At 52.3% G+C, this 137,741-nt stretch overlaps 26 protein-coding genes across 26 annotated transcripts; 16 read left to right on the top strand and 10 right to left on the bottom strand.

Annotated features, from left to right (window-relative positions):
• Positions 1-230: 230 nt before the first annotated feature.
• Positions 231-1,720, top strand: CkaCkLH20_00933 (uncharacterized protein; the record flags this gene model as incomplete). Its single annotated transcript, XM_038883653.1, has 2 exons — positions 231-597; positions 816-1,720. The coding sequence occupies 2 exons, from the start codon at positions 231-233 to the stop codon at positions 1,718-1,720; spliced, it is 1,272 nt and encodes a 423-aa protein (XP_038751248.1).
• A 7,479-nt stretch (positions 1,721-9,199) lies between these two features.
• Positions 9,200-10,674, top strand: CkaCkLH20_00932 (zip zinc transporter; the record flags this gene model as incomplete). Its single annotated transcript, XM_038883652.1, has 4 exons — positions 9,200-9,343; positions 9,436-10,040; positions 10,130-10,430; positions 10,489-10,674. 4 exons carry the CDS (start codon positions 9,200-9,202, stop codon positions 10,672-10,674), a joined length of 1,236 nt encoding a protein of 411 aa, XP_038751247.1.
• A 5,099-nt stretch (positions 10,675-15,773) lies between these two features.
• Positions 15,774-17,243, top strand: CkaCkLH20_00931 (arrestin; the record flags this gene model as incomplete). Its single annotated transcript, XM_038883651.1, has 1 exon — positions 15,774-17,243. The coding sequence occupies one exon, from the start codon at positions 15,774-15,776 to the stop codon at positions 17,241-17,243; it is 1,470 nt and encodes a 489-aa protein (XP_038751246.1).
• A 2,268-nt stretch (positions 17,244-19,511) lies between these two features.
• On the top strand, positions 19,512-21,824 carry CkaCkLH20_00930 (multispanning membrane; the record flags this gene model as incomplete). The annotated part of the gene is made up of 3 exons (XM_038883650.1): positions 19,512-19,593; positions 19,670-21,725; positions 21,779-21,824. 3 exons carry the CDS (start codon positions 19,512-19,514, stop codon positions 21,822-21,824), a joined length of 2,184 nt encoding a protein of 727 aa, XP_038751245.1.
• A 3,135-nt stretch (positions 21,825-24,959) lies between these two features.
• On the bottom strand, positions 24,960-25,375 carry CkaCkLH20_00929 (uncharacterized protein; the record flags this gene model as incomplete). The annotated part of the gene is made up of 3 exons (XM_038883649.1): positions 24,960-25,062; positions 25,121-25,190; positions 25,246-25,375. 3 exons carry the CDS (start codon positions 25,373-25,375, stop codon positions 24,960-24,962), a joined length of 303 nt encoding a protein of 100 aa, XP_038751244.1.
• Positions 25,376-31,225: 5,850 nt separating this feature from the next.
• CkaCkLH20_00928 (ABC multidrug transporter) lies at positions 31,226-36,065 on the top strand (the record flags this gene model as incomplete). Its single annotated transcript, XM_038883648.1, has 5 exons — positions 31,226-31,311; positions 31,517-34,083; positions 34,133-35,028; positions 35,075-35,332; positions 35,382-36,065. 5 exons carry the CDS (start codon positions 31,226-31,228, stop codon positions 36,063-36,065), a joined length of 4,491 nt encoding a protein of 1,496 aa, XP_038751243.1.
• A 5,288-nt stretch (positions 36,066-41,353) lies between these two features.
• CkaCkLH20_00927 (uncharacterized protein) lies at positions 41,354-42,812 on the bottom strand (the record flags this gene model as incomplete). Its single annotated transcript, XM_038883647.1, has 2 exons — positions 41,354-42,626; positions 42,676-42,812. The coding sequence occupies 2 exons, from the start codon at positions 42,810-42,812 to the stop codon at positions 41,354-41,356; spliced, it is 1,410 nt and encodes a 469-aa protein (XP_038751242.1).
• A 4,650-nt stretch (positions 42,813-47,462) lies between these two features.
• CkaCkLH20_00926 (ATP synthase F0) lies at positions 47,463-49,580 on the top strand (the record flags this gene model as incomplete). The annotated part of the gene is made up of 6 exons (XM_038883646.1): positions 47,463-47,493; positions 47,552-47,768; positions 47,824-48,226; positions 48,284-48,513; positions 49,008-49,250; positions 49,310-49,580. The coding sequence occupies 6 exons, from the start codon at positions 47,463-47,465 to the stop codon at positions 49,578-49,580; spliced, it is 1,395 nt and encodes a 464-aa protein (XP_038751241.1).
• Positions 49,581-54,542: 4,962 nt separating this feature from the next.
• CkaCkLH20_00925 (uncharacterized protein) lies at positions 54,543-54,998 on the top strand (the record flags this gene model as incomplete). Its single annotated transcript, XM_038883645.1, has 1 exon — positions 54,543-54,998. One exon carries the CDS (start codon positions 54,543-54,545, stop codon positions 54,996-54,998), a length of 456 nt encoding a protein of 151 aa, XP_038751240.1.
• Positions 54,999-57,306: 2,308 nt separating this feature from the next.
• CkaCkLH20_00924 (endoglucanase b) lies at positions 57,307-58,891 on the bottom strand (the record flags this gene model as incomplete). Its single annotated transcript, XM_038883644.1, has 2 exons — positions 57,307-58,625; positions 58,714-58,891. The coding sequence occupies 2 exons, from the start codon at positions 58,889-58,891 to the stop codon at positions 57,307-57,309; spliced, it is 1,497 nt and encodes a 498-aa protein (XP_038751239.1).
• Positions 58,892-63,296: 4,405 nt separating this feature from the next.
• Positions 63,297-67,696, bottom strand: CkaCkLH20_00923 (uncharacterized protein; the record flags this gene model as incomplete). The annotated part of the gene is made up of 7 exons (XM_038883643.1): positions 63,297-63,324; positions 63,467-63,525; positions 63,733-63,960; positions 64,775-65,373; positions 65,423-66,770; positions 67,124-67,422; positions 67,585-67,696. The coding sequence occupies 7 exons, from the start codon at positions 67,694-67,696 to the stop codon at positions 63,297-63,299; spliced, it is 2,673 nt and encodes an 890-aa protein (XP_038751238.1).
• Positions 67,697-70,429: 2,733 nt separating this feature from the next.
• On the bottom strand, positions 70,430-71,053 carry CkaCkLH20_00922 (mitochondrial ribosomal protein; the record flags this gene model as incomplete). Its single annotated transcript, XM_038883642.1, has 2 exons — positions 70,430-70,765; positions 70,922-71,053. 2 exons carry the CDS (start codon positions 71,051-71,053, stop codon positions 70,430-70,432), a joined length of 468 nt encoding a protein of 155 aa, XP_038751237.1.
• Positions 71,054-71,623: 570 nt separating this feature from the next.
• Positions 71,624-72,892, top strand: CkaCkLH20_00921 (survival factor 1; the record flags this gene model as incomplete). Its single annotated transcript, XM_038883641.1, has 3 exons — positions 71,624-71,847; positions 71,936-72,737; positions 72,788-72,892. The coding sequence occupies 3 exons, from the start codon at positions 71,624-71,626 to the stop codon at positions 72,890-72,892; spliced, it is 1,131 nt and encodes a 376-aa protein (XP_038751236.1).
• A 566-nt stretch (positions 72,893-73,458) lies between these two features.
• Positions 73,459-74,439, top strand: CkaCkLH20_00920 (histone H4; the record flags this gene model as incomplete). Its single annotated transcript, XM_038883640.1, has 6 exons — positions 73,459-73,583; positions 73,653-73,684; positions 73,756-73,771; positions 74,019-74,106; positions 74,174-74,236; positions 74,326-74,439. The coding sequence occupies 6 exons, from the start codon at positions 73,459-73,461 to the stop codon at positions 74,437-74,439; spliced, it is 438 nt and encodes a 145-aa protein (XP_038751235.1).
• A 1,039-nt stretch (positions 74,440-75,478) lies between these two features.
• CkaCkLH20_00919 (acetyltransferase) lies at positions 75,479-76,934 on the bottom strand (the record flags this gene model as incomplete). Its single annotated transcript, XM_038883639.1, has 2 exons — positions 75,479-76,416; positions 76,823-76,934. The coding sequence occupies 2 exons, from the start codon at positions 76,932-76,934 to the stop codon at positions 75,479-75,481; spliced, it is 1,050 nt and encodes a 349-aa protein (XP_038751234.1).
• Positions 76,935-80,309: 3,375 nt separating this feature from the next.
• On the bottom strand, positions 80,310-81,289 carry CkaCkLH20_00918 (uncharacterized protein; the record flags this gene model as incomplete). The annotated part of the gene is made up of 2 exons (XM_038883638.1): positions 80,310-80,716; positions 80,776-81,289. The coding sequence occupies 2 exons, from the start codon at positions 81,287-81,289 to the stop codon at positions 80,310-80,312; spliced, it is 921 nt and encodes a 306-aa protein (XP_038751233.1).
• Positions 81,290-85,564: 4,275 nt separating this feature from the next.
• On the top strand, positions 85,565-88,524 carry CkaCkLH20_00917 (zinc finger protein; the record flags this gene model as incomplete). Its single annotated transcript, XM_038883637.1, has 4 exons — positions 85,565-85,656; positions 85,717-87,404; positions 87,454-87,722; positions 87,775-88,524. The coding sequence occupies 4 exons, from the start codon at positions 85,565-85,567 to the stop codon at positions 88,522-88,524; spliced, it is 2,799 nt and encodes a 932-aa protein (XP_038751232.1).
• Positions 88,525-90,871: 2,347 nt separating this feature from the next.
• CkaCkLH20_00916 (uncharacterized protein) lies at positions 90,872-108,350 on the top strand (the record flags this gene model as incomplete). Its single annotated transcript, XM_038883636.1, has 6 exons — positions 90,872-91,226; positions 91,280-92,917; positions 92,972-93,371; positions 95,135-95,490; positions 95,548-107,858; positions 107,910-108,350. 6 exons carry the CDS (start codon positions 90,872-90,874, stop codon positions 108,348-108,350), a joined length of 15,501 nt encoding a protein of 5,166 aa, XP_038751231.1.
• Positions 108,351-111,980: 3,630 nt separating this feature from the next.
• CkaCkLH20_00915 (amino acid adenylation domain-containing protein) lies at positions 111,981-112,745 on the top strand (the record flags this gene model as incomplete). Its single annotated transcript, XM_038883635.1, has 1 exon — positions 111,981-112,745. The coding sequence occupies one exon, from the start codon at positions 111,981-111,983 to the stop codon at positions 112,743-112,745; it is 765 nt and encodes a 254-aa protein (XP_038751230.1).
• A 439-nt stretch (positions 112,746-113,184) lies between these two features.
• CkaCkLH20_00914 (uncharacterized protein) lies at positions 113,185-114,821 on the top strand (the record flags this gene model as incomplete). The annotated part of the gene is made up of 5 exons (XM_038883634.1): positions 113,185-113,328; positions 113,398-113,795; positions 113,874-113,999; positions 114,071-114,374; positions 114,447-114,821. 5 exons carry the CDS (start codon positions 113,185-113,187, stop codon positions 114,819-114,821), a joined length of 1,347 nt encoding a protein of 448 aa, XP_038751229.1.
• A 257-nt stretch (positions 114,822-115,078) lies between these two features.
• Positions 115,079-119,029, bottom strand: CkaCkLH20_00913 (nonribosomal peptide synthase; the record flags this gene model as incomplete). Its single annotated transcript, XM_038883633.1, has 1 exon — positions 115,079-119,029. One exon carries the CDS (start codon positions 119,027-119,029, stop codon positions 115,079-115,081), a length of 3,951 nt encoding a protein of 1,316 aa, XP_038751228.1.
• A 1,699-nt stretch (positions 119,030-120,728) lies between these two features.
• Positions 120,729-121,544, top strand: CkaCkLH20_00912 (methyltransferase; the record flags this gene model as incomplete). The annotated part of the gene is made up of 1 exon (XM_038883632.1): positions 120,729-121,544. One exon carries the CDS (start codon positions 120,729-120,731, stop codon positions 121,542-121,544), a length of 816 nt encoding a protein of 271 aa, XP_038751227.1.
• Positions 121,545-121,826: 282 nt separating this feature from the next.
• CkaCkLH20_00911 (uncharacterized protein) lies at positions 121,827-125,131 on the bottom strand (the record flags this gene model as incomplete). Its single annotated transcript, XM_038883631.1, has 5 exons — positions 121,827-122,543; positions 123,078-123,261; positions 123,320-123,510; positions 124,147-124,580; positions 124,654-125,131. 5 exons carry the CDS (start codon positions 125,129-125,131, stop codon positions 121,827-121,829), a joined length of 2,004 nt encoding a protein of 667 aa, XP_038751226.1.
• Positions 125,132-126,150: 1,019 nt separating this feature from the next.
• Positions 126,151-127,434, top strand: CkaCkLH20_00910 (oxidoreductase; the record flags this gene model as incomplete). The annotated part of the gene is made up of 1 exon (XM_038883630.1): positions 126,151-127,434. One exon carries the CDS (start codon positions 126,151-126,153, stop codon positions 127,432-127,434), a length of 1,284 nt encoding a protein of 427 aa, XP_038751225.1.
• Positions 127,435-127,895: 461 nt separating this feature from the next.
• On the top strand, positions 127,896-129,939 carry CkaCkLH20_00909 (efflux pump antibiotic resistance; the record flags this gene model as incomplete). Its single annotated transcript, XM_038883629.1, has 5 exons — positions 127,896-128,228; positions 128,279-128,567; positions 128,638-128,761; positions 128,829-129,268; positions 129,332-129,939. 5 exons carry the CDS (start codon positions 127,896-127,898, stop codon positions 129,937-129,939), a joined length of 1,794 nt encoding a protein of 597 aa, XP_038751224.1.
• A 240-nt stretch (positions 129,940-130,179) lies between these two features.
• CkaCkLH20_00908 (uncharacterized protein) lies at positions 130,180-131,693 on the bottom strand (the record flags this gene model as incomplete). The annotated part of the gene is made up of 2 exons (XM_038883628.1): positions 130,180-130,903; positions 130,972-131,693. 2 exons carry the CDS (start codon positions 131,691-131,693, stop codon positions 130,180-130,182), a joined length of 1,446 nt encoding a protein of 481 aa, XP_038751223.1.
• Between the last annotated feature and the right edge of the window lie 6,048 nt (positions 131,694-137,741).

Genomic DNA, 137,741 nt, shown 5'->3' with positions numbered 1-137,741 from the left:
CGATGAAATTAGTAAAAATATTACATGCCGACCGAAGTCTCATGCCGGAGTGAGGTTGAATACACCAGGTCTTGGCGAATAGCGTGGTGGAGTCGTCCCCATCAGGTGGATAGGTATTCCGACGTCAGTCGTCAGATTTATCCACCAGATTTTTTAAACTTTTCTCCCTGTCCCTCTCATATGAGTTCTCATATTCATCTCACATATGTATACACGAGAACCACAACATTATGGCCGCAGGAAAAATCGTTCTCAATAGTGACAGCGTCTCACTCAAGAAATTCGACGATGCATTCTCTGATCCGGGACGCCGCGCAACCATCAAGGAGCTCGAATTTAACATTCTTCTACCCCCCATAACCGACAAGCGCATTAAGAAATTCCAGAGCACAAAAGAGGCCGCCGCAAACAGTGCCGCCATCACCAACGCATTGCTGGCCCTGTTCTCCAGACTCAGCACCTGGGAAGTCAGTGGCGGCATCAAGCTGGTCTGCGATTTCAAGCCGGTCTCCATACCGTATATCGAGGACCCTTGGTGTGATTGGCACCACAGTGGCCCGCCCATCTCGACGATCCGAAATGCCCTCAAGTATCTCAGTCTCGACGAAAGCTTGCTGCCATCTTCGGGGAAATTGCCAGAGGTCCGCTGCGTTTCGGAAATTCACCTGGAGGATTTGAACCCAACCTGCACCCCAGCGTTTTCGTAATAGTATTCGACGCTCTACCTATCTTACGACAGGCGGACATCACTCTCGGCATGCCGCCCCGTCGATACACGGCCCAGCGGAGAAAAGTTAGATCCGCCCTTGCATCAGCGCTCCAGGAAGCAGCGCTCAATAACGTCGAGGACCTCTCTATAACCCTTGAAGACGCTGCGCCTTACGACCAGAGGCTCCAGCCTGACGTCTTCATCGGCCCTGACGGATGGGATGATTTGAGCCTCGCTGTGCGACGCCTTCTCCGCCTCCCCAAGCTTCGAAAGGCCCTCTTCGGGGGCGAATGGAGCCTAGCGCCTCACGTCTTTCATACCGACACTTCCTTCGGGCCGTGCCTGGAGCATCTGAGACTCTTCATTGCCCCTGTCACCCCGGACGGAAAATGGCTCATCACGGGCGATGAAGAGAACGCGATCCTGGGCAGAGATAGCCAGTCTTCCGATGAGTCGTCCGATGAGTCGTCCGATGAGACGCCCGATAAGACGCCCGCGGAGCTTGATTCGGAGGACTCGGACGCGACTGACTATGTCCCGGACTCGTGGGAGCGAGAGAGCGGATACAAGCCCAATTACTCCTTCCGGCGGACGTTCGACAGCACGACGTTCGACCCGCTCCTCGAGGCCCTGGCGCATGGGGTGCGTAAGATGCCTGCCCTTCGTCGTCTGGATCTGGAGGTGAGCAACGACGACATGGATCTCAGACTGGATTACTTCGCTGCCGGGGCCAAGAATGAGCCACTTCGCAGAAACGCCCGGTTTTTACCGAAGATACTTGGGCATGAGGGTAGTTTTGACGTTGAAAATGAGCATCGTCCACGGTGGATGATGAACGCCGACGAGACTTTTGATTGGAGTTGGACGCCTAGCACGAGGGTGATTGGGGCGATGGAGGCTGGCGGTGGAAGGGTTGCGCTTACGGGATCTGGCCGGAAGACTAAGAAGTTTTCTTGCGGAGACGGTCAGAGTATGATGGAGATTGAGGCGGAGTTAGGGGGCTTGATGTAATATGTTGTCGCGCTTTGAGGCTCGAGGAACAACGAAAGAACGTACGTGGTCCTATCAGGAAAAGGATATTCACACAACTAGTAACGCCCAGTGATGCAAGACTGAAGATACCAGATTATGCATCTATGACAACACAGATTGGGCGCCAGGGTAAGGAAAAGAATCGGTAAATCGCTATACACATCTAAAGCCCTCGGTCTACAGAAGGTCTTATACGAATGGTAAAATTCTAAGCCTGAGTTCATCGTCTACTAGACCCCTCCTTCAATCACTCCACGCCCGCAGCACTGAGATCTACGTCACGATATCTTTTGAAACTCATTAAAGCGGCATCTTTTACTTGGGTATCATAGTCAATGATAATGAGATGCTCCAGGGCCAGACTGTTTGACGTACATGCAGGCTTGGTTAACCTCCTGCTGCTGATGAAGCTGAGGCCACAGAACTGAGTTTCCATATCCCGCAATATTCAACCTCCCTCACTAACAGGCTGATCTGTCGAGAACAGAGTTCGTAACGCCGAAGAGATTTCTAGCTATGCCGCCCTGCTATTCCGCCCACATCAATCTTGGTCTGTTCTTTTTTCACGCGGGAACCCGGAAGCCTCCCTGCGGTACCGCATTATCCTTATACGTTCCTTCGACCTCTTCTTCATCTTTCACTCGAGCAGGCTGAAACTGTCATATGAAACTGTCACACCACGTCCTCACACGTTCTTTCAACCTCTTCAGTAGTAGCGTTTAAAGAATAGATTATATGCGACCCAGGCGCTTCGATGATTATTGTGTGTATGGGATTGAAAATTGGATCTGCGCCGTTCTTGAGTAGCCATTTGACGAACGCCCAGTCCAGTTAATTCTTAGCATGTGATGATGCGGTAGCCTCGTGGGATCGACTAGGCATTTTAACCCAAATAGCCACCAGGGCATGTCCGGTTTTCTTGACATTAACAAACGATGTTAGAAATCTCAAGTTTGGAAGTAAGAACACTAGCCACTCCGTGGACTTCACTAAGGGCAAGCAAATGTTGTACCATATCGAGCCACGTGGGCAGAGTAGGATAACCCACCTCGGGTGTTTCTTTGTAAAGCTCCTCGAAGCGTACATCGCCTGAGGCCTCAGTCGGACGAGGCTATGCAACGGGATACCGTATTCTGGCTTCACACCGTGCGATACTGGTAGAGTCACAGCTTCCGTAGCACTAAGGTTAACTGCCATGTCTAGGATGTGTTCCCTAAGTCTTTATATAGGCTGTTTAGTAGGGTTATTAAACTAAGGTTTCCTAGCTATCTCCCTTAGTACTATTAAGTCTACGTCTATATCTAGGAGAAATTGAGGATTTCTATATCCAGAATGCAGCGTTAAAAATGCAGCGTAATCTTCTAGCAAAAAGGAGAGGCAGCTGAACTAAGCCTCTATGTGGGGGACTAAGTAGCTAGTTTAGGTGCTAATTAGAGCTACTAAAGATTCCTAGGAGGTCTAGAAGCTTAGAGCTTCAGTTTGTGGTTGTAAAGATGCATTGTGATACTGAGCGTGACGCCTTGCTGTTAAACCTTTTGATGAGGTCGTCCTTGGGGAACTCGATGTACCTGCGGAAGCATCTATAATGCAGTTGCGCTTCATAAGACTCGCAGTGTTCAACATCAATCGACGAATTAGAATTTACTAGAAAACTATCTAATTCTAAACTCCCCCTCTGAAAACCCTTGAACGTAGTTCTTCGCATAGTCCCCCTTAAGGAATTGATAGCATGCTATACCCAATCTTTGGTAGGTGTTATCTCCCAGGGGTGCCAAAAGTAGCCCCATGATATGAATTCCAATCGCCTTGATAGGTCGAGCACAAATCCATACTGCAATTGCTGATTCTCTCGCATCCTGCAAAGTGTCGAAAAAGGTGTTTCCAGCCATTGGCAGATGCCGCCCATGTCCCCCTGTCACACCCTTCGCTTTCTTGCTCTTATAATAAGGGTGTGGGTGCTTGGCTATATCAGCCGAAAGATACATGTATGGACCTTTCAGGGTGAGTTCACCGCCTCGAACCTTTCCAGTATCGTCCGAGCCCAAATACGCTGTTTCAACAGACAAAACGTATGAAAAGACGATGTCATCCGGGTACAAACCCCCGCTGAGAATTAGAGCATGGTATTTGTGCTTGTTAGGGAAACTGATGTGCCCATCTACACACGCCCAAGACCACGACGGTGCCCGATATTCGGGTGTTCTTTTGGCCCGGCCATTTGTTCTCCAAACGAGTGTTTCCAAGAGTTTTTCCTCCCAGAGACCAGCAAGATACCGGTGTGTACCTGGTTTCAACTGCCCAAGCCTGGCCTTCATGATATTGGCCAACCCAGAGAGAGCAACAAGTTTGTCGTCTGCCTGAGTCAGCTGCCGTTCCGCGTAGTATTCGACCGTGGCGGTCCAGTCCATGAACAGTTGATCGTATGCGCTACTGGAGTGTATTCGAGGCGGCGCATCCAGCAGTTGTTTCCAAAGGGGAGGGGAGCGTAAATTTAAACTTTGTCTCCTCTTTCTGCGTTCCAGAGCAAGTTCTGATGGTCCATCGAAGTCGCTGAAGTCAAAGCCACCCTCTGGGTGACACTCACTACAAGTGGCTTGACGACATTCCCAAAGAACCTGCTTTGATCCAAAATACAGCGTGCGTGTTGCAAGAAGTCGTTCTTGGACGACCCAAGCGCGTTGTAGCAATGGCTCTCTGTCGAAGTAAAGGTTCCAGGCTGCGCTCTTTTCCTCCACAGACCTGAATGCTCTCTCATCGTCGTCTTCGTGGACTCTGAAACGAACAATTGTCGGTCCGGTCTTCGCTGGATCGCGCTGGAAGAAGCACCCGCCGTCGTCATCTTCGGCTCCGAGCGCCGAGACACTGAACTTTGCGTATCTGTATACATCTTGCATTGTCGAAGCCTCCTTTGACCAATCCTCGGCTGAATCCTGGAAGATGCATAGACGATCGATCCATATGTATTTGATCCCAAAATGCTGAGCGATGCTCATGGCGTCCCTGAAGGTCTTCGGCAAAATGTCGATAGGCTGCTCTCGACCAAGACGGTCGATCGTAGACTGTAATAGCCGCAACAGACTACCTGCAGGCTTGGAACCCCAACAGTAGCTCAATGCCACGTACTGAGTGGTAGGGAGACACTCAGCGCCGTTCACCAACCGGAATGTCTTCGATTCAGTCAGCTCGATCAGACGAGTCGGTCGATACGAAGTGTGCACATTCGTCTGCATACACAACGCATGAGACTCCAGGCATGTTTTCATCCAATTGTCAATGCGAGACCACGTCATTGGGTCATTGGTGGAAGGTCCAAAGTCGAAATTGAGCTGTTTGTCATATGTCGGGACTGCCAACCCTCACAACAGAACATCAGCCGCTACCTTCAACCTTAATAGATTGTCTGCGTACCACAACGGGAGACTTACTTCCGTGGAGAATAAATTCAAAATCGAGAACGATGTTTGCAACGAAAACCCGCATTTGCCGAAAGTCTTTGTAAAACAGGGGCCATTCGCCAAGTTGCCATACAAAAAAGACCGAAAAATACCCATGTTGATCAATGTTGGAGTTGTAGACGTTTGTATTTGGGTAGGACGAAAATTGGTGACAAATAAGGCATCCTTCTCTGATTGAAGCCAAGAACGAGTCCTGAGTCTTATGGTGGCCATATAGATACTTTCCGTGATTCTTGATATCTGTTGATGAATATGTTGTTATTATGAATTACATCAAGTACAACGTGGCAATGTGACTTTAGGTCACCAAGATAATTGTGCTTACCATCATCACGGAAGTATGTCCCCTCTACAAGCCCAAGCCTTTCCGTGCGACCTGGGTCCCACATACCCTCAAGCTCATTCTTGCACACGTCGCAAATCATGACGACGAGAATGACGAGGAATTGGAGGAAGAAGTATGTTGTTTGAGAATCTCCAGCCGGAGATGAATGGGATGCATTTGTAAAGCAACGAGAACGGGGCGGCATCCGTTTCAATGAGACGTGCGGGGTAAAGGCGTCCAACTCTTGACTGACGTCCTCGGAAGAAGTAGAAAACTGGAAAATATCAGAAATCGACCAATTGCATCCACCAATAGGGGCCAACCAACAATTCAACGTCACGCATAAAAACATACATCTAGCCCACCTTATACCGGTGTGCCTAATAAAAACTTATGTGTGATGTTGCTACTAAGCAGCCGGGCATACGACGTCCATAGTAATGAAATTTGGTTTTATGTTGTAACTTGAACCTACACGAGCATAATCTGGGGCTGCGTTACACATACATTACAGACCTACCATTAAAGTCGATATTCACATTTGCAATTTTTCTTAGATTCTTTTACATGATATCTTACTGTTAAACCCTGCAGTAAGCAGTAGTTTCCTGAGTTGTCGACTTTTGCGGCTATTTAGACACCCCCGCGACGCGGACAACACTGGAAGCCAGAGACTTAAGCCCTTTAGTGTAGTCTGTTTGTGGCCCCTACATGAAAAGATTGTGGTAGCCACCAGACGTGATATCTATGTATCACTTCATGTTAGTAGCAAGACCTAAGCCGTACTGCCTTTCTATAATCTAATGTGTACGTCTGAATACGACCTTAAATTCCTTCTAGACTTTGATAAGTCTTCTCATCCGCCCCCGACCTTATTGTTACCTTCTCAAGGAACCCAAACTCTCAAGCAACACTCTCCGTGGCTGCTATTCCTATACGAACTGCCCGCCGAATCAGGCTTCCCAAGATTTAGCTTTTTATACCCTCATATGTCTTACAGACGCGATAGTTGTCAATATATAACCAGGAGTTGAATACCTTGAATGTTGTTTTGTACTGAGACTCGGTACCCCAGGCGATTTTCATAAGTACCTCCAATCTTCATCCGGTCCGTTTGGTTTATTGCGTGGCTTACGCTTCGCGCAGCTCTTGCAACTACCCACTATAAAAAGCAGTGAAATATAAGGTGTTGACAGTACCTCTGACCCATGCTAGCGCGCAGAATAGTATGGCAGTGAGCGGAATCTCCACATGAGCTATTGAATGGCAATGCAAAAAGCAATCGGCATTAGTGGCGATAGCTTCAGCCTCCGATCTTCATACACGTCCGTGATACAGTTGTGGGACTTAATGGATGTATTGTTGCGAGCCAAAGACCCAGCCAATGGCAGAGACGGTGAATACCTATAAGTGAAGAATCGTTGCTTAAAGGCGTAGGAACACAATGGTCCGTCATCATCTTCGTTCACAGAACACATACTTCTGTAGAATCACAGCGAAAAGATGAGTCTCTTTGAACCTCGCCTACTTCTAACGTATCCATGGGTATACTCACATTGCATCCGTTGATTCGTAAACCTCCCTGAAGAGAAGATTCCAACCCAGGCATAGACCAGACATTGGGGTGGGAGTATTGCCCGGCTAGCTTTATAGCAGTTTACTAAGTTGAGTTTCTTAGTTCTTTAATATAATTCTAGCACTTTAGCCTATACTATCTCTCAATATAATAAATAGATATAAATAATAGTTAAACTAGTATTATCTAATAAGCTTAGCCTAGCTAAGGTTGGGCGCACGTAAGTTCGCGAGAGCTATGGGAAAGGGGGAGACCAGACATTAAAAACATCACAAGTTAATTATGAATTGGAACTAGTGCTCAGCTCTAGATCAGCTTTACAGCGGCTTGCCAATACGTGCTCCACAGCTGCCCAACACATTACCCGCCCTCTATGAAACAAATGGATATAAACAACAGTTGAACCAACATGTCAGTTATAAGGTATGATTCAAACAGTAAGGAAGCACTCCCAAATCCCCTTTACACAGGGCGATATCCCAAATATAACGGGCATCATAAATGCTGAGTCGGCTTGAGGTGATGGTGCTATGCATAGATATATATTAGGCTGCTTATGAGATGCTGCATACAGAAGACAGAACACCGTATTTTCTTCTTCTTTAGTTCCCTGTTCGTAGTATCCTGGAAACGGAAGCAACGCAGTGATAGTAGTCATGCACTCACCCAGTGACGGGCTCACTTTTCTTCAGTGTCAGCAGACAGCATCCTCAACATCCCCTCTCCACCAAACACAAGTCATTCTACCGCCATACTCATATACTCCCTAGATGGAAGCCAAAACCAGTGATGACGTTTAGAGGATCGTGGAATACGCAGACAGAGAAACAAGAATACAACAAGATTTCTAGTAGAGCACGATTCCCAAGAATGCGAAAACGAGTCAATAGGCAGAAGCGCCACCATTGGCGTCTAAATGCAGAACCTGGGCGCCTGATCCACAAACTTGTTGAAGACCGAAAGTTGCATTTACACATAGTGGTGGCATACAGTTCTGGACCGTCTCATTGACGAGGCCGGCAGCGGGCAGTCGGCCAAAGGATTAAGGATGAGAAACCGGGACACTGTGCCTGTGAGAGAGTTCGCGAGCACAATTCAAGAAAAATCAAAATCCAGACGTATCGGTTTGCTTTCATAGTGTAACTGACCCTGTCAAGACTCCAATTCACAGGAAGTCTGCTGCTCGGACGCTAGAGAAAACATCACGATAACGCGATGCATGTCACCCAAGAGCCCCCATTGGCAGGAACCACACACCTCCCCCGAACAAAGCCCCAGCACCCAAAACACACACAAGGAAGCTCATCAAACAGACCGACGTCAGCGCCCAGAGTCCACATACCGAGTCACCAGTATGCAATTCCCAAACATCGCAGAAATGGGCAAAAGCTACGATGCCCGCTCCCACATCCCGAGATACAACCCTGATGGGCCGGGCCAAGGAGCAAGTCAATGCACCAAATAGGAAGGACGTCATTGGCCAGCACGCAGAGAACGCGCGTGCCCTTCCGGGTCCTCGAAACGGGGATCTCCAACCCGGACCAGACCATCGCTGCTTTGAATCGAGCTGAGCGAATAAATAGGAGCTGTCACCCGTCGTCGTCGCAGACTGGTCGTTGTCAGTTTTCCTTCGTCCGTTGCATCAAACATGTCGTCCGAACATTGCAAGTTCTCTGGCCGCATGTTTGGGCGTTGCAGACGCGTAAAAGTCAAACACAGCTACATCGGATGCGAGATATGCTTTTCATAACCCCAAAACGGCCTAGCGGCTTTTTATCCCGCCCTTCTATGCTCTGCGGCGTGAGTCTGTGAGCCTGTGAGCGACAGGTCGCCTCCGGTCGGCGCTGTCGGCGTCAGCGTACCCCGACCGAATGGTCGGAATTACCTTTCGGCTCAGGGAAGGGATGTGCCAAGCGGGCTCCCGCCGCCCGTCTGGGGGAGCTGAGGGGGCACAGTCGGATCTCAACAAGTGTTAGGATCAATCCGAGGAGCAAGCTCGTCCGATCCCGCGTGCGCCAAAAGATCTGAGAACCGACGAGCATCGCACAATCGGCCATTTACTTCTTTGACTCCAGAAAGCCAATTGCGGTACAACCACAATCATGGCTCGGTTTTCGAAGCCCGTTTTCTGGGTTCTGTTCCTGCTGGTGCAGCTGAGCATCGCGTCCTCGGTGGCGGAGAAGCTCGCGTCGGCCAGCAAGCCGGTTGCTGACCTGAGTCTCGAGGAGCTCGACGAACAGCTGCAGGTAAGCGCTGCATGCATTGCCTCTCTGCAATTGCGAACGGGAGATCAATGCTTCACGATCTAGAGGGAGAAACTGACAATTGACCCCTGTAGCAATGCTCCCTCGTGCAGAGCCTCACGGCCGATAAGCTGTCCAAGCTGAACGACAGCCCGTCCCTACTTTCCCGCGCCTTCGGCGTGCTCTTCCCGGGCAGCCCCGCGGTCAACGCCATCCTCGCAACGCTGTACATCTCGGGCCCGCCAAACTTCCTCTTAGCCCTGTGCCCGCCGAACATCGACCCCTCCTCGCTCTCCGTGATGGTGGCCTTCGCCGTCGGTGGTCTGATGGGCGACACGCTGTTCCACCTTCTGCCCGAGATCTTCCTCGGCGAGGACGAGCCGACCCGCGCGCGCCTGGTCCTGGTCGAGCCGAACAGGAACCTGCTCTTGGGAGTCGCCATTCTCGTCGGCTTCATGACGTTCGTGGCCATGGATAAGGGGCTGAGAATCGCGACGGGTGGCGAGGGACACACCCACGACCACGGACACGCGCACTCGCACGCCGAAGCCAAGGCCGAGGGCGTGTCGTCTGCGGTGGAGAAGGCGGGGGAGCTCAAGTCCCGGAAGAAGAAGGCCGACGAAGGCTCCAACGGCGCTGCGGAGAAGACGGAGAAGGAGATTAACCCCAGCGTGAAGCTCGGAGGATACCTCAACTTGATGTGCGGATGCCCCGCGCTGGTGAACGGGCCGCGAACCGCGAGCCTCAGCAGCAGCATGTCTTTGATGAATGACGGCTAACCTCTTGCAGCGCCGACTTTACGCACAACATCACGGATGGTCTGGCCATGTCCGCCAGCTTCTACGCGTCCCCGACCATCGGTGCGACGACGACGGTTGCAGTCTTCTTCCACGAGATTCCGCACGAGGTTGGCGATTTCGCGCTGCTCGTGCAGTCCGGCTTCAGCAAGCGGGCGGCCATGGGCGCTCAATTCGTCACCGCGCTTGGTGCCCTCCTTGGTACGCTGATTGGTATTGCCGTTCAAGAGCTCGGTGGCAGCTCTGGCGACGACGCCATGGCGCGGAACGCAGGACTCTGGGGAACTAGCCTGGTAAGTGCCGCAGCTAACGTGACGATGGTGAGATCTGGTGCTGACGAGATATTGGTAGACCTGGGGCGACATGCTTCTTCCTTTCACCGCCGGCACGTTCTTGTACGTGGGGACTGTTGCCGTCATCCCGGAATTACTGGAGACGGGACCGAACAAGATGGCCGAGTTGCGTAAGACAGTGGTCCAGTTTGCTGCCATTGCTGTTGGTGCCGGCATCATGCTGTACATCTCGTGGCACGACTGAGTAGACCGTTAGCAGGCCTCACGCACAAGATCCCGCATTTAGACATGTCTTTAGCGCCATCATTCCGGCAACCGGGTACAACAAAATAGAGGCTTAGAGATCGCAATTTAACTTGAAGTTACTCGAGCTGAGATGCTGTAAACGTTTGGCTTTGCTGAATGCAGTGGATTAGTACCATAGTGATCAAAGGATCGTAGAAAGGTGCATCTAGAGGCTGAGTGAGGCCAGCCCGATGATTTCTTGACCCGGCTGAGTAGTGCAACGTGGCGGCAATCGCTCTTTCTTTCTTGCTTCTCTGAACTGTAGGGCTTGGCCGTCTTTGGCAGAAGGGCGGGCGCAACTTGTGGCTTGAAGATTGACTTAGGTACGTGAAGTAGGCGAAGTACTGGGACTTGTCGACTTTGCCAACTGAGCAGTGAGCCTAAACGCCGCGATGGAACAAGCTTGTTCAAATCAGCTTTATGAGTTGCTTGATGCAGAACGTTTAAAGAAATCCGTTGGAAACGAATTGGCTTGTGATCTGAAGGGAAGCCTGGCTAACTTTGGGGTTGAATGACTAACAAGAGTCCAGAGGGTGGAGCACATAGAGCTCGGTGCCAGTTAGACTGGCGTAATCCAGCCCTGGAGATGGTGTAAGTCTTAACCAGGAGGAATACTAGGTATCAAAGGGTACCCTAGGTACAGCGAGGGGCAATACGAATCCTGTTAGACATGGGCAGCTGCTGTTCATCCATAGAGTAAGTTGGAACGTTGTTGAAAGTTATGGTTTTGTGCCACAAATCCAGTGTTCTCGAGGGTGACGTGCAAATGGATCTGTATGGCCGTTGCTAGTGCTTGAGCGGCGATGACATGAGGTGCGCTGCAGGGCGCGGTGTACATGTCTGCGCAGGGCGCGTGAGACAACTAGAGTTTAGCGCTTGATTCTTATGCAACAGCATCTCGTTGTCCGGGAATGACCTGGGACTGGTAGCTTCCATCCGATCGATCTCCCGTGCCGGTCGAGACGGAGAGACTGGCCTCGAACGTTTCGACAGTGAGCCCATAAGCGGAAGGGCGGTCGAGTGGTCGGGTCTTAGGTAATTGTTCCGGGCCTTGCTTCCGGGCGTGGGATGTCAACGAATACACGCCGCGCATCGTGGGTCGATTGACACCGAGTTCGAGAGACGGCGGCTGGGGGGCTCCACTTGATGTCGAGGCAAGAAACGTGCTCGTAAAAATTTTCCTCAAACGTCGTGGTCCCTTCCACCTCGCGAACATCGTGAGACGGCTGTGAAGACGTGAGCGTTAGCGGCCAGCTACGGCTCGTTTGTCGTCGGCTGAAAGTGGATATTGGAAGAATTGCACCATCATCCACAACCACAAGTCGAATCCACAGTCGTCTCCTGTCTCTGCCTGCAGGCTCCCAGCGTGTCCATATGCACCCCTGAGTCGGGATGGACAGTCGAACAGCCTCATGACATTAGTTACGTCGTCTGCGTTAAGCCGCATGGCATGTACCCGAGAGCCCCATCTTGTTCCGCGATGGAGCCTCAAACATGTTTGGAGATCCGCTTGCTTCCGTGCCTTGGCCTGACGTGCCTGGCAGTCCAGCCTTCCATCGAGCGTTCCAAGTGTTCTAGCGTCATCACCCAGATGGATCTCATCAGTCATAAGCTCGCCATCGTCGTGCGGCTGCGATGGACGGACATCCAATTATGCTACCGGGCGGCGGCAACGTGGTCAGCTGCGTTCCTCAAGTTTCCGACGACAGATTTGGCGATTCGCGGTGGTAATGTTGTGGACGGTGTGTGTGCATGCTCGTGTATGTGCCAACCACGTTGCCATGTCTCGACTTTGACGAATAGATTTGTTGTTGCGGCCTTGGAAGAGAAAATTTTCATCTCACGATGGCGAAAGTGGTAGCTCGGATGGATCTCATTACCGTCGGTTTCCCCTAACGTTAAGACTTCGCGAGCCCCCCATCACGCATCCTTGGGGTGGTGCCCATGCCACCGGGGCTCCACCGGGCGTGACAGTGGGAAACGACCGCTAACAGGAGGCCGTACCGGATGGCCGATGTGCCTCCGCCGCGGGCATCCACTCTCGACCGTGTACGTTAAGGGTACCCGATGGCATGGATCTCGTGCAATGCCAGCAACAAGCGCCAGGCACCTAAAGGCAAAGCGCCGCGCCCCTGGATGGATCCCATTAGACATTGAATCCGTGTACGTCAAGCCCAGCCGGTTGTCGTGCGTTGTTGAGATTTTTGCAACCATTTTAGTTTTTTTCGTCGTTTTGTCTGCGAATTGCGATATCCACAGGCGCACGTTTGATGATGGTTCTAGACGAGCCAAGGTAGCGGTACTTGCGGTACTTGACGCACTTCTGAGGCGGTTGTACCGTTTGTGTGTTGCCCAGGTCGCCCTTGTCTGCTTGACATGCTCAGAAATTCGGGCCATGGTACAGGTGAACTGGTCAGTTGGGCTGAGGAAGACAGTCGCTCGTGTGACTGGAGGATGCAGACATGACGACGCTATGTGCTGGGAGAGAAATCTGCACCCTTGCTCTTGCAGTGATGATGTAGGGCGAGGGTGGATGTTGAATGGCTGAGCGTTGGTGATTGCTATGGTGATGTTGGGTCGGGAGCATAGGTATTGAAGTTGATCGCCGCGGGGAATCAAATTTTCTCCTCGGTCAGGCAGGCTAGAGGCCGATTTCACAGTGAACCCGAGCCGGGATGGGTCTGTGGTTCGGTGCGGTGCATGAGGTGCCCTCCCGTAGATGTTGACGGCCATGCAACGTCAACCTTGGGCAGAGCGCAGCTGTGGTCAGGTCATGGGGACGCGATTCTGAATCCATCATGTCTCCCCGCGTGCCCGCATCCCGCTCTCATTTAAGTCGCATGGTGCGCGAATCCGCGGGGGCGGCTCTCTTAGCTCTGAATCCCCAGACTGGAGATAAGATTTTGGAGTCGCGGCTCCGATTGCCCCCCGAGTCGGCTTGTCCGCGATGACGCCGAGATCCATCCCCTCGGCTTTGCACATCGACGCCGGCCGGGCGTTGTAAATGCTTCAAATACTCGAGATTCTGATGAGATTTTCGTTCCGACCCTTGACGCTCGTAGCAGCAATTGCCAGGTGGTCAGGCCATTTTAGTGGCATGAATCTGCGAGTTTGGCGATCCAAGCGGGTGTGAAATGCTTGCAGGTATCGGCCGAGGTGACGGCCAAGGTCCTCGGCGGCGCTGGTCACATCTTGCCGTTCTTGTTATCGACATGAATGGGCAAATGGTAAGCCGCGTCGTCTGCCCAGAATGCTCGGGATTTCTGGGTATGGCAGGCTCTGATGTCACCGTCGTGAGCAGCGATTTCGGACAAGGGTGTAATCAAGCCAGGGCTGCGAATTTGCAGGCGTCTGGAACGGCGTAGGATTTTTAGCAGCTTCAATGTGAGACGAGAGTTTCCCGTAGGTCTGACGTTGGAAATGCTAGTCAGTTGAGGATGCGGCGGCGGTCATTACTGGTGCTAGTTTGGAGTTGAAGTTGCCGTCGGGGATTGAACGTTGACGGGCGCGTTCCACGGTTGCCGATCATCGGCCTTGACTGAGGGAAGGAAGGTCCAGGGCGCACGCAAGTGGTGACAAAGCAGAAAAAAAGCGGAAGGTCCATGTTGACAATAAGTGGGTCACTGCGCCTTTCCGACTTGCTAAGGCCCTGATTGACATGATGACTCCTTCGGAGAGCGCTAACAAGTCGCTTGAAGACCTCGTGGCTGACGGAACCAACACAATGGAATGGTGCAATTTCGCTGCGATCCTGGTTGGCTTACTACCAGCTGGATTATTAAGAATTTAATTCGTAATATCTGAACAGAAGAAGTTGAAGACCGCTTCGAAAAGAACGGAACTGGGTATACGTCGATACTTGAGATACTTTAACTCCAGGTGTAACTTAATCTAGAGACATGCTTCCAGTTCTGGCAAGCAACGCATGGTATCGTAAGTTGCATGATTTCTCTTTAGTGAATTCGGGTAGCATGCAGGCAGTTGCTACAGCGTACTGCATGAAGAGGTTGGAATCAATTCATCACGGTGGATATATGGAACTTGGAGTCATACGGAGTAAACACGATGCTTCGGAGAGCGAGAGCGTCAAGCCGGTGGACGGCTCGCAAAAATGCGGACTAGGAAGTCGAGATGGAGACAATTCTGAAAAAATAGCTGCCATTCACGCCTTTCACGCTGTCTAGGGAGTCATCTTCAAAAAGCTAGCCCACAACGACATCCATGAACCTCACGGGAAGGGACCGATGTTCAATTCGCCCTGTGGCTCCTTCCGGGAGTCGGACGCCCATCAGTGGAAACAGCCGACTGGACTGGGACGGTTGAAGGGCGTCACTGTCGTCCCGTTTCTAGGGGACTCACACCTTGTGAGGTACCTAAGGTAGGTACCTAAGGTAGGTGGACCCTTGCTTTATTCTCTGTTGGCGTCTCCACACCCTTCGACTTTCTCTTGTTTCTTCCTCCCGCGTCTGTGCTTCCATTCTTTCTTTCAAGTGAGGTACCTCCGCCATGTATCGCAAGTACCTCACTCAGGTACCGGTACGATGCCCACCTCCCTCCATCACTTAGGCTGGAAGCCGCCCTTTGCAAATCCAAGGCGCGGAGGTTTTGCTTTCGGCCCTGGGGTCGGTCTGCTTTCGCCATGGATTTGCTGCTTCGACATGTCAAACCAAGCAGTCACTCAGTCTCTTGGGACTGCACATCCTTGACGTTGGCCCAGCCTTAAAGAGAGCCCGCTCGCCCTCCTCTTCCCATCACGATACTCTTATTACTATCCGTACCACTCAAAGGCCTCTATTCCTTTCCCATTACCATCCCTCAACTCATCTTGACTCCATCAAGTTCCCATCATATTCTGGGGGATCTCCAATCGACTTGTCACCTATATACGAAAGTACCCACCGATACCTTACGACGCCGTCTGGACCTTCAAGTTCTAGACCACCAACGTCTCTGTGCTTCATGTTCGCCTGGCTTACATCACCGTAACCAGCGCATGTGCTTCTGCATCGCAGCCATCGACATCATCCGCAACAGCTCATCCGCCTTACAACAGTCACCATGTCGAGCCACAGTGACATGAGCTCGGTTGTGAGCTTCTCTCGCCAGCCCGCTCACAAGAAGCAGAGCATCGAGATCGTCATCGACGACCACTTCACCTCCAAGGTGTACACTTCAGGCAGCCCCATTTCAGGAAACGTCATCATCACACCGAACCACGATTCTCGATTCGACTATGTTCAGATCATTCTTCTCGGCACTTCAAGGACACGCCTCGATGCCGTCCAGATTCCTCAACTCTCTTCACACACCTTCCTGAAGCTTGAGATGCCCATTCCCGAGTCCGCCTACCCCGTGCCGAGGATCTTCGAGGCCGGCCGCACTTACACCATCCCCTTCAACTTCGTCGTCCCTCAGCACCTCACCATCAGCGCCTGCAACCACAAGGCGCAGTCTGATCTTATCCACGACTACCACATGCGCCTGCCGCCGTCGATGGGCAGCTGGGAGAAGGACGACATGACACCCGACATGGCCCAGATCCACTACGCCATCAAAGCTCGCGTTGTGCGACAGGACGAACTCGGCGGACGTCCAACAAAGGTCATGGAAGACGCCTATCTGCTGAACGTACTGCCCGCCTCCCCCGAGGACCCTCCCCTGAACATCACCAAGCAAGACAAGGGCTACACTCTCAGCAAGACCAAGAACATCCGCAAGAACATCTTCTCCTCCAAGCAGGGTCGCATCACCGCTACTGCAGTCCAGCCAGGGGCTGTGTACCTCACCCCCGATGGTCGCGAGGCATCTGAAGGTTCCCTGATGGTCAACCTCAACTTCGAACCTGCCTCTGCCGATATCCTGCCTCCCAAAGTGGGCAGCGTCTCCGCAAAGCTTCAGGCCCAGACGTGGTACGGCGCCACGCCGATGACGAGGCTCCCAAACTTGGGTGATAGCCACGAGGTTTACGCTTTCTCCCAGCAGCTCGCCTACCAGACCTCGGTCCCGTTGCTCTCGGCCACTGTCGACAAGATCAACTGGCGCCAACAAATAGTTTCAACCACTCGCCGCGACTCCGGATACTCAAGTGACGGATTCCAGGGCAGCCACTCTGATTCCGATCATTCCAACAACCGAGGCCGTCGCTCGACCAAAGACCGATCGTCACCCATCAACCACCTTGCTGCCCTGCAGATCCCGTTCAAGCTTCCGACGGAGCGCAAGACGTTCATCCCGACCTTCCACGCTTGCATCATCTCCCGAACCTACACGTTGCAACTGACGGTTGTTGTCGGCGATAGCAAGGTGAACCTGGCGATTCCCGTCCAGATTGCCCTTGAGCCGCCCGCACAGCTGGGCATGGGCCTGCCCAGCTTCGACGCGGCGATGGCACAACAAGAAGAAGCCGAGGCAGATGCATACTTCCAGCCAAGGCTGATGCAGCAACCTGCAGTCGAGTTCCAAGGCAACGCAGTGTTGCCTGGATATGATGAACTTGCCGGCAGGAGGACTGCCGTTCCAACTGCATGAGCGCATCCCCGACGCGTTTCCTACATGACGTCTACGACCGGCCAAAAAGTCCGCACACGATACCACCTGTCAAATTACATATTTTCCTTTGTACAATCTGCTCTTCCCTTCAATAGACGGGGATTAGGCCAAAAATGGCTACCACACGGAGTTTCAGGAACGGAAAAGGGCTGTAAACTTGGGGGACTTCTATTCTGGATACCATCGATTCGCATTTCAAGGATACCCAAAGAGAAAGGCAAAATGTATACATACAGCATATCATAATACCTAAATCTTGTGGAAAACAATGCATTGAGCCTCTTGTGTGATTTAATTATGTGGTAGTTCGATGGTGCATCGCGATCTGTGCTGATGAGTGACAGTCCAGTTCTTGCCGATTTAGACAGATGGGCCCAGAATTTCCTGACGGCCCCGGGTGGATGTCGTCAGCTGCCATCTCTCACTCCGGCGGGAGATGCCAAGTCCTCGGGGGTGGGATCGTGTGGCTTCGGGACGGCGGTTGAGTGAATTGAGAAGACCGGGCTCGGCTTCGGCATCGGATGCATACGGCGGGCGGGTGGAGCGCGGTCCGGCATAATGTTCTGGACCATTGGCTTTCATTTGCCAAGCTGCTTCCCCCGGAAAAACGCAGAGCTCGGAAATGGATTATTTGTGGAGAGACAGGCAAGAAAGAGAGGGGCTACAATGGTCCTCGTCGCACTGAGACTGGAGCGGGCGGGCTCGATATGACGATGTCTTGGTCTCACCACCCTGCGGACGCGAATCTCTCCAGTTGCGTTTCTATTGTTAGCCCAGCTCTCTCGCTCCTAGAAAGCTGCAGTATCACGCCGCCTACGCTTTGGCGGAGGGGTACATGTGGTAAGCGTTGATCTTCAACCCACATCGCGCGCGCTCGTTTTATTTTTTGGTGTCTTTGAGTCAGACGGGGGCTGAAGAAAGAAAGGCGAAGGCGCAAGGTCTGAGGTGAGCTAAGCTGGACCTGTAACGTGTTAGCTAGCTGTGAGCCTTCTAGATCGTGTTGGCTGGAGCAGAGTAAGGTATGCTGCAGATGATGAGATGGGGCCGGTCCGCCCGTTAGGATGCACGTGATGGCGCCAGACTCCTTTCATCTTGGCTGCATCCTGTCGAGAGCTTGTGTTGCGAGTTGGATGGTTCGAGGGGAGGACTTGATTGGTGGTTTTGGACAACGGGCAGCGGCAGATATATAATAGGGGTTGGGGAAAGGGAAATAATGAGCGAGCTGCCGCTGCGTGAGTGGTTATTGTGTTAAGAGCCAATTGGCCATACAGAGCTTGCAGCGAAATGTCTTGGGAGGAGATAAGGGAAACCGATTGCCGCAGTCCGTACAGATAATCAGATGCTGCCTTCCCAAAGGAGAAGGAAATACGGCAGTCCGTTCAGGCTTGATGCTCGCCGGATGATACTCTCCATAGTAGGAGTCTGGAGGTGCAAGGTGGTAATTAATGAATGACCTTGATCCGGGGCATCGCTGCTGCTGCTGCCGCCGTCATTGACATTGACCTTGAACCGTGCGCCTTCCCACCTTCACCCATGCAACTTCCCATTCCCGCGCATTCCGTCCCGTCTCCTCTCGATCGCCTCCCGTATCCCGTCTTCTCATCCTCTTCCTCCCCTCCCCTCCCGCCTCCGTCCCATCTCGGTGCTTGTTTTGTCTTCCTTTCTTCCCGTGTTCCTCGTGTTCTGCCCTGACTCCTGCCATTCTTATGTGTGTATCCCGTCACCTAAAGCATTGCTGCACAGTACTCACGTTCGCAAGTCAGCAACCCATCAGCCCAGGTTGACCCCGTCTCGACAGAAGGATTGCGGTGGCTGAGTTGCGTCACTCTCGACCAAGTGCGAAGCTGCTTCTCTGGTCCCGAACTTAAGCCTCTCTAAACCTTCCCGATTCTGGTACTTTGTACCGATTCCACTCGTTATTCCCTCCTTCTTGCCCTTTCGACCTTTTTCTTTCCCCCTCGAAGCTCACTAGCTCAGGGCCCCTCCTATTTGCGGCGGCGTGGCGCGGGAGAGACACCGTGCAGCCACGGACCTCGATTGACTAGACGCGACCGTCGGGTCTTACCTTTATTTCCATCCCGGTTTATCTTATCCTCGACTGCCTTTCCGGTTCCCTTCAATTCCCGAGTGACACACCGTCGACAAGTCGGACAGTCATCCTGAAGGACCTCTTCTCCTCCTCACACAAAGCGCAATCTCGACGGTCCATGTCAACGTAGTCGCCAGTTCACCCTCACACTCGACACAATGCGACAGGTGCTCAGGGCCGGCTTGGGATGCCTCGTCTCCCTGCTGCTCGCCGCACCGGCCGACGGTTTCTACATTCCAGGTTCGCCGCCCCAGCCGAACTCCAACAGGGACGAATTGGATCGTTAAGCAAGGGTGCTGACCACATCTCCAAACAGGCTGGTCGATCAAGAGCTATAGCGACGGCGAACAAATTCCGCTCCTCGTCAATAAAGTCTACTCCGACAACACCCAACTGCAGTATGCCTACTACGACCTCCCCTTCGTGTGCCCGCCGACGGGCAAGCCGAGACCTGGCACAGGACTGTTGAGTGGGCAGAGCATCCCTCTCAACCTTGGCGAGGTCCTTCGCGGCGACAGGATAAAGACGTCTGATATCGACCTGGTCATGGGCCAAGACAAGTCGTGCAACTTACTGTGCAACCGCGAGATTTCCAGGAAAGAGATGCGGAGGGCTCGGGACATGGTACAGGACGGTTACGTTACCGAGTGGATCGTCGACAACCTTCCCGGTGCGACGAGCTTCGTCACCGTCGACAAGAGCCGCAAGTACTACGCCGCCGGTTTCAAGTTGGGCTTTACGGACTATGCTTCCAGCAGCGGCAAGCCGCGATACTTCATCAACAACCACCACACCATCGTCATTCGCTGGCGCAAGGCCCCTGGCAAGGCAGGCGAGAGAGGCGGAAAGGTCATTGTCGGTTTTGAGGTCTATCCCAAGAGCATCGGCTCCGAGAACAAGCGTGACGAGAACGGCTGCCCCGCTGATCTGCAGAACATCGACCAGAACTTCGAGCTCTACCTTGCCCCGAATAAGTCAACCGACAACTCGGCGCAGTACGCCCAATCTTCATATCAGCCGGAGGACAACGAAGATCCCGATGACGACGCCAAGCTCACTATTCCTTACACCTACTCCGTATACTTTCGCGAGGATAACAACGTCGAGTGGGCGCGCCGCTGGGATCTGTACTTCGTCAACCAGGAGGAAGGCTCCAAGATCCACTGGCTCGCTATCGTCAACTCTCTTATCATCTGCGGCCTCTTGACCGGTATCACCTTGATGATTCTTGCCAGGACTATTCGATCCGACATCAAGGGCTACAAGGAGGTTCCTCTCGAGGACGGAAAGCCCAAGTTGAGGCGCAAGAAGACCGGAAACAGATCGCCTAGACTGTCGGAGAAGTCAGGAGGGCTACTCGACCAAGGAAACGACATCGAGAACGACGCCGACATTTCATCCGACGAAGAGGCATTGGAAGATGTCACGGGTTGGAAGCTGCTGCATGCCGACGTCTTCAGAACTCCTGCGTACGGATACCTGCTGGCGCCGTTGGTTGGTTCCGGTATGCAGCTCCTCTTTATGGCTGTTGGACTCGTTCTTCTCAGCGCTCTCGGCATCCTCAACCCTAGCTTCCGCGGAGGCTTCATCAGCGTCGGAGTCGGCCTGTTCGTCTTTGCCGGTCTCTTCTCCGGATACTTCTCTGCACGGGTCTACAAGACTTTCGATGGACAAGATTACCGCAAGAACGCTCTGGTGACTGCTGTACTGTTCCCTGGCATGCTCTTCGGTATTGTCTTCATTCTCAATCTTTTTGTCTGGGCTCAAGCGTCTAGCACCGCCATTCCCTTCGGCACCCTTGTGGCGATCATCGTCCTCTGGCTCTGCATCCAGGTCCCCCTGGTTTATGCGGGTTCCTGGTTTGGATTTGTTCGTGGTGGAAACTGGGAACACCCGACCAAGACGGCCGTCATTCCCCGTCAGGTCCCGCAACAAGCTTGGTACATCAAGTCTTGGCAGTCGATCCTCCTGGCTGGACTTATCCCGTTCGCCGTCATCTTCATCGAGCTGCTGTTCGTGTTCCAGTCTGTTTGGCAAGATAAGAGCGGTTACTACTACGTGTTTGGATTCCTGGCTGTGGTGTCGGTCATTCTCATCCTCACCATCGCCGAGGTGACAGTGGTGACCATCTACATCCAGCTCTGCTCGGAGAACTACAACTGGTGGTGGCAGTCTTTCATGGTTGGTGGAGGTAGCGCCGTGTGGGTGTTCCTGTACTGTGTGTGGTACTACTTCTTTAAGCTGCACATCACCGGCTTCATCAGCAGTATGCTGTTCTTCAGCTACAGCTTCATGGCTTGCTGCGTGTATGGACTTCTGACGGGAACTATTGGGTTCTTGAGCACGTACGCGTTTGTACGAAGGATTTATGGGTAAGTTGCCTTCTTTCGAGCTGTCAGATCGGAACGCTAACTCCCACGTAGAGCGATCAAGGCGGACTGAGCCACGGTGCCAGTGGACTTGGACACTGACTGAGTGCCTTAATGTTTTTTGACGGCACGAAAATGGGTTGACGGCGCTTCTTAATGCATTTGCCCGGGCGTCACGTTTCGGGATGTCCGCGGGGACAACAGGCGTTTTAACGGAAATGAAAAACTCGGTCCCATGATTTCGGGCGGGTTAGAGCTACTACTATTAGTACCATCGACCAAAGTATATATGATGACAGGATTCAACCAGCAGCGCGAAAGGAGTGGAATTTGAATAGTTGGGAGTATATAATTACCTTGTTCAGTCTCTACGGCACAAGAATAAAACCTTTTCAACATGATTTCGATCGTTCATCTGCATATGGGTGAAAAGTCAGCGTGTGCTTTCAGGTTTGACGTTTTGTTTCATGGGAACTCAACATCTGACGCAAAGTGACAATACTAGGCTAACATCGGCTTTGATAAAAGGTGCCTGTCTGCTCCAAAGGAGTTGGGAAGGCAGATCAGAAGCACCAGCAGCCGCGGCGATACAGCAGCTACTCCATAGTGTGAGCGAACTGAGCCACAAAGACACAGCGCTATCAGCTGTACACGAAGATTCGAGCAGGGTTTCATGAGGGTTTTTTAACCTGTTTGAGAGTTTGGTGACTGGTGTTTTTGAGGTATTCATATCAGCATGCACGAAGGGAGGCAGGGGAGGAGAGCAGGTGGTTTAGTAGATGATGGCACAGAGGGATGGAGGGAGTTGGGAGGCTCGGGGTTATGTGACGTTGCTGAGGTCTGGATGATGGTATAAATTGTCTAGATTGTTCATGAACTCGGCGCAAATCAGGCCGAGTTCTATGGATGTGGGAGCTTCATCGATGCTTGGGATCTTTCGGTACTTTAGACAATATTGAAGTAAATTTCCGAGTTATTCTTTTCGTTGCTAACTTGCATTCCTCTGTGGTTTAGATATGTGAAATACACAGCAGATGATGAGGGCTAGAAGCGGAGAAGGAGGATGTTGTGTCTTAAGGTGAGTTGGTGGGCTTAGTCTTGAGCCTGGCTTCACGAGGAATGGTTTATCTTGACGAATGAGCCTGGACATTTGGTATCTCAAAGATTGGTGGCTCCAGAATCGACGAAATGGCATGTTGAGAGATGAGTTTTTATATCGCTCGATGCACGAGTTAACCTTGCGATGTTTCCGTCAGCAAGACAGTCGCTGCGGGCTGAGTCTGGGAACAGGTTCTTGTTTGGGTATATTTACTTTGGAATTTCGGAATTTCTCACCGGCACAACAAGCAGAAGTGTTCTTCTTGCAGATTATCATGGCAAGGCGTTAGGAGGCGAGATTAGCCTGGGCACGGTGGAAGAGTGGTTGCGTGTTGCGTGTGATATGATGGTACTTCGTTCTGTCGAGGGATCTTCTGCCCGTGGTCTCTTTCTCGGGAGTATTTACTTTGGGATAAGCGAAGGGATTAGACTAAATAGGTAGGGAATCAGTCGTGGGGACTCTGGGTCGGCTAGATGCGCGTTATCTAATCACGTCTCACCGAGATATATATCAACGGGGAATACCTTTTCGCATCCCATCGCCTGCAGCATTGTTGGAAAGGTTCCCTCTTCATCTGGCGAGTTCTTAAATATATCTACTGCAGTCCTGGGGCTCCTGAAGAGAAAATGCGCGATTGGGGGAGGCGATTGTTTGTAATAAAGTCGGCCCAGTTTAGAGTCAACGCACACATAGGTACACAACATCAACGCAGGCGATAGGCGTCCGAAATTATTCAGTTCAATTGGTCGTTACTCTAAACATCTTGCCACGAGGCTTAGTCTTCGGCGGCTATTAGGATGGAAGGGTCGTTGGTGCCGGCCAACAGTTCTCTTCGTCCCTTGAGTTTTTAGTTGTGAATACACCAGAGGTATGTGCACGAGGACGATTTTCTGAGAGATTAATGAAGTTTGAGTCGCGTTTCGGTTCTCACTGTTACTCAAGTAGAACGGCAGTGATCAAGGTTCCTCTGAGCGCATCGCATCGTATCAAAAACTGTTCTTCTTGGGGTTTGACATCAAAGGCTCTCCTATCCAGCTTGCTTTTAACCTTCAACACCGCTCTGGACACATTTTGTATGCAACGAAAGACTGAACGATGTTTGCTTTGTCAGGACTTGAGGTGGAATATGAAATGAGGAGTGCCGGTGTGTTGAGTAGGTCTTGGTGATGTTACTTCCGCATGTCAGGAGAAGTTGTCGCAGAATAATAATCTTCTGTTGCTTCTACCATGTACTAAAGATTACGAAAGCATATCTACGCTGTCCAAGTTCGTTATTTAAAGAATACGAGACTTGTTACGACATCCTTAAACCCCAACATTTGCGTCCACTGTGTAGTGCGCATTTGGCCCGGCCCCGACTGAATCGTGTAGATCAGGTCGTAGGTAAGACGTGATCGGTCTGCAGAGAGTGCTCATTTGAGCTATAGATATTGTCAGCATCCCTTAGAGACTGTGGTGGGGTTTGGTTGATAATGTCGTCTGTCGCTGGAAAGAGTCTTCTCTTCTGAAGTATTCATAGATGTTTAAGCAAGAGAATCCGGGTGTAAAGTGTGATCTTGCTAAGCGGAAGTCTGGCGATTGTCTCAGATGTGTCTCTTCCTAATGGAGGCATATCCTAATCGAGGCTTCATTACATGTATAAACTTAGCACAACTCCGAAATCACCTGCAGAAGAAAAACGAGACACTTTGCCAGGTCAATGATTTTAAATAGCCGACCAAAAAGGGGGCTCTTCCCATGAGCTTCTCGTCCTTATCAAGTCTCAGCCACCGGAAAGACTCAAGAATGTTAATGGGATTTCCCCATACGAGATATGTAGTCTCTGAACAGGACGGTAAAAGTGTGTCATGGCAGCCCTCGATGCTATTTAACAAGGTTGTCATGCCACAAACGAACAGAAACTCAGGGAACTGGATTCAGTGTAACATTTATTGAACGGACACTGCTATAACCCTAAGGGATGGTAAATGCCTTGTTGAAAGGCGAGATATGAAGGTAAGGTGCTGCAACGTCGCAGAAGCTAGTTCCGAAGAACACTGGTCATACAATCACTTCGGGCCTAGTTTCTTGCTCTAGTGGCCCCAATTCCAACGGGTAACCATCAAGACCAGTGTGTTCGCTTCAAAATGATGACTGATCTAGCAGCGGTTCATGAAAGACCAAATGTGGTCGTTCAGGAAAGCGGGAACGGTGGGCGCGTTGCCACGTTGTTGCCAGCTGCTTCCCTGGCAGTCGCGCTGTCTAGTCGAGACGTTAGCAAGATGCGGTAACGATATTCAGTCATTGTATCCAAACTCACTGGAAGAAGGTGCTGCAGCCGGCGCCGCCGGTCACAGAGCTGGCTTTGTCGCCTCTGCCGTTAAGGTTCCCTGAGTTCCAGTTAACGGCTGGTGCTTTCCTTGGGCGAAGACGGGGGTTACTTACAGCATCTGGCCTCGTCGGGCTGGTTCTCGGCGTTGCCGGTTCCGCCGTAGTTGATGTCATCGTAGAGAACGAACTGTCTGGCGGAAACCACAGACGCGAGCAGGGTAGCGGCGATGATGGTGAACTTCATGTTGACGATGGTGTTGGTTGAGAAAGTAGACTTTGAGGCAATGGAAGATGTAAAGCTGTGTGTGCTTGATGATTAGAACAATCGTAAGGAGGAGAATTGGCGACTTATTTATACCTGAAGTCAGGCCATTATTCGTACGGCCATGGGTTTGAAGCTGTCGAAACAAGAAACGCTTGTGCTAGGCAAAGACTTTGCAGCTTTTGTGAAGGAACTCTCGGGCGCCGAGACAATGCGAGCTGCCCAATGAAATTTGCATGTCTATGGTAACATTCGCAAGTCTATTCTCTAAGCTCGCAGCAACTAGTTAGCTCAGAGCGTCATCCCTGGACAACTCGAAGATCCGACACTTACTGACCGAATACTATGAGGCCAATTGCATAGGAAATACGATAGCTCTACACCGAAATGCCAAGTCGAAATGCAACGCAAAAGCTTTTAGCGATTTATGAGGGGTCGAATGCGAGGTGGCCAATGGCATGTCAGCATCGTGCCCGTTGTGAGCACATATCTTCCGGATCGCGAAACCTCTGACTATGTTGTGTAAAGGTGCGGGTCCTACTGCCTGAGCTGTTGTTGTCAGGCCACTGAGTTATGAAAGGCTAACCGAGATCACACGAAGTTACGAATCACGGATGTCGGTTAGCCTTTCATATTTTAGTGTGTTCACGTCATAAGAGAGGATTAGACGTGAGGAAACCGCAATCCAAACTGACCGGGAGAGAGACAGAGAGAGATACTCATGAGCTGAGACCGACTAATACTCATAAATGATTAACCAAAAGCCGGCTCGAAATCGATCCTCCCAAATGCGAGGTGACGACTTACGTTAGAGCTTTCAACTCGAAACGAGAGTCTAGTATAATCTTTTCAGCTTCCTCTTGATGATCAAAATGCTCCGCCTCATCTCGGCGACGAATCAGATTAGAAAGATCTCGCGTCCGCATATGCAGAAACGGGGCGCGTTTAGTTCAGCTCTAGGACATGATGCACGGAGGATCCTCCCGGTGCAAATTTACTACTTCCAATGTGGAGTCAGCTTGAGAACCGTAGAGTCTAGCCTGCTCCGGACCCTGAGTTCTCAAACTTGAACGAGCCCTCACGCAAGCCTACGGAAGTCGCTTTGTACGTCGCAGTTAAAAAGTGCACAAGCCCTTGCCGTCTACATACATAAATGAAACGCGTGCCGATATTGCTTCTATCATTCGCTGACGCCCAGCCGATGATTAGATTGGGGGCGAGCTTATGTGCCTTTGCGTGAGGTTCTCAAGCTGCAACTGTGTGTTAGAGTTGCGAAGGATGACAACTTATTCGTTCCGGAATTGCCGGTAAATGAGAACCAATAAGCTTTGAATCCTTCTACAGCAATCTACGTTGTGAATGGAAGGCGGTGATGCCTGCTTGCGAGTTGAACGTAGTGTTACGGTGCTTGATTACATCCTTGGCAAACTCGTATCTCTAGCGTGATCCCTCTGCCCCGCAGGGTTGTATTTACATGACTTGGACTTTGGGGCAATACATAACTCTACATCCCAATATATGGAGTCGTTGTTATGGAAGTGAAGACCTGGCAAAAGACCAAGGTCTCGAATGTTATCGCGAAGTCACCAGTGGGGTATCTGAAAAGTTGTATCTTTTGAAAGCTACCGCAAGGAAGAACCCGTGTTGGGTGTCATTGTAGCCCTCTGGGTGCCATGGAAGGAAGAATTGCTTCATACACAGTACACCATGAGCAACCTGGTTCTCCCAGTATGCTGGCTGCAGTTGAGCACAAAAGTACAGTAACACAAGCAGTTGAGTTTGAGAGATGTGCAGGACGCTTCACTTGCATAGATCTACAAGGAATTTTTGGGACAGACTCGGTCTCCCCGATTTGCCAAGCATCATACTAAAACCCTTCCCAATTATGCCTACACGTTCTATGCTGTCCGCTGAAATCGGCCTGTCTTAGCTACTTATGTACCTCACAAAATTAACATGTGTTAAGTATTTGGACGTCGTTGAGTTTGCTGACTATGTCTTCATGTTCTCTTTGTGTCTTTTCACTACACTCTTCAACGTGTTGATCTCTCATCGTTACCCATCGAGCTAGTCTTCGTTTCAGTTGGTCCACTTGAACCCGCCGCCGAAGCCGAAAGCCTCAGCTCCTCAGTCTCGTATCAACCAAGGGCAAGCCGTTAAAGAAGTAATAACATTGACCAATCTCTTAGATTGCGCGGGAGAGATAACGATGAACCTGACTATGAGATCTCACATCGCGTTCAGTGGGACAGTATGCGAGCTTTACCTTTTCAAGCAAGTAGCATCACCCAGGAGATACAGCAGAGGGCAGTCAAAGGCTTCCGTCATCTTAAGGCTTCCAAGTCAGTTTGTATTGAACTCGAGTAATCTTCAAAGTGTGAGAAGTGATTGTCTCGACAAATTGCAATAGATAGGGAAAATTCCTCTCTACGCAATTCAGCTAGTCTTCTTTCGTGTCGTGTGAGAAGAGAGTAAAGCTACTACGAGCAGATATCGAAGGTCTAGCGCCTAAGTCCGCAGTGATCCACAGCTTTTGCTTGTCATCAATGGACCTATGGTGTCTGTAACGCTAACCTCTATCAGAGAAGTATTTATTCCGGAATATGTGGACGAGAAACTCAGCCAATCCACCGCACATTTGACACATCTAGCCCGGACAACGAGAGAGCTCATGAAGGATATATATCTTATACCAAACAGTATTTTAGGCAGCACTGAGACTGGCTCTTGCTAACGGGGCAGATGCGCCTGCCGTAATGTTTAAATTATCCATTGCTATCAGCGTTTGTCGCTGCCTTGAGTCAACTTGCGTTGCAGCGTTGTGTCCGCAGGTCCGAACACGCTATTAGAAAGAAGAAATCAAGGAGATCCTGGATGCAGCAATGATGAATGCGCAGGCATCTTTCAAATCGATACTTGGCGGACAAGAATATTCGATATCGGTGCATATAGGCATTTTAGGATTTTGATACTGGAACGAGCTTGCTGTGAACGTTGAGGATTCCTCAACGCAAAGTCATCTCCAGCCGTTGTCGACGTTTCTCGTTATTTCTCTAGTATTTATATGACTATAAAAAGAAATAGGAGAAGGGTGAGTATAGAGGTATGAGCACATTTCTTAGCGCTGTGATTATATAAATTGTAGAAGAGAAGGGAACAGGCCAAGAACCTTCCAAATTCCCTATCTTGAGAGATTTGTATAAAAGAATTGGATACATTGAGTCATAGTTCACGTCTGCTTGCGCCTCAAATCAAAGCCTGAGGCAACGCCGGACGACGTGAGATGACGACGTTAGATGTGGGCATCAGTTGAGTGCTGGTTGACCCCGAACTTATGGCCACCGAGAGTGAAAAAGCGATGAACTGATGTGTAAGGCTTGGCTTGGAAGTCTCACTAAGTTGAGACTTTCAATCCGTCTGGTCCTCTATGCGTTAAAGGTGAGAACGAAGAAGAACAGTAAGTCTGTGTCGTGAGTTTGCCGACAACAACTGGAATTTCGCTAAGCATCATCAATTCACCAGTCTTTCATCGTGCTCTGAAGACTGATTTAGAGATTTAGACGCGTCTTGCCATCAAAACCAATGAATACAGCAGGACGTCAGACGAGTGGAACATAGATGGGGTCACACCGGAGTCCGGCCGATGACGCCGATCCGACATTGCGGGCCGTTGCGAGGTGGGGGACCGGGACCGCGGTGGACGATGCTTCCGGCCTGGGCGTGAGTAGTCTTGCGGAATCTACGAGCTTCCAGGGTTGATATTCAAAACCAGTAGCTTTCATCGGCCTATGAATCTGATATTTATACGGGCCAAAATCTGGGCGTTGCTGCAATGGTCTCAAGATCCCTCTGGCTTCTGCTTTGCCGTTGAAGAAGAGGCATCTTACCCATTTGAGTGAAGCCATTGAAATGCGAGAGGAGAATTTAGATGTGTTGTCAATAGGGCATATTTGATGTTGAGAAATGCTTGTCAAAATCCTGCTTGGCTTCATTGTCATAATTTATATCAACTTTCTCGGCATGGGGATGTTTGGACATGGACGAGCCAAGCTGCGCGATGATGACTATCGCCTTGGCTGTTGAATACCAATTAGGCACTGATTCCTTTTGAGAAAGTTCGGGATCTTGGGTGTTGACAACATAAAACCAACGCGCAATGAGATCGACTCATATCGACGGTCGCAATCCAATGAAAACGACTTGAGAGACAGGACCTGCCTAATGCGGCATCTCGGTGCCTGTTCACTGATGCTGGGCGACCCGTTGTGGGGGTGGGAAGCACGGCGTTGAGGTGCCGAGAAGTCGGAAGAGCATGTGGCGGGTCGGGTATCATCTCAAGTTCGGGGCTATTGGATTCTGCCGAGCATAGAAAGAGCAGAGACGACAACAGGTTGACGTGGCGGGTGTTTGGAGAGGAGCGTTCGAATGAGTCGATGAGCCGCTCTCGAATATTGCAAGGTTAGTAGCGGTAAGAGAGAAGGCAGTTTGTGCTACCTCACCGAATTTATAAGCGGGCGGTGTCGGAGCTTGGGCGATGTGTTGTTGTTTCTGTTTCACCGCATGTTCCATTCCGAGAGAACCATGAATGACGCAGGCCAGGCGAGGACTCATCGACAAGGGCTTCGCATCTCACAGTGAGGATGTGGAATGCAGTCAAGCTTTGTTGGATCCAATGGGGAATGCCCCGGGGTGGTTTCGGTGAGAGTTCAACGCGGGAGCTAAAGGGATGTACGCAGTAGCTGGCAGACGCTACAGGGGATCACGTTGCGTTTCAGGGACTTGGCTATTATGTCGTGTTGGACAACAATCTGTTGTCTGTCGTTTAGTACACCGTCTCTTGGTGCTTCTCTTCTGTTCCTACAGTCAGTTTTCTTCTAGTCCAAGAGTCTTATTCAATATCTTACCTTCATATGAATGTAAGCCCAAAGTAATTGTTGGGTCTAACTCCTAATGAGTCACCAGCGTCAAGAGATGGAATTGAATCTGGAATCCCGTCTCATCCCAAATTCCAGGTTGTGCTATCGGGAAGTTCAGCTGGGCTCTTCCCTGAATTCCGTCCGCTGGAACAACCCGGCTAGCGCCGTTTGGTTGCAAACACCAGTCTTCACCGGCATCCGAAGCCGCTCCGACGTGTGCGTTGGCCCTTTTTACCCCAGTGGAAATCGCAATGAGGCATGGGCTAAACCCGCAACGGTCCCGAGACGGCCAAAAAGTAAGCCGCACGCGGGTGGCATTTAGCAGCGTCCAGTCATGCAAAATGCAATTGCAACATCTGGATGCTGTGGTCGCATCATACCAGTCATCCGGCAACTCGACCACTCACCTCTCGCGAACGTCGAATCGGCCCCTCCCCGGCATCCATCAGAGAGCAAAAGACGGATGCATCTTCAGTGCCTGCCTGGCCGGGGTCTACTGGGAACTCCGTTACCATTCGTGCGCAATCGATCCACTTCGTCGGCGGTGCCCCCCATGTTCTGCCGTATCTAATCAGTTCTTTGCGAGTACACCGTACGTACTCGTCCAGAACTCTTCGCCTTCGATTTAACATATCTTTTTTTTTCTGGGGTTCATTGAATCTCTTCTTTCTTCTTTGCCAGCTTGGTTTCATTCCTTCGTTTGATACTCGGAGCAAACAAAAGAGGGTCCCGACGTCGCTAGCATCGCTCTAGCTCATCCTTTACGAAGTAATTCCATCCATGACGTGCTCGTGACAGCTTCACTCAGTCGAATCCACTCAACTGCAGACGCGAACCGACGAGACGGGAACGAAGTGACATTCTCGTCACCTCAGCGCCCTTCGCGCTCGGCGCATCGCAGACCTCAACGTCCGCGATGACGGACCTTTTCTTCGAGAGGGCCTTTGCGCTCGCTGCGACAGCCAAGTCTCGTTCCCAGAGCTTCCTGGCCACTGTTCAGAGGTGCGTTCCTAGTCACGACTTTGGCATGGTTCCAGAGCCAGCTCTTTCTTTCACAGATTGCAACAGCTATCTGTGTTCAGCTGTCTGCCGGGGCTCATTGCGCATTTGTAGTTTGGTCAAATACACCATTTCTTATTCTCGAAACGCGGCGTCTCAGCTGTGATGATCCAAATTAGAGTGAGAATGTACACTGACAACCCCGCAGTCGCGAAGAATTGGCATGGATCGAAGATGTATCCCAGTTCGCCGAGTCGGGCTATCCTCAAATCTTCATCCTCGCCGTCTCAGTTCTATGGACCGTCACACGCCTTTTCCACCGCCGCGCAAAGCCCTCGTCACCCGAGTATCGCGCCGCCGCCATCAAATGGCCTTGGGAGCTATGCGCCCAGCTTTTCCACGCCTCGGCGCTGGCGTTCCTCGCGCTTGCTGGTGCCAGGGGACAGACGCCCCGGCTTAACGTTCTCGTTGTTGGGTACGCCTTCTTGCTTGGTCTCCTGAGACTCATCAACGACTTGCACTGGCGCCATATTGCGCTGCACCAGGTCAACTTCGTTCTATCGACCGAGCTTATCATCTTGGCCGCGGCATCTGCCCTTCCGTGCATCGAGGCCGCGACGGAATGCGCGATCGCCACGCCTGTGAGAGGAGGACTTGCAAGTCTGGCCGTAGCTGCCGTCATTGCCATTTCCACCCCAAGAGAATGGGTGCCCCCGGCCCTCAAGTACGATATCCCGGAAGGCTACGAGACCAACGAACCTGCGCCGGAGGAGACTTGTAGCTGGGCCAACTACTACATGACATTCGAATGGCTGACCCCGTTGGTGTGGAAAGGCACCCGTAGAGAGATCACCGTGGATGACCTTCCACGACTGCCCTGGTACGACGAGCCGCTTCTTCTACTCGAAAAGATCAAGGAAGCTCGCGTCAAAGGTAAGACGACGATTCGGACGCTCTTTTTGCTGCTGCGAAAAGAGATCACTCTCATGTCGTGCTACATCAGCACGGCGTATGCTGCTGAGTTGATCTCCCCTTACGCCCTATATCAGCTGCTCTCTTATCTTGCCGACCCTCAAGGCTCCATCATCCGCCCCTGGGTATGGCTCTTTCTCATGTTCACCGGGCCGCTTTCTCGCTCGGTACTCTTCCAGCAGTACGTCTTCACATCGACTCGTCTGGTCGTACGTCTGAGATCCGCCTTGACCCAAGAGCTTTACCACCGCGCCATTACTTCCATGGAACTTGAGGACGATATTTTCGCGCCGAAGGGAGAGGACGAGAAGAAGAAAGATGGAGAGACTCGGCGATCGACTCCCGCTGGACGTTTAGCCAACTTGATGGCTGCAGACGTACAAGCAATTTTCGGAGCCCGAGATATCATCATGGTTTCAATGGGTGTCTCTACGGGAACCGTAATTGGTTTTGTGGGACTGTACAGAATGCTGGGGTGGCCCGCTCTCGTCGGTTCGGCCATCCTGCTGTTCGCCGCGCCCATGACTATCGTCGTTGCCCGGCTGATGGCTTTGGCCACCCGGAAAGCTAGGAGAGCCCAGGATTCCCGAATCTCGCTAGTGTCTGAATATTTGGCGTCGATCCGAGCCGTCAAGTACTTTGCATGGGAGGACGCCATCATCAAAACGATCGAGGAAACCCGAGGAAACGAACAGCGTGACCTATGGCGTGTATCGCTTATCTACGTCACTCTTAATCAGATCACTGCCCTCATGCCCTACATCGCAATGATCACGATGTTCACGCTCTACGTGGGAGTTCTGGGACAGCCTCTGACGGCCGCCACCGCTTTCACCACAACTTTCCTTGTCAAGACTATCCGCCGCAACGTAACACAGCTGGGTTTTATGTCGAGGAATATCACCAACGCCATGATCGCCATTGGACGTCTAGATAAGTACTTTGAAACTACTACGCCGTTGGAACAGTACCCGGAAGGCATACTCCAGATTCAGGGAGCGACGTTCAGGAGGCACAAGACTGCCACATTTCTTCTCAAGGACATCTCCATTGACTTCGTTGAGGGCGGCCTCAACGTCGTTTCTGGTGTCAGCGGAAGTGGCAAGACAACTTTGCTCCTGGCAATCCTTGGAGAAACTGTGAAGGAGAGCGGCTCGATCACGCGGCCTAAGGATGTTGCATTCGCTTCCCAAACCTCGTGGTTACAAAACGACACCATCAAGGAGAACATCCTCTTCAACAGCACTTACGAAAAAGTGCGCTACGACAACGTCATCAACGCTTGCTGCTTGCCAGTAGACCTAAGGGAACTGGAACACGGAGAGCAGACTGTCGTAGGCGAGAACGGATCCTCACTCTCTGGAGGCCAAAAGGCTCGTGTGGCTCTGGCCAGGGCGCTTTACTCGAAAGCTCCCCTGCTTCTCCTCGACGACGTCTTCTCGGCCCTTGACGCCAAGACGTCAGCTTTGCTCTGGGAACGCTGTTTCTGCTCTGACTTGCTCAAAGGACGGACGGTTGTTCTGGTGGCTCAGCAGCCTTGGGTTGCGGAACAAGCTGACATCGCCGTGACCCTCGAGGACGGCGAGATCAAGAACGTGGAGCAGAACCTTGGCATTGTTCGTCAGCCAGTAGCTGTCGCGAAAGACATCGAAGTTGAGGAGGGTACCTCGGATTCTTCCGATACCGAAGTCGAGACACAAACAGACCCGTTAAACGACAGGACCAAAGTCGCCGACGATAAGAAAACTCAGGATGTGGTGGCTCAGGAGATGAAGAGCAGCGGCAAGAGCGGCCGTCTGATGTGTAAGTGGCCCACCATTGCCACACGAAGTGCAAGCTAATTATGTCACAGTCTTCAAGTATATGATCTACTTTGGCGGTCCGTGGTATGCCCTGTTCTGCCTGTTCATGATGCTGCTATCGCAAATCGCAGTCATGGCAGGATCACTCTGGCTTTCCGTCTGGGTTGAAGCCTACAGCAGCAAAGTCGCCGTCGATATCGCCTTCTACCTCGGAATCTACGCCGCCATCACCGTGGCCGAGTCCGTCATCTACGCAGGGGTATTCCTGGTCTTTGAGAATGGCGCCTGGCACGCCGCCCGCAAGCTGCACAACGACTTCATCCGCGCCGTGATGCGCGTGTCTCTCTCTTGGTACAAGAAGACCCCTGTCGGGCGCATCATCAACCGGTTCTCTAGCGACATGTCGTCCCTCGACTTGACCGTCAGCCCTCAGCTCCGAGCCTTCCTCGAAAGCAGTATGGCGTTGATCATCAGGATCTTCGCCATCAGCTCCATCCTCCCAGTCTTTATGCTGCCGGCCGCCGTCACCTGCTTCCTTGGCATCATCATTGGTGAGATGTACACCCGCACCGCGGTTACCATCAAGCGCCTCGTGGCCTCGGCTCAATCGCCCATCTTCACCCAGTTTGCCGACACTTTGTCTGGGTTAGCTGTCATCCGTGCCAGGAGTGGCATGTCTGATCAATTTGGCCACAATCTGGCTGACAAGTTGCGCGTGTGGTCTCGCGCGGCGGAGGCGAACTTCAACTGCAACCGCTGGGTAGCCATGCGAGTGGACGTCGTCACGGCTTTGGTGGGGCTGAGCGCCGGTATCATCGCCGTCTCCAAGGCCGGCGTCGTCGCTGCTGGTCTCGTTGGCTTCTCCCTCAACAATGCAACGGGTTTGAGTCAGACTATCTTGATGTTGGTGCGCAGCATGAACGATCTTGAGATTGAGCTGCAAAGCGTGAGTTTCCCATCGTACTAAAACTGGTTGTTTACTTACAGAGTAGTTTGGCCGCATCAAGGAATACGCTGGACTTGAGCCTGAGGAGAAGTCGGACGAGTCGTATCCTGAAGAGGGCGAGTACACCGACGAGCCCACGCATACTATCCCGAAGAACTGGCCGGCGACGGGCGAGATCGAGTTCCGCAATGTCACGATTCGATACGACGAGAATGGACCGAACATTCTCACGGATGTCAATCTCAAGTTCAAGGCAGGGGAGAGAGTCGCTATCATTGGTCGTACAGGTAGCGGCAAATCGACTGTATGTCAATCATCCTTTCACCGCTTCGATGTCGCTAACAATGACACAGCTGGTCCTGTCCCTCCTGCGCTTCACCCACATCGTTTCAGGCCAAATCCTCTACGACGGCATCGACATCACCAGGATCCCGCGCCGCCGCCTGCGTGAGGCCCTAACCATTATTCCCCAAGAAGCCGTCCTCTTCAACGGCACCCTGCGCTCCAATCTAGACCCAACCGGCGAGATCGCCCCGCCAATCCTCGAAAAAGCCCTCGAATCCTGCCAGGGCATCGCCTCGTTCCAGTACCATTCCGAATCCGACACCGACGACGCCGCCGCGGCCGCCGCGTCACCCGATACATCCACCCTCGCACTCACGACGACCGTCAACGCAAAGGGCGAGAACTTCTCCCACGGCCAACGCCAGGTCCTCTCGCTCTGCCGCGCGCTGGTGAGGGGCAGCCGGCTGATGCTCCTCGACGAGGCGACGGCGAGTATGGACTACGAGACGGACCGCGGCATCCAGGCCGTGCTGAGACGGGAGGTCGACCAGGACCGCACGCTCGTCACGATTGCGCACCGGCTGAGGACCATCGCGGACTACGACACCGTCGTGGTCATGGGCGCGGGACGGGTGGTCGAGGCGGGACGGCCTGGGGATTTGTATAGACGCAAGGGCGTGTTTTATGATATGGTGTATCATAGTGGTGAGAAGGATGATCTGGAGGCGCTTTTTGCGGCCGAGAGGGAGTGAGGGAGTGATTTATGAGCGTGCATATGGCTTTCATAGATTGTTATGACGATGCGCTATAGAGAGAGCGCTTAGAGGGCTTCATAGATTGCGCCCCGTAGCTTGTGGCATTTGCTAGTAATTGAAGAGCATTGAAGACATGCCAATCTTATGTGACATGGGATCTGGTAGCTGAACACATGGTAAGCGACGTGAAGCAGTCTCCAAGGACTCGAATCATGGCAGATATCAGACCACGCTGGCGAGGTAGACCTTGCCAAGGGGGGACAATTAAAAGCCATGAAGTCACACGAAGATCTTACTTAGCCTGAACGTCAGCCGTAATGCTCTCTTGCTCCTTGGTAGCAGAAGTGTCGACCAATGAGAAAGAAAATTAGCGCTTGTAAAAGCCCTTTCCGTGATTTGAAAGCCCAGCCCAGCTCTTCATATCATCCATCTCAACTTCTGGTGGCAAGAGGGTGTGACACGCCCGAAACAGCAGCGATGACAACCGTGATATCGAGTGTAATTCAACGGCCTTTCATGTATCGACCCATGATTCCTTGACTTCAATGATTCTAGATTGGGCGAACGGCATTGGCCAAGTTCTAACTTATCCTCACTTATTCTCAGCCTAAGCTTGCAGTCGCAACCACAGGGTTTTATGTATTACCGGCTACGTCTTTCGCATAGCAGGGGACAATGTAGATCTTCATTCTCGAAAAAGAACTTGTCTAGCCCGGTATGGAAATTGTGTTGAAGAATGATCCATAGGCTTTTGTTATCGCCCAGCACACACATCGACGAGCATCTGTCTATCTTGGATATTTCTGTGATAAATTATCATAATTAGTAGGAGTTGGACTTTTTGGTTTCATATTTCGAACTCCGGACACCTGCTCATTGCAGATGTCGGGAGCATGTTGTCCGTCCCCTTTCAGTTCAGGTATGTCTTATGAAATGAGAGGCAGGATTCAATACGAAAGACTTTCACATGAGCTTAAATCAAACTCTTCATCTGCCCCGTATTCCATTCGGTTAGGTACTTCAACGAGGATGGTGAAAAACGGAGACGGCTGTTTTCCGGGGATATGCCGCTCCTATACATGCAGATAAGTACTATCCCCTGAATTCTTGACGGTTTCACCACTCGGAAATCGTCTTAATGAAGTTGGGCCTCTGCCAACATATCGTCGTTTCATGTCAATCACTTCTGCTTCTCGTTGGAACACGCATAAGATGCTTGTGGTTCATGAATAACTTACAGGAGTCCGGGCAAAGGAATTACACGGCTGTGAATAAGCTTGAGACGGAAGGGAGTTATCTGGTGAGCTGAGGCAAGCCAGACGTGAAGATGCAAGTTACCCGGTTACTACCATCTAAGTTTTACTTCTAAATTGTAGCTTACAGTAGTAAAACATAACACAAGTACTCTATCTAGTAGCAGATCGTAGTAACTGTTATGAATGGATGCCATAATTAAGAAGTTAATCTAGTCTTCTTGAAATTTCGAATGACGATAGCTTTACTCCCAAGATTCTAGCCTCTCTCCGAATTAGAGGTGAGTTATGGCATTATATTAAATAGTACTAGTTCGTGTCTTCCGGGTTCCTAGCCACGTTGATAGGCGTGGTCGAAGTTTTCCTCTGATCCTGACCATCATTTTATTCCGTGCTGCCTCCCATCCCGCCTTGATTCTCAAAACGTCTGCCTCTGATGTCGCTATCCCTCTTGACGTCCCTGCCTTCCTACGTACCTTCTTACTCAACTTCGTCGCCTCCAGTGCTGCGTCCAATTCTGCCTTCCTTCTCAACATCTTCGCCTCCCATTCTGCTTTCCATCTCAACTGCTTCGTCGCCCACTCTGCTTCGCTTCCTAGCTCGACTGCGTGCGTGCGTGCCTCGTGTAGCATATCCAGTGCTTCGGGCGGTGTCAATCTCGTCGCCTGGAGGCGTGTCTCCAAGAACATATCGACTGCCGTGGGTGGAATCGGGTGCTGTGCCACCTCTCTGAGCAACTGCATCAATGCCCCGCCAGGGCTTGAAAGCAGCTCTGCATCGCGTACCGCAAGCATGAGTAAAGCTTGTAAACAAAGACGTGCGTCGTTCCCGGCGGCATGTAGACAGTAGGGACTGAAAGGGATCTGCAGTTTTTGGAGCAACCTTTTCAGGCTGAGGGTGCGTTTCAACTGTAGAGGAAACATAGCCATACTGTGTGTGAAGATGGTGTAGAGTGATCGATCCACAAAGTTGGGATCAATTTGCTGGATGGCTTTCAAGTCGTTCTCGCTCCCGTGTACCACAAGAACGATGTCCCGATCAGCATCAATGAGACTTGCAAGTCTCGGCTTCAGTTCCTCAATCGTACCAGACTCCGCAGTTCCGAACAAGAACCAATCCCGGGCCCATTCACAGTACTCGGCTGTCCCCGTCGCAAATTGATAGGAAGTAATGAGGTGGCTGCAGTCTTTGACTTTGAATCTTGAAGTAGAAAGTGCTTCTTTGAGATCTCGAGTGTCTAATATCGAGAGTCCAAAGTTAAGTTGTTGATTTGTAAGTATCTTGCCGTTTTGGAGCGTGTCGACGTCAAGTCCGACAAACAAAAAGTCTTTCATTTCCGAGTCTGACAGCTTAGTTCCAGGCCGTCTCAACCCAAACTTAGGTGGACGGGTCTTGACGCCGCCACCATATCCCAACAGCTGTCGGAGAACAATGTTCTCGGATTTCAAGGTGTCGGGAGGCTCAGTGAGTGATCTAGAACGAGAAGCATTGAACCTGAAAGCCACGGGCACGTCGTCCACGTCAGCTGGTCGCGAAGGCGAACTCTTCCGCGTTCGATCTTGCTGTTGCTCGAGGGTTGTCTCTGAAAGATCTTCTTCGGTTTGGACGACTCGCGATCGACGTCTTTTCCCGGCTCGGACTGACGGGTGCGTTGAGGCGTATGTTCTTGCATGCGCGAAAGCTTTCAGTTGCACGGCTGTCTGGTTGCCCCAGAGCGCGCCGAAACCATGGAGTCGCAACATGGGGGATTCATTCGGACGCGCGCGTAGCCGTATCGCTGGCAATACGCAGCAGAAGTCGCGTTGATGGGCGACTGCTACGTAGAGATAGGTGTGGATCTGAAAATCTGTAGGTCGGGAAGGTCGCGTTCCCCTGTCACCGCCCCGAGATTCTGCCGCTATTGCCACATTACAGGGCTATCCCGACACAGCATCCGCCAGTGATCTTACACTGTCACAAACAACCTGCCGCAACGAAGGCCATATTCAACTCCTGCTGCGGCTTATTCGCTGGTATAATATTGTGTGCTGGTAGTTCTCAGATCTACACAGTATTTGCAATATTTTTTTTTTGTATCGTGGCCGATTTCGATCGCCAGGACAAGCATAGTTCATTCAGTGACAGTATTGACGACGTTCGACAGGATCGATCTGTTGGCGCATTCCTTCCAAAGGGCCGTGGCAACTTCACATCAGGATTTTCATGTCAGAGGATTTTCAGTTATGACGTAAAGATCTGTACTATGTCGAGATTGCTTTGACGATAACTTTCATTCATTGAGCATTGATGATGGCCAACACCCTGAATACGCGAGAAAAGACGACGTATGTCGACGAAGCCCAACAGATGTGGGCTCTTTTCCAAAGCGTTGTCCACCACATACAAATCACGAGTTACCAACATAAGCGTATGACACTCAAAATTCTCAGATGTCCATGATGAAGCCGAAGCGCTGAATCATGCGATGGGCTATATAAATTCGATAAGGCTGTATATTTATATCGAAGTGCTTGGGGCGATATTTCACCCTCAAGCCTAGAATACCCTCGGCCCCGGCCCCAAGTTTCGCGCAGAATGTGATCTTTTGATTTGAAATGGCTTAGCATATCTGTTTCGCCCGTGTGTGTTGTGAGCACACGTAACTTCTGATGTGGCAGCCTGGCGTCTCGATCATGTTGAATGTGCTTCGAGGACTAGAAGGGGCGTGATTCCAGCCGCCTAGGAAGTGAATTCGGCCGTCCGTGCGACCTTTCGCCTCCCAGTAAGTCGAGCTGCGAGGATATAAGATGCAGCCAGGTTCCAGTCCATCTCTCGCCAGCAGAAGCATACATCCAAAATTTGAGTCCAATCTAAGCTCTATGTGGGTATCCTAACATTGACGATGCTTGATCGAACAGATCCCCATCATCAGTGACGAAGTCGAGCCCATCTGGAGAAATCATCGTCGTCCAGAGTCCTCGTCCGCTGCATATTCACGAGAACCACGGTCACCCTGGACGCTGGTATGTCGGAGACCCGTGTTCGTAGCAATTACGTTGCAGGGCACACAATACCGTCCTGGTGTCAACAAACAGACCTTCGTTTTTGTCAGGCGATTCGAAAACCCACTGGCGTCATGTCTGTTGGCGGTTCAAGTCTCGGGCAAGCTGATACGGTAGACAATATATACACAAATTTTGTATCGAAACGAAAATCTTGATGAGGCAGAGAGGTTGTGTTATTTCACACAAGTATCGCCATAACGTTGAGCTCTACGAATACAGGCGTACTGGGTCATCGGGACTTGAAAGGTTCGGGGTTGCATCTCATTATGCCGTGGCTGGAGATGTCTCGGTCCACTATTAAAGCACTTAGATCAACCGGAATGCTTTCGATCTACCCAAGCGGAATTGTGTCGATTGACCATGTCAGGAATTCCTATCTGGTTCAAACGACAAGAAGCTCTCTATCATCTAAGAACACCAAACCTCATGGCCAGATAAACTGTCCAGACGTTCAGGCGACCGTTTCGTCACCTCTACCCCCTCCCGGTAGTCAAGTATTGGAGACCGAATACATCGACGATGGGAATAGGAACTGCGAAGGCTGCTGGTCAGAGTGATGTTCGTTGCAGCCGGCACCCGCGTGTCTAGGGCCATTGAGAGATCTCGAGTTTTGAGACGACTTGTAGCAACACGGTGTGACCTGGGCAGAGTGATGTTGAGACCGACAGATTCGATAACACTAGATGACTTTTTTATATTATACCAAGGGCCTACAAGATTGGATCCAGTATTATCAAGGTCTCATAACCTGTCCCCAGTTACATTCTCCGTGTCAGATCCGCTATTCAGCCAGCGGCAGAATTCGATGGAACAAGCCATAATATAGATATATATATAGAGAGCCACTTGAGATTATGTAAAACAGCTGCTTAGGTACAACATCATTCACCCGGCAGTCGAAATGAATTATTCGTGGCCCAAAATGACAACGGTTCGTGCCAGCCCTTTTCTTCAGGCACCATCACCAGGTCGCTCAGTAATACTCGCCTCAGAGCAACCTCAATGCCAAGCTGCAATCATCGCCAATCTCAAGGGTGTTCCTAACAAAGACCTCAAACTCCCCATTGATAAAAGCCCCAAACGCCCTGTTCTCCGGTGTGTCGGCGGCCGTGGGCCTGTTCAGCCGCAAAAACGTCTGACAGAAGTCGTGCCACAGGGTCACCTCCTCTTGGCTCGAATGGAACAGCTGGTGCGCGGCCGCACCGGCGTTCCTAAAACGGGTGACTAAGTCGTCGGCCGCGATTTCGTCGCTGTGAAGTAACGCGGCAGACTGGACGATGAGCCAGCAGACGCAGGACAACAACTCGGCGTGAGGAAGGTTGAAGACGTCGACGGAGGTGCAAACCCACTGCGGCCAGATCCCAGTGGACCTGCCATCCGTCATGAGGATGTGCCAGAGCGTGCCGAAGACCTCGATGTAGTCTTTCCAGAGCATCTGGTCCGGGGTCGGACGGGCGCTGGTGTCGGGGCGGTTCGTGCGGTAGGCGTCGCGAGAGACGTCGAATAGCGCTTTGTGGCACCAGGCGACGCACTGTTGCAGTGATCTGAGAGGTGACGGGCTGTCTTCTTGCAGATGCGAGCGGCTGGTTCCGTTGCGAGATTCGAAATCTTCCAGGAGGGTCTGCAGACGTTTCGCGTCGATTGGGTCGAGCAAGTGTTGGCGATGATTGAGGTCGAGATTGTCCAGGAGCGCATAGCCGACCATGTCGATGGATCCGTCTTGCTTCGCCAAGAAGGCTTTCCCCTCGTTGAGAATAGATAAAACGGCGTTCCTGATGTGTGATAGCATACCCTCCTCAAGGTGATCGTTCATCGAGTCGCACACGAGGACGTAAAGCAGGCAATAGAATGGCCAGTGACTGCTGCCGGGCTGGGGAAAGATGCACTCCTTTAATGACTTCATCGCGAAACGACACTGCTCATCGGTTTCGGCAGATCGAGCGATGGCAGTCATGGCGTGGAAGTCGTTCATGTTGAGCTTAGCGTTGACGTATTTGTTGAAGGCGCCCTTCCCATCGCACACGGCGAGCTGGGTGTTTGCGGCCTCGACCATGACAGGCGTCTGGCTTTGGTGTCCGCCGATACTGTCGGGAATTTCATGCGATTTGGAGCAAATGTCCTCATCGTGGCCGACGCCATCCTCGCTGCTGTCGTAGTCGTCGCTTTCGATGGAGGGTGAGCTAGCAGTACCCTCTTCTCCATCTCCAGTGCTGTACTTCCTGCAGTTCCAAAGGTTCAATCTGTAAACGAGCTGGCGTTTGCTAGAGCTGGGTGAGTCTTCGCCCGTCAAACGCGTGAGGCATTACCTACGTGACCTTGACACCGTACTCTTTCTGGAGATAGACGATCACATCTTGGAGAGTTTTGTTCATGTATTGCTCGCAAATGGTTTCTCTCTTCTCCTCCCACCATGCTGGCGACATTCGGTTGGCCCTCTGCTTTGCCATCAGGTGGTTTCAATGTTGCCCTAACCCAGACCAGAATGATGGCAAATGTCGCGAGGATCGTTGCCGATGACTGCTACCATCATTAAGAAAGATTTAAGGAGACCCGAATACAGGGCAAAATCGCACTGCCATGCGGCTCCTGGGCAGAGTGCCTCATTGTCAACCTGATGAGGCTCATTGCCTTGTAACACACAGGCTTGGTGGTTGCCTTACTGGCCGCGGACCAGATTGTAAAAAGCACAATTGGAATTTGTGAAGTCAGGACGCGTGGTACTTCACGCACCAATAAACGGCGAGAGATTTGGTAACTTGCAGTCAGCACTGCCGACCACCACTGAGCTTCATTGGGCAGGAATGAAAGTCGTCTTCGAGCCCAAACTTGCCAGTCAGAATAGACAAAACCGCAGTGGGGTCGCAGTCATTGAGCCACCCCCTCGCGTTCGATTTGACAATTCCATCCGAGAGAAATTCCAAAAGAATGACCTGCTTGCTTTCGGAGCAGAGGACCCCGTACACTCGCATAAAGATGACAGTCGGCGCAGGCTCTCGAGGCGAGCTTGAACCTCTTGGGACAGAGGAGAACACCGCATTTTCAGTTTCTTTTACTCTGCGCAAATCAAGTCTCATCCGTCAGTCGGCTCGGCCACCTGGCAGTTCAGAACGTTATACAGAAGAACGCAAGAGAGAATCTCGGGCCGATCCTAGAGGGTCGCCTTCCGGCGCAGACATGGAGTTCGCAGCCTTGACGTCCCAAAACGGATCGCCGGCGCCGCGGGGTCGGAGACCGACGTCTTACCGAGAGATGCCTGCATCTGAGGCAGCTCCGTCCTGGATACCATCAAACATTTCGGAGAACAGCTCAATAGGAAGAGGACAAGAACAAATGAATAGCTTTGACGGTCCTGCGATAGAGCTGTGGCATTCGGGTCTCGAAACAACATCAAAAGTGCCAGGCCAGAGGGCTGCAACTGCAAAGAGCTTGGCCAGGCTAAACGCGGCCGGTGATCTTTATTTCAAAGTAAGTCCACCACTTTGAGCAAACTTTTCAGGCACGTAACTAACGCTGGCCGAAGCAGTTATCTCACTCGAAGACACACAAACAAACACAAGGGAAGCGTGGCTCAAAACCGGCCAGGATTAGTGGGCAATGAGACCAAGGCTTTAGAGACAGGAGTTTAAGCAGATGCTTAGGAAAAGGAGTCCCGGTCGTAGAGAAAAAATCCATAGATGATACCATGTGTGCGAATAGTCAGAAGAAAAAGAATCACTTGAACGATCTCCTTGGCCGCCACATCTCCGGGAAGCCGTTGGGGCGCCGCATTCAAGCAGCGTTTCCTTCAATGAAATGTAATTAGCATAAGCCTTGGTTTCGTGGCAGGCAATCGGTAGTTGCCGCGAATTCTCTCGGGCGGTAGGATCGCGAATGCTGTCATCGGGACGTGAGGGGCAGAGCAGGCTCGGGTGTGCGAGGATGGAGCAGGTGACCGTGGCTGGCGTGTGCCCCGCATTTAGGCCAGAGGCCGGAGGAAAAGGTGCGGTGACGTGTGGAGGTAGCGGCCGGGTAGAGGTACCTCGTGTAGCGATGGGAGTCGTTGGCTTCGATGCCGGCCGCGTTCCATGTCGAAGCTGCAGGAGAAACGAGCTCTGGGGGTCGAGACTGGGTCTATAGAGTCCAGATCTATCTAACAGCCCCTATTATTTTGCAAACTATAACGTCTTTATCGCTAAGCGGCTATAAATAATATATAGGGTCAGGGACGTTATAGATATAGTACTTATTACTAAATTTAATAAGTAGCTAAAGGGTATAGTTATCTCTTAATATAGTATTAAGTATAGCCTTAATATTAAACCCTACTTTAAAGTTTACTATATAGTAGGATTAGTTTTAAGATATTTAAGTAGTACTTCTATAGTTATTTAGGTTATTTAGGAAGTACTACTTAAAGAAGATAATTTAGAATAAAAAAGAGAAGAGATAGAAACTACCCTCTTTCTATATATTATACTCTATTTATAAGAGATATATTTAAGACTATAATAGTTAAAGCTATTTATAATAAAAAGTATATATACCTATTAGATTTTAGTAATTTTTCTTTATATTAAACTAAAATAAATCTTTTTATATAAGTACTAAGTATAGTATTAAGTTTATTTATCTTATAGTTTACCTACCTTTTATTGCTAGGCCCTATAAGGGTTTGCCTGGCTATAAGTACCTCGGTCGAGACTGGGTCGGTCTGCCAAGAATAGAGCTTGTGGCATGAGACGTCCAGTGGGCCGATGATTGTTTCTTTTCTTTGAGCTTTGAGCAAAAATCACCCGCTCGCAGGAAGAAAAGAACGTCTCTAAATCAGTCCGCGTGGGTGGTCGTGTCAAGCTATCGAACTGTTTCTGCCTCGACAATGAGAAAGCGGTGTGTCAGGAAGTCGGGATCTGTAAGGTAAGGTAGTTGACCAAGTTAGATGGAGGTGCTGGCCGTGATGGTGTGCAGCGCTACCATAGCTTCCGCCCCCTCTCGCAGGGCGTGCCGTTCCATTGGAGAATTGGACGACGGGTGGGCAGCAGTGACTGAAGGCTATCCAGATGCGATGGTTGCGCCGATGCTGCTTTTGCAGGAGTCGGGTTGAGAGAAAGAGGAAACGACACCATCACAGTGCAGGGTAAGCCCGTCGTCTGTAGTCGGACGTCAGCCCAGGAGGGCAGCTATGAGGTGATGATGATGCTGTTGGTGGATAGCAAACAAGGGCTCGGATTCTTCGAAAGTTGTCAGGAAGGTCCGCAGAAGATTTAATGCACGGAAACCCCTTGTACCTGCTGTCAGCTGTAAAAAGCAGAGTTGAATGGCGCGGCTGATGGCGGGTTGCTGGTCGACTGCCCGGATGAAAGCGGCCACGAGGAGACCACGACGTTTGGCTTGCAGTTGGGACCGGTTCCAAGCCCGAGACATCAATGCCATATTGTTCCAAAAAGGATTCGTAGTGGCAACAATGGAGAGACGATGGGCTCGGCAGCGGTTGCGCGAGGACGAATGTGAAAGACGGTGGTCTCCGGAGAGAGGCGATGGAGAAGCGATGGAGAAGTTTTGGAAACGGGAAAAAGTGGCTCTGAAGCATGGGGCCGGTGAGGATACCAGAAGCAAAAGTCACAGGAAGTCGTCATACTTGAGCAAGGATGACCCAATCACGGATGGCACTCCGCGCCCCCATCACCCCTGTCAGCCATCGGACTGCAGCTGCCCTGCAATGCGCTCCACACCTGCTGCGCAACGCCTGGCGTGTGCGCCAGCTTCACCTCATCTTTTCTTCACTTCATCCTTTTCCTAATGTCCAAGACCCTTGGAGAAAAAGCCCGGTTTACCAAGGCCGTCTGGTCTCATCCTGCTTCTACCGAGAAACAAGGTACATCCGGAGGCCAAATCCAGTCTCTTGCTTCCATGTGTCTGAGAGGGGTGTGGCTTGTTCTCCATCTCCGATCTCCCATGCCCCTTTTCAAGTCCGGGGCCGTTCCACCTCTTCACTGAGCAAGTGGCTGCCGTGTCACCCCATCAAGGTACGAATGACGGCGATGGGTGTCTGTGATTCCAACGGCGGAAGGAAGACAGCTCCGGATGGGTGGCTTGCTGGGGGAACAGCTCTGGCCTTAGGTTGGAGACTCGGACGCATCGTCAGCTCTGACGACGACCCGCGATCTGCCTTTTCTCGACTCCTGACCTCGAGTGTGGCTGCCAAATGGACAGGGAACAGCAACAAACAGGGTATTTGACGCTAGATCAGCCTGTCCGACTACCAATGCATTGGCCACGGCCAACAGGCTCCATGTATCATGTTGTTGAACCGCCAGACGCATGGCCGATCCCGATTCAAAGCGCTTGTTCGAGGCTACATGGCTACGACACCTCACTTCGGAAGGCGACAAAATAACAGCCACCGACCGAGCAGAGCAGGTCACCCATCCACCTGCCTTACGTGCTGCAGACCATGTCCAATCGGTAATAGGATGGCCTTGGTGTCAGCCAGTAGCCAACCCGTAACATACCTAGACAAGCGAGGCGTCCAAACAATCTCAGCAAGCATCCCATTTGCTTGCCGCACATGCTTGGGTCCTCCAAGCTTCACCTCTGCACTTCGGTACTTCGTAATGAGATTAAGGTAGGCTCTTAGCACGGACAAGCGCGATTGCAGGCGACATGCTCTCAGCGTTGCTGCTACGTAGTTGCCATCAAGGATTCATCTGCCTCGACCAAATAAAGGAACATCGTCGTGGGGGAGGCTTGGCAGAATGCTGAGGTCTTTCGTAAGGCAGCCTGCGTCAAAGTGCAAGAACCACCGTCACCTACTACTACCTTACTTTCCTTTCCGAATTGCAGCAGGGAAGGTAGGTACCTTTCTTGCATCCGCGTTACACGCTAATGTGCCTGTGGCGAGTTGCTTCCCCGCAGATTTAACATCCCATCTGCCACCCATCCTTCTCGTTTAAATGTTACCCGCCTGCACCCACCCAAGCCATTCTTCCACTTCCCACCTTCTGCCACCACGCAACTTCAACTTGTGCAACAACGGCGTCCAGACTGAGGATTGAAAAGCACCGGGAAATACAAAAAATTGGGAAACATTATTGGCTTGCAACCCACAAAATCGATTCACGATGCCTACTGCTTCAGAGCGTATTAACGCCTGTGAGTTCCGTCGTCTTCTCGACCCAACCCTGCTACAGCTTGCTGACTTCTATTGCAGTGAACCCCTTCTCCAAGAAGGAGTCTCATAGCGCTGGCTCTATCACGACATACAAGGTCCTGACTACTCTGTCTTGGCTCCTCTCCCTGATCGTCTCCGTCTACTACGTCGCCTACAGGGCCCACGATGGCCACACGATCGTCAGAAGCATCTGGGATGAGAACTGGCTGTACCCGACTGCCTTCACCCTCAACTCGGTCATCGTCGATATCTACTGGTGAGTGCCGCTGGAATCTGGAATCACTGGCGACCTAACCACTGACAACTCGCAGGATCGTGCTCTTCATCCTCCAAATCGGATATGTTGCCCACCTCTTCTCCAACAACACCGACTACGTGAACGCTGCGGCCAGCGTTGGATCCCACTTCATCTTCAACAACCTCTTGCACTTCGCTTTCGTCATGCTTTTCGTGCGCGAGCACTTCGCCTGGGCCGAGGTCATCTTGATCATCAACTTCTTCAACTTGTCGTCGCTTTACTTCCGCCACAACACCTACCCGCGCTTCATCCACTGGCCTGTCGTGTCCGCTCCTCTGGCTTGGACTTTCGTGGCCGTCTACTGGAACGGCGCCATCATGGTTCCCCACCCTCACTCACTTGTTGCGCGCATCTTCGGCAACATCTTTGTCTGGTCTATCCTTGTCTACGGCGGATTCTTCATCACCATCTACAAGGTAAGCCTACTAGCCCGGCAGCTCAATAAGTCCTGAATTCTTACTAACATGTCGTAGGACTACACCATGGGTTTCTCTCTCAGTGTGCTCTCCGCCGCTCTTGGTGTCGCGCAATTTGAGCGCCAGGTTGTTGCATTCCAGTGGATCTTCGCCTTCACCATCATGGCCGTCCTGTTCGTCGCGACGCTCGTCATCGCCTACCCGGCCTGGTCTGGCAATGAGTACTCCTGGCCCCGCCGTTCTGCCCCCGCCGACCAGGAGCGCGCTCCCCTTTTGGCCGACGACCAGTAAGCTAGGCATTCATTGCCTCAAACTTCTCACACAAAAGTCCACCCTGCGAATCGAACGGCATTCAAAGAAGCACTCATCAAACCAATGGCGAGCGATTGCAAGGATGTAATTGGGGGCCTACGGAGGAACGTGGGCATGGAAAAGTTGCTAGTCGAAAGATTGCATTGCTATGACAACTGAATTATTCTTGGGATGAAATGTAAATAGCATTCTTTTGGTCGCGCAGGAGAAACGGTACGATTCCCCATGTTGTTGGTCGGCTGGGGAGGTGCGAGACGCGGAGGATGACGTAGCAGCTGTCCTTATCGCTATCGCTATCGTTCCCAAAGACCTCTTATCGTTAGCACTAGTCTTGATAGGGAATGGTCAATACTCCCCAAACCTGAGCAGTGAACCTCTCAATATTAAATCCTCTGGTTTCGTTTGACGACGCTTCAACCGACTTGCGACTTCGCCTCATTCGTCGCAAGGTTGGACTCATGGGACCAAGGGCATTCCCCTTTCCCATCAACATTGGGACCGACATTTGTCAAGTCTCGCGCATCTACCGACTCCTAGCCGGGGACAGGGGAACGAGGTTCCTCCAGCGCGTCTTCACTCAGGATGAGCGCGCCCTGGTCCCCTCATTGAACGGCAAACGCCAGTCTCTAGATACCTTCCAAAACAACGATTTCGAAGCCTTGAAGAAGCATGACCCATCCCTATGGAAGACAGCTGCCCATGTAGCCGGGAGGTACATTTTCAGCTCATCTCGACACGCCATCCACCGAAGCTGACTACTCCGACGTATAGGTTCGCGGCGAAGGAAGCCGCGTTCAAGGCGCACCCTTTCAGACGACTTTCCTTTCACGACATCACCATCGTCAGGAGAGGAACTCTGGAGGATAGAAAGGATGTCAACGGCAGCGGCCCGCCGGTTGCTGTGATTCGCGGCGAGAGGGAGGGCGAGCCGGGGCAGATTGCCCAGGTTTCTATTAGCCATGACGGGGACTATGCTACCGCTGTCTGCTTGGCGTATGAGCCGCCTGCTAAGGGTAAAGAGACGAAGAAATCAGATCCGTGACCAGAATGGCTTCGCGGTGTGATTGATGGAAGCGTTGTGGTCTAGCTCGGCTTGCTCTGGAGTATTCTGCTCCAAACCCGGCGGAGGGGCCTTACGGTGCCCGGGGCGATGGTGAGGTGTCACGCTCGCCGAGACGGATTCTGCTCCGTGAAGAATAGGAGGGACACTAATCCCCCAAGTCGCATCAAATACAGCAACATTCACTGTCTCAACTCCGTTCCTGCGCATGCTATTCCCGCTGCACACTTGCCGACCTGATGCGTCATGTTTGAGCGCCCGCCTTGACCGAGCAACACTCTCCAACAGCCTCCAAAAAAGACCATTCGCTTCGCTTCCCACCGCGACCTCGCGCCGCCAGAACCGCCCACAGCGCAAACGCAAAAAAAAAAACGCCTCCATCTCCGACGGAACCCTCTCGCTCACTCAGAGCATTCCTCTCACGCGGCCCCCACTACAACACCCCCAGGGCAGCAGAAGCTTCCCCACCCAGACCGGACCACACTCATGCTGGGCCTCCGCCAGGCCCCCGTAACGCACGCTACTTAGGGCCCGAACTCGTGGTCGACCACAACAACGAGCAATCCAGCTTGTTCCAGCCCCGGCCGGCTGGCGCAATGGTAGCGCGTCAGCCTCCTACTCGGTCTTCGAGAAGTGAGCTGAAGGTTGTGGGTTCGAGTCCCACGTTGGTCGTTTTTTGGTGTTTTGACCACTTTTTGAATTGTGCATCGGTAGTTGATTACTTTGGTTGGGTTGGAGGGGGCTTGAGGGGTGTTGGTGTGGTTTGGGGAGGGGTGTGAAGTATTGGGTGCTGTGCTGTGGTGAGATGTTGGGAAAGTGGGGCTGTTTGGAGGTGGTGAGGTTTTGGTGTCGGAGTGAACTTGTGATCTAAGAGTGTCATGCTGCAGAATCTTGAAATGAGAACCGGACTTTGGGGGTTGGTTTTCTTTTATGATAATCATAAGGAATGGATTGTCCGTAGGGTTGAACTGACCTAGCCCAGGCAGTGCCGAATGACATGCACCAGTACTGAGTTGCAACAGCGATGTTAGCACAGCTCAAGTGAACTCAATTGCTGTAGTTGAGCCCTTACCGCCATGTCCAGAACAGAACACCGCAAATGTGTGCAAGTCCACGCCAAGAATCGATTCCTTGGGTTGCCTTTGGGGTTCTACATTCCCTCTGAAATCCTTGGGCACCCACGTGAGGGCGGGCTGGCAGTAGATGTACTGAAGTCACCTGTTGGCGATGATGGATATAAATACTTTTTTCAAATTCGAGTTGAACAACATACAGCGATGTGCGCTCCGCTTTGTGTTGGACCTGAGTATCGCTCTGCTCACGAGGATAAGGGGAGTTATGGAAGGTGGCGCTCAAAGCTGTCAAGTCACAAAGTTGGTGTTTGCTTCTCCTCGGCTCTGTTTTCATTGGAGTATAAGTTTGTTTATTCATTGGAGTAGAAGTCGAAGGGGGTTTTATATAGAATATCAAGAGCAGTACAGGCTCGACTATGCGTCTCTGGTTGTTATTATCAATGATGCTGCCAGATCCCGCAACAGAGGTAATCGAACGACAATGAAGGTTCAGGTTTGCCGTTGGAAACGTTCTAGGCAGCCTCTGTTGCAATATATATCTAACATCTTATAGGTAGTTATAGTCATGGTGAGCTCATTAATTGAAAGTTACAAGTTGTTATTACTGAGATATCGGTCGTAGGAGGGTGAAAGATTCTTGAGGAGAGGGGCTTGACAGGAGAAAGAAACAAGGTATATATAATCGTCGATTGAACACACCCAGCAAAACTTTCTCCTCATTATCATCGTCATGTACCACAGTAATACTGCTATTGTCTACTAATGCTGTGTAGACTCTTCGCTATTGGACTTGTCCCACTGAATTACGTGATACTTTGGTTTTTATTCCTAAGTTCAGGCGCTACCTTCAGTGATATAACATGATAAACGGTGTAAAACAACAGAGATGACGGTTTATGAAGATGGTGATGAGAAAATGCGATTAACAGACTTTGATAGATTTAATAACTGTGTCTAAGCCTGGCTGGTCATATCTCGCGACAATTTTATCGGTTCACCAAGTCCGATCGTTTTGGATTCCTGGGTATGTGATCAGACGGACACGAGCAATTCCAACTGATGGTTCAGTACAATGGAAGCCACTTATATGGTTCAGGCTCTGAAAAGCTGCTTCTAACTGGACAGTTGGGTGCATACATTAGACCCCTGCCTGTCAGCTGCGGCCGGATCACCTGCCTGCGCCACGACACAGTTGTTCTTGCTGCGGCATGCAGCCTGCATCTTTACACCTGCATTTCTGATTGGCAAATCTTGAGGAAAGAGCCTTGGAGGGCGGACACGTCGTGTCAGCACAACTCTGATCAGGCTGGCAGCGGATTTTCGGTTTCCCCCCAAACTTCCTCCTTCAAACTTCCCACCACGTCTTGAAGCATCACGCCAAACACCACTCGCGGCCGATTACGCGGGAACAAACTACGATGGAAGTCGTAGGTGCCGCAGCCAGTTTCATCGCCATCGGCCAAGCTCTGATAGCCGGGCGCCATGTCGTCAACGTGCTGCAGGAGATCCCAAGGATGGGGAACGAGCTAGCATGGCTCAATAATGAGGTTTGTGTCATCTTGATAACGTTGGGCTTTCACAGCATAATGGTTCTATTTCGGGTTACGGTTTGTACTGAGAGTCATCTGCGCAGATTGAGAGTCTTCGAGCAGCGGTCGATGCTGCCGAAGCCCAAGTAGCAGTATCTCTTGGAAATGAACCCGAACCCCCAGACATCAAGTTGGCTCGACTTCAGATCTCGAAGACTGTCAAGGAACTCGATGGAATTCTTCGGCGGAGCACCCGCAGCGCCGAAGATGGCAAGATCAAGCCACGAAAAATTAAGTGGTTTTTCCTGCAGAACGAACTGCGGGAGTGGCGCGACAAAGCTCGTGACGCGAGAGGAAACCTCCTATTCGCATTGCATACCCTGAACCTCAAGAATACGTCGTAGGTGTACCCTCCACTTACACGAATGCAAGGGCGCGTGCTGATTTATGGGCATTAAAGCCATATCAGGTTGTGCATTGAAAGCTTTGCCATCAACCCAAGTAGTCCAGCAAGCATTGCATCAACGGCCGTCTCAGAAAACCATTCGGAACTGAGTTCGCAAGACGAGATCATCCAGCACCAAATTCAAGAAAAACCTGTTCAGGAATTCGAACCTCAGCTGAAGCAGCTTGTGCTTTCCGACTATGGCCACCGAGCCAATAAGCCAGACGCAAGTGCTGAATCCGACATGTTAATCTTCAAAGCCAAGCTTTCAATGGCAAGTAGCTGTCAAAAGCCTTGTCGATGCCGATGTCATGCATCCCGCCCGCCATCCATCCGCTCCCCGCCCTGGGCTAGAAGCGTTATAGGCTCTCTCTTTATGACCTGCAGCCAACAGATGTTTTTCGACACAAATGCGAACTGCACTGAACCTGAATGTAAGGGGAATAGAAATGTCTCGGCAACGTTTGAATACCAGTTTCCTACCTGGCTGTGTTCATATCACATCTCGATGCGCGTCTCCCAGAGTAGCTTTTACGGACTTGGTGCGTCTTTACGACCTGTAAGAACTATATCCCGCAACAATGGAACACTGTTGGCCGCGGAACGTCAGGGTACGATAGTGCTAAAGCACGCCATGATGGAGCACGGCCCGTTATATCCAAATGATCGTGACATTTTCGGACTCACTGTGCTTGAGGTGAGAAGAACCCTTTCCACTTCGGCATATGAATACCTTCTTTGGCTCACGCAGGTCTCTTTTCATCAGCGTTTAATATTCTGGGGATTGCCAGGTGTTGTGGAGTTTATGACAAGACTTTGGACTGAGGCAATTCAGAAAGAAACCTATGACCCGTGAGTAAGTTCTAAAACCCATTTGATAAAGCTGATTTAGCTCAAATTTCATGTTCACAGGGCATGGTACTTCGCAGCAAATAATGAACTCTCAAGAACACCCAACCTGCTGCCTCATAGGGCAGCGGCACTCCGTCTCATAGCATCATTCGGAGAAGGCATTGTTGACTCTGCACAGACCGAAGTGCACCTAGCTATTAGTCTGGCGGACGACACAGATATACGGGAACAAATCAACCAAGCAGTGCGCCAATCCCCCTGGGTCATCGACCAGTGGAACCATCAAGGTTATACGCCGTTAATTCTCGCTTCACAAAGGGGCAACATCAGCGCTGTCAAAGAGCTGATTCGCCTGGGCTGCGATGTCGACCTGGTAGATTTCTTCGGACGTACTGCACTGTTTGAGGCCGCAAGAAACGGACATGCTGATGTAGTACAGTATCTGCTCGATGCCAGCTGCTCAGTCGATATCACTTCAAAGAATGGCTGTACGGCACTATATTTCGCTACGGGTCCGCATTCAGAGCCTGCGGGCGATCCAGGGTGCATTGTCGCAATGCTTCTTGCTGCTGGAGCATCGAGTACAGTACTAAATGGTTTTGGAGGTATTGCCATTCACGTGCTACATTCCGGAAGCCCCCGTGAAGTAGCAAGGCATGCTATTAGAACCAGATTACGGCTGCTTCTAGAAACCGGGCTCGATGTCGACGCCCCAGACTTTCAAGGAAGAACTCCTTTGCATGATTCTATCCTCTCCCAGAGGCCAGAAGTTATCAGGTGCCTCATTGAGGCCGGTGCTCGAGTCGAGGGCGTGAAGCGCGATAAAAATGTCCTGCACGCGGTAGCCCTGCACGGGAACTCTGAGGTTATTGAGTGTTTGGCAGACATGGATCTTCCAAGACTGAACGTAGAGAAAAGAGACGAAAGTGGTAACAACCCATGGGATTACTTAATATACACCCTACACGCTCCGAGGTGGAGACTAGGAGGTTGCAGGAGACCTACTTTGGATGAGGCGGGTGCATTTGCGAATTTTTACAAGGAAATGCGAGACCGAAACCTACAAGCTGATATTGATAGGCTGTACCGGGCGCGAGGCTATCTTGAGGACGAGAATTTCCGGGCAGCTAACGCAGCAATACAGTCTTTGATCGACGAGAAGGAAAAGTGGGAACAGTGGGAGTCGTTACAGACGTACAAGACTATCAGTCTTCAGATTCGGGAGAAAATGCTGGAAGCGGCGGTCGAATCGATCGAGGAGAATATCGAGGTCTTGCAAGAGAAGATGGAGCAGTCTCCATGGGACCAGAAGTCGCACTACGATTACCTCAAACCACCAGACTCAGATGATGAAACCGAGGAGGACACAGACAGTCGAGACACGACGGACCAGGAGTCAAATCACGGGTTTCTTGGCAATCCAGACTCGGGCAACGAAGTTGAGACTGAGGAGGATGAGGAAGTGGAAAGTCTTCACAGTGGTGATGTCGAGCGAAGATGACATTATCTAGCGGAGATGAAACAACGCTTCAGGATTACCCGAGGACTCAAGTTGGAAGTATGAAGGCGGCGTTGGTATAGGCGTTGTGTGGGTAGATTGGGCATGGGGTTTGTGGACTGCTACTGCTGTTTATCATTACTTACGGCCTTGAGAAAGTTACACTTCGAAATTGCGCACATTAGACAAAACAAACCAAATACGCTGACGCAAAAGTTCCATATTCACTTTCACAACTTGAAATAAACACGCCGAAGACGCGTAGCCTCCTCCTAACGATGAGGGTTGACCGCACACTCGACGAAGATGACGATCACGGTCGCAAAACAGCTACCGCGCCGAGCAAAAACACAGCTTAAAAACAACAGCTTTTATGTGTCTCTGTGATATAGCCGGCCTATGCTTGGTGCGCCTGTCTCGGTTCTACTTCTAGTGCTTCGGGTGAGCGCGGGAGAGGCTGGTACCATGAAAGACCGAGACGTGCCGATCGTTGAACCTCCGCCAACGGACTTCAAACCTGGCTGTCAAGCCGGACGATTGGGATCGCAGCTGTAATCCCGCCGGAATGGATCACGAGGGTCTCCGAGAGAACATCATCGCTGGACATCAAGAACCTCCCAACGTTATCATCTGGTCTCTCCCATCATTCCTTCCCAGGTATTCAGTAAGAATCGAAGAATGACGGCGGCGAGTGACCGCTCTCGGCGGCAGGCTCGTTCCTTTTGGTGGGCAACTTCGTTTCTTCCAGCGATAGATAGATTCCTTGTCCCCGCGGCTCTTTCACTCTTCAAGAGGAGCTAGTTTACCACGATGGCCCGTTCCGGTTCTTTCAGTGCCCTTCTGCACCCCCCTGACATTATATACATGATGGAGGTCCATGTCACGCAGTTCCATGATGGTCACGAGCATGGTTTTATGCCCAAAGGACGTGTTGAAGACAACATAATCACCTCTGAAGTTTCTAGGAAACCCCCGAAGATGCTATGTTCTATTCTCCATCTATCAGCGCACTAGTTCATCTGTATTCAAGACTGTTGGGAGACAAGGCATGTTGCATACCTCGCCGGTGAGACCATCGATTTCTCGTATCCTTCATTCGGTCTGTCTGCCTCATCTACTTGATTATTCTCTCATCGGAATACCGCAGAAACATCCAACATCCGTGGCCGTTGATGGACCCTGCGTACAAGGCCGACATGTAATCCGAGAACACAAGCAACCACGTCGTCCGCTCCACATCCGCCGCTCAAAGCGTCATGTGCGTGAAGATCACTCAGTGACGGAGCTCATCACGAAGCAAATGTCTCGCTAGGTTAGCCAATCCACTCAAGGGTTGGACTTACTTAAAAGGTAGATAGAAGGAAGTCTGTGGCTGAGGCTGATCATGGTCCGCAAACCAACTGCTCGCGTCGATTCCTTGGATAATGCCCTACTTGACTTTGTTAACCAGAGACGTTGAGCGCACTGGGAATGTAGAAAGTGGTGTGCTTGTCCATTGTAAGCTGAGCTGCGGATCAGCACCGACGGAGTCATCCCAGTTTCTGACGTTGGTGATGCGGCTTGTGTGGACGAAGATGTTCTCGGATATGATTGGGTGCACTTCTGAGTCGGAAGTCGAAGTGTTGAACGCTTTAGCGTGGTACTGCAGTGACTAGTGCCATGTAGTGACGCCTTGCTTGCTCTAGGAACCTTTGAGCGGCACATTTTGCCTGGTTTTCCTTGGCTTACACGGACTTGCATGTCTGCAAAGCTTGCCGCGCCGAATCGTCTTCCCGAAACAGCAAAAGACACGCCGGAGTTCGTCCGAGTGGATCACCCGGACCGGCTGCCGGCATGATAACATCCCACTAACGCCTGTGCGAGAGTCACGAGTAGGTTCCAGTCAAGTTTGAAGTCTTCAAGAGATCTTTGTTGGTAAAATGATACACAGTATGTACAAGAAAGGCACGAAGAAGACCCAATGCCCAAGAGAGAGAGAGAGATATGTTCAACCTCAAATCGTTTCCATGTCCCATGTTCCCGTTTTGACTTGTCACCCACTCCTCTCAAAAAAGGTAAAACCAGAAAATAATGCTACCCGGCCGTTTTGTGATTTGAATGTAAGATGCCCCGTTGTCCCGTGTCCTTGGACCCAAAAAAAGAGAAACCCCCGTGTTCTAAAGTGTGCTTAATGCAAGATGTCTGAATCGAAAGGGTTTGGTTTTGAGAATTGGATTCTTTTTTTTCATGTCGTCATAATGTCACAGCACGTCGTAAACGTGGAACGTGTGATGCCAAAGAAGGAAGGAAAAAGCAAAGAAGCGTAGAACGCTTAGTTGCTCTTGCCCTTCTTCTGGTACTTCTCCACGCAGAGACCGAAGGCGTTGTCGCAGCCGCAGCCGCAGTGACGCATGCTGCTGCCGCAGGTGCCCATGGGAGAGCAGCAGAGACCAAAGCTGCTGCCGCTGCAAGTGCCGTTGTCGCCGCCGCACTTGCCGTCGGTGGAGATCTTGACGCCGTTGCTGGTGCTGGGGGCGGGAGCGGCGGCAGTGGAGGAGGCGGGAGCAGGCTGGACGGGGGCGGCAGAGGTGGGGGCGACGGTGGGAGAGGGAGCGCTGGAGACGGGGTCCTCAGCGGCGTACTCAGCGGGGGCGGAGGAGGCGACAACGGGGGCAGCAGAAGTCTTGGAGGCGGCAGCAGAGGAGACGGGGGCGTCGTTGCTGGAGCTAGAGGAGCCGCCGAGGAGGTTGAGGTTGACGGCGGCGGGGATGGGGCCGGGAGCGGGGGTGGTGGACTCGGCGATCTGGTTCTCGGGGGGACCGTTGAAGTTTCCGGAGCGGCAGGAGGCCTCGATGACCTTGCACATGCCGGCGTTCCAGGCCTCGCAGTTCTTGGCACCGGTGGGGGGAGCAGAGTCGAAGCACTTCTCACCCTGAGCGTAGCAAGCGTCGACCTGGGCCCAGCAGCCGGTCTGAGTGGAGTAGGTCTCGAGGGGGACACCGCACCAGTTGGCGTTCTTGACGAGGCAGTTGGAGGGGATGGCGCCCTCAATGTCCTTGGCGGAGAGAGCCTTGGCGCCGGAGGAGGTGCCGGTAGGGCTCCAGACCTTGGGACCGGGGATGGGGTAGCCACCGGAGGGGTTCTGGGCGCTGTCGTAGAGGTTCCAGTTGTTGCCAACCTCGGAGCCGTCGATGTAGCCGGGGATGCTGACGGCGTTCTCGGAGGGGATGTTGAGAGTACCGGAAGGACCGTCCTGGATGTAGATCTGGGCGCAGCCGACGTAGTACTGGGGATCGTGCAGAGAGACGGCCTGGTGGAGGGCAACAACCTCGGGGCGGACCAGGTAGTAACCGGCGGGGAGGCCGGAGGGGAGCTCGACGGTCAGGAGACCCTTGTTGGCGATGAGCTTGTCGACGCACCACTCACCATTCTCGTCGAGGCCTTGGTCCCAGATCTTGAACCAGCCCTCACCGGCAGCAGGGGTGGTCATGATATCGTCGACCTTCTTGACGTAGACGGCGCAAGGACCGCGGTGGGAGGGGTCGATGGAGCCCTCCTGGCGAGCATCGGGCCACTGGCGGAACTCGAAGGTGATCTTGGAGCTGCCGGAGGCGGGGCAGGTGTAAGCGGCGGCGGTAGCACCGTCCTTGCCTGTAAATAGATCAGCTCATCAAGTTCTCGCGTGGTGGTGGTATCTGAGCGTTCCAAGAAGGACGCTAGAAGGAGGATGAAGACCTACCGCAAGCCATGTCGGGGCTGGTCAGGCCGGCGACGGGGGAGGTGGCAGTGTCTCCCTCCTTGGGAGTGCGAATGCAAGTAGCATCGCCCTGAGATTCACCGTTGATGTAGATCTCGGAGAGCATGGTGTGGGCGTTGGCGGCGCCGGCCAAGGCGAGGGCGAGAGTGAGGAACTTCATGTTGGGCAAAAAGTGGGTATCTTGTTGTGACTTTTGAGTGTACGATGAATGATAAGGTCGGACGGATCAAGCGTTTTTCTGTAGCAGGCCTGCTGAAATCGAAAATTCGAAATCGAGAAAAGGATCGAAGTCGGATGTTTCGAGAGTCTGTTGGGAAGGACTGAAAGGTTGGTCAAGCACTGGGCTTATGTTGATTGTTGGCAAGGAGCGGACTGTTCAACAGCAACTGTTCTCTGGTGTGGAGAGAAGAGTGAGTGAATGAAGAGCAACGAGGTCAAAAGACTTGGCTCAAGATTGGTTGTTAAAGAATGGAACGTTCGAATCAAACCGAAGCAGAGACGAACAAGAAGGGAGTGTGGTATCAGCGGCCGGCTGGTGTACAGAAGAAGCGCGATGGAGGGCGGGAAGAGCAAGAAGGAGGCCCGTTATCGAGGGCAGAAGAAGCCTTTATGGATTTATATCATCCAACCAACAGACGAGGGCCCCGGGGTTCCTTGACAGAAAAAAGGGCCCCCGAAAAAAAGGGAGCAAGGGCTTCGGTGCGCCCTCGTCATCCTGTTGGATGGAGTCATTAGTGGATGATAGACAGGTACGGACGGATACCGTTGACATTGACCTTGACCATGAGAACTCAGCCGTCAGGTTCACTCAATCAACGCGCTTGCACCCCCTTTGAAGCTGCAGGTCCGCTCCTGCATGGCTCCAGGGTAGGGCCTGAATAGGGCCTTGGTCCCCATCTCATCTCGTCTCTGGCCATTGACCTTTCAGCCGCCCCCTCCCCGTGTTGGGATTTGGGACTTGGGACCTGGGAGGATCAGTGATGGCCCCTCCTCCCCCTGTTCCCGCCTTGCAGGTTACATGCAGTGGCGCTAGCGTGGAGTTCTGCCGAGTACCTTAGGAAAGCAAGCTTGATTTCGTGTCGTTTGCGACTCTGCGAGGAACAAATGCCGCTGAGACTGGGACCGACTGGGAAGAATGTCACTCTGCGAGAGTCCAGAACTCGGAACGGTATCCAGCACGGCTCCAGCAGAAGACGGGTCAGATCATGGCGCGCCGGGAAGAAGCTGCCAAGAAAACGAACAGTATCCTTGGTGTGGTGCGTACAGGGCCACTGATAAACAAGCATACGGGCTGGCTACCCATTTCATATTGCAGGGTGCCGTGGCGTGCGTTAGCGGCCAAACGGAGATGGAAAGATGAAACGGATGGGCGGCGCCCGGAGCGGGGCATTTAGTCGCCGCCAGCCCTTCACCCTTCTTCTCGGGGAATTAAACCGTAGGATTTCCGTTTGGTGGTGTGGTGGTGTGTGAGTGTTGCGATTGGGAACCGTAAGGTTGCAGTCGCAGTGAGGAAGGTGGTGAGGATAAAAAAGAACGATAAACAAGATCGACGCAGCACGGCTCGGCCTGGCGAATAGACGCAGACGCGCGTGTTTCGCAACGTTTGTTTTTAGGGTTGTAATAGTTGGGATGAATAACGGACGATGCATTTTGTCTGATGTAATGTTTCCCTCCCCCTTGCACGTGCGTACAGATAAACAGCGGCAGGTAGGTATGCTGAAGCCAGGCAGGCAGGCACCGGGCATGGGACGAAATCCCGCACCTTCCTTCCCTTCACCTTCAGCCTTGGGGTCCTTCTCCAATTAACAACTCTCCAAATTCTCTCACATTCGATACCGCCCAGAAGCAGATGATCGTCTAGACTGCGCCGGTAGCTGCAGACGGGATGCACGACGCTAGAATTCTTGAATGCCCCGATGGAAGAGGCTGAAGCGGCGTTTGACTTCCCTTCCCCTTCCAATCCCATTCTCATTCCCATTGTGCCGCCCGTCCACGGTCCTTGCACAATCGGACGTCGATCCCTGGAAGCTTGTCCCAGCAATATCGAAACCGAAATGACAGATTCGGAGCGGGTCATTGACGATTGATTTTCCAAGGAACACAAAAGAAAAACACCGGAGCAACGCACGCGTCCTCCCAGGGAAGAAGTCTGAAGACCCCAACCCGACGGGACCAACGGGATGGGTGAGGTCGTCTCCCGTCTGCTTGGCTTCGCTTGGCCAACATTTGATGACGCCGTCGCGACCAAGGGGCGCCCCCAACGGCTGTAACCTATTGTTGGTTTGGTCGTGACATGACACTGGCATTCTGCAAGGGTGCGTGGCTGGGCGGAATTCCGTCGGCGGGAGGGAGGCGCCTTCGAGAAAATAGGCTGAAGTCGGAGAAAAGGGGACGACAAGCGAGGCAAGACACTGGCAATCAACTCCTGACTTTTGGCTGACGCCTGACGGCTGATTGTTCATGGCTGACCTTCCTTCCCGCCAGAGACACACCACCACGCTACGAATATTCCAGGCAGGCAGGAATAGCAAGTGGAGGGTAAGCTTATTCATAGTACGTTACGGTTACGGTACCTATTCAGGGGCGACGTCGGAAACAAAACAACGCAAGCACAGCGGCAAAACATCGCTCTCTCTATCATTCTCTAACACACTTAAGCAACTTAAGCCCTTAAGCTTGACTTTTCAGTGTACCCAAAACCGGGTCCGGCCCCAAAAGAAAACCGGACGAGAAACAAACCAAGCCAAAACATTCGACAGACCCCCAGCCTTTCCATGGTACTGGGCCTTTTCGAAAAGCACTCAGCGGACTCCTTGCTGGCGGACCGAGAAAAAAAAGGACTCGAATCGTGAACGCCTTGCTGCATTGGACACACGATGCGCAGCGCTTCGTTCCCTGCCTCTCCCAAGACGCCTTGCTGGACGCCATCCCGATTGGCAGCTAAAGCCACCGCAGCCGCCGCCCTCCCTGCTTAACGTACCCGGCTGCAGTCTGCACCGCAGCTTCTCCCTCCCCCACAACCTCCAACATCATCAGCCGCGCGCCCAGAGGTACCTCGCCCTGAACCCCTGAGCCGGATTTCAGATCAACGAGTCAAACAAGCAACCATTGGTCTCACTGCCTCCTGACAGATCTTCTTCTTTTTCTGTTAAGCGCAGAACAGATCTTTCTTCCCAAAAAAGTGTATCCGTACCAAAGTTGCAACCCAACCTCGCCCCCACAGCGGACACGGCTCGTACGAAATTCGATTCAAATCTCATCTGAAGAGAGGGAAAAAAAAAGGGGTGGAACCTTTCATCTGGGAACTCCGGGTCTCCCGTCCACTTCGCCGCATCGGCTCCCACTTCTCGCTCACTCACGACCTGCTCCGATTTGTTCGTCCCGTTGATTACCCAGTTGCCTACTGGAGGGAGAGCTGGTGGCCCATGCCACTGTTTTGTTTATCGCGCAGTTCCAGTCTGCGGCGGTTCGTTTGCCCACTTTCGCAAACCATGATCCATACCTCTCGCCCATGATCATATCACAGCAACAATCAAAACGACCTCTCATTATTCGTCCAGCGCTCTGACTACTCACTCTACTGTAATTGCCTACGCACTCCTACCCGCTGCGCTGTAAAAGTCCGCTTCAAAGCGATTGTCCACGCACAGCAACACAGCAACACAACGCTCACGCAAGCAAACAAAGGTGGTGAAACTCATTGACTCGGGCACTCGCCGAACCACAGTGCAGTACCCATTCACGACTCACCCATACCGGTTTCCAGCCGCAGCAAAGCGGCTGTGTGTCACCCTCATTACTCGGTCTTCCCGGCCAGATCGTCTCAGACACTGGAAACCCTGGGGTACGGTAGAGGCAAGACAGCAAACGAGACGAGACATGCAATCTATCGAAGCGAATAGTGAACTAGTGACCTGCCGACCAAAGTCCCTACGCAAAATAACTAAACGTGCGAGGCTCCCTCGGTCTTAGCAAAAAGGGACAAGCCGTCAACTGCAGCCAAGTAGATGACGTACGTCATGTCGTGGAACGTCTGTTGGGGAAGACACATAGGCGCATGGGTAGTTAAGTAAACAGACGTGATGTGAGAGGGGAGAGGTTTCTCATGATTCAGACCGCGGGTCCGGGCAGGATACGCAGGGAAAGCAGACGACTGAATGAAGAGAGTCGTCGTCGTCAACGACTCCTCCCGTCCAACGTCTCCCTCGTCTCTGCGCCGATCTCTTTCGTAGAGACAAAAGAACCCGCGGAACTCTACAACAGAGCTAACATTACATCCCACCAAGTCTATGCAAAACAAGCTTTACAAGATGACAGCCTCATCAAACATCAACATCGCTTCCTCCTCGTGCGGTCTTTGGGCCAAGAGAGTTTTTGTACATGCGTGTGTCTTCAGTTGGGGGTTGGTTTGATAAGTTATTTCCTTTTGATACAGATAGGTTGGTTTGGTTATTGTACACGCCAAGAAGTCGTTGGAAACTCGTGGGGTATCGTTCATGTTTTTGGAGGGATGGATTCTTTAGATTTTTGTTACAAGGTTTTTTTCTTCATCAACGGTCATTTGCCTATTTCTCGCTGATCTTGGCGAGGATCCTGTTGCACGGTGTTGTCAGTCCATCTGGTTCATGCAGAAACGTCCCGGACCGCCGCCACTGCCGCAGCTCACGGCGTCCATGTGCGGGGCATCGTGATCTGGTCTGAGGGCCCGGGGAGGGAGAGGGAGAAGTTGACTTACTCGCTGTCGCGGAAGAGGTGGTACTCCTCCTCGCCGACCTTGACGGGGGAACCGCCAAACTGCAGATTTTCGTCAGCCATTGTCGCAAGCAGATCAACTCAAAAGCAATCGTCATCTCGTCATCCCCTCCAGTGACACATTGCGGGGGAAGAGCACGTCACAGGATATGCGATCACACCCTGCACTGCACCGTCCCGCAACATGCATCAAGACGAGGGGAAGACTGCCGATGCCCACACGGTTGAAAGTAAGGACATATGACATACCTGGGGGATCAGGACGCGGTCGCCCTGGTTGACGCCCATGGGTAGTCTGTTGCCCTTCTTGTCGAGGGCGCCGGGGCCGACGGCGAGGACCTTGGCCTCGTTGAGCTTCTCGACGCTGGACTCGGGCAGGAAGATGCCGCTGGCGGTCTTGGTCTCGGCCTTGACGCGCTGGACGAGGACGCGGTCCAGGAGGGGGACGAGGGAGCGGATGGAGCGGACGGAGGTGGCCTGTCAACAGCAGAGAGAGAGACACGTTAGCCATCTGTGATGTTGTGTGGGTATTCAATTGTTGTCCAGTTGCGTCCGACTCAGCAGCAGCAGCAGCAGCAGCAGCAGACCGCCGGAGTCTCGGATGCGGAGGAACCAAGCTGGATGCGGGCGTCGTTTTGCCCTGTCCGCAGTGATGGAGGGATTCATACCATTGTGACTGTTGAATTGTTCGAGACTGAAGCGCAATTGCAACGTGAAGTGATGTGTGGGTGACGATCGACGGAGGAATTGGAGACGGGTACGGGGACGAACTTTAAGCCTTGAAGCTATTCCAAGAGCTTCCAGAATGTCAACAATTTTTTGGGCCGATCGGCCAAAATATTTCCCGATGCCCCCACCACGTCGGGCCGAGGAACCACGGCACATTCCGATCTCGCAAACCCGGACGGCATTCGCGATAGTGAGCCCGGTAAGCCACGAGATAAACACGGCGAAATGGAACAGAGCAAGGCGAAACGTCTTGCACCAACTAGTATTATCTACCTATCTAATATTCATCTGAACGATACAAGCCCGTAGAGGAGCCGCTGGAGCATCTACACTTTCCTGAAGGCAAACACCTAAACCACCCAGGCTCTAAAGAAGATAGTCATCGCTGTGTCGTCACCCTCAAGGCGCTTATGCCATGCCGATTCTCACCCTCCACCGGATCCCAGTCCCAAACCTCTTTCCTTGATATCCTAAAACGCCTGGATAAACATGCAATTTCGAGTCAGTCGGCCGACTAATACTTCGTCTACTTCTGAGGCTGCGGCGGTTCAAGAGTGTGAACATGATCCTCCGCGTGAATGACACGACCTGGCTCGGGCTGTTGGCAAATAACAGTATTCGCTACCCAAGGCTCCTCCAGAATCTCCTGCATCGTCGCCCGCTGCTTCACTTTGATTTCAAGCATACGCCCAATGATGTGTCTGCTCTCTCTAGGAAGCAGCCGCAAGATGCGCCAGGGACCCCGGATCACTTCCTTCTTTTCAGGTTGTTGCTGGCCGTCGGTGCGGCCCGAAGAGATTGTCGTCGTCGTCGTGCCTTGAGGCGCTTGTCCTTCGCTTTCTTTTTGTTCCGACTTCTCCGACTTCTGGTGCTGCTTGTTTTCATGCTTGCCATCCTCAAACATATCCCGTTGTGGTGTGCTTGTGAGATCATTGGTTGACTTAGACGGCATGATCAGCTTCTTCGGGTCGTGCCCCGGAGTTGGCTCCGCCGCAAATAACTTGAAGGAGTTGTCCGTCATACGAGGGACTTTCCAGGGGAACCTTCGCAGGGTCATACAGCAGTAGATAATGGCGAGTGACCAGATGTCAACCGCCTGAGGGTCGTACTTTCGCTCATCGTAGACCTCAGGGGCCAAATACGGATCAGAACCCACAATGCCTGCTTATAGTCAGCCCATGTGTCATAGTTCGCAGATTGAAATACTGACCTGAAGCGAGCACGATATCGCTCTCAAATGGGTAACTGAAGACATGAGCGCTCCCAAAGTCGATGATCTTCATGATGCCATGCTCACTGACAACGACGTTGTCAAGCTTCAAATCCCGGTGAGCAAGACCCATGCTGTGCAGATATGTCACTCCGTTGAGAATCTGTAGGAAGCAGCATCCAACCTCCTCCCGGGTCATCTTGCCAGTCATGACACATGCAAAGAGATCGTAAGGAGCGTACTCCATGACCTCATACCACTTGCCCTTCTCCTGAAGAATGTCCAGCGTCTCAATGACATTGCCGTGGTGAAGAGTGGATCCGACGCAGAACTCAGCCGTCAACTTCTTGACGTACTCCTTTTCGGTCTCATACGAATGTCTCGGGCGGAACTCCTTGACGGCAAACACAACACCATCTTCGCTTCGCTTCATCAACCTCACAGATCCACCAGCACCGGAGCCTAGCACCCTGCCAAGCTTTCCGTACTTCGAAGTTAGGCCGTGATCATCACCAAATGGAAGCTGATGTGATGAGGATTTCGCTGGTGGGGTCTTGGCACCGGAACGAACTGACGACGGCGAAGCTTCCCGCTTCATCTTGTGGTGACCGCCGACCTTGAAGAAGCGCTTCAGGTCCGCAAACGAGCCCGGTCGGCTAGAAATACTCGCCGCGTCGTCGTGAGGAACCTGAAGCTCATCTCCATGCCCCTTCAGGTTACCCAAAAGACCGGAGTGACGTTTCTCAGAGGCACGGCCCAGACTAGAGGTTGAACCTGAGGGAGATCCATGCTTGTTCTTCCTCCTAGAGAAGACAAATCTCGAGTCAATGGCACCTTTCTGGGGATTCGGGGCTAGCGGTTGACGCTTGTGGGCAGCGTATGGGTCGTTGGCGTCTCCCCCAGGAGTCATTGGCTTGGAGTAGTACATTGAAGCCCGGGACGGACTAGATTCTCGAGAGACAGGTACGGATCCGCCGGGCCCGATGGAGAACATGCCCTTCCTGTGCGACCTCGTGTCGTGATCCCTATCTTCGGCGGAAGCTGACCTCTGAGCAACGTGCTCGCTGGACTTGGCTCGGACGGGCAGGGCCTTTCTCGTTGATGAGGGCGGCGAGGGGTCGTGGGAGGACGAAGCCTGCGGGGTAATAACCTGGGGCTCGCTCGAGGGAAGCTTCTTGTCGTCGTCATTTTCCGCAGCCTTCTTGGCCGGATCCTGGGGGTCGGTACCCGCCGGGGTCAGGGGAGGTGACTGCATCGGGTGCATCGGACCAAAACGCGGCGATTTCGGACCACTGGAATTCGGGGTCGGCAATCTGCTGTTGTCGGATTCGTCTTCTCGGGAACAGACCTGATCAAAGGGGAGATGTCAGTGAGTGTCGGTTTTGCAGGTTGGCGTGTGCGACGCGGTTGACATGACAAGTTGTGATACCTGGTGTAAGCAGCAAACGGGTCGACAGAACCTCCGCTTAGAGGCGCCATTGGGACCATGAGCAGACGGTTGTGCAATAGACGATATGTCCGGGGAGAAGGGGCCTAAACATTGAGGCGGTGTTTGGTGGGAAAGACAGAGGGGAAAGTCAGGTAGGAAGGTGCTTTGAAACGCAGGGTATACGGGGCGGAAGCCCAAGCAAAAAGCAAGCGACGTCAAGAGGCCCAGGTGCTAAGCATAAAGAGGATTTGATGGGCATAACAGGTACATACGCGTGATGCAGGCAGCGAGTATGGCTCATAGCCGCCGACGACATTCATCCGACGCTTCTGCAACGGTGCTCCTTGAAGGGATTGTGAGAGGGCTCTAATGTCGTCAGGCGTCACCTCTGCGATGGAGTGTTCTCCGGTAGCGGCATCGGTGGGGGAGTGTGTTTCGGTCGGTGATGTCGTGGTGACGGTAGGTGTGATCTCTTCGACGGAAGAAGCGAAGCGGACGGCGGGCGCATCCTGAGGGGGCATCTTGGAGTCTTTGTCGGCATCGGACGTGTTGTGCTCTTCGCGGGTGATTTCTAGGCATTACGAAAAGCGCAGCGGTCAGCAACGAGATTCGGCTGGGCATATGCGCTCTGGGCTTTGAACGAGGGTAAGGGTGGGTGAGAGAGTATGCGGGCGGGCTGCGCTGGCTGGGAGTGTTTGGCTGTGTGTGACTGTGACATGCGCAACAGACGAACCGAGGGCGGGGTTGCGCGCGCCGGAACAGACGGAAGGGTAAGTAGAGCGGTTTGTACCTGGGAGTTGTTGAACGTCCTTTTGAGGATCGCGAGGGGTAGACGGGGTAGCCATGGCCCCGACAGACTGGATGACGATGTTGATGTCGGTCGAGGCGCGTATAAAAGAATATAGATTTGGTGTTTGAGGCGGGGGAGAAGAGCAAGTGGGAAGGGAAATCGAACAAATTCACACAAAGTCGGGCTTGAGAAAGAGAAAAGTACGGATACCCAGGACAAGGCGTGGGAGGACAGGAGGACGCAGTGCGTGCAGTGTGGATGCCACCAATTGCGGATGGTGGGGCCTCGACTCTACCTTCCAGCTAGAATGCAGCTTGTGACTTGTGACTTCCCGGGAAGAGGTAGGTACCTTCTCTTACTCTGTATCCGTCCCTTAAGCGTTTAAACACATGGTCTGTGAAGCAGAGATGAGGTACTTTCCTACTAATCTTAACAGACATTAGAAGCTCTTAGTGCGTGATGTGTACTGCCTTGGGTATCGTGACGATCTAATACGCAGGAAGTGCTTACGGGTCCTTGATGTTGCCCGTCAACCCGCCGCCAGTAAGAGCAAGACGCAGCGAAAGAAGAGAAAAGGATAAAAGCTGACTGGTCAGTCCGATTGTCCCTTATCGGGGAAGCGGTGGACGGGATAAGACACGGTGACACCGGAATGGAGCCTTGGGACCTTTTTGGGGCTGTTCTCTGGTGTCTGGGACATTTGGCACCGGGGAAGAAGTCGGGAGTCGGCTTGAGACCGCCTGTAAGACGGGATCGATACTTGGCAGCCCCCCCAAAAAGGACAAAAAGTCATGGATGCATTGCGCGTATCTGCATCAGAACCCGGGCGGAAGTTGCGAAAGGCGGCAAGGCCCTCTACTGCCCTTGTCTTTCTGCCAGCCTGCCAGCTTCTTCCTGCCTGTCCCTGCGGTGATCGGAATGTTCTATTTTTCCAACTCGGCTCTAGAATTGTCCATTTGTCCATTCATGGCCAAGATCTCCCCCGAGCCTCTCACCATCAGGCGGCGCGGTCAGGGATTTCTCTCGGCTTTGCATCCGTGACAAATGCAACCACAACCGAACAAAACTGTTGGTCACCTTTTGACACTTTTTTTTTACGAATCTCACAGGAACTGACTCTTGGTACTGCAAACCAGGTCCGGGCTGTTTGCTTTCTCGGTCCGTCCCACAGATGATGACTCCAACTGGAAAATATTTTCTCTTTCCTCGCCTCCAGCTCCCGACGTGACTGTGTACTCCCGCGTGCGGCGTACCTGACCGAACACCACATAATATTGCCAGCCATATTATTTGGCAATGCGTCTTTTCCCTGCGCCCGGGATGAACGAGTCAAGCTCGTCGGGAAAACAAACAAAGCCAATCCCAAACCGCCGTCGCCCTCCTTCACAACAAACCAAAAGACGCGAACACACGTCCCATCTCCCGCCATTATCCCGTCATTCATCGGCTTACACGAGCCGTAAGGAGCAGCTCTCAGTCAGCTCTCGGCTAACAGACGATTTGTGGTTCTGATGAAATCATCGACAGGAACAGACGAGTCTCTTTTCTGCCCCCATACTGCATGTTAGGCCCGGCCATCACCTCGCATGCTTCCGTGCTACATACCGAGACGTACCGCAGTACCGCCGCAACTCTGGTTCCAGCCCGAGTCCAGCACAGTGGCGTACCTTTTGTCACTTGGTTTTGCGGCTGGCTTGCAGCATGAAAACGGCCAATGTTCCGTCACAACGCCGGCATCGAATCGGTTCCACCCTCGCAAAGCCCTGCGAGCAGCCTGTTGCAGATGACAGGTCGATGCTATGGAACCCGTTTGCTCCAGGCACAGCTTTCCAGGGGCAATGTGGGCATCAAGCAGCCAAGGAGAACAGCTTGCTGAAGCATTGCCAGGGCCTAGACCTGTCTCCTTGTCGCACCCAGCGGGGGAGCTGAAGAACTCAATGCTGAGTTCCGGGAACTCTGAGGTAGAGACGTACGGAGTAGACATTGCTGATGTCGTCCTTGCTCCTCTTACATGACCGTCAGCACCGCCATACGTCAGCACGTCAACAACTGCTACTGGACCAACTAAAAGATGCGATCTCGATTACGAAGCTTTCGGCATGCTCTAAATCAGAGACGCTCCACTGGTGTGCTGGCGTTGACGCTTGCATCCTGATTCTGGACCGCTGATCCAACTGCTCACCGAAGTAAAGCTCAGCACATTGAGAGTTCTCAACGTTAGACTCTAACCAATCCGCCCTCCGCCTTATGTCTTCCAGACCGTCTACTTGCAGCTTGACTTTCGTCATAGTTTATTCCGTCTCCTGTCAACCTCTGCGATTTTGAGCTATCCCACATGCCGCTAGCTGTTTCCATCGCCCACGGACTGTTGACCATTCACACGCAGTGGGGATACTGGGCAGAATCCAGGAACGGACTTCCCTTCCACAATACGGGACAATTCTTTTCAACGACGCTGCCTAGTTGGTGCATCTAGACACGCGCACTGATCCTGCAGCCTCCTTTCTAGGTCTCAAATATGCCACGAAACCACGCGACACCAGTGTGTGAAGCTTTTCCCAACGTTCTGCAGTACAGCTTGGCAGTGAAATTTTGTCTTTTCATCGTACAACGCCTCCGGCTGCTAATTCAACCCCGATCTACCTCCGATATAGTACAACAACAAAGGCGCTTTTTTCGTAGAGGGAGATGGTATACAAGTGGATACTATCCGCGCCTGACTCCGTTCTTGATGTAGGTGTGTCATGTAGAAAATTGTTTATGTTGACGGTTGTGACCAGTGAGGGCTTCATGGTACGACGGCGACGCCAATCGACTTGGCTTGGAAGATAATGGACCGGCAGAGGGCCTCAAGGCTGAGGCCGGACAGCCGCGTCTCGGACTGCTTGATTTTGGCGATCTCGTAGACGTGCTTCAAGCTGACGGTGCCGACCGTCTCTTTCCCGGGGCTCGCTGCGCCCTTCCTCTTTCCCTTCTTGCCGGTAGGCGCCTCCGCCGCGTTGAGGAGAAGCCATGATGTGTGCGGCGTGCGGATGTCGAAGTGGAATGATCGGTCGCCGCGCACCGTGACTCGGCAGGGCATCGGCGTGCCGACGATGATGTTTTGTGTCCTTGCATTGAACTCCTACAGACGAAGCGGCCCGTTAGCATTGATGTCTACCATGGCATGACCGAACGAACGACTCCTTTGGAAGACAAAAAGGAACGAGAGCACGGTTGTTGGGCAGAAGGTGGCCATGTGTTCGTCGCAGCATTGGGATCGAGAGCGAAGCAGCCTCACCTTGCAAAAGTCCATCGACTTCACACCCTTGCTACCCAGCGCGGGACCGACTGGCGGACTGGGACTCGCCTGGCCGGCGCCCACGATGAGCTTCACGACCTGGTCGGCAACGGCCGCTCCTCGCTTCGACATGATGGGCGGATGTGGTGAGTTCGTTGACGGTTCGGGGTGGTAATTGATCGTATGCGCCGCGCGAAAACCGCTTTCCCATCGACTGGCCAGCCGAATCAGACTGAACGCTGCTGCATGTTCGGAGCTGGAAAATTTAGGAGCCTTATGCACTAGCCACCGCTAGAGGTCCAAGCGACCGGGATGCTCGGGGGAAAGCAAGCTCCACTCAGCTCCCCCTAGCCACAGTTTCACCGTCATTGGGTGGTGGGATGACCCCTCCGCCCCTCCGCCAGTTGTTGTTTGGGGCGGTCAGCTCCAATCTTAACTTCCAACTCTCTGGACTGGGGTTTTTCTTCCTCTTCCTTCATAATAACTCAACGAGAAGCTAAGTTGTTGTGTCCTGTCAAGACTTTGCTGCCTCAACCTCAGAATCGCCTATCCGAACCGCACCTGTACATCCTATCCGCCCTTCCCGTTTCCCCCCGCAGTCCGCCATCGCAAACATGTTCAAGTGGGCGCAACAGAAGTAAAGGAGCCCGCCCGCATTCTGAATGCCCATTCCCCCAAAGTCGCCAAGGCTAATCTTCAACCCTGAACAGGCTCGCCGATGTGGCGGGTACCCAAGAGCCCATCTACGGACCCACGGCCATCAAGTCCGTCGCCGAGGAGGCCAAGGAGACGACCTTCACCGAGCTCACCAAGAACGATCTGAAATGGATCGCCGCCGACTCGACCTCGGTCGAAACCCAGAGTTTCTACTTGATGGCTGATAGCGGACACCTCGGGCTGGCCCAGGTCATTTACAGTAACGTCGGGTACGTTGAACCGCCCCCACGCCCCGCGCGCGCGACGATGCACGTCATCGCCACCTCGACCCCAGCTAACCTCACCATCTCCAAACAGCGGTATTCGTACGACCTGCCAATTCAACGCCAAGATCTTCTACCCCGAGAACTCGAAGCCCACGCTTTGGGAGACCTCGCAACTCAACCACTATGAGATCAGCGAGGACCGATACTCCTTCTACGCCGATGACTGCGCCGTCGAGCTGTCCGAGGACGGCACCTACTACACGATCAAGAGCATGAACTCGGAGAACGCTCTGGTCAACCTCAAGGTCACCCGCATGTCGCCCGGCTTTCACGCTGGCAAGACCGGCAAGACACTCTTCGGCACCGACATGTCGAAGCCGTGGGGTACCATGCGCCACGCTTTCTGGCCGCGCTGCGAGGTGGAGGGCACCATGACCACCAAGGACGGGCCCGTCGACTTCAAGGGCAGAGGTTTCTACGTTTATGCGCTGCAGGGCATGAAGCCGCATCACGCCGCTGCCAAGTGGAACTTTGTCGACTTCCAGGGCCCCAACTACTCTGCCGTCATGATGGAGTACACCACCCCGCCCTCGTACGGCTCCACGACGGTCAGCGTTGGCGGTATCGCCAAGGACGGCGAGATGATCTACGGCGGCGTCACGCAGACCGCTAAGCACACCAAGTCCAAGAACGATAGCGTCAATGAGTGGCCCGAGCCCGAGGAGATCAAGTTCACCTGGGCCGGCAAGGACAAGGACGGCAAGGTGGTTGACGCCTCGATCGAGGGCGCCCTGGGCGAGAGGCTCGACAGAGTGGACGTCTTGGCCGAGGTTCCTGGCTTCGTCAAGAAGATAGTAGCGGGAACGGCCGGTACCAAGCCATACATCTACCAAGTGAGTGCTGCCAGACATACTTCCTTTGAACAACGCTGACAAGACATTAGTTCTGTCCGACAAAGAACAAGCTCACCCTGAAGCTCAAGATCGGAGACCAAGAGATCTCCGAAGAGGGACTGTGCTTCAGCGAAGCTACTTTCATTTCTGAATAGAGGCGGAAGAATAGGCGCTTTGGCAATCGCGGCCGCCGGACTGGTTAGGCGTTTAGATGGGACTCAGGTCACTCGTTCCTATTTGGTTACTTGTTCTATAAGACTGTTCTAATACAAATAAACCCTTTTTCCGCTTTCACTGTGGACTGGTCTCCCGTCTCGCTGGTGAATTGGTTGCCTGTGATGTAGCCACTACAAACTATCTCTTTCTAAAGTGTTGATACATGTCGCATGCTTGGAGCTCTAAGTTCTGATGAAACATGACGCAACGTGCCGACAACCTAGGCCTTGAATGCACAGTGCAAATATAAGACACTGTGCTCACACACTATGCCCCCTGGTGGGGGTGTTCTTTCCCGATAAGGCTGATAAGGAGGGACGCGCCGTCCTGCAGTCCCATTTCCCCACGCCAAACGGGTCTCAAGCCAACCGGCAGTCGCGACAACAACTTATTACTTCCCTGCCCATCAACATTTACACCCGACGAACCATCCGTCAACCCACCACGGGTAGTCAGGGCGTCTTCGTTCAACAAGTCGCACTTCTATCTGCCTCCCGTCGACACAATGCCTCCTGCCCAGCCTAGTCGCGGCGGTCCCAGTGCCGCCAAGAAGGGCACCGCGACGAAGATCCCATCAACCGGTGGAAAAGGCAAGGGCAAGACCGTGTTGCCCGGCGCAAAGCGTCGCAGGTAAGTTTTTCTCTCGATATTGTTTTCACCTCTCACTTGGTGTTGTTTGGCTTCTAACCCGGTGAACAGGAAGATTATGAAGGACACGATCCGCGGCATTAGTGAGTACCTCGGTCTCATTGGGAACCCCACGCGTGCCTGGGAATAGTGGCTAATGTTATTCTCATTCTAGCCAAGCCTGCAATTCGGTAAGTCTTACTTTCTTGTTTTGTTTGATCGTTTTCTTTTTTTATGTTTATCTCTATTCTCCTCGAGAGAGCTCACGAGCTCCTGCTCTAGGAGGTTTAGATGGGAAGGAGCGAGAAAGTGCTTGCCTCCTCCTACCTTACCATACTGCGTCCTATACCGACCTACTCCCCAGGATTTATACCCAACTAGACTATATTCCCGGTTTCACTTAGCTGAGAGAATTATTGTGCTGACTTTTCTACCTAGTCGTCTCGCTCGTCGTGGCGGCGTCAAACGTATCTCGGCCATGATCTACGACGAAGCCCGCGCTGCTCTGAAGGCTCGTCTTACCCAGGTATATACCTACTCATTCCCTTTATAAAAGAATTCGAGGGATTCGATTTGCTAACACCTTTTTCAAGATCCTGGGCGACTGCGTTGAGTACACTGAGTACCGCAATGCCAAAACGATTACCATCTACGAAGTGAGTCCCGATCATCTCCAACTCGCTCACTCACTAGCACTCTTGCCTCCACTACCCATGTCATGGAACGCGTACTGACAACAAGCCAGGTAATCCATTCTCTCCGCCGCATCGGAACCCCGATCTACGGTTTCGATCCCGACACGTACACCGACCCCAAGAACCGCAAGGGTGGCGCTAAGCACCACCGCGGCGACGACTGAAGAGACCTCGAGCCTCTTTCTTTCTTTACTTGGTCAACATCATTTGATCGACGGCATTATTTCGGTAACGCGGCGTTTGGCTTGGTGATTTGGTACCGCACGACACATACCTCGAGTGGATTTCAGGCAACGGCGACATAGCATCCGGTGGGCCTTGTTGTGGTTTTGAACGCGTCCCCCGAGACGTACACGGTCTGTTCTGCTTTTTGAACTGGGGAACTTGGGACTTGGATGGACGGTCTCTGATGGATTTTGGGAAGCAGGGGATGACTTCGTTTTGCGAAAAGAGTGGAGTGGGTTAAGCGTGTTTGGTGTGTTCTCATATCATGACAACACGACCTCACAGCGCTTGTATGGCGGAGGATGTAACATACTCGATCAGATCAGCTGTGAAGGGAAGAGCGTCAGAATGTGAGGACATGGTATTAGTGGTCCTTGGGACGGCAAGTTCACGGGCTGATGTACAAATGCAGGCCGAGAAGCGCAGTACATCTGGAGATTGTATTTCGACAGACAACGTGTGCTACTACAGCACTGGAGAAATCACATTACATGGCATCACACCATCATGACAAGCAATAGCAGACATTCATGTGATAAATCAAACGAAGGGATTATATTAGGCAGAGACGAGAGGCTCAGACATCCCGAGTCCTCCCCTCCTCTCCGCACATCCGGAGTGCCGTCGACGGAAGAGCTTCATCTCAAGAAGATCCTGGCCGATGACATCCGGTTACTATCTTGCTTTCTATATAGGTAAATCGCCATGATAAAAAAAACGAGGGGTATCCAAAAAGTTAAGGTTCGAAAAGAATTGAATGAGAAAATGACAATGAAGAGATACTGCGTCACCGTACATCGTTTGGTTTGCAGTTTCTGGGGGTATAGTTTCCACCTCTTTCCGTCCGTAGACAATACACGATTTCCTTCCGTCCCACACATACAAAATCCAATTTCTTTCAAGTTTAAATGGTAAAAAGATGGGTCAAACGACCAGAAGTGAAGTGAGCTAAGTGAAGGATGAGCAGGCCATCTTTCTTCACCTCTTCTTCTTGCTCATCTCCCTCTCGGCCAACACGCCGTCGAGCGTCTTGGCAGCCCACCTCTCCCTCTTCCGGAAGACGCCGTTGAAGAACTCGGGCAGGACCATCTGGCTGTTGGCGTGCTCCATGGCGAAGCCGACCTCAGCGTCGCGGCCGCAGCGCTCGCGGGTGATGCGGACGGCCTCGTGGAGGAGGTCGGTGCCGACGCCCTTGCCGCGGAAGCGCAGCCTGGTGGTCCAGGCGCGGATGAGGCCCTTGCCGCCGCGGAAGGAGGCCTTGTTGCGGCGGCGTCCCGTGGCGCCGGAGACGGCGACGGGGACGGGGGGTTCGAGGCGGAGGACGAGGGCGGCGATGATCTCGCCGCCGAAGCGGGTTCCCAGAACGAGGTCTTCCTCGGAGGGGGAGGTGGAGGTGGCGGAGGGCCGGAGGAAGGACCAGGAGACGGACTCCGCGAGGGGGATGTAGCCCGACGTCAGGTAGCGGATGCTCAGGAGGTAGGTCATGATGATGCCGGAGCAGAGGGTGAGGGTGGTGCCGAGGTCGCCGGTGGCGGGGGCGTAGGCGAACTGGTAGGCGGCGGCGAGGGCGAGGAGGAGGGCGGCGAGGGGCACCGGGTGGGTTACGAGGGCGAAGGAGGCGGATTGGCGTTGTTGGGCGATGGAGTCTGCGATGAGGTGCAGGGCGGCGGCCTTGTCGTCGCGGGAGGAGAGGATCTCGAGGGAGAGAGGCGGGATGTCGCCGTCGTCGACTGGGTCGAGGGATTGAGAGTTTGCGAGGGGGGAGGGGGAGGAGGGCCGGTGTTTGTGAGAGTGAGAGGAGGTGCGGGATGGTGGTGAGGCGCCGCCGAATGTGGGCTGGAGCACGGGGGTGCTCGGGTTTGAAGACATGGCTGAAGGGTTGAGGACCAGGTTTGCGCGGAGGAAGGTGAAGAAGGCTGCGATGTTTAGTTAGTTTTTGTAAGGTGTTGAGTGAGATGTGAGTTTGAGGGGATGAGAAAAATTTCAGATGAGATTGGAACTTTTATGTAGACGGGGTTCTGGATCCCGGCGTCGAGCCGAGGACCCGTGGCCGTTGTCTTCTTCGTGCCTCTTTTTCTGAAATATTGACTCCACACACCGAGCTAACAATCAGGCTATCATGAGAAGAACGCCGAAGGGGATGAGTTGACGATGCTTGGTTGAGACGTGGTGATGAGATGTAGTCAAAGCGAGATTCGCCAAGACGGGACGCTGAAGACGAATAGCCAAGGAATGAACGAATTGAAGCGAGACAAATAATTAAGAAAAAGAGCCTCAATTGAGAAAACGCAGAAAGGTGAAAGGAACCCTGTCTCTTCTTACCTGCGCTTGATTTGATGGCCGGGACGGCGTGGTTGAACGTGTTCAGCCCGTTGTGAGCGTGCCAGTTGCTCACATTGAGCTCCCGGATGCCCATGTGGTGAGGGGACTCCATCTTATTGGCTCGTTCCGTTTTACTGGGCGGGCAGCCTAACTACGCGTGCTTCCAAGTGGCGGCAGCTGGCGGCGGCGGCGGCATGCAAAAGGCGGCAGCCTCCAAGCCGAAGATGGATGCTGGTCTCGTGACGATGATGGAGTTCGACGTCTGGAAGAGGAGGACCCTTTTTTTTCTCGGTTGGTCCTTATGGTATGAGAGGGGCCGGGGACATGGATCGAAGGGGAAGTCTCGACTATATAGCCCTGCAGTTGCGAGTTGCCAAAGTCCTTTTTTTGCCTTTTAGGTCTTTTCTGCACTGCACTCTTTCTTGTCTGAGTTGGTTGGTGGGGGGGTGGTTGGCGGTAAACGGCGTTGGTTCTCGTGTGTATTGCGTGCGTTATGCCGTTGGTATTAAGTATCACCGGGTGAGGGTAAGGGTCCGTTGGTAAATTCCTTGCGGTACGGTCTCTTTTTTCTTCTTCTCTTGGTGTGTGATGTGTGTGGTTGGTCCTTGCCGGGGTGAGTGAGAACTGACTTGCACAGACAAGAAATCTTATCGCCCGCGCGCCCGTCGTCGGGGGACCCGTCCGAAGTGGCTGGACGGGGGAGGATGAAGAAGGTTTTTGGGTGGAAGACTGAGAGCAGAAGAAGCAAAGTGGGAACAAAAAGATTAAATAAGAGGAGATGTTCGTGTTTCCTCCTCTTAGCCAGCCCGATATGGGAGAGTGGGAAATGAAAAAAAGTGAAAGAAAAAAAAAACCAAGTCCAGGCTTGGGACCTAAGAAAAATCTGCAGAAAAAAGGAAATTTTTTGAAGAGTGGGTGGACTTTGGTTAAGTACCTCGCTCCGTCTCCGTGACGAAGGTCAAGGTCAGGCAGGCTGGAAGGTCCGGGGGAAGAGCAGCAGCAGATGTGGATTAAGGATGGGATGGGGGTGTTGATCAATGAATTTGGCGATGGGATGGGGTCGTGGTGGTGCGCGTGCGAATGGGAAGCTCCTTCAAACCAACGTCGAAACGGAGGCTAAGATGTTTTTGGAGGAGTCCTTTTTTTCTGTTCTTGTCTCGACATCTTTTTGCTTCTCAGCTTGGGGCCGGGGGGGCTGTCTTAAAAGAGGGACGACGAGCTCATGTCATGCGAGATAGGAAACTCGAGGGCTCAAAGATGAGAGCGTTGGTGGCTTGCTGCATCATGAGTTGAGCTAAGGCGAAAGGAGAGCGTTTCCTGTCCATATCGGGGCCGTATTATCATCATTCATCGGATCGACTGGCGAGTGATGTTGTGTTTGACCTCACTCTCTTGTCTATCTCTTGCGGTGTCGACGTCGGTCTTTGCAAGAGATACATGGACAAGCACACGGAACACAGCGCATTGCTCGGTACACTCACTAGTACCACGAATTGGCACGAGGGTTGGTTGCTGGGTCGCTGGTACAAGAGCTAAGAGCGTTAGCAGCAGAGAAAGAGAAAGAGAGAGGTCAAATCCGCACCCGCCATCTTTCCAGATTTCTGATAAGGGTCCACGGATCCCCAACGCGTGGACGGCAGCAGCAGCAACAGGAAAAGCAGGGCGCCTTTCTCGGGTTCTCACAGGTTCGCGATAAGGCGGGCCTGCCCATGGTCATGGATGGGTGTGCATCCCATGGCCCATGGCCCATGGCGCGGGTGGCCCGTTGCCAATCATCTTTCACTGAGAGGTGCGCAACATGTTTGATGGCGCGGGGCCCGCCGCCATGGCTTGTCAAGCCCAAACAAGACGAGCGTCTGCCAGCGTCTGGGAAGTTGGAACCAACGACAAGGTTGGTCTTGGCGGAGGTGTTCAGGATTGAAGGGTGGTGGGGGGACTGGATCATGGTTGCCCGTTGCTCCAGCTCCAGCTCCAGCTCCTTGGAGCTAACGGTGGGAGGGGTCCTTGTCAGTGTCAGTCCGTTGTCAAGGATCCAATCCAACCCGTTCCAATCCAACGCGACGTGATCCGATGCTGCATCATGGGTGTGACTGGCTCCGTTGGACTCTCGGCCCCGGCCAGGCCTTTTCAGCTGGCTGGATTGTGCCTCCCCCCTGCTGCGGGCATCTCCCTTTGGACGACCGGTGATCATTTTTCACTGTTGTTGCTAGGTTTCGTCAGTCGTTGTTGAAAAGACGGCCGAAGATGACGGTCAGATAATACACAACAGCGTCAAAGGTGTTACGAATACGTGCGTCGTACGGACACAGTCGTATCTCTCTCTGGTTATCAGAGTTCCCGAACGCCGACGATCGGTGTTGCGCACGGGGGTGACATCGGCGGAGGCTTATTCGATTTCTTGCGATTCTGCAAGATGCTGTGTCTCTGGCGTCACTTTCTTGGGTCGTACGTGGTAGGCCGTCCGCCCGTTGGGGTGTGGGCGGGATAGGGCGAAAAAAAACGTTGGAGTGGGATGGATGGTGGGATGGGTTGGGATGAGATGAATTGGCACGACGGCGCAGTGTCTTGGAACTGATAGCGAATAGGTACGCCCGGCAGACTGGCACGGCTGCTACGGCCGGACCGACGGTGATGGAGGAGGTGGTGGTGACCGTGAGATATCTGCCTCGGCGATGAGGATGTGAACGAGGAAGGCCCATCGATCGATTTGGCTTCCTTCATCAGTGTGACTGAGCTAGCTGCTTTCTGGAGGCGCCATACGCAAAGATTCTTGATTTCGGCATGGCGCTGATTCAGACAGAGGCTCTGCTGGCCATGTGCTTCGACTCTCCTCCACCTCGGTCTGGCATTTATCAAACCTAAGCCGGACGGCGTTTTCGGGGATGGCATCGGGGGACAAGGTTTACTGTATTTGAGACGATGACAGAATCTTCTTCGCAACGTGATGACGATGCTTTTTTGCGTCTGCCATCTCCACGCGCATCCCCAGACTGATGAGCCTTCTCTCTCTCCGGCACCATCCTTGCAGGCGTGAATGTGATATGTGTGACCGACCCGCGCCCGCCGCGAGAGCGGGACGATTTACTGCTCGTTGACGGGTACGGCGGGAAGTCTGGAGGAGAAGACGTTCGTGGTATCCGTTGATTGTCGGGATGCCCCACTAAGTGAATATGCGCGTGCCAAGTGCCGGCTCTTATCTATTCGCAAGATGCAACGCCACATGCAAGTCGACGTGATGATATCAATGCAGTTGTTTTTCTTGCATATTGTTGGGGCACGCGTTGTCGGTGAATGACCATCCTCTCAACGGCGCTCTGCCAGAAGTTCTCTTCCGGGAAGTATATTCGTAGTATGGTATTATTTGTTTGTTTTTAAGATTTTCTGGCGTTATTATTATTGGGTTTTGTAAATCCCACGCCGTTAGATCATCATGTAAATAGGGTCGTCCAATCTTTAAAACGCCGCTCATGCATTGGCAACCCGACTTTCAGACCACCGTTGTAGTGCGCGGAAGCAGCGTCGTCTCCCCAAACATCCAAGACTCAGTGACAACCCTGCACGTCTCCCCAGCCGGGCTTGAGAAGGCGCTGCCTCCGGGATACATCCCCGGCGGCAGCGAGAGCGTGCCGTTGATGACGGCGGAGGAAGTCGGGACCGCCGGGGTGTCGGTGGGGACCCCGGTTATGGGCCCCGTGAGCGTCGTCTCGAAGCTGCTGACGGTGCTGAACACGCTGCCGTCGGAGCCGGTGCTGACGATGGTCGTAGGGAGGGCTGTTACTCGTCCTGACACTTGTCCCGACGCTTGTCCCGACGTAATTCCCGCGCTTGCAGCAGACGTGCCTGTGGGCGGTAGCAGACCGCTGGGTATAACAGAGCCGCCCTGGCAGGTTGACGCTTTGGTGAAATGTTAGATTGTCACTTCCATATCACGGTCAAATGATATGTTCACGCACCTAAGACGGGGCCGAGTCGAATAGCGGCGCAGTTGGCCGGGTAAGCGATGGCCGGGTCGGCGAATGTGGCGTAGACCTGGCCCGTAGGGTCCTGGCAGAAGCCGGCCTGGCCGCCGAAGAAGGCGTCGTTCGACCACGTGAGGGCGCCGTTGTTGAGGCTGAAGGTGACGGTGATGCTGCCTTGCGGGGTGATCGGACGCAGGGCGATGAAGGGCGTGCCGGGGTTCGTCGAGAGCACCTGGCCATTGACTTCGAGCTGGCCGAAGTTGTTGAGGCTGAAGCTCGCCGCGTCGCCGCAGTTTGCGGTCGTCGTCGTGCCGGGATCTGTGTCGAGAAAGCCGCCGGTGACTTGTCGCTTTCGGTTGTGACCGGCCGGGATCGAGGGTAAAGGCGCGGCGCCGTTGCCGAGATCTGCGCGTTCAATGAGGCCGGATATGTCGCGGATAATTGCTGCTTGGGCGATGATCGGAAGGGATGCCACGGCAAAGGCGGCCGCTTTTTTGGTCCACACCATCTCTCTGACTTTTGTAATGTACGATCGACTCGACGATGCCTAAGGTATTCCTTAAACCAGTGCAATAAATATTCAGAGAAAGACGAACTTAGTCTAGAGTCGCATTTGAACTTGACGAGATCAAATCATTTCCGCCGTCTGGCCACCCCCAGGGCGGAAGAGGTTCCCATATAAGAGAAACGTTGAGCATGTGTTTATATTGCCATGGCAGACAGTTGGAATGCTGGAAATGAAGGCTGACACCCAACAGGGAGATTTCGACTAGCGGTCCAGAAGAGAAGCATTCCTAGACTGACGATGAGGAAACAAATCCCCAAACAGTAACACGTGCCTGAGAATTTCAGGTACGAAAAGATGAATCCTCGGCGAAGTCCCCAATGAACATCTGAGGAGCTGGATCTCAACTTGGTTAGTTGTGATCTGGACTATCCCGGGCTGTTCTGATGCAATACAAGATGAGTACAGGTAGATACCCAGTCAGGGACTCCAAAAGCCTTGATCAGCACAATAGTTCTCTATTTGTTAGTTCCGGCAGCGATGGTCTGACACATAACCGCCGTAGTTTTTGGTGAGCCACGCAGCGAGATGCACATCCGGAAATGGCTACCAAGACTCAGAAAACAGTCGTTCCTTTTCGGTAGTCGACGTTGGATGTACCCCGGCCCGAAAAGCGATCCCTTGACCCAAGCATTGATATTTCCAGCCCAGATATTGACGAGACCCAGTAAAGATGAGCTCACGGCATGAAGCCATGAAGCAAGCCATTTACAGACCAGACGTTCCTATCGTGGAGCGCTGACAGGGCTGTGACACGAAAGCAAGCTTCGCAAAAGCTGCTGATGGTACAGGGACTTTTATGCCATGCAGAGATAAGTGGTCACTGTCTTGAAAATACGGCGATGATGCCACAATATCTGTAGCACATCGCTGGCGAAATGTGGTCCTTTGATCTCAGAGCTGTGGAACTCGATGGAATTTTGAGCCTCAGCTCTGCCACGGCTGTGATGCACACGACGGTTGTTCGCGAACTGCCTCGGCGCCTCACGCAGTTTAGACGCTGCAGCCGGCGTTTACCTCCAAGAGGTTCAGCAGCTCCCAATGTTACTGACTCAAGAGACTAGGTAGGCGGAGGGCAACCTCAGTAGAACCATGTGTTGATGTTGGATTGTCGAATATCGGTTTATCGTGGCTCGAAAGTTGAAACCTCGTCGGCATTAGCCTAAGCTGGTTTGTGAAAGTTGCCGTTTTGGCATGCGAATTGCTGACGTACTTCTTCCAACGTTGCCCCAGCCATGGGTGAATCTGTAACGGACTTCTGCATGTTGGAATCCGCTAAAACAAAACCCCCGCACCGGACCAGCCCCTGATGGACGGTCTGGGCAGGCCAAGATTGTTTTGGAGGCCCTGGGATTGGCTTATGTTCGCCCCAAGCAGCTGGTTCGCGACATGCGAATATGGCATGACAAGCGAGCACTACGGCGGAATGGGTGATCGATAGATTGACATGGACCGCCGTAGCCGAACCTGGACCGCGGATGGAGTGCCTCGAAGTCTCCATAGAGTTGCATCTCGACTCAGCAATGCTTCGCCGTTTGGTAGTGAATTTGGCCCAGTCTCGACTTTCGAGATGCCTTGTTGGGTCGTGCCAGACTGCAGGAGGAATCCTTTAGCCCTGCGATACTGAAGTAAATGGGCGCACAAAGGCGTCGTCCCCGACGATCCGCCCACACGCCCGATATCTGAAACAGCGGGTAAGGAGGTTGCTGCAAGAACGCCGTGCCCCCGCCGAGATCGTCCCCGTACTACCGCCGTCTTTGTCTGTCTGGCCCGAACAGCGTCCACTCAGCGCTGCTTGTGCGAAGTAAAATGCTGTCGAAGGATGGATTCCAAGACACAACGTCGTCCCGAATAGGCCGGGAGTCCCATAACAGATCGTCGAAACGCCCTCGAGGGCGCCATTCGTAACGGAGTAACGACACCGCCTGACGCTGCCGTTGATATGCCTGGTTTTGCGGTCGAAGATTGGTCGGTCATGCCGCCCGGGAGTTGCTGCCGCCCCGAGTCATCGTGGGATAGACAGACGACTGGCGATAGGATTTTCACATGGGCTCTAACCCAAGCCGTCTGCTTTCCCAAGAGAGTTCGAATGACAGTCCAGACAGAATGTAGCTTCGGATGGCGTCGATCGCATGACCAGGTGTTGCCATGTTGGGGCGCGTTGATGTGTCAAGACAAACGAATGATGTACTCTGGTTGGCGATAACCAAGCGGTGAGTCGCTGGTGGTGGTCCGAATCGGTGCATAGAACACCACGAATTGGCTCGAGGATGAACTACTGCTGAGAGGCCGAGTTTGCGTGATTCCAAGGTAGAAGCTGTCGGCGGGAGCCTGAGATAGCATCGCAATTAGTCGCAAACGGCTTTTCGACATGCTGCCCTTCGTCTGGACTATTCGCTCCCCTTTGGTGGTGAAGAACGGACGACAGGTCGGTGTTGGCCGTCCCAAGGATCTGGCCTGAAGATCATGACCGGTAAATCCCTGGCTGGCAGATGGACGACGACCGTATCACATTCAAATGCCATCGATTCTGCATTCGATGAAAAAGTGTCGGGGCTGTTTTTCTTGACGTTGTCTGGTTTTTGCACATATTGAAGAGCTTCCTGCGGAGGGGCAGTGCGACAGTGTGGGTTTCCCGTCTTTAGCACAGTACGCGATGGCTTCCTTCTGTTTAGTGCTGGTTGCCGCCCTCTGGCTCTTAATGTCCTCTCCCCGCCGAGACCGGGTGCGTGTTGATATGGCAGCAGATATGAGCGTCGTCATATGGGTGAAGAAACCTATGCCTTGTCGTCATCTCGCTAATCTCCTAGTGCCAGTGTTTTCCAACGAGTTATTTTGACACGCAGGACGTGGCCTTCAGGATCTTGCAGTGTCATCGTCCTGGTTCGTCAAGATCACCATGCCATTTTATCCTGCACTCTCTCCATTGCAAGGTTTCTATTGCAAGGGCTCTGCCAAACGTCATCGGCGGCTTAGTTCGGTCTCGGCGAATCTCGTATTCAACGGCACGTTGGATTGTGCAAAGCCACAGTTACCCTGCCACGTTATTGAATCATGGTACGTCCCTAGCCCAGGACTCACCCATCTGCGGCGCAATAATCTGATTCTGGAGTCCTTCAGTACATCACATTATCCCGGCCGTGCTGGAATGGCGTTCTTCCACCTCTGTCGGCTCCCTCACCAATCATCCCAGGCTGTGTGTCCCTGAGGTAGAGATCAAGGCAGTTCTCGGACGTACACATGGCCCAGTACCTTAGCTCAATGTTCGACGCAGAAGCAGGACTTCCTTGAGCCTCCCTGCAAATGCAAAGGTGGCGGTCCGGCGACCAGTCATCGGCGGGAGACCATCGCAGCTCAGCTGGGCCGGGTTAGGCGGATTGGCTGTGTGCCTTGCCGGCGATTGGCGTGTGGCTTCGCAGGAATCGGGTCTGCAGATGTACGAGCCATTGCGAGACTTGCCTCGCTCACGCCTCGGCTTCCTGGAGAGTCCTACTTGGCTGTGGTAGGCCGAGCGGACGCCTCATGTCGCGTGAGATGCATCAGCGCGTGGCACTTCCCCCGTTTTGCTGGAATCGATAGGGGGGAAAAACGATACTTGTTCCAGCCAGTGATCTGGGCTTGGGAGGAACGTTGACGATTTGAAAGTGTATGAATCTAATGATGGTAATGAGCTCTCGGGACGTTCGTCCGCCGACGCCGCCGCCTGTTCGATTAGATACGTAGACGCAGGACCTGTCCTGCTTACATACTTCACCGCGTACCTTGGCGACTCTTACTCCCCCTCTCTGACCACCTCACACACAAACCCGCGCACAGCATCTGCCGGGGGAGACCACCTTTTTCAGCCAGTCCCGACCCGCAGCTCAAGTCCTAGGATTACTACCAAGTCCTGAATTCTAGGACAACCTTTTCTTGCCGGCTTCACCCCATCCTCAAGGTCAAATAAATCAAAAATGGGTGGCGGATTGGATTTCATTTGGTCAACCCATCGCTGACCGTTTTTCTCTTCGCGCTTGTCTTCCTCGAACTCAACCCGATTGTACCTGACCCTGAGGTACAGAAGGTAGTGGTATCGGGACGGACCATGGAGTCCAAGACGTCGCTGTCGCCCTTCGGGGATGACCGCCGTTCACTGAACCCGAGTCCCTCACCTTCAGCCCTACGAGCTCTCACTTCGTCCCGCCTGTCCCTCACCCGCAGCCGACCACGACGGGACTCATGCTCCACGAGTTCGACCTCTTTTTCGTCCACCCGTTCGTCCATCGACTCCACTACTTCTCCATCTTGCGTGTAAGTTTGTTTGTTTCTCGGTTCGCTCGAAGGTTTTTCGGCGTCATCCCTCACTGTGCGTGAGCTAATCATCATCATAGGACTCGTACCGTCTCTCCAGACCAATGTGCCCTTCACAGATTCATCGTCTGGGCCGCTGTCCAGCGCAACTCGTGCCAGAAGATGACCTCGACTGAGCGTCTCGAGTGTCCGCTTTTGCGCTGTCGACAGCGCTTTCCGAACCACGAGGCCATGCTCAAGCACTTGTACACCTGCGAACAGCTTTCCACTGGCGAGTACTGGTGTTATGACTGCGGCAAAGCAGAGAAGTTTACCGACGGAAAATGTAAACGATGTCTAGGCCACCCGGGTAAACGACGCAAAATCATGGCTGTTGCTAAGAACTTCTTTTCCTCCTTGGGTCAAAAGTCGAGGAATCAGCATGTCCCGGACCTTGGCATGGACAACGCGGTAATTCAACCACCGCCTAGCTACGATTCCATCCTCGTCCAGCCGCAGCAGGTTGAACTGTCCTCTTCGTCAGAAATCTTGGAGATCGATTCCGTGGAAGTACCACTCCGTCCACCGACGTCTGTCTTTGCCTCAACGAATGCCTTCGGCGACGAGGCGCCCAACCCCTTCGGAGTTCAGTCGACGGCACCGAATCAAACCGTTTCTGTGATGCCGGATCTCAATTTCGGTTGCGACTGGGGCACACACAACAATTTCGGCATGGTTGACATGACTAGAGGCGACAAACCATCTCTGTCCGTTGACACCTATGGTCTATCCCAATATCGCAAGCAGCACAAGCCTACAACGCGCACAAAGAACCTGTCGCCCAGTAATTCCCTTAGATCAAATGCCAGCACCGATACCACCGCTAGTTACCTTGTTTCGCCCGCCTCTGTCTTCAGCACCTGGACCAATGCTGATACCAACATCACGTCCCCTGCGCCGGGCAGCATAGGCTATGGCGGAAATCTATCCCGAGGTTGCTCAAATGCAAGCAACTACTCAAACGCAAGCCGGTATTCCAACAACCCGGCTCTGCCTTTGCATAACTTTATTTCAGAGCTACCGGCAGAAGATATCATGTCTCCCGTGCCGCAGACACTTCCGGACGATCTGGGCGGCGAGAAAGAGATGTTCTCTTTCGCGGCGTCAACATCCGCTGGCCCAGTGACGGATGCAGCTACAGTGGATCATGTGGAAGGGACGCAAGCTGCAGTTGAAGCAACAGAAACTTTCAAGCCAGCCTGCTCCATCGATGCCAACTCACTTGTCGCATCAGCATGGGACACGCTCAAGGCTCACGTCAGCTCATCAATGGAGAAACTACAACATCTTTCGCACAACCCGCTTGTAGCAGAACTCCAGTTGCTGTCACCACAGCAGATTGCTCACAGAGGCCTCGAGACACTGAGAGCGTTCCTCGACAGGAGTCAACCCATATCGACGATTGATACCCTTTGTTTCGTCCACGTCACTTATTCGCTTTCTCTGATCGTCCACGAGGATGATGCTTGCAGCCGTTCGACGCAGCTCTACGCTCAAGCCTGCCTTTACTCTCAACTGTTTGTTCCTAGGGAGAGGGAGACCTACCTCGAGGTGGCCTCTGCAATTTGGCAGCCTCTAGACTTTCCAATGGCCGAGTGCGACGATCTCTTGGACCGCCATGGGGCATTCTTCCATCCATCGTCCAGCCTCAAAGGCAAGGAAAGGGCACATCCCCTGAAAGCTCCAAGACGCGATGTTTTGGTGGATGTGGCACAATTTTTCCTTGACGGTATGTTTTCCTCAGGTAACCTGTGCGCTTATACTAATTTCGACTCTAGAGCTGGAGTTTAGGACTTTGTCAAACAAGGAAAGGGGCTCTATCGAAGTCCTTGGATCGAAGATGTGGAGTCAGCACTTCCAAGACGCTTCCGTACATATCAATCCCGTCTTCACGAAGACGGCGAATGCGTTTTCTAGCATGCTTTGGCAACAGCGTGCTCAATCAAACATTTTCGGATCGAAGATGAAGCGTTTCCAACATCGCATTAGCAACGGAAGCATCCGGACAGTGAGAAGAGCGGAACTGGAGCTCATGCAGGCCGGAAAGGTGAGGTCTACTCGCATTGATTACGAAGACAAAGTGCTGACTTTGCTATTAGGGATGCATGTCATCGGAAGACTACTTCGACAACTACGTGCTAGAAGTCAAGGAGAAGTTCACTGCTCACTGCGAACAAGCGATCCCTGGATCTGTATCGCGTAGAGAGTACCAGGTATATGGCATCGAGCTTATGCAAAAAGTCATCGACAATATTTGCAAAAAAGAGACGACTGCGTACCCCACGAAGACTTCGTCAGACGCGACAGGGGACGCCAGCCTCGACGAATTCATCAGAAGTCTGACGAATGATACACCGGCATTACCTGGCGACCTCCTGATCCAGGACGTCTCTGCGTTCAAGGCGCCGTTTCCCGACATTGCGGTTTCCGTGGACTTCGCCGGCCAGTCAAATGCCATGGAAGCTATGGTATCAATGTACAGCGGCAGCATAGATCAAGTAATGGATGTTGTGCAGCCCTTGCCGACACCGGACAACAGTACTGCGAACACGTCGCCTGACGCCCAGGCTACCCAGTCTGATTCTGGACCCGTCCACGCATATGACCGCTGCGACCTTTGCGATTATCGCCCGAGAGGTGATCCGCAGTGGTTCAAGGGCAGCATGGCGAAACACAAGAAGCTACAACACTCAACAGCGCCACCAAAGATATATCGCTGCCCGTACCCTGGTTGCACCAGCCAGTACAAGAACCGGCCAGATAACTTGAAGCAACACCAGCAAGACAAGGGCCACTTTGTTGACGGAGAGACTGAGCGGAGACCGAGCAAGAGGAAGAAGAGGGAGTGAATTCTTTGGGTTTTGTGGATTATTATTAGGGAGTTTATTGGATGGGAACAGGCGCACAAAGATACCACTTTTTGGCTATATCAGTCACCACGAAGCGAAGTTTTGGAAGGACCAGATTATGTTTCCTCTTATACTGTACTCTTAATAAGGCAGATAGCGATTCCTGCCACAGCGGGAGCCAGTCCCAGCTTTTTGAGGGACAGCAATTATTACCGATGAATTAATGTCAAATTCATTTCCTTCAACAAACACTAATAAATGATAATCTTGTTAGCCAAGGCCTGATTCTCACGAAAACATATCCACAAGCTTACACGTGATTCGGGTCCTGATAATTTGTTTTCGCGAACATGGCGTGAAGTGGCTGGGCTTGTCAATGCTGTCTTTTTGAGTTCGACTTTCTATGTGTTATGTTCTCGGTGTGCTCGGTGTGCGTCGGTGAAGGTTGCCAGGGATGGCCCCAGTGCCAGGCGGAACACTCCACTAAAAAAGCACCCGCGGAGCACAGACGGGCCACGCAGCAGCTTTCATTTTTGCAGGGCCCGGGGGCAAAGTAGGGCTGATTTGCGGGCTTCCAGGGGGAGCTTGGTGCTGTAGCGAACCGACGACTCGCTGAGGTGGCCTGGAGATGACGGAAAGATTCAGCGCTGGATGCTGCCTGGAACTGGCTTCGATTGACGCGTAGACGTTGTGGAGAGTAAGGAGTACCTGATATTGAGTGACGGGAGGCTTTCATTCTCGAAAGTGATTCTGTGGTTCCATTCAGGGTCCAAAGGGACTCGAAGGTTGAGCAGACGGCAAGGTGGACGGGATAGGCGTCGGAGGGAGGGGGCGTGTTCCCCCGAGAGAAGCTGGAAATGGAAGACGAAGGTGCCCTGGGGGCCTGGGGGCCGGTACCTGCAAGAGGTGGTACAAGCGCAACCTAAGCTCACCTCACCTCCCGTCACCTCACACTCAATGCCCGCCCATGAACACCTCAGCTGGAGCCCAGGAGTGCGGATAGAGAAAAAAGGGCATGCACAATTCTGGACGGGAGGAGTGTGAGTGTGAAGTGAGGACGGGACCTCGACCTCGACACCTCGACCGACACCTCGACAGCACCACCTGAAGAAGCCGTGCAGTGACTCGGCTTCGATGTTGTTTTTTACAGCCACACGCCTCTGTCCGGGTGGAGGACATCAATCAATCAGTCCATCAATCGGCTCGCGAGCTGTCAATTAAATGAGGGTGTTGAAGTCGCGACGTGACCTGTCATGTTTTTTTGAGCCTCGCGATAGCTTCATATTTTCGCAGTCTTGTGAAATCAAGGAAATGCAGAAGAGAGGCGCTTGCTTGCTTCGATCCGATAAATTTTCTCGTGTTCCCTTGAACGAAACACGTTGCTTGTTCTCCTGTGTCTGTTTTTATTTTTTATTTTCTTTCCCTGCTGAGGTGCGCGACGGCGACTGGACCGGGACGCGGTCAAAGACAGAAACCCGACGAGGGCAGACAGCCAACAATTGGGCAAAGAAGGGACCCGCTCCCTTGCCGATGACATCATTCGTCACCAGACATTGACCCCAAAGATCACGTGCTCGTCTCAGTCCAGTTCGCCAGCTGGCTGCTCTGGCTGGCTGGTCTAAACACGAAGAGGGAAGGGGGCGTCTCTCCCTTTTGACTTTCGAGTCCACCGTCCAGTGTCTCTGTCCAGTCCCCGTCCGTCCTTGTTTGCCGTCCTGTCCTGCCCCCGCCCCTTTTCCAGCCCAAACAACCCAAAGAGAAAAAGTGTGCTGTCCAAGGCTCACGCCATTAAAAAAGATTTTCCCGCTTGCCTTTTTAGCCTTTCTACAGGCAGCCTTAGGCGCAAGTGCATGTTCCCGGGGGCTTTTTGGCACCTGTGGCACTTTTCCCGGCGCTGGCTCTCAGGTCTCTCATCCCCTCTGCCGGCTCCCGTATCTGCCAGTCGGGCTGCCATTCTGCCTGAAGTGAGTGAAGGGTGAAGGCGACCCGTCTCCTCGCTCTGACCTGGACTCTCTGGCTTCCGCCCAAAATTTCTCACACACGTCCTCGTCCACGTCCCCCCTCCCCCCTCCCGCCCAGGTCTCTTCCATGTCCGCCGCCCTCTCTTCCTCGCACACCACCCTTCACCTCGCAGGTCTGCCTCTCCCCCTTCTTTTTTGTGCACACCTCCCAGAACCCACACACACTCCACGCCTCTCCCTCCCCCCATTATCGACACCCCCAGACCACATTCAAGGGTTCGTTTGTTGCATCCTTTCTCGCATCTCTGGGATTCGGGTTACGATAGCGGAGGCTTCGTAGATTTCGAGACTCGACGCCGACGCCGATACCGACCCCGATCAGCGACTTGAACCTCGACCGTCCGTCACGCCGTGACCGTGAATCGCCGCCGTTCGTCTTGCCCTTCGCGGGCGACTCGGTCCTCGCCCTCGCCCTCGCCCTCGCCCTCGCCCTCGCCCTCGCCCTCGCCCTCGCCCTTGCCCTCGCCCCCGACTCGTCCACACTCGATACCATCTCCTCCTCTATTCCTCCCATCCTCACCCCTTCGAGTCTCCTTCTCTTTGAGCCGGAGCCGCTTCACTCGACAGAATGTCGAGCCTGGGGCAGTCGGGTCCTAATAGCCATCCCGGCCTCGCCTTTCCCCAGCCAGGCATTCGACGCAGTCACGGCCCAGGCTTCCCGCCTCTACAACACGCGAACCCGTCCAACAAACCATCGCCCGGCCCTCACAACGCGTCTCCCTATCAACAACAAGCCTACACCCCTCAGCAGCCTCCCCAGGCCCAATACCCTCATCATCTCTTCCAAACCCAGACGCCTGTCAATGGCAACGTCAACGGCACCTCGCGTCCCCCGAGCCACGTCCCCAATGCCGCCGCCCTCGGACGCCAGAGGGGCCCTCCCTCGAGGCAGCAGATGCCCCAGCAGAGCGCGCCTTCCATGTTCCTGCCGCTGGGCCAGCAACAAAACCTCGGTCACCAGCAAAGCCTGAGCCAGCAGCAGGTTTTGGGACAGCCGCAGGGCCTCGGGGGCCAACAAGGCCTCGGAGGGCAACAAGGGCTTGGTCAGCAGCAGGGACTGGGTCAGCAACAAGGACTTGGTCAACAACAAGGTCTCGGCCAGCAGCAAGGCCTCGGTCAGCAGACGGGACTTGGGCAACAGAGTCTCGGTCAGCAGGCTGCTCTCAGTCAACAACAAGGCCTGGGACATCAACAGAGTCTTGGTCAACAGCAAGGACTCAGTCAGCCTCAAGGGCTTGGTCAGCAGCAGCAACAGCAGCATCAGCAGCACCAGCACCACAGCCAGCACCAACAACATCAGCAACACCAGCAACATCAACAGCACCAGCAGCATCAGCAACACCATCAACAACAGCAGCACCACCAACAGCAAAGTCTGAATCAGCTGAACCTGGGCCAACAGAGTTTGAGCCAGCAGAGTCTGAGCCAGCAAGCCTTGGGCCAGCAGAGCCCTCAGCAGCAGCAGACTCTCACCCAGCAACAGCAACAGAATCTCGCACAGCAGCAGCACCAACAGCAACAACAACAACAACAGCAGCAGCAGCAGCAGACACTGAGCCAACAACAAAAGCTGAGCCAACAGCAGAACCTGAGCCAGCAGCAACAGAACTTGAACCAGCAGCAGCAAATCAAGAACGAGCCGGTTATATCCCACCAGCCCCACCCCCAGGCTCAGCAAACGCTGTCACAGACAACGCCCAAGCCAGCAGTGCAACAGATTCCCCAGGTGCAGCAGGTCCAGCAGGTTCCGCAACAAGTTCAACAGGCCCAGCAGGTGCCCCAGGTCCCTCAGGTTCAGCAGGCTCAGCAGGTCCAGCAGCCTGCCCAACCTAGGCCTGAGACCCCGGCTCAAGCCAGCGAGCACCATGGAGACAGCATGGAGGTGGAAACCCTCGCTGAAGATGGTGACTCGCTGGAGCCCAAAATGGTTGATGGCGGGCCCTTCGTTCCCCGCCAGCCAATGGGCGAGATGATGTCCGCTCCTCCTGAGGGAGGCAGCTATCCAACGCTGGAGGCAGTTCATAAGAGCGTTCTGGCCTACTGCACGTCTGTCGGCTACGCGATTGTCATTGGGCGCTCCAAGAAGACCGTACCCGGTCTCAAGAAGGTCCTGTTTGTGTGCGACCGCGCGGGCAAGCCTCCCAGTCGCGTCAGCCCCGAGTTCCGCAAGAGAAAGACGTCGTCCCGCAAATGCGATTGCCAGTTTGGCTTCTTCGCTATCGAGCAGCGAACTCAATGGACGATTCGATACCGTCCTGATCCGCAGCACCTGTCGCACAATCACGGGCCGAGCGAAAGTCCCCTCCTCCACCCGGCCGCTCGCAAGCTGGACAGTAAGATGGTTGCCGCCGTCAAGCAGCTGAAGGACAGTGGTGAGCCGGCGAAGTCAACAACGAACGATAGAGCAGTCGCTGACTCTTCGACAGGGGTTAGTGTAAACGAGACACTGGAAATACTGCAAAACGAAAACCCTCACGTTCCTTTACTTCCTCGCGATATCTACAACGCCCGAGCGGCCATCAACCGCAATCCTCAAAAGGTTGCCACGGGCTTGGCCGAGAACCGACCGGCCATATACAGCAAGCCACACCCGACGGCAGAGGAACGAATCCGTGCAGACCTGCGAAAGGAGCTGGCCAAGGCTCGCGAAGATTTCGACAAGTACAAGGAAGAAAAGGAGAAGGAGATTGCCGGGCTGAAGAAGACTCTGGAGGAGAAGCAGCAGATCATTACGAGATTCGAGATGTTTATCGACATTTGCAATCAACGTGTCATGGTACAGCGGGAGATGCTCGGCGGGGAGACGACTGGTCCCGGTGCTCCGAGGTAACTAGGCCCCGTCGAAAAACTTCTGGTAACCAGATCAAGAGAAGGACGTTTGCATGGCGAGCCGGAATGGGTGTCAGGATTGTGTAAGGCTTGTACGATGCTTTCCTTATCAAAGCATGGTCGTTGGTCGTTCGGAGAGAAGGGCAGGAATGGGATCAGGTGTTTGACTTGGACGGAGTAGTTTGGTCTTGCTTTTTATTGGGGTCCCTTAGAGTTTGGGATCGCATGGTATCGGTTGTTCACTTTATGGACGCTGGGATGCATTGGGCGGATTTCAAGTAGCAGCAAACATTGCGAACATGACGGAAGCAAGCATTCAAAATTTTGCTTTTGGCAGGTGATGGCTTCTTGACGCGACAGTGACAGCGCGGCAGCCGTGATGTCTGACTGACCGTGCGCGCCAGAGCAGCATCTGACAGTTGAGAAGTGATACGAGGTGACGGGAGGCTGCGAAAAGTAAGGTGCCCTGATGTCAGGTAAGGTAGCAAGCAGATGGGCTCCTAGCAGCCGTCCGGCCCACGGGCAGTCCAAGTCGGCTGGTGGGGCCAGGCGCGCGCGGGCTGGCGGGACGCTGCAGCTCAAGCTACCAGGGGCCGCTGCTACTATAAACACGATTAATGGTAAATTTGGGGTTCGGGAGCGGGCGTTGGTGGCAGATTAAAGACGACCAGTTCGTTCGAGACTCAGTAGCTACCTATATACCATCGTCCAGTGCCTGTGTTCCCGTCACGTCCAAAAGCCGGAGACGGAAGACAGGAGCAGATGAGCCGTGTGCGTTGTCGAATTCCCGTCAAGGGATGTTGTCGATTATTACCTAAGGTGTGTGTCCAATGTCGAGAGCCAGTCAGAATACAGAGAATGAATGGAGCTCTCTGAGTTGTCAAAAATGTAGGGGATCACTAGCACGGTCAGCGCCCAAGCCGCGCAGATGCACTTGCAGATGCAGAATTCATGCTTTTCCAGGACACGCACGCTGTGTCTGAGCTCCTTTAGGGTACAGACACAGGACAAGAAGGAAAAAATAAGGGCAATATTGGCATTTCGGAGCTTTGATTTGGTGAGACGAAAGGGACGTGATGCCTCTGAATCTGATTCCCGATCCCCTGCTTTGGCCAAAATCGGCCAATCAAATAAGCCCCGCAATCCTCAGTGGAACACGGCTTCCCATTCGCCTTTAGTGGCCAACACCTCCTGACACATGCTGTCGCGACAAGGGTCCGACCTGGTCGCGTCAAAACTTGGGCTTCAGAAGAAGGTACCTCTCCGCCGTTTCCTCACTGCAGATGCACTCAGAGTACCTGAATCACTGCGTGTCTTCCCTGCCCACGACTGAATTAAGGCGAACGTGAAAGTGGGCCGTGGACAAGTCGACTTTCTGGGGGATCCAGAGGTTGAAAGTCAACACTGCAGAATACCTCCGGGGACCGTGCTAACTCACAGATACCTACCGACGCTTGAGGTTGCAGACGACAACTTTTGGCGCAGCCGCGAATAATCATCCACCTCACCAACAAGCACTGCGAGCTTTTTTTCGACTACCTTACCATAGACGATACCCCCAGAATCCACAAGGATCCCGTACCAACAAGCACGCTCCTTTAGCATCTTGTCTTCTTTTCTCTTTTCTTTCCTTGTCTCCCCGGTTCTCTTCACCGCGTTCAGCTTCGTTGATCCTGCGGCCGACAACGCTCTGCTCGCCCCTGAGGTCGCCTCTGACTCGACAGACACAGCTGTCTACCACCACCTTTTCCGTGCGACAGTCGTACCTACGATGATGCCGACTTCGTCTCTGTAAATACCATCTTCCCGTCCGAAAACACGTTTGCCGCCATGGAGGTGGCTTCACCCTCGATCCCGGGCGCCAACGGCGTCGCCTCGCCCACGTCCGACATCTCGATCGATCCCATCCGCGTCGTCGACCACATCACTCTGGCATGCAAGATAGCTCTCGGCGCCACCCCCGAGGAGCTCGAGAGCCCCGGCAGCTTGCTGCACAAGCATCGCTACTCCGATACCGTCCAGCGCTGCACCCGTTTCGCGACCGATACCCCGAACACCCTGTACATTCAGAAGGATATCCTACCCGCGTCCACGATACAGAATGGAGAGGACTCAAGTACGTCCCATCGCGAGCTTCTCGACGGTTTGAATCTCGCTAACCGCGTGAACACAGAGCCTCTGTCCTATACATACTCCCTGACTACCGAGATCTCCTCGTCCCCGACGACCGCGTCTGTCCTCGTCCTGCTGAAGCAGAGACCCGGCCCCATCGACCCCGTGCTCCCTCTTACCTCCCAGATACTTCTCACTAATCTCCCAGGCCCTGCTACTCTGAATGCCACCGCCGGCGAGCAGGGTCCTTCGACCTCGCCCTTTGAGATTCTGCACTCTTACGTTCACAATGCGCTGGCGCCGTACTTTGATGCCAATACCCGGAGCCAAATCACCAACGGTACTAGGGGCAGGGCCGACGTGGACTCCAAAACTGGTATTCCCGTCACCAAGAAGAGGTGGAACGATCTGGAGTTGAGCTTGCTTCACCTGCAGCAGAACGTCGAGATCCCCGAGGTCTCCCTCATGTTCCACACCATGGTCCAGAACGCGTTGGAGGAGGCCGATTCGCGACACTCCAAACCGACCCTCGACCTTATCCCGGGCGCTGTGCTCTCCGACAGTACTTTCCTCAACAGCTTGCAGAACAACGTGAACAGCTGGATCAAGTCTATTCAGGTCATCACGAGGATGACGCGCGACCCCGCGGACAACGCCAAGGACTTCAAGTTTACTGCCAGCCAGGAGGTCAACTTTTGGCTGTCGATGGAGTCTGCGCTGGAGGGAATCGAGGGACAGCTCCGCAGCGAAGGAGTTTTGTTGACGTTGGAGATTCTCAAGCACGCAAAGCGTTTCCAGGCGACTGTCAGTTTCACTGCCGATACTGGTCTGAAAGAGGCCATGGAGAAGGTCCAGAAGTACAACCAGCTCATGAGAGATTTCCCGCTCGACGAACTGCTCTCCGCCACGTCCTTGTCCAAGGTCAAGGATGCCATCGTGCAAATTTTCGGTCACTTGAACAGGAAGCTGAGAATCTGCCCCTATCCTATCCGTAGGGCATTACCACTTGTGGAGGCCATCTCTGGCGACTTGGACGAGGTTCTGCACAGACTGCTTCCGGGAACGGAGCTTGTCAACCTCGACTACAGCGAGTTTAAGGGAATCATGAAGTCTTGCGACGACATCTTCACGACTTGGGATGAGAGCATCAAGGAATTTACCAACGTGGCTCGTGAGGTCACGCGTCGCAGAAACGAAAAGTTCATTCCTATCAAGGTCAACCCGAAGCACGGCGAGCTCCAGGGCCGCCTGAAGTATGTTAGCACCTTTCGTGACAATCATGAGCAACTGCAGCGCACCATCGTCAACGTGCTCGGTCCCAAGGCTACCGTAAGCGGCCTCACCGAAACGACCAGCACCAACGGCGTCGTTGTCGTGGAGGAGATGGGCGATGTCGACGCCGTTGAGGAGGTCAAGCAGGCGTGGGAGGCACTCAAGAACGTGGATCTCCTCGACGTATCCTCCGAAGGCACGGAGAGATGGGCTAAGGCCGAGAACATGTACAACGAGCGGACTTCCCGAGTTGAGAACTCCATCATTGCGCGTCTCCGAGACCGACTGGCCACTGCAAAGAACGCCAACGAGATGTTCCGCGTCTTCTCCAAGTTCAACGCCCTTTTCGTGCGACCCAAGATTCGTGGTGCCATCGCCGAGTATCAGAACCAGCTCATGGAGCACGTCAAGCAAGCCATCCACGGCCTCCACGAGCGTTTCAAGCAGCAGTATGGCCACTCCGAGGCTCACGCCATGGCCCAGCTGCGTGACCTCCCGCCTGTTTCTGGTGCCATCATCTGGGCCCGACAGATCGAGCACCAGCTTGATAATTACATGAAGAAGGTTGAGGACGTTCTCGGTGTAGAGTGGGCAATTCACGCCGAGGGTCAAAAGCTCCAGAGCGAGAGCAATCTGTTCCGCAAAAAGCTTGACACACAAACGATTTACAAGGCTTGGCTCGACGATGTTCAGCGTCGCCAGATCTCCATCTCTGGCTTCCTCTTTGATATCCGGCGCATGCGATCAACAGGAGGTAACTACGAACTCCTGGTCAACTTCGACCCTCAAGTCATTACCCTGTTCAAGGAAACGCGGAACCTCATGTGGCAAAACTACGCCGTGCCCCATTCGATCAACAATGTGTCCAAGGATGCCAAACGTGTGTACCCCTTCGCTGTCAGTCTCATGGAAAGCGTCCGCACCTTTTCGCAGATCATGCGCCAAATCTCTGAGATGGGCGAAGAGGCAGTTCTTGTGTACGGATATAGGAATGATGTTTACGCGCTCGTGTCCAGAGGTGTCCCCCTCAGGTGGGAGTCTTTCGTCAACTCGCACGAGATCTTCTTCTCCACTAAGAACAACTCCGCTCTTCCCTCTGTCTCTGAGTTCGGACTGTCCAAGCCGTCGGAGAGCAAGCACAGCCTTTTCATCCGCGAGTTCGCTGCAGCAGTGTCCTTGCTGCAGGGAAAGACTGCGACACTGGCATCAATCCATGCGACCGTCGAAAAGGCCCTTGCCGAGCTCAACACATGCCCTTACGAGGCCACCGCCTTCACCTCGCGCTTGGAGACCATTCAGACAGCTGTTGACCAGCTTAACTTGGAGCAGTATGTCAATCTGCCCTACTGGGTTGAAAACATGAACCAAAAGCTCAAGGATGTGCTCCTGGCTCGTCTTCAAGACGCTATCCTCGCCTGGATTCAAGCCTTCGAGGACGAATACCTTGACGACGGCCGTCGGAAGCAAGTCACCGAGCACGGTGAGGAGCCCGCTTCTGAAGGACCGACGATCAAGCGCTTGGTTCATGAGTTGTCCATGCGAAACCAGGTGATCTACTTGGACCCTCCCCTGGAGTATGCTCGCTCCAGCTGGTTCGTCCAGTTGCATGACTGGCTCGGAATTGTTTGCAACCTGAAGAAGATCAAGGCCACTCGTTACCAGATGACCCTTACGACCACAACCCTGGACGAGCCCCGCTTCGACGATCTGCCCGGTGAATGCACTGATCTGCTCAGCCGCGTGTACGTCTCTGTTGAGAAGAAGATTGAGGAAGTCGGCACCTACGTCGACAAGTGGCTTCAGTTCCAGTCTCTGTGGGATCTCCAGTCAGAGCAGGTGTACGAGGCTCTTGGTGACCAGTTGGCCCGCTGGCTGCAGCTTCTCCAGGAAATCCGCAAAACTCGGCAGACATTCGACACTCAGGAAGTCAGCAGACAGTTTGGCCACACCACGATCGACTATGACCAGGTTCAGACCAAGGTCAACGCCAAGTACGATCAATGGCAACACGAAATCTTGATGAAGTTCGCTAGCAGACTCGGCAACCGCATGCGTGAAGTCCACGCTGAGATCGAGAAGGCCCGTCGTGACCTCGAGAGCCAAGGGTTGGATGCGTCGTCCACTGCCCAAGCCGTCCAGTTCATTACTGTCGTGCAGGCCTGCAGGCGCAATGTCAAGCTCTGGGCACCTGAGATTGACATGTTCAGACAGGGACAGTCCACTCTTGTGCGACAACGCTACCAATTCCCCAACGACTGGCTGCACATTGAACAGATCGACAGCTCTTGGGAGTCTTTGACCGAGATCCTTGAGAAGAAGTCCAAGATTGTCCAGGACCAGACCGATGCGCTCAAGTCCAAGATCATTGCAGAGGACAAGATCGTCAATGACAGAATTGCGGAGGTTGCTGTACAGTGGAATGACGAGAAGCCCGTTTCTGGCACTATCCAGCCCGACGTCGCGTCCGCTACGCTCAGCTCTTTCGAGAGCAGAATTTCCAAGCTGCAATCCGACTTCGAGATGGTCGCGAAGGCTAAGGAGGCTCTTGACATTCCTGCTACCCCCGACACCTCACTCGGTATTATCCTGGAGGAAGTTCAAGACTTCCAGTCCGTCTGGTCCAATCTGTCTACCATCTGGGCCAGCCTCAACGAGACGAGAGAGATTTTGTGGACGGCCGTTCAGCCGAGAAAGATCCGCTCCAAGATTGACGATCTTATCAAGAGCACTAAGGAAATGCCCAGTCGTATGCGTCAGTACGCTGCCTTCGAGCACGTCCAGACAATTCTTCGCGGTCTGCTGAAGGTCAACTCTGTTCTCTCGGACCTCAAGTCCGAAGCTATCAGGGACCGCCACTGGAACAAGATCTACAAGCAGATCAAGCCTGGCAAGCGCTACTCGCCAGTCTCCATGACCCTCGGTGACGTCTGGGACCTCAACCTCGTCGCCACGGAAGTTATCGTCAAGGATATCATCGCCCAAGCCCAGGGTGAGATGGCCCTGGAAGAGTTTCTCAAGCAAGTTCGCGAGACTTGGTCTAACTATGGTCTGGAACTCGTTAACTACCAGAACAAGTGCCGTCTCATTCGTGGCTGGGATGATCTGTTTGCCAAGTGCAGTGAAAACCTGAACTCCCTGCAGGCCATGAAACACTCTCCTTACTACAAGGAATTTGAAGAGGAGGCAAACTCTTGGGAGGACAAGCTTAACCGTGTTCACGTCCTCTTCGACGTCTGGATTGACGTCCAGAGACAGTGGGTGTACCTGGAAGGTGTCTTCACCGGCAACGCCGATATCAAGCACCTGTTGCCCGTTGAGTCCTCCAGATTCCAGAACATCAACAGCGAGTTCTCCGCCGTCATGAAGAAGGTCTACAAGCAGCCGTACGTCCTGGACGTTCTCCAAATCCCCAACGTCCAGAAGTCCCTCGAGAGACTCGCTGAGTTGCTCAACAAGATCCAGAAGGCTCTGGGAGAATATTTGGAGAAGGAACGTGTCTCGTTCCCCAGATTCTACTTCGTCGGTGACGAGGATCTCCTCGAAATGATCGGTAACAGCAACGACACCCTCCGTATCGCCAAGCACTTCAAGAAGATGTTTGCCGGCCTCTCAGGATTGATCATGGACGACGAGACCATTATTTCTGGTTTCACTTCCAAGGAGGGCGAGGCCGTGCGTCTCAAGAAGGAGATTTCTTTGGCCAAGACACCCAAAATCAACGACTGGCTCGCCCTGCTGGAGAGCGGCATGAAGAATACCCTTGCCGAGCTCCTTGCTGAAGCCGTTGAGCACTACACGCCCATCTTCGAGTCCGAGAGCATCGAGATGTCCGCCTTGAATGAGTTCATGGAGGCTTTCCCCAGTCAAATCGTCGTCCTTGCTACCCAAGTCGTATGGACGACTGTTGTCGACAAGTCTCTCGCTGACGGTGGCAAGACTCTGCAGTCGCTCTACGAGCGCGAGGTGCAGGTGCTTCGCCTCCTTGCCGATACCGTCCTCGGCGATCTCGAGGTCATCCAGCGCAAGAAGTGCGAGCAGTTGATCACTGAGTGTGTCCACCAGCGCGACACCATTGAGAAACTCATCAACCTCAACGCAACGACGCCCACCCACTACTTCTGGTTGCTCCAGATGCGTTACACCTACGGCACCGAGGGCGATTTCCTCCAGCGTCTGCAGATCAAGATGGCCAACGCCAAGCTCAGCTACGGTTTCGAATACCTCGGAGTTCCCGACCGCCTCGTCAGGACCCCTCTTACCGACCGCTGCTTCCTCACCCTCACTCAAGCCCTCTGCCAGCGTCTGGGTGGTTCTCCCTACGGACCTGCTGGTACCGGTAAAACAGAATCAGTCAAGGCTCTTGGTCTCCAGCTTGGTCGCTTCACTTTGGTCTTCTGCTGTGACGACACTTTTGATTTCCAAGCCATGGGTCGTATCTTCCTTGGTATTTGCCAAGTCGGTGCCTGGGGTTGTTTCGACGAGTTCAACCGTCTTGAAGAGAGAATCTTGTCTGCCGTCTCTCAGCAGATTCAGAACATTCAGCTTGGTCTGAAGCAGGGCGCAGAGGATGAGAAGGCTCAGATCGAGCTTGTGGGCCGTCAGCTTCACGTCAACGCCAACACCGGTATCTTCATCACCATGAACCCTGGCTACGCCGGCCGTTCCAACCTTCCCGACAACTTGAAGAAGCTGTTCCGCAGTGTTGCCATGTCCAAGCCTGACAAGGAGCTCATTTCCGAAGTCATGCTGTACTCTCAGGGTTTCAACCAAGCCAAGCAGCTGTCCAAGCAAACCGTGCCTTTCTTCGACCAATGCTCGGCCAAACTGTCGAAGCAAGCCCACTACGACTTTGGTCTTCGTGCCCTGAAGAGTGTTCTCGTCAGCTCTGGAGGTCTCAAGCGTGCTCGGTTGGCAGCTAGCGGCGGTAGCATCGGCGCTGAAGAGGTCGTCGAGCCCGAGATCATTGTCCAGAGTATTCGGGAGACCATTGCGCCCAAGTTGATCAAGAGCGATGTCGAGATCCTCACTGATGTTGAGGAGAGTTGTTTCCCTGGTGTCCAGTACGTCCCTGCCAACTTGGAGGCGCTTGAGGAGGCTATCAGAACGCTCGCCGCCGAGAGACAGCTGGTTGTCAACGATACCTGGATGACCAAGGTCCTCCAGCTCTACCAGATCCAGAAGATTCACCATGGTGTCATGATGGTGGGTAACTCTGGTACGGGTAAATCCGCTGCTTGGACCCTTCTGTTGGATGCACTTCAGAAGGTCGAGGGCGTTGAGGGCGTGCAGCACGTCATCGACTCCAAGGTCATGTCCAAGGAGGCACTGTACGGAAACCTCGACTCGACCACCCGCGAGTGGACGGACGGTCTCTTCACCAGTATTCTTCGAAAGATCGTCGACAACCTCAGAGGTGAAGACTCCAAGCGCCACTGGATCGTGTTTGACGGTGATGTCGACCCCGAATGGGTTGAGAACTTGAACAGTGTGTTGGACGACAACAAGCTCCTCACCCTTCCCAATGGTGAGCGTCTCAACTTACCTGCCAACGTCCGCATCATGTTCGAAGTTGAGACCTTGAAGTACGCTACCCTTGCCACCGTCTCTCGTTGCGGTATGGTCTGGTTCAGCGAGGATACCGTGTCGCCCAGCATGATGCTTGAGAACTACCTCGAGACTCTGCGCTCAAAGCCGTTCGAGGACCTCGACGAGGACAACGTCGCCGCTGGACAGAGCCCCGCCAAAGCTCTGGCTGTTCAGTCTCAGGCCGCCGATCTTCTCCACGCTCACCTCAGCGGAGAGGACTTCCTTGCCCAGGCGCTCAAGGAAGCGGAGGGCTTCAACCACATTATGGACTTCACTATTGCCCGCGTTCTCAACACTCTGTTCTCTCTTCTGAACAAGGCCGTCCGCGACATGATTGAGTACAACGCTCAGCACTCCGACTTCCCCTTGGACCCCGAGCAAGTCGAGGCTTTCATCTCCAAGAAGCTCCTCCTCGCTTTGGTCTGGGCTCTCACAGGTGACTGCCCTCTGAACGACAGAAAGTCATTTGGTGATGTTGTTTGTGGACTGGCGAGCTTTGGCAACCCGCCTCTGGACGGCACCAGCTCGCTCATCGACTTTGACGTCACTCTGCCCAAGGCCGAATGGTCTCCTTGGCAAAACCAAGTGCCCAGCATCGAGGTCAACACCCACTCCATCACCCAGACCGATGTCGTTATCCCGACACTCGATACCGTTCGTCATGAGGACGTCCTCTACTCTTGGCTGGCTGAGCACAAGCCCCTGCTTCTTTGCGGTCCTCCCGGTTCGGGTAAGACTATGACGCTCTTCAGCGCTCTTCGCAAGCTCCCCAACATGGAGGTTGTTGGTCTCAACTTCTCCAGTGCTACTACTCCGGATCTTCTGATCAAGACTTTCGAGCAATACTGCGAGTACAAGAAGACACTGAACGGAGTCATGCTCTCGCCCACACAGATTGGCAGATGGCTCGTCATCTTCTGCGATGAAATCAACTTGCCTGCTCCCGACAAGTACGGAACGCAGCGAGCTATCTCCTTCCTGCGTCAGCTCGTCGAGCACAACGGATTCTGGAGAACTTCGGACAAGTCCTGGGTCACGCTTGACCGCATCCAGTTTGTCGGTGCTTGTAACCCTCCCACCGATGCAGGCCGTACTCCCCTCGGCGCGAGATTCCTCCGTCACGCCCCTCTTATCATGGTCGATTACCCCGGAGAGCTTTCACTGCTCCAGATTTACGGCACCTTCAACTCCGCCGTCCTCAAGATCATCCCGGCATTGCGCGGATACTCTGAGCCGCTTACTCAAGCAATGGTCAAGTTCTACCTTGAGTCTCAACAGCGGTTCACTCCCAAGATCCAGCCCCACTACGTATACAGTCCTCGTGAATTGACGAGATGGGTGCGTGGTATTTACGAGGCCATCAGACCCCTGGAGACGCTTTCCATCGAGGGACTCGTCCGCATCTGGGCACACGAGGCTTTGCGTCTCTTCCAAGATCGTCTTGTCGCTGAGGACGAGCGGCAGTGGACCGATGATGCCGTGCGACGCATCGCTCTTGACCTTTTCCCCACCGTTGACGATCAGAAGGCCCTTGGCGGACCCATCCTCTTCTCCAACTGGCTCTCGAAGAACTACGTCCCCGTTGACCGCGAACAACTTCGCGACTTCGTTAAGGCCCGACTCAAAACCTTCTGTGAAGAGGAAGTCGACGTTCCGCTCATTCTATTCAACGATGTCCTTGATCACGTTCTTCGCATCGATCGTGTCTTCAGACAGCCCCAGGGTCATCTCATTCTCATTGGTGTCAGCGGTAGTGGAAAGACCACTTTGTCCCGTTTCGTCGCCTGGATGAACGGTCTCAAGGTCTTCCAGATCAAGGTGCACGGCAAGTACTCCGCCGAAGACTTTGACGACGACCTCCGCGATGTCCTCCGCCGCTGCGGCTGCAAGGGTGAGAAGATCTGCTTCATCATGGACGAATCCAACGTTCTCGACTCTGGTTTCCTCGAGAGAATGAACACTTTGCTGGCCAACGCCGAAGTCCCCGGTCTTTTCGAAGGAGACGAGTTCGCCGCCCTCATGACGGCCTGCAAGGAAGGTGCCCAGAGACAGAATCTCCACCTTGACTCGCCAGAGGAGCTGTACAAGTGGTTCACTCAACAGATCGTCAAGAACCTGCACGTTGTCTTCACCATGAACCCGCCCGAGGATGGACTCGGTTCCAAGGCCGCAACCAGTCCCGCCTTGTTCAACCGTTGCGTTCTCAACTGGTTCGGAGACTGGTCCGATCAAGCCCTCTTCCAGGTCGGCCATGAGCTCACTACATCTATGGATCTGGACCGTCCCAACTTCCAGGCGCCGGACACTATCACGGTGGCATACCGCGCACTCCAACTGCCTCCTACGCACCGCGAGACTATCGTCAACTCCATGGTCTACATCCACTACTCCCTCCAGCGCTTCAATGCCAAGCTTCTCAAGCAGCAAGGCAAGGTTACGTTCCTTACGCCCAGACATTTCTTAGACTTTGTCGCCCAGTATGTCAAGCTGTATAACGAGAAGCGCGAAGACTTGGAAGAGCAGCAGCGCCATCTCAACGTTGGTCTCGAGAAGCTGAGAGACACTGTCGACAAGGTTCGCGACCTGAGGGTCAGCCTTGCCGAGAAGAAGACTCAGCTTGAAAAGAAGGACGCCGAGGCCAACGAGAAGCTGCAGCGCATGGTTGCCGACCAGAGAGAGGCCGAGCAGAGGAAGAACACCTCCTTGGAGATCCAGGTCGCTCTGGAGAAGCAAGAAGCCGAGGTCGCGTCGCGGAAGAAGGTTGTGTTGGACGATCTTGCAAAGGCCGAACCCGCTGTCGAAGAGGCTAGGGCCAGTGTTAGCAACATCAAGCGTCAGCACCTTACCGAAGTTCGATCTATGGGTAACCCCCCTCAGGGTGTCAGACTCGCTCTCGAGTCTGTCTGCGCTCTGCTTGGTCACAAGGTCAATGACTGGAAGATGATCCAGGGTATTATCCGCCGCGACGACTTCATCGCCAGCATTGTTAACTTCGACAACGAGAAGAACATGACCAAGGCTCTGCGTCTCAAGATGCGCAAGGAATTCTTGTCGATCCCGGAATTCACATTCGACAAGGTCAACCGCGCCTCCAAAGCATGTGGACCCCTGGTGCAATGGGTTGAAGCGCAGGTTTCGTACTCCGAGATTCTGGACCGTGTTGGCCCCCTCAGAGAGGAGGTCGACCAGCTCGAGGAGCAAGCTCTGCAGACAAAGGCAGAGGCCAAGGCTGTTGAGAACACCATCAACACTCTCGAGTCCAGCATTGCGCAGTACAAGACGGAGTACGCTGCGCTCATCAGCGAGACGCAGGCTATCAAGTCTGAGATGTCCAAGGTCCAGTTCAAGGTCGACAGAAGTGTTAAGTTGCTCGACAGTCTTTCGTCCGAGAGAGTCCGTTGGGAAGAGGGCAGCAAGTCCTTCGAGACTCAGATCAGCACCCTTGTCGGCGATGTCCTCGTTGCCGCTGCCTTCTTGGCTTACAGTGGTCTCTACGATCAGACTTTCCGTAAGTCGATGATGGACGACTGGTTGCATCAGCTCCAGCTCTCTGGTGTTCAGTTTAAGCCCCACAACCCAGTCACTGAGTACCTCTCGACTGCCGACGAGCGCCTCAGCTGGCAGGAGAACAGCCTGCCGGTCGATGATCTGTGCACTGAGAACGCTATTATCCTCAAGCGGTTTAACCGTTACCCTCTCATCATCGATCCTTCCGGCAGAGTCACGGAGTTCCTGCAGAAGGAGAGCAAGGACCGACGCCTTACTGTCACCAGCTTCTTGGACGACTCGTTTACGAAACAGTTGGAGAGTTCGTTGCGTTTCGGTAACCCCATCCTTATCCAAGATGCTGAATACCTCGACCCTATTCTCAACCAGGTCTTGAACAAGGAGTACCAGAAGACTGGAGGTCGTGTCCTCATCCAGCTTGGCAAGCAGCAGATCGATTTCTCTCCTTCCTTCAAGATCTACCTGTCGACTCGTGATCCCTCCGCCACCTTCGCTCCCGACATTTGCTCTCGTACCACCTTCGTCAACTTCACTGTCACGCAGAGCAGTCTCCAGACCCAATCACTTAACGATGTGCTGAAGTCGGAGAGACCTGATGTTGATGAGCGACGATCCAACCTCATCAAGTTGCAGGGCGAGTTCAAGATCCATCTCAGACAGTTGGAGAAGCGTCTTCTTCAGGCTCTCAACGAGTCTCGCGGCAACATTCTCGACGACGACAACGTTATTGAAACCTTGGAAACTCTGAAGACCGAAGCAGCAGAAATCTCTGACAAGATGAGCAACACCGAGGGCGTCATGGCCGAAGTCGAGGAAATCACCCAGCAGTACAGCATCATTGCCCGCTCTTGCAGTACTGTTTTCGCCGTGCTGGAGCAGCTTCACTACCTCAACCACTTCTACCAGTTTTCGCTCCAGTACTTCCTCGACATCTTCCACTCTGTTCTCCATGGCAACAAGAATCTTGCCAATGAGACTAACCACAACATTCGGCGGGATATCATTGTCAAGGATCTGTTTGTCAACGCTTTCAAGCGGACTGCGCTCGGCCTGCTTCAGAAGGACCGAATCACGCTGGCCATGCTGCTTGCTCAGGCTTCGCCTTACAAGATGGACAAGACATTGATCGACATCATCCTTGATGATCGCGTGGAGGGCAAGGATCTCTCTACCGACTTGGAATCCCGCGAGGACGCCTGCGCCAGAGCTGGTCGCATGAGCGTGCTCAAGGACAAGTTGGAGCACATCACCCCCGAGCAATGGGAGAAGTTCTTCTCCGAGGAACTAGCAGAGAACTTCGTCCCTAAGATCTGGGAGGATAACGTTGATCCTTTCGACCAGGCCTTACAATCTCTCCTTCTCGTGAAGCTCTTCCGCCTCGACAGGTTCGTTCCGGCTGCGGAGCGCTTTGTTTCACTCGTCTTTGGCGCCGACATCTTTGACGTCGTCGAGGACCTGAAGGAGACCGTCAGCCAGGTGCCCGCAACCCGACCTATCTCCCTGGTCTCCAGCCCTGGTTTCGACGCCAGTTACAAGGTGGACAATCTCGTCGAAAGAATGCGCATCAAGTGCACCAACATTGCCATGGGTTCCAACGAAGGTCTGGCAAGCGCCGACAAGGCCATCAGCAACGCCGCGCAGCTCGGCAACTGGGTCTTGGTCAAGAACGTGCATCTTGCTCCTACTTGGCTGCAGAGTCTCGAGAAGCGCATGGAGTCTCTAAACCCTCACTCCGACTTCAGACTATTCTTGTCGATGGAGTCGAGTCCCAAGATTCCCGTCAACCTGCTTCGCGCCTCGAGAGTCCTCATGTACGAGCAGCCAGCTGGTGTGCGCGCTAACATGAAGGATTCCATGTCCTCGCTTTCCACCAGGGCCACCAAGGCGCCTGTCGAGCGTGCCAGACTTTACCTGCTGCTCGCGTTCCTGCACGCCGTTGTTCAGGAGCGTCTTCGCTACGCACCCAGCTTGGGCTGGAAGGGCTTCTGGGAGTTCAATGACAGTGATGTAAGTTATCTCGGCAAGCCTTTTGTCACAACATCTGCTAACATGCTCTAGTACGAATGCTCCGCATTCATCATTGACACCTGGGTCGAGAACGCCGCCGGTACTCGCACAAACATTGCTCCTCAGAGCATCCCATGGGAGATGATCCGCTACCTCGTCACCGAAACCTACGGTGGCAAGATCGACAACGAGGGCGACTTCAAACAGCTCAACCAGCTTGTCCACTCATTCCTCACGCCGTCTGCCTACGATGTCGGACACAAGCTCGTCGAAGGCGAGGAGAGCAGCCTCGAGGTTCCGTCAGGCACTTCCCTGCAGGATTTCATGACTTGGATTCACAAGCTGCCCGAGCGCGAGCCGCCCACGTACCTCGGCCTGCCGGCCAACGCCGAGAAGCTGCTCCTTGTCGGTCTCGGAAAGAGCCTTATTGATAATTTGAAGAAGGTTACGGAGTTGTTGGAGGAGGGTGAGCAGTTGATGGTTGAAGCCTAGTGAGCTTCACTGATAGTGTGGTGGAGGATGGACATGGTCGAGTCCCGCCTGAGAAGGGACTCATTTTCCTTTTGTAAAGACTTGAGAGCGATTCCCGCCAGTCTTCCACTACCTTTCCTGTTTAGATCGTTTAGACCGGTGTCATCAGATATCACAGAGAACATCTCATTTTCACACCAACGGCGTATCAGTCGGGCTTTGCTTCATGTTTCGGGGTGTAAACGGGTGGGATTGGAATCGGGATTAGAATGGTCATGCGTCGTCCAATTTGTCACACTGATACCCTGATACTCAGTCCCCATTTTCTTTGCAGTGGGTTCTCATCTCGTAATCTAGAGGTCTGAAGAATAGAATGGTTCAATGGCAATGCAGACTAAGCTAATCGCGAGGAAATATGAGATTTTTTGTTTCGTATTGTTGGGGTTTCATAAATAAATGTTGAGGTCTGCGTATGACCTCTGGCGTTCAGCCGGCAGCTGAGCGCGTAGTTTGGAGATGTCTTATATGCCTTGACTGAAAATACGGTATATCTGGATAACTGGGGTTTCGCGTGACGTCTTCTCACGGGTTGAATGAGTTACGGGACTTACGTCGTTGTTCTGGGTTTGTTCTGGCGTGGATACTTGCGCAGAAGGCGTGACGGGCGGAGATGGGGGGTGATGGGACTTGTGGAGGGTTGGTGAGGGTGGGCGTGAGTGAGGTGCGTTGGAAGTAGGTAAGGTCAGATACTTGATGGTCTGGAGGATTTGGATGGAAGAGACGAAGGATCCGGAATGGTGCTCTTTTGCAACATGGGTTGCTCTGCTTTTCGTCATTTGAGACGGTAAAGGCTGTTTATGTAGTAATTGAAACGACCTGTTGTGTAGAATGCCTCGAGGAGACGGGGAATGGAATACGGGCGAAGCGCGACTTTGGCGGCATCGGTTCACACAACCTTGGGCCGGATCATCGGCTATCTGCCATCAGGATTCGAAAGAGGGCTCAGATATATTATGTCAACGATTTGAGACTGACGCGCCCTGAAAACCAGACCGCAAGAGATAAAAGGCGTTCTGGTTGAATCCGCTCTTGATCGCACTACCTCAAGTTCTGTCAGTTGGAGCCGGCCAGAGCGTACGGTGATGCGCGTCTATCATTGCAGGGGGGCTTTCGGGACGATTTTGTGGTGTTCGAGTATTTTGGTGTAATACTTGGGAAGAAGGAGTGGTGAGTGGGGATGAAGAGGAAAAGGCGACGTAGTGATGAGTTGGTGTTGAGATGAGAGCGAGGCTTAGCAGAGAACATGTCATGCGGATGATGGGACTCACTCCTCTGATCGGCGCTCGCTTTCTAGACATCTAATTGCACGGTGTTCTGCGTTGTTTGAACAAGTGGGCGGGCACCATTCCGTTTTTATATCATTTTACCGAAACGAATACAGCTGGCGTGACGTTAAGATATAATCATGCTGTAGAACTTAAGCAACGGTGTGAATTTAGTTTGATGAAAAGTCGTCAACGTCCTGGAGATTTATTCATAGTAATGTGTCGTTGTAGACGGGAAAATATAAACAGAGAAAGAGGGTAAGAGGTCTACTGACACAACGCAACCATCCCTATAGTCGGATGTTTGCGGAGAGAAATAAGGGTATTTGATCATGTCGACGTTCCTGTGGGTCTTGTTATAGAAGACTGAAGGAGATGACTGCTGCGGTTTGGAGGAGTCGGTTCTTTTGGGATGTGTTCTTGATGAATAAGTTGGAGGTGGTGGCGAGAAGGCGTGATGTCGGGTAGGGAAGGGGTTCTTAGCTGACCTAACTAGGGCAGAGGATGAAAGCTTGAAGTGTCGGCGGTACGATGATTAGGATCTTTTGCATCTTGTCCATTCGTATCATTCTTCGTGCTCGTTGCGTATCTGCAATCGAGTTGTCCGACCTGGTTGGAGAACTAAGTGTCTTTACCTCAGGTGCTAATAGATTATATACAGCTGGGTCCGGTGCATAGTTACACGGCGCAGTTGGTCTAAATGCTTATGGTTCGAATTTTATAATGTGATGTTGTTGAGAAACATACTGTAGTCATTTGGGCAGGTATATTAATGTATGTTTGTGCCATTATTTCTTGAATCTGTACCCATGAAGTGATCGGAAAACTCGTCATTTGAGTCTTTCATTGGAATAGTTATTCGATGTTATTGGATACTAAGTCATCTTAAGTGCTGAGAAAGAGAGAGAGGGAGAGCTATATGGGGTCAGCGCTATGGCTGATGAATACGTCGAGGAAAGCTCCGAAGTGCGAGAGGGGATGGAGGACGCTTTAGAATATCTGTTCCCTCAACTGTATATGGAGATTATGCGCGAGATATTCATGACAAGAAAGTTAGTTGACCATATATGGAGGAATCTGGCCTTGTACGCTCATGAATATCGATCTTAGCAAGACAAGGAAAGAACACGAACATTAAGAGAATAAACTAACCTATATTCACTCCGTCTTCTCACTGTGCCGGGCTAACGACTGACATCCTTCGTGCGGATGCTGTGGAGGGTATTCATGTTCAATCTTGATTTCAGGAGAGTTATTCCGCAAGTTAAAGGCACTATATATAATAAAATATGAGTCTGTTGCCTGATTCTCTTTCAGTCAAGGCCGCCTTACATGCGACATTTCTTCCTGAGGTATTGAACACACAGGTACACAGAATAAGCGCCCGAAGATTCGTCTGATGAGGTATTCAGTTAGATGTTACGGGGAAAAAGTAGACAATCAGCTCGGGGTCATCCTCGCCTGTAACTGTCATCTTTGTCGTGTTCCTCATGGAATTCACGTCACCACCCGTCCTTCTGATGGTCGTTGCCAGACGAAGTCGCGTCTTCAGCGTCTCCAAGTTGGCATCAAGATGAAATCAACATGGAAGATGTCTGATTTACACCACAGGCGGACGCAAACGCCCTCAAAGGCCTCATTAACCGCTTCAAACATGGCGTGGCCTGGATACAGTAGTCCACCGCCTTCTACGGGGTATCATAATTATCAAAAGAGATCGTTCTTGAATTCAAACGCATCATCTAAAACAAAAGTAAAGAGTCCGGTCCGTGGGTATTCAGTGATCCTAAATTCATTGCTTTCGCGTCGCAACCATCACTGAGGAGTAGATGAAGCAGTACGCAATGCGGAGACTACATGCAGCTGGCCGATTGCGCCCAAGCCAGTCTGCCAAGCGCGCGAGTCTGGAGGAAACGTGCGATCCCGTGGGCACATCAGCGGCGGGGCTGGCGGCATGAAGTGAGCACTAAGTCTGCACGAGAGTGTTGGTCTGGTCTGAGAACACACCAAATCACGTCGCCAACAAGCCTGATGTGGTATTGTGAGCCACATAAGGATGACGCGGGCGCCTATCGGATTAGAACAAATCAAACGAGGCAAGTTTCCGAGATTCCTCGGATGTGATGCAGCCTGGTGTAAATAAACATTGATTTGTGTTTGGCTAGGTACATAAAGGAGACTCAACCCGACACCTTGTGGCGAAACCACATGCAGCCTCTTATTTCATCATCACGAACTATATATGTAAAAGTTGACGGCTTCCGCCTATGATACCCGATCAATTATTCCATCAGAGAACACCTCAGCTTCAACGCGACAGAAAACCATGGCTGTGGAGTTGGTTAGCCTAGCCGAGGGGTTCTCCTGCTACACCAGCAGTGAGATTGAAGCCCAGTTCATTTACAACGAAATCTGGAACGACCATTGTTACGACGGGCCAAAGGTCTCGGAGACTCCTTTCATAATTGATGCCGGCGCCAACATTGGACTCTTCTCCATATACATGAAGCAAAAATACCCAAACGCCAGAATCATCGCCTTCGAGCCCGCGCCGGATACGTTCAAGACTATGCAGCGCAACTTTGAGCTGCACAAAATCACTGGAGTCGAGACGCACCAATACGGCCTGGGGCCCAGAGCCAGCACTGAGAAGTTGACTTACTACCCGACGTTCCCCGGCAACTCAACTCTGCGGCCTGAAACCAAGTTGTCTACGATCGAAGCGGTCACGGAGAGATTTGGAAGAGACTTCGCGGAGGCGAGATTCGGCGATGCACAGGTTTTGGATGTGGAGATTCAACCTTTGTCTAAGGTTTTGAAAGATATGTCCGGAGTTGAGAAGATTGACTTGCTGAAGATTGATGTCGAGGGAGTTGAGCTTGGGGTCTTACAAGGTCTGAGTGACGTTCAATGGAATAAGCTGCAGAATGTGGCGCTGGAGACGACGGCGTCTTCTGGGGATCTTGAGCCGATTGAGGAGTTGTTGAAGTCAAAGGGACTTGCTGTCGAGAGAGAAGAGGCTGTCTTTGATGATCGAGGGGCTCATGAGTTCTTCGTGGTTCGCGCGTATCGCGAAAGTAAGGAAGTCTGAACCGTCTGAAAAGGCAATTACCGAGGAACCTACATCCATGTCAACCCAACCGCGCGTCGCTTTCTCAATGACACTTGATTTTGACATGAACCTACGCAGATGGAATGAGTCCGAGTAGGCATGTCGACGAAAGTCTAAAACCAAAGCATTGTCAGGTAGCAACGTTACCCTCACCCCGGCGCTTTTCTCCATGGGCGACATATAAAACCTAACACAGATTTCGTATCGTCAAACGCCATAGATCCTGGATCTGAAGTAAACGCAAAAGCCATCGGTTTCGGTCTCGCGTTCGTACCAAATGCATCGTTTCCGCTAACTTGAGAATTCGTATAAGTGCAGGTTGCCTTTTCAAGAAGACGACATCATTCCACCCAACAGAACGACACGATATCCTTTCCCCTCAGCGAGACATTTGGGCTTACACAATTTACTCGATAAAATGGCTGTTGCGACACTCCCCGCGGCGGGTGCTGCATCGATTCCCGGTATGAACTTCGGGGGACTCACCTACGGCGACCCGAAGAGCAAAGAATTTGAATCGCTCGCGTCTGAAGTAGTCAACATCATCAAAAGCAAACTTTCGGTACGCCTACCCGTTCCGGATCTTCCACCCTTCATGTCAGTCTGTGCTGATATCTCACTCCATTTCAAGGCTCTCAACAAAGCAGATACGTTGGCACAACTAGTTCTTACTGACAAGCTACCCGGCGGCGAGCTCACCAAGACACTGTATATCGACGCCCGACCCAGTGGCACACGTCTTCTTGAGTCTTTACCGGATGGCACCGAGGTAGAAGTGACTGTGCTGATGCGTCCTGATATGATGTTCGGTTTGATGAACGGTAATTTGGACGTGAACATGGTTGCCCGCGTCGGTTTTAATGTGTCGGGCAAGACCCCTCCGAAGGGACAGTGTATCTTGGATCTCTTGGCCCCGAGACCTTCCACAGTCATGGATTACGCGAACTACACCTTCGCCGAAGATGAGCTGCCGAAGCCGACCACCGACATCAACGAGGTCAAGCGCAACATCAAGAAATTTGGATATGCGTACGTCTCCCAACTGAGTTGAACTCCTTTGATTCCAGATCAGATGATCAGAATTGCGTAACTGATCCGAACTCATAGTTTCGTCAAGGACGCATTGACGCCCGAACAGGTTCAGATCATGAGACGAGCGATTCTTGAACAAGCTGCTGGGGAGCGCCAAGCTGGTGTCGCTGATCTCGAGGGCGGGACAAATCAACGCCTGTGGTGAGTACATGAACGCCCATTCATAAAAGCTATAAGATGGAATGAGGACATGTGCTAAAGTGCCTCACCAGGAATGTTCTCAACAAGGGTGACGAGTTTCTTGACATCTTGAATCATCCTCTCTTTGATGAGCTTCTCAGCTGGTTTCTGGGCGACTATTCTTACCTGACCCAGGCTTCCGTCAACATTTTGGGACCAAACAATATTCCAATGCCTTTCCATCGTGACCAGATCCCTATGAATCCTTTTACGGACGATCCCATCGGCCTGAGTTTCATGTTTTACATGGAGGACAGCAGCAACGTCAATGGAGCTACTCATGTGATTCCAGCTTCTCACATTGGGCACGTACGCCCATGGGATCCCAATAGTTTTGTACGTATTACTGGTTTTCCGGAACTTGTATCCGCTAATATTGAGATGTTTACTAACACAATATGTGAATAGGATGGCTCTATTCCGGCTGCGGCACCCGAGGGCTCGTGCCTTGTCTTCAACACCACCATCTGGCACTCAACTGGAATCAATACCACCAGCCACGAGAGACCAGCCCTCATCTACGCATTCAGCCGGTACTTCATGAGCTCAACTGTCAACCCTTACGTCAGCGTGAAGCAGGAAGTTCTGGACAAGCTGAGCCCGCGACAAAAGCAGCTTATTGGCTATGTTGTACGCCCTGCCTTCAACTGGGTTGGGAAGAAGAGGTCTCCAGGTGACGTTCTCGAGCGATTTGAGGACGATGTCGGTAGAGTCAGGGCAGAGTACGTGCCGATTGGTGGAAAGGCTACTGGCATAGCGAGTATCTCCGAACGAACTATCTGAGCGGATGTGGCCGGGGTTTTCAGAAGCTGGACTTTCTGTTATCTAACTGACGTTGTACTTCGTCGAAATGATGATGCATGTGAAACCAACCGAGCGCGTTCATGATATTTACATGAATCTCTCAACCCCAGATCTGCCCATCGGTTCGCTCGTGTATTTCACACATAGTCAAAAGTGTGATATCAAGTTGATTCCAATTTCGAAACAACACTAAAAGTACGGACAAACTCTACCAAACCGCTTGAAACGAAAGAATGCTATGCTTCGCTCTCTTTCAACTGCGAAAAGCACTTCAGAAACAGATCTTCACCACCATCGAGCAACTTCACGTCCACATCATGCCCGGTATTGAAACCAAGACTTCGTTCAAGCCGCCATGCTTCCCTCAGATCTCTCCAAAGCTTGTCAAAGACACCGTCTTGGTGCGAAACGACCGCGTCCATGGCTGTTAAGATCATGCGTCGCACAGCCTCAATCCGTCCCTCACTCCCAACAACATCTTGACCAAAGCATGCTGTGTCGTACTCGAGTCTCAAAACCAACGTGTCTTCGTCATATGCCAAACATTCTACCATCAACTTGAATTTGGCGCCATCGCTCCACACAAGTTGCGGCTCCACGCCACCTCCCCAAGCTGCCTTACTCCAGGGGCCTCCTCTTTCCTGGTTGTGCCGGCCTGCGTCTTGCCCACGAGCATCATGAAAAGAAGCAACGCAGTCAAAAAGCGGGTGGTTTGGAAGATGGGCACCAACGTCCACATTGAGGTGCTTCAGCAGTTGATCCCACGGAATAACATGCGCCAGAGCACGCTGTGAAGAAGCCTGTGCCGAGGCAAGGAACGATTTGAGGGAAGCGTTGAGGTCACCAAAGCGCACGCGCACTGGCAATGGCTCTAGGAAGAGGCCAACCGCTTTCATTTCCGTCTCGGAGTGACGGTTGATGAAGGGCATACCCAGTGTCAGATCAATTTCTTCATCTTCAGCGCTGAGCGCCATGGCAACCGCTGCAACCAGAAGTTGCTGAAGTGTGACGCCGGACTGTTGAACGCAATTTTGCATACGATGCCAAAGTGAGGTAGATACGAGGCCTGTCAGCGACCTGCCATCGTAGCTTCTTCGCTCACCACCGTTTCCGAGGTATGCATGGCGATTGTGCTTCACATCCCCCAGATACTCAGACCAGAAGTCGAGACAAGCAGGATCAACCGTATTTGAAACCACTCGTTGGTGGCAGGGCTGTGGCCGTAGCGGCATTAAGAGCGAGGGACAGCATTGATAGGCGGTCGCAGCTTCGTGCAGAACGAGGCCAAGCGTTGTGTAGTCGCAGACAATGTGAGAAAGTACGGCCACAACGGTGTTCCCCGTCATGATCACCCGCACTGGAGCCTCTTCTGCGAGATTGAATGGCCGATTCAGTTCCTTGCGAACGTCGATGCGACGCCGTTGCTCGATACGGGGTGGAAACTTGGCCAGAACTCTTTGAAGACCATGCTCATGATCGCAAACATAGCGAGCACGGAAGATATCGTAGCTGGCCAGCACCATGTTCCAGGCTACAATCATTCTCGACTGGTTAAAGATATTGCCGTCGTACTGTGCAACCCAGCTCACATTGAAAGCAGATGTGCCGCGGTTCAGCTGCCCCTTCTGCCACCATTCTTTCTCCATTGGCCCAGGCTCAGAATGCTGAAGTCCATCGATATACTCTCTGCCAGGAGATAAAGACGGTGGCAAGGACGGTGCTGGCAGAAGCCCCTTGTCCATCTGATCAATCGCGGCGGCCAGGTCTCTCAAGGTCGGCAAGGTCAACAGCATTCTCATCGTGATATGTGTTCCAAATACCGCCCTTAAACTGGATGTCAACTTCAGCTGCTGCAGAGAATGACCGCCTAGTTGTATGAAGTTGGATTCGGGGCCGATCTTGACGGCTGTGGCAGCCAACTCAAGTACTTTGCTCCAGACAGCTGCGACGGCAATTTCGGTTTCCGTCCTCAGATCTTCGTCCTTGACAGCTCGTTGAGCAGACTCAGTCATGACTGAGCTATCAGCAACGTGAGCGATAGCGCGGTAGTCCACCTTCATGTTTGGCGTCATAGGCAGACTGTGCGCGACTGAGACGCATTTTGGAACGGCAAAGGCAGGAAGTACTCTGCGGATGGTATCCTTGATTCCGACAAGATCTGTAGACTCAGTCTGAATCATACACACCAGGTCGTCCATCCTGTTCGTCATGGCCACGGCGCGAACCCCATACTGTGTATTACACGCTCGAAGAATGCGTGCCTCTAGATCCTCGAGGTCGACCCGGAATCCGTGAAGTTTGATCTGTCGGTCGGCTCGGCCGAGAAAGATGATCTCTCCGTCTTCACTCCAGTAACCTCGATCTCCGGTTTTATACATGAATTCCCCTGAGCCATGGAAGGGATCTTCAAGAAAACGTTCTTTGGTAACCTCAGGTCGCCCGATATAACCGCGAGCAACCTGAACGCCGGCCAGATAGATTTCTCCGGTCCTTCCAGGGGGGACTAGACGTCGGTGGTGGTCCAAGATGTAGATCCTTGTTGAAGGGTTCGGACCTCCTATCGTGACAGGCTCTCCTGGACGAAGTCGTTTGATGGTGGCACCGCAAGTCGCCTCGGTTGGCCCGTACATATTGTAAACGGCTTTTCTGGCTGACCAAGTGTCGCAAACTGTCTGCGGAACAATCTCGCCGACGAGGTAAACCGTTTTGAGCCTCGGGAAGTCGCCTGGATCGAGAACCGAAGCCAGTGACGGAGTGAGAATAGCACAGTCAACGGTCTTTAAGTGGCTTAAACCGGCTTCCTCGCCTTCTTTCCGCAGGACCAAAGTTGAACCATAAGAGAGGGCCGAAAATAACTCATGAATGGCGCCGTCAAAAGCCACGGACATGATCTGGGCAATTCTGGTTCCAACTGACGCACCTAGACGAACTTCAAGGTCGCTTTGGAAAGCAACGAGACCCTGATGGGTGCACATGACGCCTTTTGGCTTGCCAGTAGAGCCAGATGTGAAACAAAGGTAGGCTCTGTCTTGCGGTCGTGGTTGAGCTCTCGCAGTGAAACATGCATGGGAGGAAGAACCGGAAACATGGCCGTCAAGTATGGCTTGGATATCAAGCGCAACTTCCGCTGTCGAACACCTCTTAGACATGGATTCCGTATTGGTGGCCAAGAAAATCTTTGCCGTTGATGACTCGAAGAGAGAGTCTCGGTAATGTTGTGGATGTGCCTTGTCCAAAGGACAGTAGATTCCTCCGGCGCGAAGAATGCCGTATATTGAGATGATCCAGTTGATAGATCCATCTGCGTGTACCGCGACAACCTCTTGACGCTCAATCTGGCCAGAAAGAGCGTGAGCAACCTTGCCGGAAAGGCTTTCCAGCTCGGCATAAGTGACCTGTCGACTCCCTGAGTCAATCGCTACGGCAGAGGGGTAACGTTCCGTGGTGCGCTCGAATAGTGTAACAAGATCTTCGGTGATTGAAGAAACGGTGGTCTTTTGGGACTGCCAGTTTCCCATCGAGCTGAGACTCTCGAGGTAACTGCTGGGAAGAACACGTGCTGATTCCAGAGGAGCTTCGGTCTCGCACAACGACGTCAAGGCGACTTTGAAGACCCCCGCAAGAGTTTCCATCGCATTCCGACTAAAGCGCCGGGAAGAGTACTGAAGGATCATGCCGCTTCCATCATCTTTGACGATGGCATTCAACGGCAGGTTGGTCGTGTGCTTGAAGAAGGAGGATCGAACCCCGCTACCCTCTGCCCACTGCTGTTCGTTCGGGGTCATAGCCATCAAATTGCACTTGATACGCGTGAAGCCGTTGTCCGGTGTCGTCCAGGAGTAGTGCATGAGGCGCCGCATACGGTCGAAGACATCTTTGACGAAGTCTCGCACGGAAACTTCCCAACAGAGGTCAACTTGAAGCGGCAGGGTATTGACCATGGGTCCGATGGTCTCGAAACTGCCAGACAGTCCAAGGTTCCGAGTCGACAAAACGGCTCCGACGACGACGTTTTCTGAGTCTGTATACAAGCCGAGACATAGTGCCCAAGCAGCATAAAAGAATGTGGCCGGAGTCACACTGCATTGCTGGGCTGCATTCTTGATGGATCTATACTCTTCAGGCTTGAAGGTGAGGTCAATGTGCATCTGGTCGGCAGAAACATCGACACCCTCAACCCCCTCCATGCTGGTGGTTGGTCTTTCAAGGAGAGGTTCGTCTCGTGCCGTTTCCAACTTGGCCCGCTGCTCAGCCCAGAAACGATCGCCTTCGGCTTTTCGAAAGAGTCCGTATTCTCTCTGCGCTGCGAGAATCTCAATGTAAGACGGTCCTGGCTGTATCGCTTGCCCTGACGCAACCAAGTGCACCTTTCGCACCAGAAGTCCGGCGGACCAGCCGTCTATCAGGGCGTGGTGAACGGCCCAAACGATTGTCGAGCAACCTTTTTCGGGTGATGATCCTTGGTAATGGATGACTGTAAAGCGCAATGCTAGATCCACAGCTGTTTTATTGTTTGACCATGGTAGACCGGGACCAGTGGCTGCCAGCAGCGCATTTTGGTACACCGCCCAGTTGCTGGTCTTAAACTCCCGCCAATGCAGTCGAGGACACATCAGGTGGCCGTCTTCTGGGCTGCGATATGTGGCACAAAAGATTGGTTCCGCTCGGCAAACCTCACCCCACGCCTTCTTGAGGTGGACAACTTGACTTGGGTGATGGCTCTCAGCATAATAGATGATATTTGTGCCAGCCGAGTCCATGCTACCATGAAACAAAGAGACTTGAATGTCTGATAGCTCGTGGACGCTACCAAAGGCGTCGCCCAGGTCCTGCACGCCCTTCGAAACAAACAAAAGCTCATTTTGGCCGCTGGGAGTGGACGATATAACTGCCTCATGCGATCCTAGTGCGGAAGTGCGTCTTTGGCATTTGTTTTTTCGAGGTTTAACATTCTCGTCCAAGCTGTTGTAGCCGCTGTCCTTCCGGACATGAGTCCTCTTGCTCGGTCGTGTTAGGCGGTTGTTGATTACTTCAATGTTAGGACCAGTTTGTCCTTTCTCGGTACAGTTCAGGCGGGCTTCGTCCGATGGGCGGATTTGATGTAGAAGTTGAGATACAGAAGGGCTCGAAAGAATAGAGTCGACAGGAATGAAGATGCCGCGTCGCCTACATTCCATCGAGAATCGGAGTGCCGCCATCGAATCGCCGCCATGGCTCGTGAAGTTGGCATCTGGGGCGATCGAGTTGACATCAACATGCAGAGAAGAAGCCAAGATTTGCAAAATCAGTGACGCCGCCATGCTTGCAATGTGATTACAAAATGAAAAAAGGAATACTTGAAAACGAATCTTCCGACACGTTCGCTCACAATCTTGGCACCTATTACTTTAGCTACATGTATATGGCTGGACCGACGTCCCAATGTCTCCGCTCCGCCCCGGGATCGGAAGCATCCCGTCAGTAGTGTTTTGCGGACTTCCGCGTCGTTTTGATTTTTCGCATTCTTTCCTAAGGAAAGTTCTTTGCTGGGAGTTTCGGAAATGTGCCGGTGTAATCGCGATGGTCTAATGTTTGAACAGACCAAGCTGAAACCTTTGATCAGACGTCCGAAACTGATGCATAGTTTAATAGTAGCTTAAGGCAGACGTCCAATCTGGACTCCCCCATCGGATCAGCGCGGTAGTTTCTATGACGTACCTTCGAAGCGAAACACATAGTTTCTCATCTCCAAACGACTTGAGCCACTTGAAGCGTTCTGTAATCTACTACTTTCGTCCAAGTCCAGAAATTGTTGAGTTCATGTTCATCGCTGCGGCTTACAAGCTAGTTCAGACCCGTCACAAATCAATTCTTTGCAAATAAGCCTTCATTACATCTCAACGCGACATGGACGGCTACGTCAAATTCACGAAAGATCGCGACGATAACATGTCCGAGAAGGCGCGTCTGGGAGATCAGCACGAGATACTGTTGCACGCGATGAGAGGACGCGCCATTTTGGCCCCCGTCGACCTTTCCAGGCCTTCCTTACGCATTCTGGACTCAGGTGCGGCAGATGGTCGCTGGTTGACGGACCTTCGCAGTTCCATAGGAGGTGACAGCCATGAATACGTCGGGACGGACATCGATCCATCCCTGTACCCTTCGTCGCCCCCGGAAGATGTTTACTTTTGCAACCAGTCCATCCGAAAACCATTCCCAGATGAGTGGCAGGGCACCTTCGATGTGGTGCACCAGCGCCTAGTCATGGCTGCGGTTGCGCCGCCCGACTCGACCATCACGTCTGCGACCTCAAATCTTGCAGGCCTGCTACGGCCGGGTGGCTGGTTGCAGCTTGTTGAACTGGACAACGAATGTGTAAACGACAACGGACCGGCGATGCGAAGACTTCTTCGTTATCACCAGCAGAATTCTGCCGCTGGTGGGCTGGGTCCTAACCTTTCGGTCCACTTAACAAGAGCCATGCAAGACGCGGGGCTAAAGGGCGTCGAAGAACGGTCGGTAGACGTGATGTACGGTGCCCGGAACAAGGGGGGTCGAGATTTAAGGATGAAGAGCATGATGAGTCTCTATGGTGCTGTAGGACCAGTGCTGGCTCAGGCGAAACGTACGTATATCTATCTTAGCCATTGCGTTGGTATGAACAATGACCCAGAACTGATCAACAAGTATACTTCCAGTGGCAACTCCAAAGAAGTTTGACGAGTACGATGCACGTACCTTGCCATCCCGATTGTGGGATGAGCTCGAAGTTGTAGGTGGAAGGATCAGGTTCGTTGTGGTTTACGGTCAAAAATGATAAGGACACGGAACCTTGCATTGCGTGTATCTTTCATTTAAAACACCCTTTCCAAAACATCATGTAAGTAATTCGATTCTCTTAGTACATGTAACTGGATAGTATAGCAATATGTAAAGGGTTGAATAAACGGAGAGGCAGCAAGCAAAATAGGCTTTGAATCAAGCAGACCTAATATTCAATATCTACTTATTCTCCAATATTCTCCTGGTACATCGCAAATTCAAGCTGGGATGGGTTATCCAGCACTCCTGATTTCTCGCCCAAGAAGACCCGTCAAGGTGGTCTTCGGGCGACAGCAAATCGAGTTGGTAGTTGCGTACGAGATGAGCCACTGTGGTTCTGATAATGAGATCGGCTGCATGCCGTCCCATACACTGCCTTGGTCCAAATCCATATCTCCAGAACAAGTAGCGCCGATCCCGCGCGTCCTTTTCGTTGCTGTTGAGAAATCGCTCCGGCCGGAAGGACTCGTTGTCCGGAGCCCACGCCTCATTGCGTACATTGAGAGCGTAGGTGTCTACCACAAAGCTGGTGCCTTCGGGGACGACGTACGTGAGCCCTGGACTGACTTCGAGGCGACGAGGAGTAGGAGCAGCTTGTGGGACGCTGAAAGCTGCCAATGGCCTCAGGCGGCTGGATTCGATCACGCAGCAGGCGAGGTACGTTGACCGACTATTGTCGAGATAGCGATGTAGCGTTTCGGGGCTAGTGGCTTCCCTTTCAATCTCAGTTCGCAGGCGACTCTGCGCGTTCTGATGTGCTGCCAAAAAGACAGGGACCCATGATAGACCTCCCATGGTGACGTCTAGATTTGCGAAGAGAGACTCGTCGAGAGTCTGAAGCAGCTGCTCTTCACTAATGTTTCCTGACGCAACAGCTTCATACATGCCAACGATAGGCTGCTGCGGGTCAGCATTCTGCTGTGCATGAGCTAGGGCCATTTGATTGAATATTTTCCACGCCTCCTTGAATCTGACAAGTTCTTGGTTCGCAGAAGTCGGGAGGAAACGAGCCCATGAAAACCGGTGTAAGCCTCCTTTGATGACGTGTTGATTGAATATGTGAGTTCGCAGAGGGATGAGGTCATCTAGTTGCGTCTTGAGCTGTGGCGGCAGAGGGCCGTAAAACTGATAAATACTTCACGTCAACAATTGACATCAAGTTTGATTACCGAAAAGTCTCGGAATGCTATGAAATACCACTACTAGATGCGTGCTCCGAGGTGAAATAGCCGGGGTAATTTCATAAACAGATAAAGGGACTGAGAAAATAGGGGGAGGACTAACCATGTCGGCGATGACTCGGAAGGGGAGTATCGCCAGGTCATCTACTGGATGTAGGAGATGTTCGTTCAGACCCCCGCTGCTTTTACCATGTAGTTGCTCAAAATGCTCCGCGACGCAGCGCTGAATATATTCGACCCGTGAACATACCGCCGCGCGTTGAAACGGAGGTTCGGCGACGGCTCTCACAGAGCGCCAGTCGGGGCCACTGAGCAGACCAACGCATTCGCCTAAGAGTCTGTTCATGTAGAAGCCCGAATTGTTTGCCGGCGCCTTGGAATGCTTATCTGAGTCCCTGAAAACGGTCTGCAAATGATGAGGCTGTGTCAGAACACTGAAAAAGCCAACGTTAGTATCGAACTTGATTTATATCAACGAACAATAGGACGCACATCTCTGGCTTCATTCCTGACCATATGCGATACATCCGGCCGTGCTGCTTCTCCCACGCTGCAGAATTCTCGACTCCTTTCAGAAACTTGGCGATGTCTCCTTGCCCATTCGGCCAGACGTATGGGCACGAAGGAATGCCAACCTTGTCACCATTCTCACCATATATCGGATGCTTCCAGTCCAAGTATTTCTACCCCAAGTTAACAATCAGCCATAATTTCGACTTCAATCGATGTCTACGTACATTGATGATGCTTGATATTAGCACTTTGAAGGAATTAGGTAGGATACCTGGGAATACGAGTTCCAACAGACTGAAGACCAGGAACGCAAAGAAAACAACAAGGAGATTAAACACAAGAAACATGACGGAAGGGCTTGAGGCAACCTTCGTCTCTAAAAGTCGACTTATAACTGTTTGCTGGCCTACAGTATAATTGTTCATTTTGAGGCCGCAGAAAATAGTCAATAATCAAATTGTGAACTTGTCGTAGACCGTAGCGTAGACCGTAGCATACACAGCCGTGGATCAGTCCATCCGCCTGTTGGAAAGTAAGACAGAGGACTTGGAAAACCTGGCCACATCGGACCTCCCCGCTGACCGCCGTGGGTACCAACCGAGGCAGTTTTACTTTTGGTGCAGTGTCTCGTCTGATATTTGGGCACAAGTTTCATATACAGATTCAGTAGTAAGATGCGTTTTTTGCTGCAATAACATCGGCCAAAAAAGCTCGTTGTTTGATGTTGTGTAGTAACTAGCAGCAGTCCACCAATTCCATGTTCAACGACTTCCAAAATTTCACGGCCGCATATCGATAGCACTTACCCAAGCATTTCTCAAAGGGTAAATCTTGTGAATATTCCATCCAGATGCCTTGGCGACTTGCTGCCAGTCCTCTGCTGTTCGCTCCCGTCCCTTTGCCGTCATCAACATCTGTACATCACCGTACTGTGCTAAGCGTCCCATAGCACCGTCCTGCAGCACGGCATCCATGACGACTAGTCGTGATTGATCCCCCGGGACTATGGATTCTCGGATGTTGCGCAAAATCTGTATTACCTCTGGGTCTAGCCAGTTATGCAAACACCACTTGATAACGTAGACCTCGTGACGAGGCAATGGGCCGGTTAGGAAGTCCCCTGCGACGAGGTTCTCGGGTGATATGCGGCTTCCGACGTCGGCATACTGCCCGTCCGGCGAGTGAAAGAAAGGCCCTGTGTGGTCGATAACCGCGGCCATGTCTAGAATGCCACCTCGCACTAGAGAATGAGTCTTAGTTCACGCAGGGGAACTCAAAAGTAGTGACAACATATAGGGAGGGAAATCGCCTACTTTTTGGGTGTTCGCGAAGCAATGATGCCATCAGTGCCCCTCCACCCCCTCCTACATCGAGCACAGTCTTGTCCCCGATCTCGTGCCAGGGATAGTCTGTAAGAATTCCAGGAGCCTGGGCAACCTGGCTAGCACTGAAAGCGCGATGTACGCGGGGCAGCCACCCGCGCTTCTCAAAGTAGGCGAATATGCTATCGTCTGTGTCATAGTTGATCTGAGCCGCCGTACGAGTGGCACCGCTAAGAAGCGAGTCCGGAATTCCACGCGCCATGTCATAGAACTCGGTAGCGTATAGCTCCACCCAGGTGTGCCATTGTGTCCAGTGGTCAGACCGCAGAAGATCGGAACGAGCGTTGTTGGTGTAAGTATCGTTCGAGGCATCGTAGGTGAACAGCCCGTTATTGTAAAGTAGTCTCATGACAGGCCGAAGTCGATCTTCACGTGCTCCAGCAGCCTCTGAAAGTTTGGCAACGGTCATGCCCGGTGACGATGATAGAATGTCCGGGACTTTGAGCGAGACGACTGCTACTAAGCTTTTGCTACTCAAATAGTATCCTGCGCGACCCCGCGGTGGCCAAGCCATCAGCAAATAGACTGAACATGAGCGAGTAAAGATGAGAACAAACCCATGAAATGATCAGCCAAGACAAGTTGAGCCGGTTGCAGTATTTGCTTGGCTTCGTCCAGCAGATCTACTGCTTCTGCCGCCAGCGACCCGATCCTCTTATCCGGCAGCGTTTTCGCATCGTGGAGCTTGGAAGCGAGTTGGGCTTGCAAGTTGGGCTGTTTCAAACTACTAAGAAGTTTTGACAAAGTCTCGTTGAGAGTCTCTAGTGTTTGTTCAACGTCAGTTGCAGAATTTGTCGAAGTAGAAGCCATCGTTTTTGTCGACCTCTTGACGTCTGGTGAGAGGATCTAAGATTGCACTGATACCGAATTTAGGTAGGAAGGAAATGAATTTTACAATCGAATTTCAATCAATAACTAGCCGACGTCATTCTTCCCTTACAATTGGGTTCTACTTTGACCTACTGCAGTGCAATCAGACGAATTCTAGATGCCAGTTATGTCATGCACGCCGGGGACACGGAGGCATCCGGGGTGCATGCACTAAGGTACTCAAGGTTGGTAAGTTTAAGGTAATGTTCTTCACTGTCCGATGGGGGCATGCCTTTCCTCAAAGAATGTCCATGGGGAAATATTAAGACGATTCACTTTCCTTTTTCGAATACTCAATGCCATTTGAAAATGGGTTTGACTTTCCGCACCGGATGTCCTGGGTCTAAACACCGGACGAGAGAACGAGGATATTCCGTCCGATGTTACTAGTCGAGGAATCGGTTTCTCATGTATTGCACTTTGCCATTTCTCGCATTCGGGGGTGCGAATATGTAAGAGTAGTTGCTATTCTCGTCATGTGGCGTTACACAGGAACAGAAACCAAAACGCATGAGAGCAAGAAACGTTGAAAGAGGCGTCGGACCCACTTACGACAGTATGCCTCTCAAAATCCTCATCTCTGGGGCCGGCGTGGCTGGTCCCGCCCTATCCGCCTTCTTGCTCCGCGCCAACCCGTCTCACAGCATCACAATCGTCGAGCGCTCTCTGGCGCTGCGCAAGGGAGGCCAGCAGATCGACTTGCGTGGACAAGGAATACCCGTAATGCGCAAGCTGGGGCTTTTGGATAAGGTCAAAGAACGAGCGGTAGCCGAAGATGGTATTGCTTTCGTGGATGCCTCATCTGGCAGGCAATGGGCAATCTTCGGCAGAAATGATTCTGGTCAAGGCCGACAGGCCTTCAGCAGCGAGTATGAAATCATGCGACGCGATCTCGTTGACGTGCTGTACGGCGCCAGTCTGGACGAAGGACGTCGAGGGCGGAGCCGGGATCGAGGTCAGGGTGGCCTCAAGTACAAGTTCGGAACCTACGCTACTGGCATTCGCCAATTTGAAAGTGGCGCCCAAGTCAGCTTCTGCGATGGCAGTACTGAGGACTTTGACTTGGTAGTCGGTGCTGACGGGCAGTCGTCGAAGACACGGCGGCTCGTGTTTGGCCAGGAGGCGAGCGACGCGGCTTTCAAATCACTTGGGGTGAACTTCGCTTACTTCAGGATCCCTCGGGAACAGAGTGACAACGCAACGGCGCAAGCGAGCTTTTCGTCCAAAAAGCGATTCATGGCTATTCGAACGGGTGACAGACCGGTAGCTCAGGGCTATCTTGGGGTCAAGGCCGATATCCCTGAGTTGACAAACTCAACAACTCAAAGCGCGTCAACCCAGAAAGATTTATGGGCACAGATTTTCGAAGGAGCAGGATGGAAATCGGAGCGTTTGATACGGGACATGTTGGCGACGGATGACTTTTATGCTCACAAGCTGGGCCAGGTCAAGATGGATACCTGGTCCAAAGGGCGCGTTGTGTTGTTGGGGGACGCAGGATACTGCCCAAGCCCAATGACCGGTATGGGAACCGCGTGTGGTATGGTTGGAGCTTACGTTCTCGCCGGCGAAATTTCAAGATTTGGACATGGCAGCAATATCAAAGCTGCTCTTGAGTCGTACGAAAAGGTGATGCGGCCATTCATTGTCGAAGCTCAGAAGCTGCCGGCCATTGGTCCAGGACCATTGTATATCGAAACGGAATGGGGCATTTGGTTTGCTAACCGGGTTTTTGGTGTTATGTCTGCTCTGCAAATCGACCGTTTGCTGAATAGAATCATGCCGGAGGATAAAGGTGGATGGATAGTTCCTGAATACCCGGAGCTCAACGGAAACACATAAACGTATCTAGCCAGGCAACCTTTACGATCTATCTATTCTACGAAGCAAATCTAGGGTCGCACAGCACATTCAAGCTGTAGCTACAAGCTCCGATTTGAAGGCTGTCGTCTCTTCAGTTCACTATCGGCTTCACGACATTTGGTCACAACTCAAGCGAAATATGTCACGTTCTTCTCAAAACGGCTTGTAGTACTAATAAAGTTGTACCGATGGCGGAAATCCGGGGCGTTTTGAGTTTTGGGGGTCGGGGACAAACCCGCTGCCGCCAAACTTGGGAAGTCAATGGGGGCAATGTTCCGATGCGAGTCCCGACCGGACAACCATGACACTGTCCGAACGGCAGGCCTCCCCAGTCACCAAATCTAACGGTGAACACCCACTCTTCTTGCCGCCATGAACTCACGACTCTTCATTCAGCCAAGCAATGGGTATGGGCAGATAGAGTGAGAGAGCCCACCGCGATGGATCCTTCGAACGAAACCATCAGTATAACCCGAACACAATCGAAAGAATACAAGAACAAGCGCGACACATTTATCGATGTAGCGGTTCCGTCATATCAGTTGGAGCTGCCTCACGACTTTCCGCTAGAAAGGGCGCCCTGGGACGATGCCTCTAGCGAACAAACCAAGGTCCCGACGAGTTCCACGGATGAGTTGTCAATTGAGAGTAACAATGTAGAGAAAAGAGGCGATACAGCGTCGGATGCTGTTGGTGATTTTCCTCAAGGTCTCCAACTAGCCATGATCGTGTTAGCCGTCATTCTCAGTTTCTTTCTTGTGTCACTTGACATGGTAACGTCTTGTCAGCCCGTGAGACCACAGGCAATGGCTGACTTCCACAGACCATCGTAGCAACCGCGATACCGAGGATAACTGACGAGTTTCACGGTATTGCCGATGTGTCGTGGTATAGCTCGGTATTCTTCATGACGACTGCCGGGTTCCAGTCGACTTGGGGCAAAGCGTATAAGTACTTCCCGCTCAAGACGACGTTTCTGGCTTCCATTACGGTCTTTGAACTGGGCAGCCTGCTTTGTGGAGCAGCTCCAACATCCCTCGCCCTTATCATCGGGCGTGCTATAACCGGCATAGGGGGCGCAGGAATCGGATCTGGCTGTTACACCATCATTGGTAAGTATAGCTCAGACTGAATTTGGCCACAAGCTTAGCCAAGAATGATTCAAAACTGACATCGACGCAGGCTTTTCTGCCGATCCGAAGAAGAGACCTTTATTCACTGGGCTTGTTGGTGCATCGTACGGTATAGCCAGTGCACTTGGCCCCTTGCTCGGCGGCTTACTTAGTGACAAGGCATCGTGGCGTTGGTGAGCTTTCATACCTCACGACATTGGAAGCTGAGAAACCAAACATTTCCCTCTAACTTGTCCACAGGTGTTTCTACATCAACCTACCAATCGGAGCCATCTCCATACTGGCTATTGTTCGTTTCTTCAAATCTCCGGCAGCTGCAAATCCGCAGGCAGCGTCTTGGATGGAGAAAATCGTACAAATGGATCCTCTAGGATCTTCTCTCATGATGTCTGCTGTTGTTTCTCTGATATTGGCTCTCCAGAAGGGTGGACAGACCGATTCTTGGGGTTCGCCAAAAGTTATTGGCCTCCTCGTTAGCGCCGGCGTTCTTATGGTTCTCTTTGCAGTTTGGGAAAGTTTTCAGGGAGAAAGAGCAATGATAGTTCCTCGGCTCTTCAGGCGTCGCGTTATATTCTTTTCCTTCATGTTTCTCGCACTCTTCGCGGGCGGCTACTATACACTTATCTATATCCTACCGTTGTACTTCCAGGCCATCGATGGAACAAGCCCAATCGAATCTGGTAAGTGTTCCGTACCACAGACACAAGCTTTTCATGAGAAACGATTTTGACAGAATCTCATAGGAGTTCGTAATCTTCCGCTCATAATCGCCGTCTCTATTGCATCCATCCTTTCCGGAAGCTTGGTCTCATCCACCGGCTTTGCTGCACCCCTCATGCCCATTGGCGCCGCCACTGCCACAGTTGCGGCCGGACTTCTGTTCACGCTTGACATTGGCACCGAGCCGATCAAATGGGTCATGTACCAAGTGCTTGCAGGCATTGGCTTTGGTATCGCTATCCAGGTGCCGATGATCATAAGCCAGTCGAGCATCGACTTGTCCGATCTTGCTTCGATCACAGCTCTGATGATGTTTAGCCAGACTACTGGAGCCGCTGTTCTTGTTTCGGCAGCCCAGGCTGCATTCGGCAACGTCCTCCTTCAGGAGGCACAGATGACTGCCCCGGATATCAAGCCCGAGGCTCTGATTATGACAGGCGTTGGCTCGTTGCGGCAGGTGTTTCGTCCCGATCAACTTGCAGGGATTTTGGTTGCTTACATGAGAGGTTTGAAGATCACATTTGCTATTGTTATCGGAGCGGTTGTTTTGGCATTTAGCATGAGCACCTACGTGCCATGGAAGCGATTGGGACATGGCAGTAAGAAAGAGGTAGCTGCCGAGGAAGTTTAATGTACAATAAATATCGTTCCAGAATTTTAAAAAGCACCTTCCTGCGAAGAAAGATAAAGTCCAAGTTTCTACAATCAAGAGTAGCGTACATGTTTAATTTGCGAGTTGCGTACGATTGGTAAAGGACACATAGTTATACACATTCAAACTGAATGATTTGGAAGCAGTATTATTCAGGTTATCATTACGTCACATTACAACAATGTCATGTTTTCATGGGTATGCTATGAAGGCCAGTTATCAGACAGTAGGTTTCCTTCTTCGTACTTTCGCACGTATGGGCCCCTCTGGGTGCATTACACCAAACATGAAGTATCTAGGGTCGTCCCTAACCCAACCATCCCTAGGCTCGAGCACGATATCAAAGACGGTAAGAAACATCGCCATTGTGACAATCAATTCTTTCTTGGCGAAATGGCGACCTGGGCACATACGAGATCCGCCCCCGTATGGCACCCAGGATCCGAGTGTACCGTCGAGTGAGAAGTGTGGATGCGATGGCTTCTCGTGCGTCTCTGATCGGCTCGCAAGGCGAAGGTCTGGAAGTACAGGCCCACTCGCCGGGTCCTGTGGGTTGACGATGAACCGTTCTGGCCAAAAGTCGTCTACGGGATGAGGCTCGTCTGTTGTGCCTTGGTTCCAAATGGAAGGCACACGAGCCGTATCATATGTCGAAACCATGATTGGCTCGTCTTTCGTAAACTTCCAGCCTGCGATGGAGAAGTCGGGTGTCTGAGGCACGCGGGCGACCACTGTCCCGTTGTGAACACGCAGAACCTCCGCATATATCGACTGAATCAGGGTCTCTTGGCAAAGTCCATCAATATCGATTTCAGGTGGGCTTTCGTTGGATGAAAAACGCATGTGAGGAGAGATTTCGGCTCGAACCTGCTCGAGGAGTGCCGGGCGCTGCACAACTTCCAACACCATCCATCCAATCGCAGGAATTGCATTTGCAGTGGCTCTGTTGCAGTTAAATGGTTAGAACATGTTCTGTGCAGGTAGTATGATATGAAATTCTCTGGCACTTACGCCCAAAGCAAACCCAAATCGTCGGCTGCGACTGTGTCCTTGCTCAACGGCATCTTGTTGAAGAATGCGTGCCGACTCCTCATCAGCTTAGATCCGAAGTTCTCTTCCCAGTTCCGCGTGTCTGTCGGGCTTTGGCTGATGTCGTAGCTTTTGTGAGCAAGTTCATGCCATCTCTTCATGTTCTCCTTCATCTTATCCCTAGCCGTATACGAAGCCGGAAATAGCCATCGGGGCATCTCTCGAAATAGGTTGGGCAAGTGACCGTCAAAGTCCCAGAAGTCTGGCTCGATATTCGGGGCAGCCTCAAAGATACGCGGCCCGCACAGCGATGTGGTTGCTGCTGTGAAGCAGACTTTTCGAAGAAAGGACCCGTACAGATCCGGGATGTCGGTCCAAGAGTCGTAGCCGATCTCTACGCGCGCGAGCTGGGTCCAGAGATTCGAGATGAGCTGGCGCTGCATCTCTTCAAGCCTTTCTCCGCTCAGGCCTTCATGTACACTTTGATAAACATGATGGAAAATACGATGTTCGTGTGGGATCGGATTACTCTGGGCCACAGGTTGGTTACTGATTCCTGTGTCATCAGCATGATAGAACGGCACGTCACTCGTGTTGACACCGAAAGCAGTGACCAAGACCTGGACAAGCCAGCGCTCACTGCTCAGCCAACGAGAACCTTTGAATAAGGTGACGATGTTGCTGGCACCATTCAGAACGGTCATGCGGCGATTCAGAAGTTTCAGTTGCACAGGCGTGTTCGGTCCACAGCATGTCCTAGGTTTCATTCTGTGAGAAGCTTTGCGGGAAGATAACGAAGGAGGAGTCTTACGAAGCTTTGGCAAGCAATCGTTCCGTGTTCCATAGAAACTGAATCAAATGACCGACGACAGGAAGTGCAGATGGCAACGTCGGTGGTGAACGTTTGTCCCCATGGCGAATCACTGGCGACTCCCAACCCGAGAGCAAGAGACGTAAGACACCAACTGACACGAGCAACGCACAAACAGCAGTGGGCGAGTAGAAGTCCATGTTGACACCCGGGTGGCTGAGGTGAAGGAGTGACTCTGGGATGAACGGAAACAAAGCAGCGTTAAGGGGTTAGTCTGGTTAAGACTGCGCGCAAGAGTTCAACTAGACCATGAAGCTTTGCCTGAACCTGTCTAGTTCCAATATGTCAGCCCCGCCCGCTCAGCGAAGGAAGGACATCCATGGATGCGTAGGATCGCAATAAATTATTGCTTTGCAGCGGGTAGCAGCGAGTAATGACATGGTTCAGCTCATAGACACCCGGACTTTGCGGAAACTTCGGTGGCCTGCCTAGCGGCCGCAAAGTGCACTGTAAGCCAATAACCTAAGAAAGACGTCAAATCAACATCTGGACCATCGAAGATTACGATGCTTGCTTGACTTGATTGGCACCAAATGAGAAATTTTCTTAAGTGTTTTCAGACTTTCAAGGTACTCAAACAACTAATCTTACACCACCTGCAGCCGATTCTGACTGCACACACGCCATTATCATTTTACTTGTGCTCGTTGATGAAGTCCACATGGCTCCCAACGCTCGTAAAAACGATAGGCCAAGTAACACCGCGCCAAGAACGACTACCGCATGTCTTGATGCCACCATCGGCCAGAACCCCCACAAAATTTCCAGTGACGGCGCTCACAAGAGGCGCGCCATTGTCACCAAAGCATGCATCTCGAAGCTCCTGTATCCTGACACAGAAAATGCCTCCCGGTTGATAAGCTGGGGCAATTACCTCTCCACATCCCTCCTTTGGAAGAATAGGTAGATTGATTCGAGATGCTTTCTGTGCAGGCCATACTGAGTCTCGGACCGTAGCTCCCCTATTCAACATCTCGTCAGTAAGAGATATCAAAAGCCAGGCGCCATTTTCGCGGATCCCGTACCAGCCTGCCAAAATACCCTCGGTGTTAGGATTTGGCAGTGTATCCTTGTTTGGCAGTTTCGCATATCCAGTCGAGTCCGACTCTTCGATGTCCTCAGCCAAGCGTAGAATGGCAATGTCATGGGCCGAGAAAGTCTCGTTGTAATCAGGATGGACTGTAATTTTGGCCACACCAACTTTTCTGCCAGCGTAGATATCCTTCGTCATGCCTTAGCTCGTCAATAACGTTGCAGTAATGAGACTTGTACTCACCACATTCCCAGCCACGACCTGAACGTCCGAGGTTGTCATTCCAGGGTAGCTAACGCAGGACGCCGCAGTAACCACTGTCCTTGCGTTAATCAGAGTGCCACCGCACCTAATACCGCCAATAAGCGCAACCAGAAACGGCAACTCTCCAGGCTGGACCTCTGTGCCGCCGATGATTCTAGCTTCAATCGCGGTATTCCCATCAGCCTCCCGGAGTCGGTGGTGCACATGACTAACTGCAATGACACCTCTGAGGAGGCAAGCAAGAATCGTGCTGAATCTCATGCTGGCGACTTCCGAGGTTCGTGTTAAGTGAACTGAGAGAGAAAGAGAAAACAACTGTCTTCTTGGTCTGACCAAACGAATCATCGTCGACAAGGCACAATGGCCCTTTTATGGGCTCGCGATCATTGTGTTAAGCCCATCTAGATATTTTGGAAAGGGATATCTTCCTGACGGCAAGGGTCAATATTCTAGGGTGTCTTGGCTCCTGCCTACTACCCTGCTCAGAAAGGAGACGTACAAAGGCGATTGCTCTTGTGTAAAATTGCATTTTACGCAACACATGATTCCAAGCGTGCTAGCAGGGTTTGTCGTTGCTTCAAACTCCGTCGGGACCGGCTAGCATTGGAATTCTCCGTTGGCAGCTCAACATCAACATCGTGTCCGTGCCCTGCTAAGGAAGAAAGGGTTCATAAAATCTAATTGCATCCACGTACGTTATGTCAGTGGAGAAGATATACGAATAGCATATTAACCAGACTGCCCAAACGCTGAATCCTTTAGCAGAACGTCACCGATCTCATTTTTGTATCGCGACAAGAGCCGAGACTGATCATCACAGAATGCCTGGAATCCGATCCTTCACCGCCATCCTGGATCCTCTCATGGCATTGGCCGCGCTCTGGATGAAGCCGTTCTCGAATCCGGAGATCCGGCGGTTGCTATTATTTGTAGACGGCAATCGTCACGGCTTGGTGACCATGCACGATGCCGACCAAGTGCTTGCCAAGGAGATAAAGATGAATGGCCAGATGCAGGTCAGATGCAGATTAGGTGGAGGCTCACCTCCAGCTTGGCCGCACCGATATACTCATCGAAGATAGATGTGCAGGAATACTTTCGGCGTAAGATAGAGCAACTAATCTTTCTGCTCGTCTTTCTGCTTTCTTGGCACTTTTTATGTTGTTAAGAATATCTTTACTGCTTTGAGTTGCAAAAAGAGGGCTCAGAACGGATGTTTCCAATTGTACATGTAAGGGCTAATGCCCGAGCCAGAACTCCAAGGCTACCTATGAACTTGGCCTTGGCGGGATCTTCTATCGCCAGAGGGCCAATCAGCTATTAAGCGGGCTGTGCTAACAGTAAGAAATGCTAAGAAGCGATTGGGATATACTCCAATAGAGTGAACTCGCCGCAGAAAACGGCAAAGGTCTGGTGATTCAGCTGGCTTGTCCAAATAAGAAGATCCACCATTGAAACTGATAATGCTGCTTGGGGCTGATTCCCTCATTTAGATGAGGAACGGAGGGACTTGAAATCATAAGATAATTGTGAATAGATCTACACTTGTGTTTCTGGACTGTACGTGATTGTGGTTCCCACGAAAGGAGCGGATATACTGCCTGTCTCCCGATGGACCCTGCTTCTGACGAATCCACGATCTCCGTGTGGTGAACCAAAAGTACCCGCTTAGACTAAAATATTCGCCGAGTCGATATTATCCCTTAGACTCAAGGAGTTTAGCGTAGTCTGGTTGCCATGTTCGATGTCAATTTGTTGTGTCAGGCTCTTTGATATGTACTAATAACGCTGTTTCCCATTTCGTACCGGAAGGATCAACTTTGGAAGAGAACATCGAGTTTCCACTAAGGTCAAGTCAGCACGAGACAAACAGCACACGATTACAGAGCTTGTTAGTGGCATTTCATATCTCCTTGATCCATGAATACACACTGCACAGGTCATTTGCCTTCGCAAATATGTCAAATCTTACAATGACCTCTTTGGAGTCTTTGATGAGTCTAGCTAGCTGAATAATGCAACGAAGGGACCCTATAGCGAAGAAAGCTCCAAACCTTTCAATATCACCCAATAATGTAGTCTTTTGTTATTATTGTAATCATCCGAAGAGCCAAACGTGATGATTCGATTGTGTCGTTGAAGGTAGTGTTGTTTGGCATCATTCAGAACTGATGAGATGTTTCATCACTGAGTCGATAGCAAAGTCTAGGCTTCCACTAGACCATACTGTATCTCCCAACACAGAATAAGAAATGACGTCTGCTGCGTGTTCTATGCTAGATCGATGCTTAACAAAATCCATCTACCTTTACAGCATAGACAGTACTATAGTGTTGTTTCACGCCTCACATTTATTCGCCTACAAACCTTTCCTTTCCATTTCTTGGAGCCTTTGCAGAGCACTTCAAGATTTCTGGTCGCAATATGTTCAGTTACATTTAGAGTTGTGTTTCCGATTGTTAAGATGATGCAATACCTTGGACTGCCAACACCGCCTCATTGATCTTAAATGTTGTATTATCCGTGAAGCCTGGAGGGAGATGTGCATTTTTGTCCAAGATTGGATAAAATAGAACGTTAGCCTTTATCTTTATTTACTGGTTCGTTATAATGACTAAAGTTTCTTCACATATTCCACGGCGATAGAAGACAATCTTCCCTCAATCCGACTCGACGGGAAGACCGAACGAGCTCATTGCTGCCCACTGTTGCTGGCGTCGTCGCCTTTATCATTATTGTTATCGTTTTCATTGTCGCCGTCCGTTGCCGTCGTTTATCCGGTCAAAAACACTTGTACTTTATTCGTTTCTCTCCATTGCACACCGCGAATTGCCTTCTATTGTCCGGTCTCCATCTTGAATATTTACAGAGTCTTCATAAACTATAACAAATACAAATCAGTCATTAAGATTACTTGAACAACTGTTTGGCCTCTTCTCGTGTCAAATCCGCCGGATGTAGTCGCATTAGTTTCAGTCTCAACAAACGTGCTATCCGCAATGCTTTGAATAAATTCTTCCCACTTGGTCTATTCTATGATGAATTTGCGACATGAGAAATTTGCCAATTGCCATCTTCTATGATTCCATGTTCAGATCCGTTTGGTTTGTTGTGTGGCCTGCGGCTCTTGCATCCACCCAGTGGTCGGTCAGAAGCAGTAAACCGAGGTAGATGGCACCTCTGACCCATGACAGTACGTTCGAATACCGGATAAAAGCAGGCATACCTTGAACAGCAGGCTTACCAGGATGTTTAAAAACCATTCTTATCCCAAATCGATGCTTCACCGACATATCCAGTTGCCTGTGGGATGTGACGTCGTTCTTAATAGCTCACTCACCTCGGCTTTAATGTCGGAGAATAGTTAAGCTACAGTAGCTGTTGCCACCCCAAGTCCCGAGACGGTTCTAGATCATGCCTTAGCGCATGATGATCGCCTCAACGTACGAATCCTTTTTGAAAAGAATGGGACGCAGGATGCCATGTGGATTGAAGCTAAACCTATAATTGATGAATACTCGTGCGGTGGGAACCCGCGAATCGTTATCTACTCGGACAGGTTCCCCCACAATGCCGTGAATGCTCCGGGAATTAAGCTCTTTTTGACACCGTAGCCACGTGTCTGGTAGTCTTCACTCATACTTTTTGCTGGAGACATGAATGGGACATTGCAGCCCATGACTTCAGAATGCGCTTGATTCGGTTATGTAAACAAGATAAACCGAATCTTTCACCACATTAAATAATTACTCTAGCCGCGGCTGCCCAAAGGCTGAGTATACTCTGATTTCTCTTGCGTCAAACTCGCAGTGACTCAGAGATAGCACACAGAGAACCAACAACGTCTCGAAATGCTTACCTATCTGTTGTGCGTGGATGAAGAATGCCTTGAGTCGTTTCTAGCATACGAGAGGCCAGAGCAGGGAGGCTCTAAAGAGATGCTCTACCACATCAACATTACGGCAATCAACGCTGGGTCGGAAGGTCGTTTGATGATAAAGTCAACACAGAAGTCACAGAATATGACGAGGCCAGCAGTGATGAGTCTAAGGAACACAATGAAGAGGATCATAATTCATATAACAAGATGACGATGTCGACAGTAACGGCTACATCAAGGTCAATCGGTCCCACGGGCTCAACGAGGTCGAGTATCATGCCGATAATGAGTGCGAGAGTGTGGACAATGACGCACACGACGAAGCGTATCCAGTCCCAGGGACTACGACGGTCAGGACGAGTCTGCAGGAGACATGGAGGAAGAAGAATACGCCCGGATGCTTGTACTCTGCAGTGAAATTGTATTCACTTGGAATAGGATGGCTGCTCGGTACATTTTGGGATACAGAAAACCTGAGATGCCGCGGCGACGGAGATAGCAAATGCGCCTGGCCAGAGGCGATCCCCCGAAATACAAAGTAGTACTATCCGTAGCATGTCTATCGGGCGCATTGTTGCCTCATTGGAGCTGGACGTACACAATAGCATCTATGATATTTCCGTTTAGTATTCAGTTGGGTTAGCAAGAATGCTGTTTCTGAGAGAAACGTCTTTGTTTCTTACATGTACTCGCTCGGGGACACA

Source organism: Colletotrichum karsti (assembly GCF_011947395.1).
Source record: "Colletotrichum karsti strain CkLH20 chromosome Unknown Scaffold2, whole genome shotgun sequence".
Lineage (NCBI taxonomy): Eukaryota > Fungi > Ascomycota > Sordariomycetes > Glomerellales > Glomerellaceae > Colletotrichum > Colletotrichum karsti.
Note: the sequence above shows the minus strand (reverse complement) of the source record. Positions and strands in the feature narration are given on the sequence as shown.